The 141,305-nt window shown below is 37.4% G+C and overlaps 12 protein-coding genes, 2 long non-coding RNA genes and 1 pseudogene across 30 annotated transcripts in view; 8 read left to right on the top strand and 7 right to left on the bottom strand.

Moving 5' to 3' along the window:
* LOC103706123 (uncharacterized) overlaps positions 1-2,254 on the top strand; it is a 2,961-nt gene extending 707 nt beyond the window's left edge. Inside the window, exons 2-3 of the mRNA XM_088714888.1 lie at positions 1-219; positions 1,377-2,254. The exon at positions 1-219 is cut by the window's left edge and continues 50 nt beyond it. Coding sequence (XP_088571014.1) covers positions 1-219; positions 1,377-1,979 — 822 coding nt within the window. The 3' untranslated portion in view covers positions 1,980-2,254. The remainder of the gene's footprint in view (positions 220-1,376) is intronic.
* Positions 2,255-5,979: 3,725 nt separating this feature from the next.
* Positions 5,980-6,645, bottom strand: LOC148714497 (uncharacterized). Its single transcript, XR_015974881.1, has 3 exons — positions 6,516-6,645; positions 6,348-6,428; positions 5,980-6,119 (listed from the first exon to the last, which is right to left on the bottom strand). It is a non-coding gene; the product is annotated as an uncharacterized LOC148714497 (long non-coding RNA).
* Positions 6,646-9,690: 3,045 nt separating this feature from the next.
* On the bottom strand, positions 9,691-15,384 carry LOC103706086 (putative phosphoribosylformylglycinamidine synthase, chloroplastic/mitochondrial). Of its 2 annotated transcripts, none has more exons than XM_088714886.1 (4): positions 15,158-15,384; positions 14,587-14,659; positions 10,302-14,494; positions 9,691-10,055 (listed from the first exon to the last, which is right to left on the bottom strand). In XM_088714886.1, the coding sequence occupies exons 2-3, from the start codon at positions 14,650-14,652 to the stop codon at positions 10,307-10,309; spliced, it is 4,254 nt and encodes a 1,417-aa protein (XP_088571012.1). In that variant the 5' UTR covers positions 14,653-14,659; positions 15,158-15,384; the 3' UTR covers positions 9,691-10,055; positions 10,302-10,306. The 2 variants fall into 2 exon arrangements, with proteins under 2 accessions (XP_088571012.1, XP_088571013.1); XM_088714887.1 differs by having other exon boundaries at positions 14,587-14,668; positions 15,158-15,376.
* A 5,799-nt stretch (positions 15,385-21,183) lies between these two features.
* On the top strand, positions 21,184-30,003 carry LOC103706085 (MLO-like protein 1). 2 transcript variants are annotated; one of them, XM_008790072.5, is made up of 14 exons: positions 21,184-21,426; positions 21,503-21,560; positions 21,672-21,901; positions 22,863-22,979; positions 23,081-23,135; positions 23,279-23,376; positions 25,599-25,673; positions 25,770-25,858; positions 26,034-26,083; positions 27,015-27,055; positions 28,723-28,932; positions 29,233-29,300; positions 29,409-29,469; positions 29,593-30,003. In XM_008790072.5, exons 1-14 carry the CDS (start codon positions 21,292-21,294, stop codon positions 29,776-29,778), a joined length of 1,473 nt encoding a protein of 490 aa, XP_008788294.3. In that variant the 5' UTR covers positions 21,184-21,291; the 3' UTR covers positions 29,779-30,003. The 2 variants fall into 2 exon arrangements, with proteins under 2 accessions (XP_008788294.3, XP_088571010.1); XM_088714884.1 differs by lacking the exons at positions 29,409-29,469; positions 29,593-30,003 and having other exon boundaries at positions 29,233-29,304.
* A 1,543-nt stretch (positions 30,004-31,546) lies between these two features.
* On the bottom strand, positions 31,547-44,095 carry LOC103706083 (guanosine nucleotide diphosphate dissociation inhibitor 2). The gene is made up of 13 exons (XM_008790071.6): positions 42,000-44,095; positions 40,557-40,619; positions 39,731-39,814; positions 37,311-37,418; positions 37,006-37,178; positions 35,601-35,712; positions 34,355-34,435; positions 34,215-34,277; positions 33,778-33,879; positions 33,402-33,526; positions 33,067-33,277; positions 32,923-32,997; positions 31,547-31,862 (listed from the first exon to the last, which is right to left on the bottom strand). Exons 1-13 carry the CDS (start codon positions 42,084-42,086, stop codon positions 31,812-31,814), a joined length of 1,335 nt encoding a protein of 444 aa, XP_008788293.3. The 5' UTR covers positions 42,087-44,095; the 3' UTR covers positions 31,547-31,811.
* Positions 44,096-44,141: 46 nt separating this feature from the next.
* On the top strand, positions 44,142-55,952 carry LOC103706081 (ankyrin repeat protein SKIP35-like). 8 transcript variants are annotated; one of them, XM_089928624.1, is made up of 6 exons: positions 46,615-46,695; positions 47,177-47,389; positions 47,515-47,634; positions 50,756-51,397; positions 51,785-52,214; positions 54,955-55,952. In XM_089928624.1, exons 4-6 carry the CDS (start codon positions 50,901-50,903, stop codon positions 55,735-55,737), a joined length of 1,710 nt encoding a protein of 569 aa, XP_089784750.1. In that variant the 5' UTR covers positions 46,615-46,695; positions 47,177-47,389; positions 47,515-47,634; positions 50,756-50,900; the 3' UTR covers positions 55,738-55,952. The 8 variants fall into 8 exon arrangements, with proteins under 8 accessions (XP_089784751.1, XP_089784750.1, XP_089784748.1 ...); XM_089928622.1 differs by adding an exon at positions 50,065-50,134 and having other exon boundaries at positions 46,623-47,389; XM_089928626.1 differs by adding an exon at positions 50,060-50,134 and having other exon boundaries at positions 46,623-47,389; positions 51,205-51,397.
* A 3,013-nt stretch (positions 55,953-58,965) lies between these two features.
* Positions 58,966-60,547, bottom strand: LOC113462659 (uncharacterized). The gene is made up of 2 exons (XR_015974880.1): positions 60,305-60,547; positions 58,966-59,820 (listed from the first exon to the last, which is right to left on the bottom strand). It is a non-coding gene; the product is annotated as an uncharacterized LOC113462659 (long non-coding RNA).
* Positions 60,548-66,320: 5,773 nt separating this feature from the next.
* LOC103706080 (uncharacterized) lies at positions 66,321-72,579 on the bottom strand (annotated as a pseudogene). The gene is made up of 5 exons (XR_015975931.1): positions 72,374-72,579; positions 70,891-71,441; positions 67,487-67,982; positions 67,257-67,398; positions 66,321-67,171 (listed from the first exon to the last, which is right to left on the bottom strand). The product of XR_015975931.1 is annotated as an uncharacterized LOC103706080 (transcript).
* A 2,266-nt stretch (positions 72,580-74,845) lies between these two features.
* On the bottom strand, positions 74,846-80,722 carry APS2 (ADP-glucose pyrophosphorylase small subunit 2; the record flags this gene model as incomplete). The annotated part of the gene is made up of 8 exons (XM_088714883.2): positions 74,846-75,852; positions 76,371-76,493; positions 76,925-77,023; positions 78,380-78,491; positions 78,585-78,688; positions 78,879-79,033; positions 79,294-79,567; positions 80,417-80,722. Coding segments are annotated over 8 exons (1,290 nt in total), but the record flags the coding sequence as incomplete, so codon positions are not given.
* Positions 80,723-85,474: 4,752 nt separating this feature from the next.
* On the top strand, positions 85,475-88,821 carry LOC103706079 (Pentatricopeptide repeat (PPR) superfamily protein). Of its 3 annotated transcripts, none has more exons than XM_008790060.5 (3): positions 85,477-86,072; positions 86,176-86,237; positions 86,468-88,821. In XM_008790060.5, exons 2-3 carry the CDS (start codon positions 86,235-86,237, stop codon positions 87,848-87,850), a joined length of 1,386 nt encoding a protein of 461 aa, XP_008788282.3. In that variant the 5' UTR covers positions 85,477-86,072; positions 86,176-86,234; the 3' UTR covers positions 87,851-88,821. The 3 variants fall into 3 exon arrangements, with proteins under 3 accessions (XP_088571008.1, XP_008788282.3, XP_008788281.3); XM_008790059.5 differs by having other exon boundaries at positions 86,171-86,237; XM_088714882.1 differs by lacking the exon at positions 86,176-86,237 and having other exon boundaries at positions 85,475-86,072.
* Positions 88,822-89,123: 302 nt separating this feature from the next.
* Positions 89,124-93,319, bottom strand: LOC103706077 (uncharacterized). 2 transcript variants are annotated; one of them, XM_039134432.3, is made up of 4 exons: positions 92,787-93,319; positions 92,577-92,707; positions 90,065-90,448; positions 89,124-89,974 (listed from the first exon to the last, which is right to left on the bottom strand). In XM_039134432.3, exons 1-4 carry the CDS (start codon positions 92,923-92,925, stop codon positions 89,399-89,401), a joined length of 1,230 nt encoding a protein of 409 aa, XP_038990360.2. In that variant the 5' UTR covers positions 92,926-93,319; the 3' UTR covers positions 89,124-89,398. The 2 variants fall into 2 exon arrangements, with proteins under 2 accessions (XP_038990360.2, XP_008788280.3); XM_008790058.6 differs by having other exon boundaries at positions 92,577-92,692; positions 92,787-93,316.
* An 852-nt stretch (positions 93,320-94,171) lies between these two features.
* Positions 94,172-107,123, top strand: LOC103706076 (poly(ADP-ribose) glycohydrolase 1). Of its 2 annotated transcripts, none has more exons than XM_008790056.6 (11): positions 94,172-94,522; positions 94,742-94,927; positions 95,177-95,280; positions 95,919-96,123; positions 96,510-96,614; positions 99,902-100,020; positions 103,464-103,607; positions 104,781-104,904; positions 105,286-105,507; positions 105,958-106,020; positions 106,464-107,123. In XM_008790056.6, exons 1-11 carry the CDS (start codon positions 94,274-94,276, stop codon positions 106,623-106,625), a joined length of 1,683 nt encoding a protein of 560 aa, XP_008788278.3. In that variant the 5' UTR covers positions 94,172-94,273; the 3' UTR covers positions 106,626-107,123. The 2 variants fall into 2 exon arrangements, with proteins under 2 accessions (XP_008788278.3, XP_088571007.1); XM_088714881.2 differs by having other exon boundaries at positions 106,428-106,564.
* Positions 107,124-108,486: 1,363 nt separating this feature from the next.
* MRL7-L (Thioredoxin superfamily protein) lies at positions 108,487-110,432 on the top strand. Of its 3 annotated transcripts, none has more exons than XM_039134445.3 (6): positions 108,487-108,823; positions 108,915-109,092; positions 109,193-109,695; positions 109,783-109,864; positions 109,950-110,061; positions 110,145-110,432. In XM_039134445.3, exons 1-6 carry the CDS (start codon positions 108,534-108,536, stop codon positions 110,264-110,266), a joined length of 1,287 nt encoding a protein of 428 aa, XP_038990373.2. In that variant the 5' UTR covers positions 108,487-108,533; the 3' UTR covers positions 110,267-110,432. The 3 variants fall into 3 exon arrangements, with proteins under 3 accessions (XP_038990373.2, XP_008788277.4, XP_008788276.3); XM_008790055.6 differs by having other exon boundaries at positions 108,582-108,823; positions 109,190-109,695; XM_008790054.5 differs by having other exon boundaries at positions 108,657-108,815; positions 109,190-109,695.
* Positions 110,433-113,418: 2,986 nt separating this feature from the next.
* Positions 113,419-120,686, top strand: LOC103706074 (RPA-interacting protein A). The gene is made up of 5 exons (XM_039134452.3): positions 113,419-113,758; positions 114,538-114,630; positions 117,195-117,423; positions 118,804-118,880; positions 120,254-120,686. Exons 1-5 carry the CDS (start codon positions 113,696-113,698, stop codon positions 120,521-120,523), a joined length of 732 nt encoding a protein of 243 aa, XP_038990380.2. The 5' UTR covers positions 113,419-113,695; the 3' UTR covers positions 120,524-120,686.
* Positions 120,687-132,453: 11,767 nt separating this feature from the next.
* LOC103721828 (uncharacterized) lies at positions 132,454-133,559 on the top strand. Its single transcript, XM_008812184.5, has 2 exons — positions 132,454-132,577; positions 132,868-133,559. The coding sequence occupies exon 2, from the start codon at positions 132,871-132,873 to the stop codon at positions 133,285-133,287; it is 417 nt and encodes a 138-aa protein (XP_008810406.1). The 5' UTR covers positions 132,454-132,577; positions 132,868-132,870; the 3' UTR covers positions 133,288-133,559.
* Positions 133,560-141,305: the final 7,746 nt, after the last annotated feature.

Below are 141,305 nucleotides of genomic sequence, written 5' to 3'. Positions count from 1 at the left end.
CGGAAGTACAGAAATGGCGATCGGCCCAATCGGGTGACGACGTCGGGCTACTGGAAGGCTACTGGAGCCGACAGGATGATCAGAGCTGAGAATCATCGGTCGATTGGATTGAAGAAGACACTTGTTTTCTACTCTGGGAAGGCTCCAAAAGGCATCCGAACTAGCTGGATCATGAACGAATACCGTTTGCCACACAACGAGATAGATCGGTATCAGAAGGTAAACTTGAGAAAGTTAGGTCTTCAAAAGTATTAGCAGTTCCCAAGTCTTGTAAGGTAGGAGGTAGAGGTGAGGAGGAATGAACGAAACTTCTGATTTTCTGGTTATCTAGAACACTGGAGAGGCATGGTACTTTAAGATTTCTCTTCGTTCATTTCTGAAAAAAAAAGAAAAAAAAGAAAAGAAAAAGAAGTTCTTCCTCCTATTGTTCCTTTTATATATAATCTTCCATCAAACTTAAATATGTGCAGCATTCAACTTGTAGTCCCAAAAATTCTGTTGAGGTTGGACATGAACCGCTGACGGCAAGTTAGGGTTTCCAAATATTTTTCTCCAAGTTTATTTTGTTGTTGTTCTTTGTTTGACAGAAATCCTTTGGTTTTGTGACGGAGGGTTTCCTCCTCGTCTTGCTGCCCAACTAACCTGGACCTGTTGCTTAAATTGTCGCAATATACTTATCGAAGCAATAGTTAAATAAAATAAAAAGGCTCCCTTCGGAGCTGCAGGATCCTCTTTCCACTTTGTTATCCTTTTTTCTTGAGTTAGCTTTTCATATCCGATGTTTGCTTTTAGGGCAGAGAGAAGTATTAGGCTTAATAAGAAACAGAAAGAAGGAGAAGGAGAAGGAGAAGACAAGGCCTTGCCGAATTTCTTCTTCTCCTTCGTAAGTTTCTTATAATCAGCCTTCTCTAAGTAAGAAGGCTTGTATTTCATAAAATCCGCTATTTCTGCAAAGTATGCATTTTGTTTTAGATTTTTCTGTTGCTCTTTGTGAACCAAGTTTTATTTCAATTTTTTTTTTCTCCTCCGCCTCCTTTGTCTATCCCGTTCTTCCTCTTATTCCCTTCTTCTTCTCTCCTCCTCCTGCTCTTCTACTTCTTCTACTTCAACTTCTCTTCCTCCTCCTCCTATTCTTGTCCTCTTCCTCCTCCTCGTCCTTTTCTTCTTCTAGTGCTGCTAGCTGCTGCTGTAACTACCTCGAGTTGAGCTCTTCTTCTTCCTCCTCCTCCTTCTACTTTAACATCTGCAGTTTCGTTTTATGCGTTAAGCTTCGTTTTGTAACAAAGCCTCATGCTCTCCCTCGTCCTTTTTCTGCTTTTCTTTCGGATACTTCGTCCTCTTCTGTTGTGGAGTTCTGATTGGAATTTCCTTTGCAGGCCGAAATCTCGCTCTGCCGAGTCTATAAAAGAGCTGGGGTCGATGACCACTGTCAATCCCCGGGCGTGCTCTCTTCTAAGGCCTCCTCATCCAGAGGGACCGGACCAGATAAGAAAAACAGTTCATCCCATCAACCACCACCAAGCTTCCAAACGTTTGCAGGAAACTTCTCATCGCCAATGATGGAGAAGGCACACAAAATGGGAGGTGGAAGCAACGCCCACATGTCGGCACAGGTGTTGCACAAACCTACTCTCTATGGATCAACAGCCTCGGTAGCTTCATTGAGCTCAACTACGTCCACTGAAGAAGATGGTACTACAATTCATCCGAAGAATATGAACGCTTTAATCCCAACATGTCCCCTCCTCACTTCTGCTACTTCCTCCATCGTCAGTCCTACGATGGACGAGCTCAATAGGTTAGTAGGTTGCAACCAAAACTACATGAACCAACAACCCAACCAATTCCTCCCATTGCCACCGCAACCCCAGTTGCTTCCTTTCAGTACACTGCCCGTTCCATTCCCAACCATTTCAGACAAGCTCTGGGAGTGGAATCCCCTCCATGAGGTTGGTAGGGATTACACTAGTTTCAAGTGATCGATGGCATGCTCGTGTACTTATATGTGCTCTGATCCATTGTCCCCTCCATATCTTTCTTCTCTTTTCCAATATATGGAGACTGCTGAAGTATGTAACTGTGGGTGAAAACTTATTGTAGATTAGGCTTGTAGTTCCACTAAGTTTCTATCAGTTTGCATGGCTATTGTTATCATGTGTTGAGTCTTATTCTTCTTGGATATACTCCAAATCTATGATATAATTTTGGGATGATAATAAGGAAGAAGGGACTTTCTTTTGATCTTATAATTCCATTATTTGACTTCTGGACATAAAATAATGATGCCATGCTTGGTTGAAGACTTGCAGAGAGAGCTGTCTGCAGGGAGTTTAAAAATGGAATGCTTGTACCATGCAGGCATGTGATTGCAGCATTGTCTTTTCTTCGGGTGGTAGGACTGATCAAACTCAAGCAGGCATTCCGTTAGTCTGCTTGTGGCTGAAGTACTATGGAGGATGATAGAAGTTTTAGCTAGGGCCGAGAAGTGGATCTTATCACTGAAATTTTAAACTTCTCTTATTAATATATATATATATATATATATGTTCTCATCAATGAATTTAGGGCATTTTTATCATCTTCTAGGGTCTCTTTTGGTTCGGCATGTATTTCCTACTTTGGAAGTATTTCAGATCGGTAGCTATGAAAGGAGATTATTATCAGTGGAGGTTGCAGCCTACGTAGGTATACTCTTGCACTCCATACCACTTTCTCTCCGATGGATTAAAATGTCCGAGATGTGGGCATTTTACCATCTTCTAGAGGTTAAACTTTCTTCCCTTTGTATGTGCATTCTAATCTGGAAGACATTTAATTTAGAGATATGGCATTTTATCATCTTCTAGGATCTCTCACTGTTTGGCATGTACTTCTGGTCTGGTAGTATCTCAGATTGGTAGTCAAGAGAGAAGGTTACAACATATGTAGATCTAGCATCGCTTCTCACTTAGTTCGCTATCTCACCGATGAATTAAAATATCCGAGGTGCAGACATTTTATCATCTTCCAGAGCTTAAATTAACTTTCTTCATCTTGGATGTGTCTTCTAATCTGGAAGACATTTTAGGTTAGCAATCAAGAAAGGAGGTTAAATAGGCTATGTTGGTGAGCTATCTTTGAAGCTACTCTCGAACTCCTTTCATTTGTTCTTGCCAATTAACTTAGTTGAAATGACTTGGGATAATAGCACCTGACCATCTTCTGAAGTCACTTTTTTTACTTGGGTATCGTTTTCTTTTTTGAGCAGTCTTCTAGATTTGTAGTCTTGAGAGGAGTCTGGAGCCTATATAGAGATGCATGCTCATATTTTTGGACAGTTATAGTTGAAAGCTAGCATTGACACTTTATTTCACTTACATGTTCTCACCAATAAGCTTAATATGTCTCTAGTCGGCATTAATCTTCTAGAGCTTTTACTTGTTTTGGTTCCAGATGTCTTGCTAAGCTTGGGCAATCTCTTAGGTTACTAGCCATGATAGGGGTTTGAAACTAGATAGATCTGAGCTGCAATCATGTTCTTGCGCATGCCTAAGAAGTGTACAAACATTGCGATCTAGTCCAAGTTCTCGGTCGGAGAATGCATGAGCTGTCTGTGTGCCCTAAAGGTAAGAGTTGGATGTGGAGATTTTGTAAGCACCTCTCCCAACTCCACTGCTGGCCTTTGGCTCACTACATATATTTTATCAAGCAACTTGGAGTGTCTTAATCTGAAATGAATATGCCATGACAAAAATGTGTGCATTAGGGGTGATGACTTTACCACTACCAACTCCACTTCTAGCCTTAGGCTCCCTATATATATTCTATCATGCAACTTGTAGTGTCTTAATCTGAAATATGCCATGACATAAATGTGTGGATTAGTGGTAATGACTTTTAAACATATCGACGATAAGCCCTTTCTAGACCATGTTCAATCTCTGTTACTGTGAAACATTTTCCTTAGGGCATGTTTTCGTTTTCGAGGTATTTCCAATTTTCCATACTACAGATATAGAAGAATAAGTCAATTTCAGTCTCTCAGTAGTCATGCTTTCAGGGACAACTAGACTTTGATGGCTTCTTCAAATCTCTTTGCCAAGAACAAATTAGCTGAAGTATTAGTTCGATCCTCTTGTTGAAAAATATGTTGATCAAGAATGGCTTTTCAAAAATGTCTGCTCTACTTCGCATGAACTTTCATTTATGATCATCTGATCCAGGTCCAACAGCGACAAAAACAAAATTAATTTCTAAAAAATTATGCGAGGAAAGCAAATAGTATAAATGGCTGCGAAACCCTCAATTAGGGAGACTGTTCCATAGATAAGATTGTTATAGTGTGCTAACTCAATTGCTACCCTGAGTTGTTCCAGTCCTCTGGCCAGACAATAATCTAGAGAACAGATGCTCTGGTTTCCATCCTGGCACATTTTGTTACGAATCCATCTTGATTAGCTCCATGAAAGATGCAACTACCCTCATATCAATATTTATTATTTTAGAAAATGACTTGCTTGAAATGGGGCTTTTCACCTAAGTTTGAAAAAGATGAAAACGGTACCAGAACAAAAAATAACATGAAGGAGTCCCGGGGTTTTCAACATTCTTTTACAAGAAGCCAAAAAGAAATATCAAAAAATGGCATGGCTTAGCTGAAGCAACTACTTTTTTGAAACAATTATTTTTAAAGTCATAGAAACAAAAAATAATGGTCGAAATGAGAGTTTCGGAGTCGAGAGGTTGCCTCACTTCTTTTTCTCGTTCAGAACAATGCAGGAGACTTTCATCTCGCACAACTACTTGAATGGATTCGAATATTTGGAATTTTATGAAGACATTTAGGATTATCAGGTAAACTTTCTTGGGCGACATTTGAGTGAAACCTCCAAAGTCATGAGAACTCACAGGATGGAACCAATCCTGTGAGTTCAATAAGTGAAGGTTCAGCTTGCCAAAATATTATATTGAAAAAACTAAGCAAAAGAAAACAATAAATACCAAAGATCATGAAGGGGGATAAAAGGAAAGGTGTTAATTTACAATTCATACAAAAGAATGGATATGGGCTACAAGTCTACAACAGTTGTGAACAGCCTCAACAAAAACCAGGAGTATTTAACCATTAATTAGGCTGTGAATTATTCATGAATCATTACAAATCTATATAATTAGTGTATACTTAAGAAACCTATTCATTTGATTGATGAACCCAAACCACAGCCTCTTAATGTGGTTTGATGCTAAACGAGCAGGCAGGCTAGTCGTTCTCAGAAAAAAAGTGTAAGCCGGGTGATGCCTTTCTTGTTTTAAGATAGCTAAGTGCAAGAACCAAGAAACCTGCAGTAGATTTGGGAGCTAGGCCTGCAACCTGACCTGGTCCAAGTCCAAATCAGGTTGGCCAGACCCTGGCCCGAGCTCAACCCAACAATGTCCAGGTTTGCACCCAATTTATTTGATGATCGAGCGAGAGTGAGAGAGAGTTTTGTAGGATATATCAGTTTTATTTGGTAGATGCAACCTTATTCAAGCAGTGTAATTGATCAATGAGGTATGTAATTATAACACCAACAACAGCTGCTGCCAAGCCATGCACGTGTGAGATTAAGTTGCCAAGCCATACACGTGTGAGATTAAGTCAGCCACTAGCTACTAGGTAAGTGCTATATATCCTGCAACAGGTGTAATTCCAAAACAAGAATTTTCCAACTTTAGCATTCTATGCCACAAGAAAAGCCTCAATCACCATTGGCCTTGGTAAGAAAAATGTAATTCAACTCATGTATCGCAAGTAAACGCCGAAATTTTGTAGCAGTGCCTGTTTCTTGTTAGGCCCCTCCAAAAGGGTGAGTTTAATCAACTTCAAGATACAATTGTTAATAGTATAGATGGAGAGAACTACAAATACCTTCAACTGCCTTGCGACGTACGATCTTCAGAAGACCTCAATTCTTGAATGCTAATCAAACAATAACACTTCATCCAATCCTCTTTTTATCTCCAAAACCACATACTTTCTGTCTCACTCACTTGAAATTAGTGGCAGCTAGTCATTCAATTGAAATCAGCAGCAGCTATAAATTGGCTCATGCTCAATGCGTATCGACGATGTTCACCAAGGGGGTTGAGGTAGAAGTTACCTTTAACATTCAGCAAAAGGAAATGACCGTAAAGATCCAAAGATGCTAACAGAAAGAAAGCATAATTGCTGTTAATGAGGATCACAAATATAAGCATGGGCAATCACATAAAATGTTACATGATCTTCAATGAGAACTGCTGCCACAGAGAGAGGGTCATTGCCAAAATAAAATGCAATAAAAACTAACCTGCAACTGAATGAATGGTCTAAACACAATTTAAATTACCTCATACCCACAACTTTCTTAGGATCAGCTTCAAGTGCTTCCACCATGCACTTGTGAAAATCAAATATTTGGTTCCCCTGCCTTGTGTTACAAGAAAAGTATTTAAATAGAAGGAAATAAACTAATATGATTATTCAAGACAAAATAAAAAGAGGAGAAAAATTGTACTTTGACAACTGATTGCTTGCCATAATAAAACCCAATCCCATTGTGCTCTAGTCCAATTCAGTCGCAAAGCCATAAACTGCTTGACAAAATAATGCTAAATAACAAATAATATGATTTAGAACAAACTCTGAATCTCCCATCATGTAAAAGGAAAGTGATATCACAAGCAATCCACAAAAAAAAAAGAAGAACCACTTAAGTCGTAAGGAAAGCAAGAGTACTCCATAAAATAATGTGTCATTTTATGACAAACAACTTGAACTTAGCAAGGTGCAATATATATACTACAAATATCATGTGCTTCGTAAAATTAGATAATCGCTACCTGCATTAGAAGAGTCAAAACACAGAGAGCCCAGGAACTGTTCCTGGCTCTAAATTTTCAGTAACTCTTAATCTACAGCACGTGTAGTTTGTTCTTAGGGAAAGCAATGTTTCACTGTTTCAGATAGTCCCATTTGGGTCCATACCAACCACATAACTGGGTTATAGGAGTGTAGACCTTGTTCTATATGAAAGAAAATTGGAAAGACAGCTAAAGAGGTGGCATGCCTCAAAAAAAAATTAAGGGTTCAAGCAGAATGAATAGCAACAGCAACCCTTGCTATCGGAACTAAAACCAAGCAAAAAAACCTGCCCATATGAGGAAGAGTTTTGGGTGTTTACTAGAGGAAAGAACAAGAAACGTAATGCACCTAGATGTGCAAACATGTCCAAGAGGAAATACGACAATTCATAGGCTCTCGTACAATAGGACATAAGATTAAGGTTCATAAGATGGATGGATTTCAGGACGACCTTGCCCTTAAGTGATAAGGAATGGAAGTTAATGATAAACTATACATAAGCCTTTTAGTATCATGATGATGCTTTCTCCAGATAACACAATTATACTCCAGCACGTGAAGGTATAATAATTGAAAAAGGGTGCCCCAAAGGAAGATAATGCTAAATTCTCGAAATAGAGATATTTGGGTGCGCCATTTGATGAGTTTGGTAAACTCAGAATCCATTCATAAAAAAAAATAAAAAATAAAAATCAGCGGATGAGACAAAAATTTGATTAATGACACATAGTTTAGACCCAAGGTTAGAGAGGTAATCTATGGATGTGTTAGCAGAAATCTCTGCCAGCAGGAGGCATAGGACTAGATCCCAAATTTCATATCATACTCGATAGAAGCATCAAACTTTGCATCACAAATTATATAAAGGTAGATTCAAGTGTTCAGCTAAAGGCAACTCATAGCTTGTGTATTCTCTAACACAATTTCATACAACAGAGATTCCCCAACCCCCACCCCCCTACATATGCATGGTTAGAAATACAAATATCTGCTGGTTTTTATGTGTGGGGCAAAAAAATCAATTGAGATCCTACAATGTCATACTGCTATTGCTACCACCAAAAACAGAAATATCAACAATATAATGTAGTACATTGCACCTTATGTGGGGATATTCAGTCAACCATGAATGATTGTTCAATAAGATATAGAATATGCTCCCTATACTAGCCTTTTTAGCCACGCGACCAGACCAGATATTCCACAGTTTCAATAAGATCAATCCATCAAACAATCTGCTTTCAGATAATTTAGCTCAACTATTATCCATTTTAAAGTTATATGCTCATTGAAAACAATAGCATCTCATGACTATCATAGCTTTTTCCATACTATTAGGCTTAACCTATAGCAGCCCAGATCAACTAAAAAGAACTAAATAGATTAGAACTAATCACTTCTTTCTCCTAACTAATATGCCACGAGCAGTGTTTTTATATTAAAAACATTTCATATATGACTGCTGAAAAAAGCTTTTAAGTTGAATTCCAAATGCAATAAAGTGAATAAGAAGAAATGATGGTGGCGAAAAGCTAACATAACATGCTGTATAAGCTTTAAGGATACCCTAAGAAGTAGAAATGAAGACACATTTGGAGAAAGAACTTTATGCATGATCAGGTCGAACAGATACTTAAAACTTATAATCATAAGCGGTTCATACATTGGCTAGAGAACCATAGGTGTTTAGGACATAAGTACTCACACATCTAAGAAACTATATTCTTTGCCAAATTATGCTAACCATGGTTCACCATTCAAGAATGTACCATGCAATACAAAGCAAACTGTACCATTCTAGTAGCGAATAGATCCTCAATATGGGAGGCATACTGAGTGTCAGTACTATAAACTGACTCATATTTGACACGGTACTAGCATGATACCAGTACAGGTACCGAAACTGATCATATGAACCATAATGCTAACTTATTCAGACTCTAGGAGCTTCACAAAGCGTTCCTGGGTGTAGCATTTGTTATACAGTGTCACGTAAATGAATATCTATTACATGAGAAAAACTTAAACTTCAATGAAATGTAGAATATTTGTCGAAGTCTTAAAATCTCGGAACACTTTGGGAAATGTTGGAAGATAAAAGAAAATGAAAGAAAAGATGTAACTAATTGTTTAAACTGATAATGCAAGCGCATAAACATCAGCAAGCATGAGAGGCAGATAAAAACATGTAACACCTAATAATACAATATACACATTACATGAATAGTCCACACAACTGAAGAGTCTTTTACAATTTTACTCAAGAACAATTAGTTCAATTATTAGGACAGAATTATCATGTGCAACTGGAAGATTCTCAATATTAGAAATTGCTCAGACAGTTTTGAGGTTGGATCCATCTATTTACCCATACGGACAAAAAAAAAGAACTTCAAAGTAAAATTGCCAATCTAACAGATGTTTCTTGGTCATAGAAAACCAAAGATGAGTTCTTCGAAACTTCAATTCCAACTTGTCACAGTTCCACAGATGAGTAGATAATCTCTGGAAGCATAAAATAAGACCTTGAACAATCACTAAGCATCGTGATACATTGCCTTTTCATCATTATAAATTGCATATTTGAATCGACCATCATCTACGAACCCCGCATTGTAAGGCATCCTTTACTGTATTAGAACGATATTTTTTGAGAACAAATACTATTTCTATCATAGAAAAATCATAAGCAACATATCTTTCATCTGAGAAACAACAAAAAAATTGATAGATTCAAAAAAAAAAAAAAAATCAGCCAATGACAATATTATGATAAATCAATCAGCCACTGTTTGTTTATGTTCTAAAAATTGTTTTCAGAAGAGAGGTGGAGAAAAAACAGCATGTCTTGCTGTGATCATATTTCTATTATTGTATGTCAAAGCACATAATGTTTACTGAAACCCCTGGGTTTAGTTCCCAGAAACAGAACAAACAGAACAGAAACGTGAAAAAAGAAATTCTCGAATACGTCTTTTCTATATGTATCAAAAAGGAGTTTCGCAATCAGAACCAAGTGAAACGGCGCGATTCTTCCATCAAAAAATTCCTCCTGTTGTATCCTTGGCATACGTCTCCTGTGAACTCACATTTTCTCGAGTACCAAAACTGAAACTAACAGCAAGAAGAGTAAGAGCTTGAAGTTAACAGAACCAGCATTCTCGGCCTTGTTTCCATGTCTAAGATCAGATCCCTGCAGAAAATTGTAATTAGACCAATTAGAGACATATCAGGGACATTAAAAGCAGAACATTTATGAGGAACAAATCTAATCCAACCTTGAGGCTTAAGCAGTTTTCTAAAACACTCAAAACAAAAATTCAGTGACACGGATGTCACCAGATAAAGGTCTGAAAATTATGCAGAAAAGGAGTGTTTTAGGTTGAAAAAAAGAAAAATGAGTTGACAAATCAATAAGGGAAGACATTAAAAAAAGTACCTATTTTAGGAGCACCATTCACGAGCATTCTGAAACATCTGTAACCATGGACTTGGGCCTTTCTTGTCAACCTCCCATTCCTTTGGATACCAAGGGAACTGCCACATCATGAAGCAACGCTCCGGATGTGGCATCATTGCAAGGTGCCTCCCATCAGGAGAACAAAGAGCTGCAACTCCCAAAGGAGAACCATTTGGATTGAAAGGGTAGACCTCTGTAATGCTGCCAGAATCATTGCAATACCGTAGAGGAGCTAGATTAGACTTAAGAACACGATCTAGGATACCATTATCAGGGAAATATGCTCTCCCCTCACCATGAGCTGCCCAAACACCCAATGTAGTGTCCTCCATTCCTTTGAACATAATGGCTGGAGAGTCCCCAATTTTGACACTTGTAAAGCGACACTCAAAACGACCAGATTCATTATGGATAAACCTTGGTTGTGAAACATCTCCACCCACACCAAGGGAACCGCCAACATCAGCCCCAGGTACCCATCCAAGGAGAGCCATGAGCTGACACCCATTACATACTCCAAGGCTGAAAGTGTCTGGCCGATCGTAGAACTCCTGAAATTGTTGCAAAAGAGGCTGGTTGAACCTTATGGATGCTGACCATCCTTTTGCAGAATCGAGAACATCAGCATAACTGAAACCGCCAACAAATGCAATCCCACGGAACTCATTTAAAGAAATTTTCCCTCCCAGAAGGTCAGACATTGTAACATCCCAGGGTTCAAATCCTGCAGCATAGAATGCTGCCGACATTTCCCTATCCCCGTTACTCCCTTCCTCACGAATGATAGCTACCTTGGGCTTCAAAGTTGCAGCCATTATCTTCCCATCCGTGAACTTGGGAGTAAAAGACAGTGCCCATGAAGGTGCCTGTCTGCTTTTTAAGCCTTCTTTCTCAAGTCTCACACAAGAAGCCAACCTTTGGAGCCCCTCGAGCTGAAAGCTAGTCTCCTCCCATAAGTCCCTAAGGTAAGAAGTGTCCTCCTTCAGCTGAAGTATTCCATCAACAGACAACTCAATCACTGGTGATGCAGTAACTTTTCCAATAATCTCACCAGAAATGCCTGCTGCTTCAAGCTTTTGCCTGACTGTATCAGTGTTCTGCGAGCTGACCTCAATAATAAGACCAAGCTCTTCTGCAAAAAGTACTTGGAGAAGATCATGACCCCGGGAATTCAAGTTCAACTGCGCACCACAATTTCCAGCAAAAGCCATTTCAAGAGCACAAACTATAAACCCACCATCACTGATGTCATGACCAGCAGAAATTAATCTTTCATTAAGAAGCTCCTGAATGGTCTCAAAAACCTTCTTCAGGTAAGGTACATCATCAAGGTCAGGGCACTTGTCACCAACTTGGTCAAAAGCCTGGGCAAGAGCAGAGCCACCTAAACGACGCTTCCCTTTAGCCAGATCGATGTGCATCAGAACACCGTCATTTCCAAGCTTCAAATCTGGAGTCACAGTCAATGTTATATCAGGACAGGTAACATAGGCACTAATAACCAAACTTCCAGGAGCCTTGACAACCTCGCCACCCTCATGAGCTGCCATAGAAAGACTGTCCTTTCCCCCATCTATTGCTATGCCCAATTCAATCATGGACTCTGTGAGTGCAACTGCAGCATCATAGATTGCTGCGCCTTCCCCATCAAGCTTTGCAGCATACATCCAGTTACCACTAGCTTTGACATCACCGAGGGAAGTAACTTTGGCCCAGACTAGATTGGTCAAGGCTTCCCCAACAGCCAATCTTGCCATAGATCTTGGGTTCAGTAAACCCTTTAATGGCTGCTCCCCAATGGCAGAAGCACCACCAGTCATGTCTGTGTATGTCTGTGCAATAACAGAAACATCAGAAAGTGGAAGTTGGAGAGGCCCCACTGTTTGCTGTTGTGCCACAAGACCCGTTACACACCTGTCAACTTTTGTTGTTAAGAAGCGTTTGGAACAAACTGAAGGAAGTGCCAAGACTCTCTTTAAAGTCTCCATTAATGGGATGCCAGGGGCAATATCAAGTGGCTCTTGCACCAAAGGCACCCGCTTGAATTCAAAGCACTTCTGAGGCATGTCTCCAAGTACTTTATCAAGCTCAAGATCCTCTACAGGAGGTGGGAGAGGGAGTCCATTTGACTGACAATGCTCGACAGCTGAGCTGTCAATTAAGACAATACGGCCACTGCCACTGATGGTACCAATGACTGCCATAGACACTCTTTCCCTTTCACAGATAGATTCTAGTAAGCTTCGCTTCTCAGGTTTCACTAACAATGCATCCTGTTCCTGGTACTCAGCACCCCATATCTCTAAAACTGACATGGTCTGATCACCTACTACTATAGATCGAATATCAATTTCAGCTCCTTGAGGATCAATTATTTCCTTCACAACATTACAATTTCCCCCAGCTCCCTGATCATGAATACTGATGATAGGGTTGCTTTCCCCCATTTCAGCACAAGCTCGGACCACACGATACAGCTTCTGTGCCATCTCAGCATCTCCTCGTTGTACCGCATTGAAATCTAGTTCTGCATCATTCTGCCCACTGACCATGCTTGAAGCTGCACCACCTCCCATACCAATCCGGTATGCTGGACCTCCAATCTTCACAACCAGCATCCCTACTTCTGGTTCTCCTTTTGATATGTGAGCATGATCAATCTGCCCAATCCCTCCACTAAACATAATTGGCTTCAGCCATTCACGCCGCTCTCCATTTGGAAGCCTCATCCCAAAAGTCCTCGTGAAGCCCTGAATCAAAGGCTCTCCAAACTTGTTCCCATAGTCAGACGCACCATCACTTGCATCTATCAATATCTGTAGAGGAGGAGCTAAGTTTGATGGATATGAGAAAGTTGGATCTTCCCAGGGAGCATATGAGCCTTCCATGTGAAGGTTGCCAACACAGTATCCAGCTGTAGAAGCTACAACAAAGGAACCCCTTCCAGTTGCATGTGTGTCCCTAATGCGCCCTCCAGCACCTGTCTCTGCACCAGGATAAGGAGCCACAGCACAAGGAAAATTATGTGTCTCAGCTGTGAACAGGATATCAAGCTCGCGCATCAACATGGATAATGGAGATGTCAAGCCAGGTGATGCTGGACGCAAGTGATTTACCAGGAATCCCTTAATTGCACTTGAGTTATCCTTGAAGCCAATGACAGAATTGTTTGGATTTGCCTTCAAAGTGCTCTTCACAAGCTGCATCAATGTCCTGTTCATCGGTTCCCCATCTATAACAAGTTCCCCGTTGAAAAACCAGTGCCTGCTATGCTCACTATTGGACTGTGCAATGTCAAAGAGTTCAACATTTGTCGGGTCGCGTTTAAAAACATCCCTAAAAAGTCTAGTGTAATACTGAAGATCCTGTTCATCAAATGCGAGACCCATTTTCAAATTTATTTCTTCCAATGCCTCCCTTCCCTTCTCAATGACAGGAACCACACTAACAGCCTCTGGAACAGCATTAGTCCGAAAAGATTTGAGCTTGTGGGGATAAACACACTCTGTCATTCTATCATGAACCATGGCTGCAAAATCATTAATTTGGCTCTCATCTAATAGGCTGCTGCCAGCCTTGAGGTACAGAAGATATCTTCTTGACCTCTCCATGCGTGTTACTTCTGTCAAGGAGCAAGCTTGGCAAATTGATACAGCATTCGCTGACCATGCTGTAGTAAAGGACATGCGGGGACCAACCTCAACTAAAACAACAACTTCACCTTTGCAGACCTCCCTCTCCAGAAAGCTCTCTGTCTGTAAATTCTCAGGCTCATAAGTCTCCTGCAGAAGCCACTTAAGTATTGCAAGCTTGTCTCCTGATAAGACACCAGTCAATCCAATGTTGAAGCACTGCTCAGTCTTTATATCAATGATTTGACCAGAAATCTTCGTCTGGACCTTCCTGAGGAGCTCTGCAGCAGCACTGTCTCGAATCAGGGGGCGACGGTAGAAGTGTATGATCTCAGGGGGCTGTTCCAATGCATCAGACTCTTCAGCCACTTGACTCCGCAAGCCTCTGGAAACCACTGCTTTTGGCTTCAACAAGAGAGGGGACCTTGATGTTATACTTCTTCTAACATTTAACACAGGATGACCTTTGTGGCCAAAGCTGCCACGACACCTCCTTGGACAAGAATTTGTATGCAGAAGAACATTAGGCCTCCTTGATCCCTGGAACAGATAAAGAAGAGATTCCAGAACAATTAACATAAAAATATAGCACACAAGAAAATAGTGGAAGAACAGGCATTGTGGGGGCCTACCCCATTAATCAAGAAACCTTGCTGCCGCAGGAACTCAGTAGCAGCAGTCTCTCCAAGTGTAGCCATTAGATCACTGCAACAACTAAAATATTTATATATATAACCGGGATTCATAGCTCGTATAACAAAAAGATCAAATTTTAAATCCAATTGGAAGATACCCGAACCATATCAAATCACCTCGCGAAATTTAAAAATATATATATATTAATTGAACCCGAACTGAAAACACCCATCCTAGAAGAAATCACCTCCCATAACAAAAAGATCAAATTTTGATCTTGCTTTAAAGATATCGATGCCATATGAAATCAGAAAACGATTTCGACATTTAAAGAAACCGACTTCAAAAATAAATAAATCAACTGCACCACCCAGAAAACTCTGATCTCAGGCAGCAAGGAGCCTTGAGGGTCAAAAAAGGGCACAAGACATTTGAGAAAACGACAAAAGGAAAGACAGTGAAAATATGAGAGCATCTTAGCTAATCTCAGTAAAAATCTAGCTCAAAAATTAACCCCAAACACGTAATCTTGTCTACTTGCACCGAGAATGAGATCATAGTGCGTACCAGTGAGGGAATCAGATGCGGACGAGAGAGACGGAGGCCAAGCCGGGGCAGATTGAAGGAGAGAGAAACCCGGTTGCAGAAGGACGGAAGTCCGGCAACTGGCGGGCGACGGGGAGGCGGCGAAGCCGGGGGTTGACGCCCTGCTGGAGCGGCGAGAAGGGCGGAGCGGGGAACAAGCATTTCGATATTTCTAGGGTTCCGGTTCTCGCGGTAGGAATCAGTGAATCACTGAAAAAGCTAACTATTGTTCTGACGAGTAGCATAGAAAGTTCTATGCGACTGAAGTATCGACCGTCCATACAAAATTAAAACTAATCCAACCGGTTCATATATCCCGTCACGTTGGAAAGAGATGGCGTCCATTGGACAGGGAAAATTGACGGCAGATAAACGTGTCCGCATTTACGTGTATATGCGGGTGTTTGGATGATAGGATGGTGATGATTAGAAGGATCGTATGGTGCTGCATCTGCTTTGATGAGCTTCCTCGCGAGTTATTTTTTCAGCGTATGAAAAAGAAATTAAGAATGAATTCCTTGCAATTTTGCAATGAAACAGAAATGGAAATCTTCATATGATAAAAGAAAATCTAATGCTTATCTATATTTTCAAAAATTATTTTTTTTAAAATGCACTTGCCATCTTAAAAGTCCTCAGTTTTGGTGATAAAACTTTGTAGATGCACTTGTCTCCCAAAAATATCGCTTCTCCCAAAAATAATTATCTATCATAAGATAAGAATGCATGTATTTTTTATTAAAAAAAATAATGCATGCATCTTTCTTTTTTAAAGAGTCTCATACGTTCTTATTGGTTTTGTTATCAGTTTATAATGCGACTCTTCGAGAGGCCAATTTTGCTTTTGAATTATTTTTTTTCTTCAATTGGAATACAACAATACATGTTATTGCTCTTCTTTGGCTTAAATAAGAGACTTGTAAGTAGTATCTCCTATTATAACTCAATCTCTCTCTCTATGATTGATAGAGAGAGATATGGAGTCAAGAATTTTTTTCTTCATCTTTTCTATATCGTATCATCGATAGTAGGTATTGGTTCAAATTGTGATCTTATTAATACTAATACATTAGAATCATTTCCAATCCCAACATGAAAGTAGAGAACAAGATAAGGAGAACCATCCTCCTTAAAATAATTGGGAAGCATCACATATGTGGAGGTATTGACGGTTCTAATATGAACCATATTATAGTCCATCTCCGAACCTCTATAATCAAAATAAAAGAAATCTACGTGATGTAAAATACACACTTAGGATATTTGTATCTCAAAATGAGGAAAAATAATGAATGGCTGTGGGTTTCTCGTTTGGGTGGGACCTGGCCAGAGCTGATCACGGGCCTTCTGGCCCGCTCAGCTCGGTTCGAAATTTTTCGGGCTTGGGCATTAAAAAAAGGCCCATAGGTCGGGCATGGGCAAGAAAAGCGGCCCGACCAAAAAAACCGAACGGGGCCTAGTCGGGCCATTCTGGCCCATTTTCAGATTCCAAACAAAAAAGAAATCGGGCCTGTCAGTTCGGGCCGGGCTAGACGGGCCTAGAACCAAATTTATAAAGTCATATCGGGCCTGAACAAAAATTTAAGCCCGACAGTCGGGCCGGGCCGGGCCTAGGCATAGCCATCGGGCCTAATTTCTGCTGTAGAGCCCGGATTGGCCCGAATTTTGATCAACTCTAGACCTGGCCTAGTCCCAACTCGTTTCAGTTCACTCCTATCCTTTAAACCTATTGCTTAGATTTGCTTCGAAATATAACAAGAATGATAACCACATCGAGCTCAGATCATATATTGTCCTACTCAATCGAGCCCCAATCAAGTTATGGAATAGCTGGACTAAAATAAATTAAGCATCACACAACATGGCTTATCATGGATGAACCAATCTAATCCTACTTAATCCCCAACCTCATCATAGAAATCCTTAATGTCTCTATTGCTAAATTTGTTTGTATAAGGATGCAAATGGCCAGGTCAATACCAATACAACTTTTAATCTATGCAGTATGCTCCATTTGGCTGCTAAGCAAGTGAAACAAAGGAACGGAGTTTTGTTTCCACCGGGATGGCCCAGATTCGAAATGCGTGGGCGTCGATTAAATTTAAGGACCGGATACCCCGCGCCTGGATATTTTCGGTAGAAGTGCTACTGGTCCGCTAGTACCGAGGTGGCGCTGGAGTGACGTACTAATATGTGAAGATGACCCAGTGGGGGACCTAAGGGTCAAGGAGGGTATGCGGAAACTTGCAGCCTGTATCGAACATTCTCTGGTAGAAGGGAGGCCCAGTGGATGCACATATCTAACAAACATGCACCAATCTAATGTTTTGCTATGATCTCTTTTTGAGTATTCTAATATGAAATGATGCCACTTAAAACTTTTGTCATTTTTGCAGTATGTTGTATACTACAATTTCTAAGCATATAAACCCCCCCCCCCCCCCCCCCCCCAAAAAAAAAAAAAAGGTAATCTTATTATGTCCTATTTTACATATTTATACTAAGGAATCTCTAATATCAAGAAAACCTATATAAGAAAAAAAATCTATTTTTTTGGAGAAAGGGATAGCCCACAAAAGGAGGATTCCTAACGCACATATAACCTCATATTTGGCAAAGACTAAAAAAGAAGAACTAATACCTATTTGTCAGCCTCTTTTTCTTTAACTACATAATATCAATTCTATCTCCATGCAATATCTCTTTATTTAAATCTCAGGGCCCATTTGGTTGGGGGTAATTTAGTATAAGAAAATAAATTTTATATCAGATTACCATATTTGGTACGAAAAATAGATGAAAGAGATGGTAAAATAAATGGTGGATTTTATATCTATTTTTATGATAGAGAAGGCAAAACAAATATGACTAGGAGGGTGGTATTTATTTTTTTCATACTAGATTAACAAGTGGAGATAATTTAAAAATATTATTTTTAATAAAATACCCTCACCTGTATTATACTAATATTGTATTAATTATATTATATAATAAATATTAATTATATAATATAATTAATATTAATTATATTACTACATAATATATTTATATTATATTAAGATATTATAAATCTATTAATTTATTAAATAATAAAATTTATAAATAATAGTATATTTAATATATTAATATATTTTTATAAAATATTAATTATTAATAAATAATAGCAACTATTTTTATTAATAATTAATATATTTATTTATGTACCAAATATAATAAAATTTGTTTATAATAAGCAATATATTTTTTAATATACATGTAATTAATTTTAAAAAAATATTAACTCACGTAAATATATTTTAATATTTGAAATAGCCAATATTGATAATGTTTATATAAGTGGGATATAAATGGCCAACAAATAGACTAAAAAAAATATTATTATCTAAATTATTTATTCAAAAGTGATATTAAAAATTTGGTAAAATTTCTATATAAGATTACCTTCAACAAAAATTAGTAATCTTTTTTCAGTGCTATTTTCCAAAGTAATTTTTCTACCAACCAAATATGATAAAATTTATTTTTTTTCCGTGATCATTTATTCAGATAAATAATTCTTAAGAATCATCAAATTATTCCATAATCTGACGTAGCCCAGCAGAACGAACCTTCAAATCTTTCCATACCTACACTCTCTCTCCCCTACACATTAAATATCTTCCTTTGATCGATCCAATCTATCTTGTTCTTCTTTTTTAAAATTAATCTCTCTCTCACCTTTTCCATCCATAATAAACTCAACATATTTGATTTTTGATATTTATTTTTATAATTATTATTATTTTACAATTTTTGCCTTTATCTTTTATAAAATTATTTCCATTACATCTAAATTGACTATGATCTAAAGACCAATATGCCAAGCTGAAACACCAAGGGGGCAGCCGAGTGAATATAGTATAGTCCAAGATGGGGAAGAGCAATCGACCTATAATGAGAAGGAAGGTCATTGTTATGCATAAAGGGCCATATTGTACAAATTAGCATTTAGTCACACTTATCTTATCACTATCCAGAATATTGGAGGAGCATACAACTATTCATGATAAAGAAGTAGCGCACAGAAGTTAACTGCTATGCATGATAATAGTGGTCCATGTGGTACGAGACAACAAGAACAAGTATCCCAATAGGTAACGAGAGTCACTTATAAATATCATATTGTAATGTTGAGAAAAGAACCCTTCGATAATCTAATATATCAATACTTTTTATCTTATCTTAGCTTATTAGTAGCTTTCTACTTTAGAAGTAGTGCTAATTTAGATCTCTACTACTATAGCCCAATAATATTTTTGTCTTTATCTAAATATTTCTCTTTCGAACGATGGTGTAATGGTAGCAAAAGTATTTAAAGAATAAGACACCTGGATCTACGCTACTTTCATATCCTCTCTTTAATCATTATTTTTTCGGTTGTTTTAATGCCGGTGGCACATTCATGCACCTATCTACATTTACCCTTAGACTTGGTGCCAATAATTTCTCCCATACACCCGTCCCCTTAGGTGATGTGGATGGGTTGGTTTGAATCTAAACCCGAAACCATACCGACCATCTTAAAAAAATGTTTGAAACTAGTCCAAAAATTTTGCTTCGATTTCGATTGGTATATCGGGTTGATATTCTATTTTATATAGAAAATATAAATAAAAATTAAAATTTATTCATATAGATATATATGGGTCGAGTCGGATCAGGTTGAATATATATATATATATATATATATATATATATGGGCCAGGTTGGGGCGGTTTGAATCGATTTTCTGAAAACTCAAATCAAAACTGACCCATTTTTTTTGGTTCAGGACTCTCTCAAACTAAAACCAAAATAAATTTTTAAAAAAATTAAAACTTATTAATTTTTCTTCAAAATAACAAAATTAATATTTTTAATCTAATAGATTTTACCAAAACTTGTCAAATTTTGTATTATATTTATTTAAATTTACATCTGAATCATATATTATTTTTATATACTTCTACTTCAATATTATATAGCTTATATTTTTTTTTAGATTTTTAATCCTTTACAAGTTTCACCAATTCTAGAAAAAATGAATTTTGTTCTTAAAATTAATTATTTATATTTATTTTTAGTAATAATGAGCATTAGGTAATTAATAGAAACATAAATATAATTTTCTCACTTATATTTACTAAATATAATTTTCTCACTTATATTTACTAAATATATACTTTTAATTACACCTTATTTTTTATTTTTTTTTTTATTTTGTTTTATAGTTTATCCCTTATTCAAAATAATAACAACTATAACTTATTATATTATCCAATATTCTTTTGATTACTAAACACGCATACCACTATACTAATACTGTTAATAATATCTAAAAATAAAAATTTATATGTTACGGTTGCTCTAATTTATGCATCAAATAGATATAAAAATAAAATATTTTATTTATATTAATATATAAAAATTTATAATTAAATATTTAAGTTGATAATGATCTGAATATATCTATGGAGTATGGATGGATGGGTAGATATATCGGGGGATGGACATAGTAAAGCTGTAAAGATTAAACGTACAACCTCCTCTGTTTCCTAAAACGGTAAAACAGCGGAGCTCTGGCTGTGCTTGGGAAGTCCAAACGATCGGCCGCGGCCCACACTAAACTTTCCAAATCGGGTAAAAAACGAAATCGTGGGTCCCACACTCTCAAAAAAAAAAACACTGAAGAAAGTTTTAAATTCGTTACCAAGAAGGAATTTAAATTAATTAACTAAATCAAACGAAAAACGAAAGTTTTAAATTAATTACTTAATTAATCAACAATGGGGGGGGGGGGGGGGGGGGGGGTGGGGGTGGAAGCACGTGTAAGCACCAATATCCTGTGTCACGTGGCAAAATGATATTCTGCATGATTGTGGGCCCCAAAGGAATTTGGTCATTTCTCAGCAATTTTTTTTTTTCGCCGTCCGTCGTCATCGACCCGAGATTTCCAGACCACAAAACCCCATCGTCCCTCTCTCTCTCTCGCTACGTTCGTCTTTTCCGCTTCTTGCTCTCGGTTTGGATTTGTGCGTATCGGGCTTGATCTCTTTCTCTCGTTACTGACTGCTCTCCTGGAGGGAGGAGGAAGCGGAATGGCCGGGGGAGGCGGAGGCGAAAAGGACGATATCCTGCTGGAGTTCACGCCCACATGGATCGTCGCCACCGTGTGCTCTGTAATCGTCTTCATCTCCCTCTTCGTCGAGCGCTTTCTCCATTACCTCGGAAAGGTGCGACCTTTCTCTGATTTCTCCTTCCTCTTCTTTCTCATTCTCTGAATGATTCAACCCATTGGTGTTCGGCCAGGATCTGAAGAAGAAGAACCAGAAGCCCCTCTTCGACGCGCTACAGAAAGTTAAAGAAGGTGGGCTCTTTGTCTCCCTTTCTCCCGTCTCTCTCTCTCTCTATCTCTCTGTTCTTATCTTTGTTGTTTCTGAGCGATCAAAGATCGGTGGCGTTGGATTTTTTGGTGCAGAGTTGATGTTGTTGGGGTTCATATCGCTGCTGCTGACGGTGTTCCAAGGGGCTATCCAGAATATCTGCATCCCCGAGGGATGGACCAGGCACATGCTTCCCTGCAAAAAGGAGTTGGAGGAGGCTGAGACGACGGAGCACTTCAGCTCCGCCTTCTTTGCCGGTGTTCTCGGAAGCGGCCGACGGCTGCTCTCTGGAAGTGGACTCGGGGAGGAACATTGCCAAAGGAAGGTTGGTTAGAAGTCCTTGCTCCCTTTTCTGCCTGAAGTTTCCATTTTGCTGTCAAATTTCTGGAGTTGGGCTGAGGGGAGTCTTATGGCTTTGATAGTTCTTTAACGAAAAAACAAATGCAGTTTTGATAGAGGTTAGGAGATAAGAGATCAGAATAAGAATGTGCATCCGATTTTGTTGTATTTTGCCATTGAGATGTGATTTTGCTCTAGATCTTAGCAAACAATAGTTACATCTCTAGTGGCAAATTCTTTTTATGGCTGCTACTGGTTCAACTTTTAAGCTAGTTGGCGATGCCAGCCCCTGACATTTTAACTTTATCGTTTCTTTTAGAAGCATCGCTCGTAAAGAACCCCCATGTTCCTACTTGTTTTATTTTAATAATTTTAAAGTTAGCCAGAAGCATCCTGTATGGAAGCAATACAACGCAATTAAGCTTTATGCCATCTGAGTAATTATATTATGAAAGCAACCATTATCAAAAAGTTGATTCCCATTTTTGCTAATTCTTATATAACTTTAATGCTTTATGTGTTGGACAAGGAGGTTTTTCTATTTTTTTTTTGTTAAATCAGTTTTGTCTATTTTTTTCATATCACAGGACAAAGAACTTTCTTGTTGGATGAACCAAGGTCCATCATGCTGTACTGGTGGCTACTGAAAATGTGAATAGCCTATTAAGAACAATTCATTTGGTGAATACGGGTTATTTTAGTCTTAGAAATTTTTGTATGTAATAATTTATGATTCTTCAATGTAGAGGATAATTTCATCATGTACTTTTAAAGTCAATTGGATGATAACGAACAAAGCATCTCATATATGATGGTTGCTAATCTTGCTCTTCTCTGAAAGAGATTCATAATCCTAAGATGCATTCTTTATATTACTTGCTAGTAGTTAGCCAGCTTGCCACTTTTGGCCCTCTCTATATACTGATACATTTCTTTCTGTTTTTCAGGGAAAAGTCCCATTGCTATCTCTTGAAGCAATACATCAGTTGCATATCTTCATCTTTGTTCTGGCAATCACTCATGTGGTTTTCAGTGTTCTCACCATGCTTTTGGGAGGAGCACAGGTAAATGGGTGATACTTCTTCACTTTTTGATTGGTGTTGCATATGCTGATAAATTTTCAGGCATGAGTCCTGTCTAACTGGGCTTTCTCTTCATGGCTCAGATAAGTCAGTGGAAACACTGGGAAGATTCAATCCAGAAAGAAATTACAGGAAATGGTATGAAATATTCCTCGGAATAAATGATGATGTCAGACCACTTGTCCTTAAGGAGCCAAAATGTGCCATATATTTTTCTTATCTGATGTCGAACTATAATTCAGAAAGAAATTACTGATGTGCTGACCTTAGTGTGTTAACAGGGACAGCTTCCCAAAAGGTTACCGATGTGCAACAATTTGAGTTTATCAGGGACCATTTCAAGGGTATTGGCAAAGATTCACGGATCCTAAGTTGGGTGGTAAGCGACACATGTTATGCAATTGTATTTGAAATACAGTGAACATAGGATTTTTGTAAAGGAGCTTGTATACTTTGTTTCATTTGGAATTTAAGTTGAAGCCTTTCTTCTTTTTTTTTGAGTGAAAGTTAAAGCCTTTTTCTATGGTCATAGATGCAATTTTTTAAGATAAGAACACTTGTTGTGGCATAGCGGCTATCCTTTAGTCTAATAATGTAGAAATAGATATGATGGATATTAGGAGTTACATTGTTGGATAATGACTATATAACCACAAAATGGATGATTTTTGAACTAAATTATTAGAACCCAGATTGCTTAATGACTCTCTGCTCTGAGACTGTGGGATCTTCATGCTTCATATCCGGTCTGGTACCTCAGCTAAAAAGGCTAATTTAGATAATGCGGTTGTATGAATCATTGGATTGCCATGCCTGGTTGACTGAACATCCCCACATGAGGTGAAATTTGCCACATTATATTGTTGATATTTCTGTTTATTGGTTGAGATGTAGTGAAATTCGAAAGAAATGATCAGCTAGTTTTTTGCCACACAAATAAGCCAGTAAATATTTAAATTTCTAGCCACAGAAATTTAGGAGGGGGGGATCTGTGTTGTATGAGATGGGAAGATATACAAGCTATGAATTGCCCATTAACATGTCCAGTTATGACTTCTCTCATCTGGGCCTAGACTTCATGTCATTAATCAGATGTTTTGTCTCATCCATTAAGAATTATTATTTGAACTTCAATCCCAGTTTAGGCAACTCATAAGCCAGTCCATGCAAATACCATTTGGTGAGAATTTGTTGTTATATTTCCATGTGGCTCCCTTTTTCAACGATAATGCCTTCGCATGCTAGAGTTTAATGTTGTCATCCAGAGAAAGCATCATCAAGATATTAAAATGCTTGTGCATAATATATAATTAACTTCCATATATACCTTGTCAGCTTAAGGCCACATTGTCCTCGCTTCCCCTTGTCTTGTGAATCTCATTCCTCTCGCATTCTATTGTGAGAGCATTTGCTTGTTGTTTCTTCCGGATTATAGATATCTTTGGGCATCTAGGTGCATTCAATTTTTTTGTTCCTTCCTCTAGTAAACATCCAGAGCTCTCCCTTATAATAGCAGGCAGTTTTGTTGGTTTTACTTCTTATATTCAAGGTTTTACTTCTTATATTCAAGGTTTTAAATCCTTTGAGAGTGGGGTTTCCCATTTCTCTATGGAATAGGATGCCCAGCTGTCTCGCCTTGTTCTGGCAGCTGTTCTGGTCGAGCTTCTTGGTAGGTAACCCCTCTCTTTCTCTCTCTTTCTTACTTGCTTTATTTCTTTGTTTTTGTTTTTTCCTTTTCTTCTTCCTTCCTTCCTTTCTTTTTCTTCTTCCTTTCTTTCTTTCTTTTCTTCTCCCTTCGTTCCTTTCATTCCTTTTTCTTCTTCTTTTCGTTCATTTTTCTTCTTCTTTCCTTTCTTTCTTTCTTTCTTTCTTCTTTCTTCTTCTTTCAATGCATGGATGGGTTTTTGAGTTCCTCGCCTGCCAAATCTTGTTTGCTCACAATAATGGGATGGGATGGTCAGGTTGCCTCCCATCCCATTGGGACTTAAAACCTTGCTCATATCAAGTGTAATTGTTGCTACGAGTCTGCTTGAATCCTAACGTTTGAAGTGTGCCACTATTAATATCGAACAAGATCTATCTTCCTATAACCAACCCAGTTATATGGTTGATATGGAGTATGTGCCCAAATAGGACTATCTTAATTATGGCTTTCTCTATGAATAAATTTTTGCTTCGCAAGTCAGAGACACCAACAGTTTCCTTTCTGTTAGAGACTCAGTTTTTGTTCTGAATACATTCCCCTCCCACACATGTAACCAATTTCAATTAAAATGTATGGAGAAGTCATCTTTCCAAATGATTCCTTGAAATTAGGTTCCTCAAACAGAGCTGATACAGTGTTACCGTACAAAGGCAAAATTTTGCACTCTGGGTTTTGACTTTTATCATGCAGAATGTTTGTGATGCAACATGCTCCGTTGAAGATGTTTGTGATGTAATGGTATAATCTATGGAGTACTCTTGTCTTCCCTTATGACTAGAGATGATTATTTGTCGTGTTTCTTTTGTTGATTGCTTCTGACTTTTGAGTATCACTTTGCTTCTTACTGGATTAGATATTCAGTGTTTGTTCTAAATCTTATTATTTGTTTTCTTTAGCATTCTTTTGCCAAGCAATTCTGTGGTTCTGTAACTAAATCGGACTACACCACAATGAGACTGGGTTTTATTACGGTAAGCAAGCTGTTGTCAAAGGACTTTTTTTTTTCCTGTTCTTTTCTAGTCTAATGTATTAGTTTATTGCTTACTCTTCAAACCCTTTCCTTGTAGACACATTGCAGGGGCAACCCAAAATTTGATTTCCATAAGTATATGGTGCGAACCCTTGAAGCTGATTTCAAGAAAGTTGTTGGTATAAGGTAATGTGAACTTAATGTTTAGACCATTCATTCAATTTGCAGGTTATCTTTTATGCATCATAATTTGGAATTGGCCCTAAGAGTGTTAGAGTTCCTCATTGAAAATGTAACATTTCGTGTGATTACCCCTGCTTAATATGTGATCCTCATTGATTACAGTTTTTCTTTCTTTCAGTTGGTACCTTTGGATCTTTGTGGTCATCTTCATGGTGCTGAATGTTAATGGTAAGTTCAACTTCAATCCCTTTGAAAACATCATTGACGCAACAATTCATTTTTCCCCGGAGCGAAATTGTTAAATTGAAATTTTAACAAGTGTACTGATATGTTTGAAATAAGTCATTTTATGTATTTTTTTTGAATGATTTTTTTTTTTTAATTTCACAATGCTTTCAAATGTCACAAAGAGAGGCTTAGTGAACTAGACATGTCTATTAAGATGTGGACTATCTGCACCTAGATAGAATGACCTGATCAAGCCTTGGGCCTTTCCTGTGCAGCTTAGGTGGAAGGCAAAAAAGGCCTCTTTCTAGGGGGCCCGAGCCATCAATAAGATATTGGTAAAATAAGATGTCAACTATTTTTGTCTTTTGTTTTGATGCATCACCTCTCTGAGACTCTGACTGGATGCAACTAAAAGATTAATGTGGGTGGATAATTCTTACAGTCTGATCAATCAACTTTGCTGGAACCATCACTTGACCTACCATTTAACTATCCAAATAAAATCAAATAATTAGTCAGTCTAATTTTAGATAGATTTTTCTCATATAACAGCTTATTAATTGGATTCTTTGAATTTGTTAAAAGTCGATAATGGGCCTCAAATGTTGTTCATATAAGATTGGCAACATGGATACCTTTTTTCTTAGTTAAGTTTGCATATTCAGTAGGGCAGTCAAGACACCTAAAGATTTTTCTTAATATCTTTACACAATAAACTACAGAGTAATAGCTATAATTATTTGATCTCGAGGCTCTTACGTGCTGGTTTGTCCAAGGGTTTGTCAAGGCATGTCCTTCTATGCAGCAATATGCCTCTAGAATTATAGTTTCCGCATGGAAAATTTCTGCTTTTACTTGAGCCGTTGAGCGTTTGTCTATCATATCCATATCATATTATATCATATCATGTCATTCTTATTTCACTGTGCAGGTTGGCATACATTTTTTTGGGTAGCATTCATTCCTTTGATTGTAAGTATGCCTATCTTTAATTAGTGTACAGATGTTGCATATCCGATGAGCAACTAATATAGCATCATTATGCATCATGATAGCTCTACACGAAGGCGGCTTATTCTTAAAATCTAAGATTTCTCCTTGAATCTGTGTATAATCAACCTAACAAAGTGGACTTGAAAAGAATTGATTATTGTGATGTTGAAGCAAGATAGATGTACTAAAAAATATAGTGAACATGACGCATGGCATATATTGAGGTGGTCAAGTCACAGGTTACTCAAACATTTTCACTAGATTATTTTTAATGTGCATATTGGTATTCTTAAAGAAGGAAAATAAATCATGTCAGAATTTTTTGGGAGGTTTTGTTTGTTTATCTATAGGACTTGAAAAAAAAAAAAAGTATACTAAAAGTAAATCATGGAGTCATTTCTCGTGAGTCATGATTCCTATCTAGGTTATCTCTTGACTTCACAATTTAACCCGTTCATAAAAATCCAAATTTCTCTAGGGGCACGTTGTATCAAGGTTGCACATGTTCATACTTATGTCAATGACTCATTCTGTTCTTTGCCACTTTTGTCTCTTTTGAGGCGTCTTCTTTCATTACTTGCACATGTAGTCATCTTTCAGTTCATATATCTTGAGATCCACATCTATAGGATGTTTGCTTCTCTTCTTTTGGACTCTTTGTTGTTGTATTTGCAATCTGAACAAATTGTTAACCATTGTCCCTTCTTATAGATTGCCTTTTTCTCTTTTCCAGCAATCTATCAATATAACCTTTGAACCTTTGAAATTTTGACATGTTTAATAGATAGGTCGGATTTGGGCTGATGAATTTTTGATAGGAGAACCTGTGGCTGGATTGAATTGTTCGCGATGGAAATGCCCTCACCTACTTGACTACCCAACTCGTATCTGATCCGACCCGACCCGACCTGATTGCCACCTCTAGTTGTGATGCACATCCACTTCAACATCTCCCTGTCGGATGCTCATATGTTTGGGCCATCTTTATTTCCTAAAGCTCCTTTCCATACTTATTTAATGCTTTCCCCACTACTTCATCCAACCTGTTCCACTTTAGTTAACTCAGGTTTCATCCACAGTGGATTTGGTTAAAACCTGTCATCTACCTTGAAAACTCAAGATCTTAAATTTTAGAATTAAGGTAGAGCAGGCCAAACATGAAAGATGTAATAATGTGAACCTGCTATAATGCTGTTGTTCAAGCACTTGAACAGCCAATCGCTTGACAAGTTAGTTCACTTCTCCAAATATTGATTAGAAGAGTAATGCTTCAAGAATCAGAAGATGAAAAAAGAGCTCCCTTCCGGGGAGTCTCACACGTCCATGTTGTGTGTACCATATTTTTCTTCAGTACTTCAGACATATTGAAGATGGTCTTTTTTCTTCCTCTATTTTCCTCCATTTTTCAAGTTTCTTCTCCTATCTCTTTGGTGCTAAATTATCATTGTGGTCAGCAATCTAGGAATATCTGTAATCAGCTTCTTTGGGTGCCACTAAATGTAGATCAGACCCCCAATTTTAATTTCCTTGTACATCTGGATAAATACTTATAAGGTGCTACTTATGATCAAACATCTGCATTGTTGGGCACACATGGTGAACTTTGTTATGATGATTAGTAAGTATTCTCTGTTCTACATTTGCAGCTTCTGCTTGCTCTTGGCACTAAATTGGAGCATGTCATTGCTCAGTTGGCCAATGAGGTTGCTGAAAAGCATTCAGCAATTGAAGGTGATCTGGTGGTCAAGCCATCAGACAATCACTTCTGGTTCCACCGGCCACGTATCGTACTGTACTTGATTCACTTCATCCTCTTTCAAAATGCCTTCGAGATTGCATTTTTCTTCTGGATACTGGTAAGCAGCATAGAAAACAAAATAATCTTTTGCATTTGTTCTTGATATTATCAGGCCAACAACCTCTGAGCACTTCATCTATATACAGTTGCGATCTTTCCTTGAGGATAGAACAAAACAAGATCTTTTCAGATCTAACTATAAACATATTTGGTAGCCAAGCAGATTGATTTGTCCATTCCGCCACTATTGTCGGGTTTATGATTTAGCTGCCAGTGTTACTGGACAATCTACTAACCTGTTTTCTGTTTAGATACTAAATGAAACTATTAACAAGATTTTCTTCTTCCCCTTCATCAGACTACTTATGGCTTTCGTTCCTGCATCATGGATCATGTTGGTTTTATCATCCCCAGACTTGTGATTGGGTAGCTAGCAACCTCTCACCCCCTTCTTTTTTTTTTGCCCTTATTAGATAAAGAGTTCTAATTTCATGGTTCATATTCTGAAACTTCATGGGTCTAATTTCATGGCAGGGTCATCATCCAGCTCCTCTGCAGCTACAGTACTCTGCCACTGTATGCCATTGTCTCTCAGGTGAGCATTGCAGCAAACTATTAATTTTAGTGAACTAATGGGCATGGAGCTGGCTAATCTTTCTTCTTCTTCTTCTTCTTCTTCTTCTTCTTTTTGTTTGTTTGTTTGTTTGGTTGGATTAAGATGGGGAGTTCTTTCAAGAAGGCCATATTTGATGATCATGTGCGAGAGGACCTTGTTGGCTGGGCTGAGAAGGTAAAGAAGCGGAAGGTGGCAAAAATGGGCAATGGTCATGCTGGATTAAGCCGTACACCAGCAGAATCTTATGTCAAGATTGAGATGCAGGGAGTGGTTGGGCAGAAAGAATAGGGGGAAGGTGGGGGACATGCTCACCCAGATATGTCATTGGTAACTATTCCTAAGACCCATTAATTGGCCAGCAACCAAGATATTGTAATTTATACGCCAAACTTAATATGTCAGCGTACATTCAGAACAAGTTTTGCATGTGTTGTATATAATACACCCGAGGATGCTGCTCACTGAGTTACCAATGAAGATTGAAATAATTTACGGGCATGTGTTTCAGATTAAGATGTGGTAGGTGCCTTCATGTGCATTTAGTTCTGCTATGTTGTTATTGCTAATGTAGAGAGAGAGAGAGAGTTAGATGGCATGAAATAATAGTGGTGACAGAAGACTCGCTGCACTAGATTTCTAATTTGGTTGGTTCCATTATTTAGGTATTTTAGGATTTGTTTGGTTCGATGAAAATATTTTCTTTCATCGGTATTTTTTTGCATATTTGGTTGTTCATGAAAAAATGGTACATTATAGAATGGTTTATATTTGGTCGAGCATTTGCTTATATAAAATATTTAACGAAAAAATTTTATCCTATTCTATCTAAAAAATTAAGGATATATTTTTTTTAAAAAAAATCTAATTTCTAGTTGGAGAAATTGGACTTTTTTCATGTTCCATATGATTATTTCTTTTCTGTGAAATAGGGAAAGGGAAGTTACTCTCTCATCTCTCTTTTTTAAAAAAAACTGAGGTAGTTCTTTATTTTTCTATTAATCATACTTTCTTCTCTTCCTCCAAACCAAACGGGTCTTTAGTGTTTTGATGGACTCTAGGACATCCTCCTTGATGGATCTTCCTAGATGTGCCTCAAAGATGATCATTGTGCAGCCAGCAATAGGAGATTTTGGTATTAATTACGACAGGCTACTTATTCATTGTATGCTTGATATTTTTTGATGACAACGATGATGATGATTTTTTGGAATCAGCTCCTTTTGCAAATAGCTTTCACTTCTCTCAGTTTTTAAAACAAAAATAGATTGTTTTCTGAGAGCAGGTTGGGTCGGTCTTATTTTTAAATATATCACGCTAGATCCACGTCTTTCAACTCATTTTTATCTGGACAAATCAGACGCAACTTCACCAGATTTAATTCGACCAATTTCACGCCCCATCCAATTGGAACGTACCTGAGCAATTGGAAGTTCCAGAACAGGACGGTTAGGGCTTTCAGGCCCTGCTTGCTCCCTTGGTCAAATGTTCGTTTTGTGCAACGCATTGGTCTTACGACAAGGTCAGCCAATTTGGGGAAATCAAGTGAAGGAAGACACTGCTTCATCATTATGTCTAAACTTGGCTGCAAAAATATTCAGTTTGAAGTAATTTACACAGGGCTAGCCCTGAAGCAAAATGTTCCATATGTTAAATTTGGATCAAATATGAATCGGATATCAGGATCATCTATATCTGCATTATCGGATATAAAAGTTCATAACCAAACTTGTTTAAAATGGATATAAGTCAGAAAATTAAATATTATGACCACCAAATAAAAAATATCACCATGGTAAAGATAGATTAAGTAAATAATATATTAAATATAGTCGCTTATTTCTCATAAAAGCTATATAAAATTATACATAAAATTAGATATTAGTCGGTTGCTCAAAGTTGTATTCATATCTGGATCGATTCAGATCCCACCGGATATCATCTGGTACATAGCGCCCCACCAGCACATTGTAGCATCTGATCTGCAGGGCTTAGATGTTTATACTTAATATCATGCTTATTTTAACAAATATTTTAGCAACTTGGAAGCAAGAAAGAGTTCAATAATGCAATTGCATTATGAGCAGAAACATGATTTCACAGGCATAATCCTCCACATCTCCACAACACAGCGGAGGTAATTGTTTAACACCAAGCATTTTAAAAGATTGTTATGTTAATAAGAAAATGACTTGTGGCAGAAGATATCCGAGGAACATAAGAAATATCATAACACAACATTTTGTTCTGCACAATGCTATACCATAAAGATCAGCTGAAAATATAGGAGAGATGAGAGAATCTTTGTCACTCCTACCACATTATCATTCTTCGGCAGCACTTGCCGCACTCAGATCCACACTGAGATCCACATCCTGCAGTGATAAGAGAGCATTAGAACTTACTCAAACTTGTCCTAATTATATACTCATTGAGAATATATGCTAGACTTCAGTATGAAGTGAAACAAGAGTGTTACAGGTGCAGGATGGTACTAAAGAGCTCCATTATAAAGTAAAGCAGAAATTTTAGAAACTAAAAATCTCGAAGATGCCCAGTAGAAGTACGATAGACTCAGAAAAAAGAGAACAAGTAACAGGTATCATCTTGAGATGGTATAATATGAAGAAAAACCAGAGGAGGACAGGTCTGGATTTGGTTAATATAACAGAAGGGAAGATCTGCCAACATCTGGATCGGAGTTTACAGAGCAGGTGTTTTGTTGGAAGATCTAGTCCTTGATAGGAATAAACAAGCAAAGAACGCTACATGGATATCCCAGATAGCAGGGAGGCACTTAGAGCCAACCCATAAAAAATAAATATTGATTACTGGTTTTGGTTGCGGTTGTTTACAGATAATTTAATATGCAGTTCTATCTCAATATTTATATATATTTGTAAGTGACCAAGCAACAATGCTGCAGTAGCAGAACTTAAGGGGACCATATAGCACGGTGTAGATAAGGCATCAAAAAGTTGGCAGTAACCAGGGAAGAGTACTCTAGGTCGGGCACCTTCTTAGGTGGTTCTTTTGGCATACTGGAATCATCACAATTGCAAAGACAACCGGGCAGAGTATTCTAGATCAGGTACCATATTTGGTGTGCTTTTGATATACTGGACTCTTAACAATTGCAAAGACAGTTGCTTAAAGAACTAAACCCAAGGAGCTAATAGTGTGATAAGTATTTGTGTGTGTGGCTGTGCTTGGTTGGCTTCAAAGCATTACTCTGTAAGAGAAAGCAGGGTTCCAGGGAAATTGCATGCATGTGTTTTATGGAAGACAATTGCTTAGAGAAAGAAACCTAAGGAGACAACAGTGTGACAAGTATTTATATGTGTCTTGCCATGCTTGGCTTCACTTGAGAGCATTATCTTGTAAGAAGAAGGATTACAGAGAAAATAGGGCGTAAAGACATGTCAAGGTCATTACCTTTCCAGTGATCATGCGATACATGTGAAGCACATCCATGACAGTTGACTCAAAATGTGTGGTACCATCGTAACTCTGCAGAGAGTGCACTTGTCAGTGAATGTCTGCAACATCAAAGCTAGAATAAGTATCATCAAGTCTTACAGTTGAGATGAAGCAATTATCCAGTGAGGGTTCATTGACAGGTACAAATCTGTCATAAGTATCAAAAAACAGCTCATCTACAGGCCCAAGAAGGTCAATTCCTGGCTTTAGTTCCATCTCCGGATGATCAGTCTCAGCTTCTGTTGAGACAAATGCAATGAACTTCCCTTTTGGTGCAACATTGTGTGAATAAGAACAACAGAAGAGATACCTATAAAACCATAAAAAATGGAAATCACTGACTATGATAGGTGTTGCAGAAATGGTAGATAAATATCATTAAGAATTCAATGCATGACATGAAACTGATTAGTGCTTCATGGAAGAAGACTGACATGTCTGACTTGCGTCCCAGCTGCTTCTGTGGCAGAATAACTTGCACTGAATGAGAGCCATCAGTATTTGGGATAGGATGGCTCATAATAGCAATCGCCCTTGCAACCTTTCCAACCTTCCTGACCTGTGGCCAACAAGTGAAAGTGGTTTAGTTTTAGTGAATGGTCATTTATCTTCAAAACTCTTCCTATATAATCTATCACTAGTTCTGCTGCAATATGATGTTTTGAAACGCAAATGCTGCTGATCAACTCATATAGTGGCATATATTGTCCCAAAATAATGGAAACATATTTACATCCTAAATAAATCACAGATAGGGTACAATCTAAGATGGCATCAGATAGAGTTTGTGAAAAAAACAAGAATATTTACCTTGTTTGGTAAGTAGGAAGGGTCACATACAACCTTCTTGCACTTAGCAGTTTCCCCTTCTGATGTCACGCCACAAACTTTTCCTTCAACATCAAATTCAACCTGGCCCAAGTGAACTTAATTCAATCAATCAGGAAAGATCTTCATTAAGCAGGACAAGCAGGTATCACTCCAAAATATTTGTATGATCATTTATAACTGCATTTATACATTCATAAATCATTAGAGGAGCCTCGGAGCAATGGTAAGGTTGCTCTATTATGACTTGCGTGTCACAGGTTTGAAACACAAAAACAGCGCCTCCACACGTGGGGTAAGGCTGCATACATCTGACCCTCCTCAGACTCTATAGTGGCAGGAGCCTAATGCGTTGGGACACCCTTCTTTTACTCTTTCGTAACACATTAAAAAACATGAGCATGTAAATAATAAAACACCTTGCACTCTGGTTTATTTAACATGTACGTCCCACCATAAACAGCACTCAGGCGAGCAAAAGCCTGTAAGTCCAACAAACACCTCGAGTTAAATAGATGATATATTATAAAAATTAGAATGCATTCTGGAAATGACCAACCTGTGGTAGCTCTCCTAATCCATATAAAGGATAGATATATGGTGACCCTCCTTGAAAACGAGCCAGAGATTCTGAATAAAGCTGTCACAAATGCCAGCCACCACTATTAGCAACAATTCTATCCCTCTGATTAGATACAAGAAGGATGATTCCTAGGAAGAGCACATGCCCATGAACAAAGAGTAGTGATAAACTCAAAGCACGTACTTGGCAGCTCAGTTGAGTCCAGTATGGTGCATATTTTGCTAAAATGAAGGTTTTGAATACAAAGGCCTCTTCTGCTAAGTTTTTTTTTCAAAAAAAGGAAAAACAGAAAAGCACCTATGAAGTATCCAACAAATATCTATATCCGAGAAACAACTTGGAGAATGGAAGACAGATGCTACCATATCTCAAGATTTAAACCCTGAAACATGAGAAGCAACTAACTATCCTAACTAGGGCATAAAGTTAAAATATGTCCTTGGAAAGCATTTCCACCTATGAGCAAGACTACATTATAGAATAATTGCATAGATAATCCATGCACATTCTCAAAAAGAATTAAGATACATATGAGAGAAGCACAAGAAAAATGTTTGTATGTTATGCATCATATATTGATAATACATTTCAGCTCCAGTTCTCCACTCTCATGAAAAATCTTGAAAACAAATACAAAGAAAAGATCCGTTGTATGAGTGAAAGGTACAGCATTCTTATAAGAAGGCCAAATCGTTAACTATGATATGCGGCAAATGGATTCACTCACTTTCCTACTTTTGCATCTTGAACTGTCCAAAGAAGCTACACAACTTATTTTCCTCCTCAAAAAACTCAGATGGCTAAGTTTTATAATTGTTACCTATGTACCACAAAATAAAGATGATATATGCAACTAGTTCAATAGCTTTTCTATAAAAGCTGTAATCAGGTAACATGGAGGATGCTTGATGGCAATGGACTAAGACTTGGGAGGCATGACTTCATAATTTAAGTTTCTTGTGCTTTCTGAACCTATTTCTAGACAATTAACTGCTTAGCTGGTTGTATATATTGGGTAAGTCTAAAATCCATTAAACCCACTGGGGAGCATGTGCAAAATAAAGAAAGAGAATGCCATCTTCATGGATCCAAAAATACAAAAGTTGAATTATGAATGGATAAAAAAATTAAAAGAAAAACTTAACAAATAAAAAATCTTACTGGACAATAGGGTTGTTTCAACCAATCAAGAAGAGTGTATGTAATTAGTGACAACCCCTACCTTCATCCTTTTTACGGTATCAAGTGCAGGTTCATCTAGATAGCGATCATCTCTATGAAGAGCCAGCGCATGACCAATGAAGTCCACTGTATTGTCATCCAGCCCATATTTGCTGATGGAAAAAAAAAAACAAAGGAAAAAAGGAAGCAGAATGAATTGCAAGAACAAGGCATAAACATGCTACTAGATCTTATTGTGGTATCAAAGCATCCTGCTCATTTGTTTCTTACAGAAAGTTACTAACGGACATGGAACAGGCTAAATTAAACACAGGAATCCAATGGCAACAACACAGCAATATTCATCACAGATACATATAAAGGCAATCAGGATTTGGTTAAGATATAGTTAAATTGCAACGGAAAGAACCTTATTTTAGATTGAGAGCATTTGACAAAAAGAGTCAAGAATGTGCCATGGATGGAGGTATTCTTAAGAAAACATGTGATGTTCTGATATCTTATGAAATTCAAAACAAGAGCAGAAAAATGCTTGGTGGATGAAGGTGTTGCACTCTTAGAACATGTGACATTATGATATCTTATGGAGATCAAACAAAAGCAAGAGAATGTGTGGTGGATAGAGGTGCCTCCGTAGTTCTGCTATACAGGATTTAAAGAAGCTGCCTCAAGAAAATTTTGGTGAGGAGGCATGATGCCAGCTGAATAGCAGATTGCAGTTTCAAGAAAGGCAAGGGTTGTATCATGATGGTTTTTCTTCTAAAGATGCGATTTTATAAAATAATTATTTATCCTCTCTGTCTCCCTCAAGATTCTTTCTTCTTAAATTCCTTATTTCGTTTTTGAATTTTCAAGTTGATCCCTTTTAGCATGTTCCTAAGCTTCTTTAATCTCATGTAAATATCAATTTTAATCCCCTATTACTTTCCACTACAGGGCTCTTGCTTGGATGGTATCACCTCTTGCAATTTGGGCAAGGAAGCAGGGCTTCAATTCTGGGTGGAGTCAGCCACCTGAGGGTGGGTTGGTATAGGGCAGGAAAGGTAGGGATTACCCCTCCCAATTTCTCAAAAAAAAAAAAAAACTTTCCACACCTACCTTCAATGAGTAATATTTTGTTTTAGACTGTAGTTTAATTTAAAATATATTCAGATTAACTGTAAAAATTTCTCAACTCAAGTTCTAGAACCTTTTGGCTGGTTTTTCTTAAAATTTAATATCTTATTGCTCATAAATGAATTCCACAATTATTGATTGACTTATTAAATTGAGCCTTCCTTTTTCACTCGTTAAAATGCCATGGTAATGTTATTCTTTCAGCAAAGCAATATGTAAGACAAACAAGGAATTCCACAGAATATATCACAAACAAACATTATATTGCAAAAAGCAGAGCTTCATAATGTGGAAGTGATAGATATAGGTAACAGTAATTAGGTACCCACGAGATAAGTTCTCTAGTTGTCACTCTCGTAAGATCCAATCCCTCATGTGTTTTTGGATCATTTTCATCATAATCCTGGACATAAATGAAAAATTTCCGAGCTCGGCGCTTCTCAAACAAACCCATCAGTGGAGATTTGAGAGCTTCTATATCAGTTGCAGGAACTTTGTGAATCTGTTTCAATAAAAAAAGAGCAGCAAGTATTAAACAAAAGAATCATCGAACACTCAGAAATGGTAACAAATTAGCAAAATGCAAGGTTGCTTAAACATGGAAGCAACTAATAAAGCACGAGAACAAGTATACCTTTCCTTTATTAAAGACATAGCTCCCATCCACTGCTTTGAAGGAAAGGTATTTTGTAACATCAGTATGAATGAGAACACGAACCAAAGTACCATTTGCCATCATGAACTAGTCAGACAAACATTAGTTAATCAGTTATATTATCAAAGAATAAAAGAATAATAATAGAACACATGTACATCAACAAGATTGTCGTGAGCACTGCTAAATTGATAAGGCACTTAACAAAGCAAGTAAGCTTGTGTTGTGCCCTTTGACATTTTGATATGAAAGTCCAGCCAATAAATCATGGTTGCAAATACCAACATGGGCTTGCCCAAAATGAACATTTTAAAATCAGGGAGCTTAATCAAGTTGAATTCTTTCATTATAAGGTGTACATTTTAACCACAATTTGCTTGCCTAAAGATTATTCTTCTGCAAAGACATCAATTTTATGAAAAATGCAAAAAGACATATACCATTGAAAACATAAATAAGCAGAACCTTCGACTGATGGTGTTGTGGATCCCTAACATAACAAAGTATGTGCTGTATTTTGTTAACTCTACAAAAGATACAGATTTTTAAAAGTCTTAATAGCACTTGTTCATATTTTTCACCTGCAAAGAGCTCTTTAACAGTATGGCACATAGACAGTGTCCACATGCTATGCTAGACAACAAAAATATCAAGCTTCATACAATCTAATTGGGTTTCGTGTAACGTGTGTGATTGTAATTCACCACAGCTTGCATGTAAATCCAAGCACCGTAGATTGAAAATTGCTTCCATTTTCTTCTTGTTGCTTCCACCCAAGTTTTTCTTTTCCCCTTTTCTACCCCTCTTCTAAATCCACAAGTTATGCCAAGGATCCTTTCGGACCATGTCCAGACTGGCAGTCTCTCATTAAATCTGTCTGAAATGTCTTAATACCTTATTTAGTGAGCCTTAAGCAATCTATAGCTGGTTGGCTTTATAGATTAAATGCACACTAAAACCACCCCAAATATACAAATTTCTGAGTTGACACTCCCTAGCTTTCCTACATCTTAATATATTCCACTTTGTCAAACATTTCACATCTATGTGCCCTTCATATTGCCCAATGTTTCAATAAATATTCATAATTCACAGGTATCCTGATGTTTTCTGCAAATAAAGATCGGAAGATGAAACTTATAAATGGATTTTGGATGTCTTTAAATAAACAGGCTTGTTATTTGGTTATCTCAAAGAGACCTGATAAGGTCATAAGGATTGATTGAAAAGGCATTACAGCGACTTGCAACTTGAGCACATATCAATTCACAGCCATGAAACTTCTGAAACATTTTTCTAAAGTACATCAATTCAACTTGCTTATCTTGTGTAGAATATGTTTGTTTACTTATGTTTAAAATATTTTATTGGATCCAGCTGTATTTAAGTTGAAATTAGATGGAGCATTTAAGTAGATATGCATACCGATGAGTTCCAATGTGCCAGCCGTCATCTCGGAAGGTTAGAGATTATAGAGGTTAGGTTTGCTACACATTACAATTTTTTTTTCTTTTTCCTTTTATATATCACTATGTTTATTATTAACTTCACTTATTGCTATTCTTAACAATTGATAAGGTTTGATTCTTATGATATTTCCATAATCCGTACAGTATGTAATACTTATTTTTCTTCATACCGTCTCTCATCTAATTACAAGAGAAATATATAATAGCATACGAAGAATCAAAAAATATTTCGATTCTAAAATATGTATATGAGAACATTTTTCACACTACTAGATATGCCAGTTTTGACTTAGTTGATTTTCACCAGCTCTTTGGGTGTGAAGGCCATTCTGTTAGACTAGGTTCAATTTCTTACAACACTCACTAACATTCTCACTTACATTCTAGTCGTGCAATACTTACCTACAGAGGTTCATCCGTGAAACTATGTCTTCCTCTATAATGTTCCATCTTGAAGCACAATGCAACTATAAAGCCTATACAGAAACAAATTATATAGAAAAATTTAGCATTGAATATGGAATATAATAAATAGAAGTTCTTCAGGTTAAAAGTTTTAAATATCAGACACCTTTCTGGGAACCTCATGTCACACTATTATGAAATATACAAAAAGTTAAATTTTCTGATAAACAAGCAAGACAACCTTAGTTTTTTGAAACTTTGTAATAATGAAATCCAGGAAAGAAAGAGAAGAGGGAAACAATATAAATGAAAAATTTAAAAATCTATGGCGCTACACAAACTGTATACTGGTTTAAGTGATTGTCAATCACTCTGCCCACCTCATATCACTAGTTTCATCATGACCATTTATCATTTTTATTAAAACAACTTATTGAAGTAGTCTACAAGCATGTTAGGTGAAATTCAGCTTTTACTACTGTGACATAATAAATCATGAATTGCAAGAGTGTCAAACAAACAGACCTTTGGGATCATGTCAACATTGTAATCTCTGCTAGGACCTAAATGTGTTGGCGGCTTATCGCTGCCCCTAAACCTTTTCCAGAGCTGCACAAGAAAGGATGCTTTAGTCAGTTAATATTGCTCAGGATAAGAATGTAATTTTTTTTAAAAAAAAATATTTTTAATACATAGCATCAAGGATTTCATTTTGTCAGGCATCTTGGTTAGTATCAGGCACCCACCTATATGATAAATAGAAAATATAGGACCTTATGATATAGTCCAGTATAAAGTGATAGATTCCAAGACATCGGATGTACAGCATTAATATATTGGCCAATATTTTCCAACTACCTTATTTTAGTTCCTTAAATAGATGTTTTGACTAATAAATATCAAAAATCAATGTGTAAAAATACTTGCAAATTTCATACATTATCCATCAAGATTTTGATATCTTCTAATATATCAGCCGAGAACTCCAAAAATCTTAGATCTTTCCAAGTTTTCTGACCTTCTATCAGAGATGAGATAAACCATTCATCTCAGTCTTGGTCATCCGCCAAGATGATTGATATTTTACTCTTTAAAAGCTTAGACAGTGATATTCATCTTTAAGTTAAGAAAGAAATTACTGAATCATTGTTATTTATATATTACACCAAATGGTCCCAAATTATAGTAACTGACAGTAACTTGTTGCTTGCTTTAGTCTAGCAGTGTTTTTGTCAGATGGTATGAGAACAACGTAAGACCATAAAGGAGATAGATTTAAGCATGTGTATATATTGTGCAGTATGCATCAGCTATTTAACCATCCCAGATGTAAATTTTTCCAGGTCCTTGCCTGGATGAGATTAAGTGAAGATGACTCTCCTCCATAGTAATCATTCCTGTCCATGTGCAGGACCTGATGCATAATGGCAAGTAAAGATATTGTTAGCAACCAATATAGCAAACTGCAGATATAAATTTTACAAATTTTAGAAGATTTTCATAAGTTCTCGTCAGAATAGCCGCACAACATCTTCTTTCAAATCATGTATATATGCTCTTAAGTCTTAACAATAGCTAGAATAAAGTAAATACCCAATATCAGGTATTCATCTTTCAATCACTCTGCTGAATTAATTTTTTTTCTTTTCCTGAAAACCAGCAAGAGTCATAAAAATGAAACAAAGTCAAAAAAAAGTTTAGTTTGTTCTAGATAAATCGATCAAAACTTTTCCTGGGCAGCAATGAAAGTGTTAAGCATCAGATTGAAAACATGCTGGAAACCAATAAATGACACAATTATGAAACACCCATGTTTATCTCAACCTAAGGTTCTTTTTAGCTGTTTATAAAATTAGAAATGACTTAGGCGGACACTAATATTACTCAATCTGACGATAATCTCTGATCATGGTGACCTATAACAGTACAATAACAATGGTGATGTTCCTTTAAATCAGCACATAAAACTGATCAAGTTATGATTCATTCTTTTGATAAAATGCTAAGTTAGCACGATTGAGCACAGAAAGAAAAGAAATTGTTATTTTTCTGAAGGCAGTAGAATAGCTTTTCATGGGTTCAGGGATGCCTGCTAGCAATGCAAGTATCATGAAGGAATTGAGAGAAATGGACATATCTTAAGAAAATAAGGTCATCAAAGAAAACTAAGGTTGTATGTTCGCACACTAAAGCACATTCAACCAAGACTATACAGAATAATTGAAAGCACAAGCATCACAAACCAGCAAGTAAACAAGAGTCTGACCTCAATCTAACACTGCTATAGGCATCATATCAAATCAAGTGATTAAAACATTTTCACCACTATGGTTAGAAAACCAAAAGATATTATAGGGACCACCAACAGAACTCCAATAACCTGTCATCCCACTTCTCAAGTATCACGTGAATTGATAGATACCGCGCCCTTCATGCAAACGACTTATAGAATACTTGCTATAGATTTTTCATGTAGATAACGGGATACCACAAGAAATATCAAATCTTGATCAAAACCAGAACAATCCATTCAAAAAACACCCCAAGATGCAATCTTTTAAGGTCATTTCAGCTATCGATCATAACAATCATAATAAAATAAAGAAATAATCACCAACATAACCCAAAAGTAGCAGCCGGAAAAGAAGATCTTTTAGGAATCCAAACTCGACCGCCACCAGTTCTAATTACATGAACGGCATCGCCAACAGATGATGAGAGCCCCCAAGATTCAAAACAATGGATCGCGTCAAATCCAAATAATAAAACAGATCAAGAGAGGGAAAGAGAAGACCTTGAGGCCATCGACGGAGAGAAGGCCGCTGAGGATGCACTCCTTGAGCCCGGTCCCGAGGACTATCACATCGTATTCCTCATCCATGGCGAGGCCGAGGGGAGCACACAGAGATGAGAGAGATTGAGGCGGAGAGAGGTCTCAATAAAAGAAAGGAAAAGGGAGAAGAGACGAGGAGGAGAAGAGGGAACAAAAGCAAGAGCAAGGTGGATGCCTTGCTGCTAAAGAAGCAAGCGGAGGACTCAATCGGACAAAGGAAAGCCGAAGGAAGGGGAGTTGACAAAACTATAGGGGAAAATGATGAACAAGATATTGGTTGTGGTCACCTACGGTGAGAATGTAGACGTTCTCCATGTCAATTTTTCCTCTTTTTTTAGCATAGATAGTGGGCTAGAAGAAAAAAAACCTTTGTATTTTATATAGAACTTCAAATACCTCCTACAAATCGAATTACTACAATATCAACCTTGCATTTTGCGTATTACTGTAATATGGTTCACCTCCTCCTAATTGGCATCAGGACTTGTCGGAGATGCTTACGTGGCAGCCGATATAGATGGAGTTATATATGATGTGGACTTAGAAGTATATATAAAATTAATTATTTGATGTAGAATTTATCTCCAGAAATGTTAAGGTCTGGAGAAAAGAAAGAAACATCATGAATCGATAAAAATGATAGTCTCACTATTGGCGGAGGAGGATGGAATGGAGGAGAAGGCGGTGGAAAGGAGGTCAACATATGTTCTAGCTCTTAGTCAGCCATGAGACTAAATTCACCAAATCCACCAAGAAACAAAGCTAAAAAAAAAAAAAAAATGGATGGCGGTAGTAATACTAGTTGGAAGCCTTTCTTCAACACCCCTCCAAAGTCACTATACAAAGCAATCAGATTTCTCCTATTCATCTCATAGTACAAAGACTGTCACCGCCGTAGTATTTCATCATGGATCATTACGACGAACTCATCTCACAAGATATTGCTATGACCAACTTATCCCTCGTTAGTTGCTTGGATCCCTGCGACTGCACCGCAAATGTATGCAAGATAGTGTTATTTCTCACCTGGATTTTGGAATCCACAACACTGATCTGTGACTCCTTGAAAACTTGGATTACTTTGGGAACAGGATGGGCGTCCATTAGGCAACCCACTCAAACGATCGCCTCATTGTGCACATCCTAGCTTTGGGCACTACACCTACCTCTTGTGATCCATCAATGTGGATTCCAACCATCGCTCTCTCAGCCTCCATTTTCCTAGGTTTCTTCTAGAGCTCAGTAATGTAAGCTGTGGCATCATTAAGAAAAGAGAGGCCTTGTCCGTCCTTGAGATGTTTGACACTATGGCTCTGAGAGCATAGAACCTTTAGTTGAGCTTCTCCCTCCTCTGACGCTCAACTTCGACATGATTAAGGGGCTTCTCTCTTCCATTTGCCAGTTGCTAGCCTCTCTTTCAGGGCCTCTAGTTGTCCATTGCCCCCGGCCGCTCTTTTATGCATGAAGCCTCCACATTTGAATACACTGACACCCAATTGGACAACCAATAACCCGGAGGCCCTCAAAGTCACTCTGTCCTAAAAATTAATTTACCATGGCTATGACTACGACTATGGTTACTGCTACTTCAGAGGTGGGAGCTGGCTCATTCAAGGGTCCTCCCTCACCTTGTTGCTATAAGGAACGAACATCTTGGGTGAGGGATCCACTTTGCAACCACCAATCATCAAAACATCGTTATCCAACAACTAACGGTGAAAATTTGTAGGGTGAGTACAAGTCTGACTCCAATTCAGCCCATTAACAATACCATTTGGAGACCAGCACCGACACCATCTGATAATGATGATTTCTGCCATTTGGTTGGACCTCCAAATGATAGAGACTCGCGCTTCCCCCTTTCTCTCACCTCCTCCTCCCCTCCATCCTTCTCCTCTACCACCGATGAGAGTGCCATTTTTGCCGGTTTATGGCATCTCCTTCCCTTCTCCCAAATCCTAAACCTTGCTCTCATGGAGATAACTTCTACATTAGGCAACTAAGTTTACATAGATACCTAAGTTCATGTTAGACATAACTCCTTCCATGTCAGCTACCACGTAGGCATCTCCGGCGAGCCCTAATCCGAAATGGGAGGAGGTGGACCATCTTGCAGGAATGTACAAAAATGTAAGGCTGATGTTGCAGCAATTTGATATATAGAGAGATATTTGCAATTCCATACAAAATGCAAGGGGGGCATTTTTTTTCAGCTTAGTGTTATCGAACTTATTCATGTTTTCTTGAAATGTATATAATTTCTTGTCTCCCCCCTAGAGCTCAATGGTCCTTTGAATTATTGTTTGGTATTCGAATAAATCATGGTAGATCTAATAAATTATCTAGAAAAAAATTGTATGATGTTTGTGCAATGATAGATAGAAATGATGATATATGCTTTGGTTTTGTATTTGGTAAGAGTCTTAGTGATATGATATAAGTAGGCGTAACATAAGTTGGTGCCGAATCAGTCTAATTATCTAGAACTAATAGTTTTGCAAAATATATTCTTCAGCTTTAGACAACATAAAAGCTCCTCCATTTATATCATGCACAATAGGTATTTGGTATATGAAATGCATCTATAGATGATCAAAATCTTTGATGATAGATTTTACTTTGAAAAATTGGAGTAAGAGAACCACTAATAAAAAATTTATGTTGTTAACAACTCTGTGGAGCAATGTTGCACTATGTTGCTGCATGTGAGGGGTAATGTCTTTTTCTTTTTTTTGGATTGCTTGTTTTACAACGATTATCAATAATTTATACTTTTCAAGTAATTAAATTTTTTTTTAAATTTAGATAAGTTTCTTATTCTTGAATATTTGTTGGTCTAAACTTGCGACTCTGAGTCTTTTGACTTCATTGTGGTTTAAACATATCCATATTATACTATTAAATAGGAGAAAATTATATAGTTTTAGATTCTAGCTACAAATTTCGTGACCAGAATATGCTTGGTTCTCCTCTTCATGAATTGTAGTTTTGAACTTCAAGTCAACTTGAATGTCCACTTGATATGATAAGTTTTTCGGTTGACTTGATAGAAAACTTGGTTTGTGCCAAACTTCGATCTTGGATCAATCTTGACTCAATTGACCTATCAAGTTATGTGAAACTTGGTTCAAGTTGGTTGACTCAATGGAGTCTTTAACGCTGACCACAGTCTATTTTAATATTATCTTTTCTAGATTTTTACTAAAAAAAGTTATTGGAGGTTGTTTCTTCATATTTTTATTATAAAATATAACAATATAAGTTGAAATAATTTGGGGGCTTGTATTCCTTTCCTACATGAAACCCCTATCATTCTCAAATTTTTCACGCACCCGACAATCCTATTATTTCCAATTCTATTATGAGTTGAGAGGGTTTTGTTGGCCATCCGCTTCTAGCACTCAATCCCAACATACAATAGTATTTGATAGCATGTCAAAAAGTCATGGATATCTTAAGTTTTTATTTTAATTATTAAATTAATATATTAATTGTATGTTAATAATAAATTATAGGTTTAAGGCTTTACATGTCCACATATATAAATATCATATATATTATCAAGTCTTGATGTTTAAGACTTATTGGATACTATGCGGAGTCTTCGAAATTGACTCAACTTGGCTAACTTTTGAATGGAGTCAAGTTTTTAAATTTTTAATCTATGTCATGAACATCCTCATTATTTGTCTCTATCAGTCATCTATATCGTCTCTCTTAAACATCCTAAACTAGTTGGACTCAATTTTATCTAAAAAAACTAAACCCATCTCTTATCCATATCCGTTAGAATCTCATTAAAATTTTTAAAAATAAACAAAACCTTCAATACTCATTTTCTAGTCCATGTATGCTATCCCTCTTATTCCCTAATTCCTTGAACTCTTTTTTGTTATTTTAGTTTTTTTTAACGTGGTGCATTCATTTGAACAATTGCTTGCATTGTGAGAAGAAAAATCTAAGATTGCTTTAAGAAACTCTCTCAATATTGCTTTTCTATTAAAAAAGTTAGAAACTTTTCTTCGTTTATTTGACCATAACACCAATCTTCATTATTAGTCAACAATTTTCTTTTCTCAGCCGGTAATGACCATATCTAATTTAGAGGCGCCAAAGGATCAGATTGAACCGGGGTTGGATTGAAAACCCTCAATCAATACTTCACTCGTTAGTAATTGGTTTGAGAAGTAAAAATCCATAATCAAATCCATTTATTTTTTTATGGATCCATGCTTGGCCAACCAACTCATTTATATTAGTCATATATCTCAAACAATAAAGAGAAATGGGACCAATAAGAAAGGGTATAGGGTTAAATGTCTCGAATGAAGCAAGCTTGGGGTATGTTAAAGCGAAGAAGAAAAAATAAACTTTTAAGCAAATTGTACACTCCACATTTCTCCATCTCCATAGGGGTCGAGAATCCATCATTGTCTCGGTTAAGTACTTAGATATTTTCAATAGTTATCCCCTCCATACTTGGCTACCCAGCATTTACTATGGGCATACAACTAAAGGTGCATCATTTTCAGTCCTTCCGTACTAGGAAAAGATCCTCTTAATGCTCTAACGCATGCACCCGATATGGATAGAACTATCTCATATTGATTTTTTCTTTACTTGCTATTGTTTGCATGAACCATTGTGATCGTTTAAGGTAAGCCTTTACTAACCTATATTCCAGCACATAATTACCAATAAGGTCCTAGCACTAGGTTTTCTAGGAAAAATTATTGTTTCAACCCCACCTCCCAATTTAAAAAAATTTCATTTGGATCCGTCAATTAGTTGAAATGGCCATTTCAACTTAGAGGAAAAAGATGGTTTTTTTCTCCATTTTGATGGTAATGGCGAATAGGCAGATAGCGGCGGCGGCGGAGCGGCGAGGCAAGTAGGTAGAGAGCTATCAAAAAGTATATAGGAACCGAACCACAAGAAGACAACTCACAGCAACAATTCAAACAAATCAATGGAGCACCAACAATCGAATCTTTTAGGATAAAACATTCGCATATCCATGCTAAGAACTGATTCCATCGAACTAAACCGTTTCTCATAAAACTGCCAAAATCTAATCTTTTCTTAACAAAAAAAAAGATCACAATCTTTTCTCTATCCATCGCCTTCAAATGGAACAGATAGCATCGCGGAAAGAACGGAGAGGGGCGGCGATGCGAACGGTAACCGTGGCCCTTCCGCTGCCACCCGGGCCCACCGCGAGTCTCGAGATCCCCATGGAGATTGGATGTCGAGGTGTTCTACCTCTTTGTGCTGGGCAGCGTGAAGCGGCTCGAGAGACCGAAAGCATGAGCAAGAGGACACCAAGCGTTCGATGAAATACCACTCTAGCGGTAATAAACCTCTTGTACCGTTCGCAGAGGGAGCCTAAATTCTTTTTCTGTTCTAAATTATTCTCTTCTCTTCCCTCACCACCTCCTTCCCTTCCGCACCCTGCCGCCACACTCATCGCCTGCAGCATCCCCATCATGGAGTTGAATGAGGGCCGGGAAGTAGAGGGTTAAAGAGATGCTCATGGCGCCAAGAAGTGGGTGGGACCTTTGGGATTGAAGGAAAAGAGGGAAGACTACGACACTCTGTACGTATCATCTTATTCGAAGGATGGGTTTGGATTCTTCTTTCCCTATTGCTAATTCTTCAACTTTTCCCTCATTTTTTGTTGCGTTTTGGCAAGATTGCAATTTTTGGGCTATCTTGTTGGTGGTTTAGTGTAAATGTTGGGTCTTTAGTGCTTGCTGAGGTTTTAATTCTTATATTTTGTTCTGATTCTAATTGGTTCAAGGAATATTTTGTGCATTGCCATTCTAAATCTATTCTCTTTTTTGACTATATGATCAATAGCGACCTGGATACGAGCTAGTTTCTCTTGGAATGTAGATATTTGTGTAAAAGTTTAATATTTTACTTCCTTTCAGGTTTTTGAATTTATGGTTTTGGAGAAACATGCATTGGAGAGTGACTTTTAAGCATGCATGCATACATGCACCCATGCCTACTTTAGAAAAATTTTGATGATTCATGAATTAGTAACACTATTTTTGCTTTAAAAAAAAATCATGTCAATAGAATATAAAAAACAATATTTATACTAGACAAAAGCTTATTCATAAAATTAGTCCATCCTGAGGATCAACAAACCACCCAAACTTAAATACAGTGCAATTTCAATATTATCTACTAAAACACTATATGAGTTTGGTTGTGTTCACTTGAGCAAGGTTGAAAATAGGTTACTTTGCAGGCCTTGATTGTAAAAATATGGGTAAAGTTTAGGTTTGTTCGAGTTGATACCCTTGCAAAAAATATCAGTTAGTCTTTGATTGGATTGGACAAACTGACATGCTATTGGAATTTGGATTGCAGTCAAATACCCAATTTATCAACCTAAAGTTGATCCAAAATTACATTGGGTTGACATTGAGCATAACCCAGGTTAGTTATATATCAACTTAATTCAGCCTAAATTGCAAATTGGTTGGATTAGGATTGGGTAAACTTGGCCAAAGCTGCACTCTTGTGCAAGCATATTGGATTAACACGTTTTATAGGCTAGCATCCCTGGCTTCTCATGCAGTTCACCTCTCAACAACTCAGCCATCTAACCACCATTACTCGGCTAAATTTTTAATTTTAAAATTTAATATTATCATATATCTTGAATTTTATTGAGGCTTATGAATGAGATTTCTTATTGTGAAGAGACCATACATTCATGAGCAGGCGAATCTCTTCAAACTTAGTAGTCCATGGGGTTTACATGTCCAAGAGAAATGTAAGGATTGATTCCTTTGGAACCAAGTAGACCTTGATGCATTGGTTGATATATCATCGCCATTGTAAGAATATTGTATAGGAAAGAGCAATGCCTAATCTTAAAACCTCTGTAATTTAATTTCTTCAGAAAACTATCTATTCCCACCTCCTAGTGTCAGAAAAATAACAAGAACATTCTTGTCTTTATCTTTTTACTTATGAGATGGGTATTTTTAAAAACATTATAGTCCTTTCTAATCTCAATAGTAAAAAAAGATCGATGCGATTAGGACCAGCCGCTATTTTTTTGAAAAAAGAAAATCATGCATGGCATGCGTCAACATCTTCCTAATATTAAAAATAGTAAGAGAATCTGGTGTTCAGATCTTATGAATAGAAAATATTAAGGAAAATTTTCTAATGCATCATCAACTAATAGCTCCTTGGAAAAAATAGCTTATTCAATATTTGAAAAAAAAGGATAGGATTTTGGTGGTAAGCTTGATAAATTGATCCTATAGTGAGAGGATGGAAGTATTACTGTGGACAGAGAAGGGAACATGCAAGATTCCATAGCAATGAGACAGTCAGAGTTCTTTGACAATGGAAATCCCTCTATTTTGTAAGGAAAAATTCTTCTAGGTCCAAATTCTTCGCAACCAAGTTGGCATTTCCATGTGAGGGAAGAAATGGAGTGTTCTTTGGAGAGGATTTGCACTAAGAATAGAGTTGGCCACTTTTGTCTATTAGAACACCAACTCTTGCAATTAAATGCAATGGAAAGAGTACAATTGGGTCTAACATACCAACTCTAGATTGAATACTTTCCGCATATGAACCAATTCTAGAAATGATGGCAGTCACGTATGGAATCTGAGGTTAATATTCATTTTCATTAATGAGTCACAGAGATAGTTGAGAGATTTGGGAGTTGATTGCAGGATTTAGAGAGTTGGAAGTTGATTAAAAGACAAGGATATTATGACTAGAAGAGTAATTAATGTGGGAGGCATGCTTTGAGACAAACTCTAGCTATTCTACAGAGCATTTTGGGAAAGGGATATTTTGCGAATATGAGCATTTCACACAGAAGAAACATTGGCACATTTATATAGTTTTCAAGATATATATTATACACACACATTTACATATACATATGTTATATTAATTTAGGTTGAATTTGGAAATAGGGAGTGTGTCATTCAACTTTTATGAAGTTCTTATATCAACCATGTTTTTATTTTGTAAAGCACAGGGAGCATGGAAAGGATCGGCCATGGAGGCAATAAAGCACGCGAGTGGGGCAATAGCGGGCGTTGAACAAGGTGAGGTAGAGATTTTGCGGTTTAGGGGATCATTGGCTTGTGGGCCATTGACATTGTCAGAGGGGCCAATTATAGCTAGCTACTAGAGGAGGCGATGTGCATGGAAGCTATAAGGAGATTGAGAGAGATTAAAAGGATGTCCAAAGGTTTAAGGAATTATTCTATTCTAGATGGATAGCAGTGCATGGGCGAAGGAGGATAACCTAGGAAAAGGATATTATGGTTAGCACAAATAGAGACATAATTTATTGCTTCAGAAGCATAGAAAACAACTCTTGCCATATCAACTTTTTTGTACACATGACCCGTTCCATATACACTATTAGGTGGCCTAAGAAGTAGAAGTAAAATGGTCAACAAAACAAGGGGTCGGGAATGAAATTTCTGCTTAAAAGGTTCTGAACATAAATGATAATTAAACTAGGGGGCATAAATAAATTTCTCTTAGAATTTTCAAGGGTTGTTTGGTTGCCATTTGCTTTCATTTAATTTAAAATAATGCAGAGATTTTATTTTATCTACTTCTTTAATAGCATTGATATCATGCTTCCTTGTATGGAAGAGTCAAGATATTTCTTAGGTCATATCGCTTGAACTTTGTCGGGACGTGGTGGTTTATAGGGTTGCTGCCATCAGAGATATGGATGTTGGGCATGTGTTGGTCGATGAACTGGTGAAGGAAAACCGTCAAACAGTTCTTGGCTCAAAAAGTTGGAAAGTGATACCGACGGAGACACCGAGGTTTAGATAACACTATCGATCTTTTATGCTAGAGAAAGGAGAGGAAAGAAATATAGTTTTCTTGAGGAAATCATTCTTGAGCAAAGACCATCGTTGTTCTATCAATTGCACCCGTTGGGGAAAAAGCCTTTTGTCAAGGAAATCGCCCATGGCAGAGGAATTTGACAATTCTTCGAATGATGAGGAATTTCAGAGAGGGAAGCGTAGGAAGCTGGGGGGGGTATACGGGAGGTTTCAAAGGGCATTGCAGTCTCATGATTGGGATCTTGCTGAGAGCTTGATTTTGTCAATTGATCTACAATACCGTAACATTGGGCTTTGTATGGCAGTAAGTACTATTTGGTTTCTATACACTCAACAAGATTTGGCTAAAGCTACTCAGTTGATAAAAAGGATCGTCTCAAATGGAGCGCATGATTTCACAAAGGTGACTTGTCAGACATCTTTTCTTGCATCGTGCGTTTTGGCTACCCTAAATTGCATGATGAACTTTTCAGATACCAAAACCGGCATGATTGAGAGGTAAAATCTTACTATTTTGATTCCCTTGCATAAATAATCTTAAGCAATCACTGTATTCTATATTTAATTTTGTAAAATAACTCACTCTAATTCTTGGAAGAGATCAAGAATTGATAACTGTTTCATGATATCCTGTGATTGTGAAGTCTCATCACATTGATTTCCATGCACTTGTGCCATAAAATGTGTTATCAAGGGTCCTTTATTATGTATTTAATTTTGTGGAGAACTCATTCAGGTTCCTCTGTAGAAATGGAAAATTGATTTTTTGTTACTGAATTTGAAGTGTTGTATTCAATTTGCTACAAAGGGATATTTATATAATGACAGCTATGGAGGTTAATATTCATGGATAATCAATTTGTCTTCCTTGTTAATTTTCGATAGGGTGAAAGAACACCTCCAAGCATATGAAGGTGCTGTGCCTATGAAGGCCAAGTGGAGTGTCAATCTTGAAAAATTCATTTCTTGGGCATTTTATCTGATCGAATTCCATAGGCGCAATCAAGGAAATAGGGACAAAGATATCCAATCAATCTTCGAAACCCAGCTACAATTGTCAGCATTTAAGACTTTTTTGAATATTGCTAGAGAAAACATTATGGGACAGAACTTTGGTCTGGCCTTTGATGCAGCCTGCTTTTCACTCTCTCTCTTGTCCAACTCAGTTAACCATGGCTGGTCATCTGGAGTAGCAAGAGATGCAGTACTGGAGTTACTAGGTTTCTTGGTGGAGGGGAGTGTGGAAATTGTCAACCAATGCTTTATGAAAGCTGCTCGATTTGGGAGCACAGAACTTGTAAGCATTTTATTGCAGGTAACGGTATCCTACTTTTGCACAAAAGCATTTTACCTATGGCAGCCCTTGTTATCCTTTACTTTTTGTTGGATGGTAACAATCGTGCAGATAATTGCTGAAATTTCTTGTCAAATTTTGAATAATATTGAAACCACAGCTTGCTTCTAAGCAGTGGACATGACTATTTAGACCAGTGCTAATTTTCGTTGTTATCCATGCTATAAAGAATTATCCTAATTGATAGTACAACATGGGAAAAATTGGCAAGTGCTTATCTTAGATGGTCATATATCTTCGGTAGTGCCAAGCACTTCTGTTTATCATTTTATGTCATCTCTAATTTTAAGCTTTGGGGGGGGGGGGGGGGGGGGGGTTACAGGGGTTCGAAAAAGTCACCACTTATTGTTTAAAAGAAAACAGGGTATTGATAAAATGGGGCAAACAAGTGCAATGCAATGATTTTAACTGGGTTGTGGAACCATTTAGTGATGAGAATGGAAGGAAACCATCCACAACCCACCCAAGCATTGGTTGAGTCCCTACTTTCAATTTGAGATCCTTCCCCTGATAGTGAATGTCTAAATGGTTGGTGTTCAAACTTGAAACTACAAGACAAGGGAAAACGAAAATAACAAGGAGTCGAGTTTAGAGTGGGAAAACTCATGATCAAACCATCGAAAATGCAATAATCTACAACTATAAAAAAGCTATGTAGCATCACAAACATGAACTTCAAAGTATCAGAAGCAATTATCCAGTTGTCTCTCCAAGGAAGTCAATCGGAATCCTATTGAAAAAGCATTTGGTTCCACAGTTAACTAGGCAAAGCTTTTCCCTACTATCTGATTCTAGGTTTATGTTTGTGGTCAGGCCTTGGGAGGCAAAACATGTTTGTGAGGATGGTATGTTTTTGGCTTGGGCTAACTCATATTTTTGCTAATGCATGTTTGATATTCTATTTTGGAGGTAGGATAAGGTCGTTAGGATGATAGCAGATTATTTTAGAGTTCTGAACACAAAACATCAAATGATGTGTAAGGTGGTACTTGATGAGATGAGAGGACAATGATTATTAAGATCATGTTGCCTTGGGATTTACTGCATGGTTATGAAAACTAATTTTTTAATGTAAGATCATGATATTTGTCTTGAGGAAGAGAAAGCTTAAATGGGCTAATGCAACTGACCTCTATAAATGAAGCATGGTAGACTGAAAATGTTCATATTATGGTAGGGTTTATAGGACTATATTTTTGCAACTAGTTTGAATAAGGTTACTGCTATGTTAAAAATGGTCAACAATAAGCAATGCTGATGGATAGAAAAGGGTTAGCCGGCATTGTGAAACTCAATAAAGGTTGCAATGGTAGAATTCAATTTGATTAAAGGAAGTTCTTTTTTCAAAATCTCCTACTAATGCTAAGGGAAAATGGAGGAAAAATATAATTTGCTATTGGCATGAGTAGGAGTCCCTAATACTATCATCATTTGTATTCTTTATTACTAAAATTTGTTTTCTTTACTCAACTTTTACCAAAAGATCTACTCCTTATCTGCTAGCCTCTTCTTTCTCTTATCAAGACCTGGTTCATGGATCTTATCAAACAACAAGAGTTTTTCATTAGTTAAATGTAGCCATTTAAACTTTCATGGATACATTGCATTGGTGATATTTCCATTTTATTCTTTACACCTTTGTATTAGCACATTCCATGAAAATAGGAAGGGAATCTCATTCTTACATATCAAATAATAGTTACAGGGGGATCTTATGCTGACCATCAAACAATATGTTATTTTTTGAGACAACCTACAAAAGAACTCTCTCCATATAACGAACTACCTAACAAGGTTTGCGGGTACCCATGTGTATTGCCCCGTATAGAGCAACCATACTATACTAGTACCAAACAAATACTCAGTATGTGGGCGTACTGAGTGTCAACATGGTACCTGTACAGGTCTGATACCATGATTGAGAAACCTTTCTCCCTAATTATAGGGGGCAAGCATCTCTCCACCTATAACAGAGTCCTTGATGATGGGAGCAGTCCAAAGTTATGTTTGGTGGAATGCTAAAGTTCAGAAGGTAGTTGCCCCCTCTCATCTCCCTCGCTTAGCCAGTGAATGCCAATCTTACTCTAATATGTACATATATGCGTATATTGAGTGTTTTGAAAGTCTCTTGCCTTTGTATCAAATAGACATGAAATGGGCAGTTGTATCTTAATTAGCGAGCTAAGCTACATTAAATTTTGATGGTTTAATAATTTGAATCATTGATCTTGATCTACACATCTTGAAACACAAATTCAAAATTGGATTGATTTAGATACTTTAAAATTATAATCAAATCAATATATGGTATCATATAACATGAAAAGTGTCCATTTTGTATCCACCTTGACTAATAATTAAGAGACATCCAAAACACGTGATTTTTGTTTTCTAGGAAGTTTAGACATTGTAGATCATAATTAACAGTGTGCATGCTCGCCTTAAAAAGCTACCACAGATTTTGCAGCTCTAGTATATGCACAAACACACTCAAACACACACGTACAGCAAGTTAAAGGTACTATCGGTTCTCTCAATGAGATGAACAAATGCTGACTCACTGGACATGAGTAACTTCAAACAAAAGCAATGACATCCAGAAAATAACTTTTTTCGGTAATTTCATGATCTTAATTTGAGTCCTCTCCAAAAAGGGTAAAAGGGAAAATTATTCTTATTTCTGACTTTACTCCTGTTACAGATAGCTCAAGCTAGAGGTTTGCATGTGAATGTCAATTTTGCCCTTTTTGCTGCCTCTGAATACTCTCACATCAACACCATGGAGTGTCTCGTCACAGAGGGGCATGCAACGTACTTCTTCGGGCCCCTGATGACAGCTGCCAGGAGTGGTTGCATGCCAGTTGTCCAGTGGTTTGTCAAGCGAGGATGTACTGAGATGGAGCTCTGTTATGCCCTCACTGCTGCCACTTCAAACAACCAAGTTGCCATCATCAGCTACCTCCTCCAATGCATCCCCCAACAGATGCTCAACCTTTTCAGCTTTGAGATCCTGAAGTCTGTGGGGGAGGAGAGGCCTGACTCCTTCGAAGGTGTTAACTTTCTTCTTAGTTCTGATTTTCTCAGAGACCCTATTGCAACGTATGCATTTGCCAACAGACTTGCAACATCAAATGAGGAGGCCATCACACCTGAGCTGAAGGTTTTTTTACTTGAACATTGGTCCGCGGAGGCATTTGTTGAGGGAATGAGAGCTGGAGAGGTCCATTATGTGAACTTGATGAGGATTCTCAGGAGAGGCAAGTCGGAGATTTGTCTGAGAGAGTTGCCGCCACCACTGGTAATTGTTATAGCATACCTGCCATTGTACAGGGAGTGTTTGGCATCCAGTGGGTCATTGCTACCTCAGAGGCTGAGGGGGGAGCTCATGGTGGCGGCGAGGAGGCTTAGCAATTGGGCAGTGGATGAAATGAGCGAGAAGAGAGAGCTTTTAGAGATCTTGCAGCAGCACATGCCATGTTTCTGATTCCCTGGACAGCATTTGGTTCAAATTTATCTTTTGATCTCATGGATTTGGTACAGTTCCTTGAGGGTTTTATTTGACAATTTAAAGATAGAGTTGTAAGAGTTTTTTCTTAATCTAGTCTGAAGTTTATTGTAATGGCAGTGCTATGTCTGACAGTTCAAAACAGTCTTATGTGGTTTTTCTTTCTTAATCATATTAATCATTTTGTCCGAAAATTGCCTTAATAATCATAATATCATAAGAATGTGTGGTTAATCCATTTAGGAGCTTGCTTGGAGAACATAGATCGGAATCAGCTTTGGCAGATTTTGTCTTGTTTCTGGGTGATCCATTTTGAATATATCTTATTGTCATTTCAATATGCTAGTTAAAATTTGCTTGTTATTATCATCCCTCGGTTATATTTATCTTGGATCATCAAAACCAAAGGGATCCAAAATGGATGATACGTTTGTTGGTCTTATGTTTTTAACAATTACTAGTTTCATCTTTAATGAAATTCTGATGATCATGCAGTTATTTTTTTTTCCTTCCCTTGTCTTAATATCATAAATGGTGTTCTGTTCATGAGTCTCCTCTAATGCTGTTCTGTTTTATTTGCTAGAACTGTTCCTTGTAGACTCTCTCGGAGGAAAAAAAGGGAATAACCCACCTGAGTTTTATTGAATGAATCAAAACAGCTATATTACATTTTTAAGTTATTACACCCTTTGGAGGATTTCCAACAGTAGATAAACTATTGACAGTTCTAGAGTTGGAAGGAAACCAGTCATCAAAAAGTTGGATAACAGAAGGGATCTGTGTTTCAGGAAGAAAATCTGATGATTTCTTTCTTTCCAGATAACCCAGCAAAAAGCAATAATTAAGTGATCCCAGCCTGGTCTCCAAGATTATGGAATTTTCCTTCTACTCCAAGTTGTCCAAAGAGTTGACAGGGAATTTTGGGATTCCATTAATGTTTCAAGTCTAAAGAATTTTCTCCCTTAGCTGTCTAGTGGCTGAGCAATTGAGGAACAGGTGGTTGGTTCGCTGGGCATGTACTGGTTCTCTAAAGAATTTTGGGCTTCTCTCTTTCTCAAATGAGAAATTGTCTGTCAGCAATTTTGGCCTTAATTAATGAAGGACCGACCTGAGGTATGGGCATTCTTACACAAGAAATTATTGTCCACTGTTTTTCTTGCCAATCTGTCTTCTCATGAAAAATTACTAAGATTTCTGCGAGAGAAAGCATAGCAGAATATATTTCAAATTATGATTTCTGAAAAATTATTTGGCCAATTGCTTCCATGAAGCACTAGTCGCTTCCCATCCTGATAAGCAAATCAATCACCTGTTTCTTAAGCTATGGTGATGGAGGCGACTGAAGCTGTCATGGAGGGCAATTGCATCCATTTAAAAATAAAACCTTTTTTTGTAGGATAACCTTGTTTCATATACATTGACGATATCATTTCTTAAAGAGTCCACCTTAGGGTTTGTGTTGCTGCTATGAAGCTCTCCCATGCTGCTCTTAGCTCAGCCAATGGAACGGGGGCAAAGTAAAGCACCCGAGAAGAAGCATCCAAAATGATGTTCACAACTTATTTTGTGGTGGGTGAGGTATCCAGGAGAACATAAGCTGTTAAGAGAGAGCATTTGATGCCTCGTGAAATTCACTAGAGAGACATAAAGCAAGATTACTCGAGTATTAATGGGTCATATTAACACCTTGAAATAGCCTCTGATTTTGAGCAGAGTAACCATCTCACTTGACATATAATGGACTATGAGTGCAGCATTATAAGAGGGACTGTATTGAATGAAACAGAAGAGGAGTGGGTAGCCTTTGAATCATAAACGACCGACGTCTCCAATAAGAACATGCGTGACAAGAATCTTCATATTAGATGCGAACTACTTTGGCTACTACGAGCAGAGTTGGAAAAGGTCCAGGAGCGAGATCAGCTCCAGAAAGCTGGATCGCAAACCAAACTTCTAAATATCATAACTTGATTATAAAACGTCCGATTAAAATGATCTTTTTTTTCGAGCAATTTTTCGACATCCACAATGTGTCACCATGCCCTATAAAGACAGTATCCCTAGCGATAGAGTCCAAATTTCATTATTTTCAACCTGAAATAGACCGATCAAACTGAAAGTTTCCTTTTTGGGTAAGACTTTAACTAGGCGTAGCTCTTTATCTAAGAAGAATTAAGAAAAATAACAACAGACAAAGTTGATGTAGAAGTCGAGATGTACCTTTTTAAAAAATTTAACTTTTTCTATAATATTTCTATTAGTGTTTATTTTAGGAAGAAGAGCCCTATTAAAATTAGGAAGAGAAATCCGATCCAAATTGTGTAAAAATGGACCTCAACATTATAAATAGAAGCTATATACCCCGATTTTTTAATCATCAATAAAAAAAAAGAGAAATCCGATCCCTAGCAGAGATCATACTCACCAAAGAAACGAAACTGATAAGAAATATGAGAAATAAAGATGTTTGAGACGATGACAGTAGCTATAAAAAATATAAAATATATAAATAAAATCTATCTCATCCTATCAACTTAAATATTTAGAAAAAGTGGTGATTTTAACATAATATCAGAATAGAAGTTCTGAGTTCGAACTCTGTCTGTCTCCGCACTCTTCCAACTGAAGCTTCTATTTTGTCCAGTGAACTGGGTTCCCATATCAACCAGTCATTACGCTTCAGATTATGTAAAGTATGTACCGCACTAAGGCAAAGAATGTCCATTTTTTATTTTAAACAAGTTCGCTTCAAAAGCTCCAACCTATTAGGAACATGGTCTCAATCTACAGGCACCTTTTCTTTTTTGGGTAAAGATCTACAGGCACTTTAATTAGTTGTGTCTACAGCTCACTCAGTTCATCTCCACTGTTTAAATTATCTGCTCTCTCTTTAGTTTACCTCACAGCTGGTAGACTGGTTCCAATGAAACATCTATTCTCTTTTTTCCCCGCATACGATATTCAGAGCAAATGAGAAAATTAAATAAATAAAGTCAAGTAATCGATAAAAATCCCACTACCAGAGATTGCTAAAGATCTTGTGGATTTTTACTTTGTTAAATCAGTCAGAGCGAGGTTGCATGGTTAGCAGCATCAATGGAAGCATGGAGTCATCCGAAACACAGAAATGTGACAGAGCGATCATGCTCTTCATTTCTGAAGACTGACCACCATCAAAAATTATAAATAAGTTAATACATACAACCGTTTGCAATAAAAAGGATTGATGACAAAACTTTGTTGAGAAAGCTGAAAGTAATTAGTAGGCATCAACATGAAAAGAAGGAAAAAAATAAAATTGGGCACTCTACTCATGTGAACTGAAAATTTGTCTAACTCTTTACAAGTAAGAGGAGGCAATATTCTGCATGTCGGATGGCATAAAAGCCAAGACCATTAGCACAACTAGTATGCCTACAGGAAGCAGTAGTAACAAGAAAGGTGGTGGAGGCAATGGTGGCAGGATAAGCGGAAGAAGTATCATTAAGGCTGTGAGGCAGATCAGTACCAGAAATTTTTCTGTGCTGAAATAGCTCGATGGAAAGGATTTCCCATTATTCCTCTGCGGTTGAGACCTCTTATACTCCAAGTTTGGTACATTGGCCAATGTTGTCCTGTTTACTCTGCTTTCCATTACACCGCTGCAATTAGCCTTGTATAATACTAACGAAAGCTTCTGAAAAAGTTGGCACTCAGCATCCAAAGGCCACAAAGTTCCTTTAAATTCCCTCCCTAGCTACGTGAAGGCTTATCAATCTTTCAAAAGGTAAGAGATCTGTTCATCAAGCTTATAAATTCCCCTATGACATGCGACTTTGAGGTTCTTGCAAACTTGAGTTTGTTCTTTGCCTCTATGTTGCTTGCGATCGAAATATATTTATTGAATTCAATGGCCCAGTATCCCCAACTAGTGATGCTGTTTTGTGACAAAGGTTTGGCCAACTGAAACTTACCGCAGACAAGCAAGCAAAGTAGGTCCTCAAGGAAACTGGTCGTCCACTGCTGTTGAGAAGATTAGACTTTCAACTTTCAACCTTCAACCTTCAACCTTCAACCTTCAACCTGTTGATAATGGATGGAATATGGATCCCCGTCAACCCAGGAAACTTGAAGATTTAATTTTCAACAATATATTGTGTGGAAAATAAGGTATATATATATATATATATATATATATATATATATCAAATTGCCTTTTTTTGACAAGGAGGAGGGAGAGACCAAAAAGTTTTTTTTTTTTTAAAAAAAAAAAAACACAAACTGGGCTCTTGGAGTCTGAAGAAGTTAACATGCAGGCAGTTCCATTGTAATTTTCTTCTCCTTTATATATAAAAATCCAGTCCTTCTCTCTAAGCCTCTAGCTTTTAGCAACTCACCACATGATCAAAATGACACAAAAGACTCATGACTTTCTGAGCAGACACAAAACATTGGTGTCAGACCTTTATGACATGAATTAAAGCTTTCTTGCAAAGCCCATTTGGATTCAGACCCAACTGATACCGTACCATTATACTAAGAGAAACAACAAGAAAGTAAGCATTACCTCAGTTGGATTTGTTCTTGCCACTATTCAAGCCAAAGCCCAAAACTTCAGAGAACAATGACATGTGAGATCAGCACATGTGATATCTGAGGCTCCCTTTTTTCTAGTTTATTTTTTTTAAGGAGAGTAGGAGAGCAAAGAATAAGGGAAAAAAGAGGTGTGGAGAGGAGAAGGGTGGTTTAAACGTAATGCCTCCCTTCTAAAGAATCAGAGATCAAAGAAGACCTGTGATGCTGATAATTTGGTTGGGGTTGGTTTATTGTCCCTATATTTATTTGGGCTGTGCTGAGTCGGTGCCTGCGGAGCACTCGAGATTTTGAGGGCAGATGCACTGCATTCTATAGCCTTCAACGCAAGTGGGGGCAGTCATGGAGATTTTCTTTTCTTTGGAAGAAGGCAAGCTTGATAAGTTCGATGTTTCAAGGTTCTTCTCCCCTGGCCTCCTTATATTTTGTCTCCTTTGCCCCTCACCAGGGTCAGGTTCCAGTTACTCCTGCCCAAAAAAAATCACGGTTGGCGTTTTTTACAATTATCTTCCAGCAAGAGCTTTCCTTATTCTTTTTATTCGATGGATGATTTTTTTTTTTTTCTAAAACAAATGATTCATATCATCTTAGCAGGAATATATTAAAAAAATTTAAAAATAATAAATCTCAGAGTGCTCTAAATAGTGACTTACCATATACGGTGCCACTCAGTTTGCAGCTCTATTAGCTTCTTTAAACACGTGCTTAGCTCACACTGCCACTAATTATAGTCTGAATATTTCGAAGCAAAAGGTGGCACCCATGCAAACCGGTCTTTAATGAGTTCTAAATATTGGATCCCAATAAAAATATCCAGAAATGTTTCTTCTTGGAATTTATAGTCACAGCTGAAGTTGGGGGATCTTTTACATGCTATTGCTGGCATTTGGCAATATTTATCCCTCATGGATTGATGCATGCAAAATGGGACGTGATAGATGAACATGTTCTTGCGTGTTAGATTAGCGCTTCGTCATTGGATTTGTATCGGGGGCTAGAATTTTGGAATTTCCCCATGTTTATTTAGAATGTTATTAAATCTTTTAATGATCTCATGTTAAAAGAGGCACATGTTTCATATGTATATTGGTTTTCACATTTGATCAACACAATGCTCTTGCTGATACAATGCATGGCTTCATGTGATTTGCATGATCCTTGCGTAGCTTCAATGTTCCCATTAAGTTTTCTATTTATAATGCAAGGTACGACATCACACTTAATTTTCTTTACTTTTCTTTCCTTTTTTGGTCAAACCCATCTCCTTTGTTCCTTTTTGGTCCGACACATGACGCTATTGTGACTTGCTCCCTATTTTGACCTGTACAGGGAGGCTTATCTGATACATTGCATCAACCATAGTCTTTAAATAAAACAAGTCTAGAAATTCTTTAACTAATATAGCTCTGCCATATTAGGCCTCTTGGTATTTTGCAAAAATAAAGGACGTGGCATCGAGTAAATAATATTGCAAAAATAATTCAAAAGAAACCTAAAAATCAATAGTCTCATATCAATTATTTGCCAAAAAAAATTTGGATACTTATACAGAACTAAGGAACTTAAAAATTATCTTTCGAGTAGTTTTTTTGAGTTATAATATGATGATATTGATGATAACTCACAGGACATATCTCAATTTTTCATAATCTTTTGTTCTTTTAGGAGAAAAGTCGTCTTTGTTCTTTGAATTAAACTAAAAGAGTTTCTATAATGTATGGATGTTTAGAAGCTGGAAGCTGCAGGGAAGTTGCAGTCTTTTTGACAGCGTATGGGGTGGGCCGACGACCGGATTCAGAGTTTTTGGCTAACGGACGCTTCCATGGTAATGATTCACTGAATGTTTTGTTCCCACTTGTGTTTTGCCGGCCCTTGTTGGGCTTCACAAACTTGGATTCCTCTTCCCCAAGGAAGCACAAGCCAACTCTCTCTCTCTCTCTCTCTCTCTCTCTCTCTCGTCCTTGCATCCTATGCGTAATCTAACAGCTTATCAAAAAAAAAAAACAGCTTATCCTGTACTTTAGGAGGGATGAAATGGCAAGTTACTCATTCACCAATAGTAAATAATGATCATAATAATAAATGATGGTTATAATAATAAAGTGATGGTTTGAGGAAATGACAAGGATGATCATGACTTTGTGAATGGTCTCGAATTAACTTTAGATCGGACTAACAAAATGTGGATCGAAATCTAAACTCATTGGATACGCCAAGTTGTCTTAATGATAGATCAATTGGGTCTCAAATAGACCGGCTCAAAAAAGCACGGATCATTGAATTTTATTCATTAATTTGGACTCGATATGATTGGAGCTAGTTAACTTGCTGTGCCTAAAAACAGTTTATGCGAACTTGATTGTGTTAGAATTTGACTTGAATGAACCAAATTACATATGTCCAAAGTGTCATATTCATTTGCTTCAAATTTGTAAGTTTTGATCTTCTTTTCTATTTTGCAGTATCCTAATTGTTGCCTTGGAAATGGGTCGATCCATCAAGCAATATTTGCTAGATGTTAGACATATATGACTTATCAATGGTACATGGTTAACTTCATATGAAATATGACTTTTTGAGGATACAAATGCTAACAATTTCTCACAAAAATATAAAGTATGGAAGAGATTTGAAATTATCTTCAAACTGATTTCCTTAAGGTGCCCTCGGCATGGATAGAATGCAACGTTCAATTATTTATGCAATCAAAGTATAATTGAGAATAGAAAAATGCAATTAATCATCCAATATCGGTAGGTAAGAGGAGAGACAATGATTAGGGTTGTTCGTATTGGAGAGAACAGAAAATCCAAAATATTAAAAATAAGTTGAGAATCTTACTTCCCATATTTTGTCGCATCAAATCCTCCATCACCAATTGGTCCCCTAATCCATCTTAGGAAAACAACCAAAACTTGATGGTGATTTGGTGACGGACAATACCCCTTGCAAACCATTATTGTGCCACCACCTACACGTAATCTAATCTTATCCATTCTAACTTCAATTTGTCATCTAAACGCAGACAAGTCTAACATGATGATGACTTATCTTTTCTCCTATGGGACAAAAATCTACCACTAAGAAATCAATTAAAAAATGAGCCGTCGAAGAAACTAACCTCTCACCTATCTCATCAGCCATATAAGAAGCATGCTAAGCAAAAAGTTTGGTACTACATACCTAAAAAAAAATTGTACTTCATCTCTCTCTCAAAGAAACATGCTTTAAGTTGCTTGAAGTTAGCAATTGATTACAAACGGCAAATTTGTGTCGAATTACCAAAAAAAAAAAAGTTAGCATTTGTATCTAGATTTTATTTTATTTCATATGGAATTTTAAGATTCCATAATCTTTCTTGGACTCTATTCCAGAGATTGAAGGATATTCTTATACCTGATGCTGATCGGTGTGTCTATTCTAAGATCGTATAAGCAGTTGATTCAAAATTAAAATAAAAAAAAAAAAGAAAAAAAAAGATATTACGAGAGATCCGATGAAGTTTGAGTTACGTAGATTCTATCACAAGATTGGCGAGTTCACGTTCTGGTTAGAAGGATAAGTTACATGAAGCGCACCTGGACATGAACGATAAAATCCTCGTTCAATGTTTCAGTTTCATCGAAAGCCCGTTCTCCTACGCTGCTGACCTTTGACCCCACCAAAAATTTCTGGACATGTACAAGATATCTATCTACTAGAATATTGCAACTTGGGATACTGTGATGTATAACTTTGTGGTATGGCTGATTGAAACTTAATTTGGTGCTATTCCAATCTCCTGTTTTGATCACCATCATGATCTTAGGGCTTTTTTTTTTTTGCTAAACTGGGTAATCTATACAACACGTGTACGGATGCACCCAATATGTTCTTAGGGCTTTGGACGGATTATCTGCTGTCCAATAATACAAATGGGAGGCATCGATCTTGTGTGGATATTGCTTTGTCTTGGTGGTGACAACGTTGGGCTCAAAGCATGTTAACTATGAGATCTTGTCCCAAGCACTTACCAAGAACCCTAAGAGTATCTATTCAGGAACATCATCTAAGAAAAGGATTTGATGGGGGGATTGTGAAATTTTTCTTTCTTGATTGGAAGTGTTACATAAGAAGCCAATTAGGCTGGCGACAAGCTTGGTATGCTGACCGAATCTTAAGCTATTATCCTTCATGCCTAAAATTTGCCGTTCCTGCATCTCATACATTTGTGTCAAACCATGCCACGATTTTGGTGTGCACAATTAAAAGAAATTGTGGTTACAGCAATTAAAAGAAATTGACACTTGAAAGCGCCTTCGATGGAGAAATTTTTAGATGGAGCAGGTCCACCGTTGAGCTGATGGACCGGTGCAATCAGAATGCAACACAGACAACTACACCCGCACCTCTCCTCCTCCAACTCCTTTTTCTCTCCTCTTTCCTTTTTTGTCCGTGTTTGCACGTGTTGCTTTTTGGTAGGATTAGTCCACTACCGAGTTCGTGGACCTTGTCTAACCAATAATTTTTCTCTTCCACGAGCGTCAAAATGAAGAATTGCATCATAAGAGAATCAAGGCTCCGGCGGCCTGGAGCATTGGTTTCTTTTCTAGTAAAGAAGAGCCTGGTGGTGCTGCTTATCATGTTCTAAAGGAAATTGAGGTTTGCATCTTAGATTGGTTTACGTTTGTGTTTAGTTCTTGTTGTTAAAAATTTAAAATATAGCTGCGTAGATTAATTGTGTGTAAAGAAAAGCCTAGCTATGTGCAAGGGGCAAAATTTGCAATGGCCATCAAACAATTGCCAGGGTGCCAAGTTCCCCCATTTCACATAAGCACAAATTTTAACGAGCTATCTGATTGCTAGGAATTAAAAATGTTGAGGAGATAGAATACATAGAGATAGAGGCATAACTATACCCGTTTAACTTTAGCTAAATTTAGCCAAGGTAGGCCACAGAGTACAAAAAACGGGACCTCAATCTCATTGGAGCAAGAAGACGGAAGAGGAACGCCCAAACGATCCCACAGCAGCGCATGTCGGCGTGTTTCACGGCCCAGCCTCCAATACCATATTACGCCTATCTCGCCTTCATGAGCACTAATCTAGAATGCCCAAATGGTCTGGTGCTCCGGATCACGCCAGGTGGCAGTACTTCTCATTTTAACCTGTTTAACCTGATTCGACTCGTTGTTAGTCGGATTAGGTTACCTGTTTTATAAAATAGTCTGATTTAGTTTTAAATTTTTGATCCATTAATAAACAAGTCGAGTTCAGGTTAATACATTTTTGATCTATTTTGTATCCAAAACCGATTTGTATCCACTCCAACCCAACCCGATTACTATCTGTTGGGAGATATGTTGGATACCTCGACTTCGGACCAGACCTGCCCCCTCAACATTGGACGTAAATAGAGGAGAACGGTCTCGGCCTCGGCTGAGTAGTTGACTAACCGAGATGAGCGACTTCGGCTTCGACCGAAAAGCGAATCAGCCGAGGAGAACAATAAATACGTATTAGCAAATACTAACAGTCCTAGCAACTGACAGCTTTAGCAGCCCGCATTCGCGGCAGCACTATGGCCTGTTTCGCACCGACGTTGCCCGCCACCCACGCGGACTGGCATTCACGCCTCAACTGTACTACCGGCTGTCGCCTGACTATTATTGTATGCCACGTCAGGCCAGGTAATGATAAAGCTAGCTTCCCTATATAAAGGAGCAGCTTAGAAGACCTCAGGTATGCATGCAATATTATTCATAGGGTCTACACTATGCTAAAATTCTCTTCCTTCCATATTATTGCCTCTCGATTCTGACATTGGAGGGTCCCCCGCCAAAAACTCTCTGGTAAGCAAACTTTTTGCACCTTGGTCAACCTACTCAGCTCATCTCCAGACGGCCTTAGAGTCATCTGAGCTACACTCCGACCTTAGCTCAGTTTCGGCGGCAATACTACCCAATATGAGAGATATTCGTGGCTCATTCGCTTCGAAGCAGGGCCAAGAATTGTGCCCAACCAAAAAGAAAGAAAAGGCAGGGCCAAGAGAACCTAGGGCCTCCAAGCAATGGAACACCTCCAAGAACCGTACGTTGGCAAGGAGAGAGGCCTTAACCTAAGGTTTAGTGTAGAAACGAGCCAGAAGGGGAGAGGGCTCCGGCCCGAAGCGGCCAGGGGGGCAGGGGCCAAGCAGCGCAAGCGATTTCCTGGAGCCTCTCTTTCTAACCTATGTTGCAACTAAGTTTAGTGAGTTATAGTTGTTTCGGGAGTAGGCGAAGTTTCCAACTTAAACTATTCTCCTAAAACAAAACTAATACTTAACTAACACCAAATGCATTCTTAACAAGAGAGTAAGAAATGAAATCATTACAAACGTCAATTCGCATGATGTTTACGCAGGAATACTGCTCCCAGTTAAATTACTAAAGCCAGAGATACGTGATGCATGTAAGAGGTGAATTCCAAAAAGGAAAAAAAAAAATTCGTGTTTTGCCTTGCTGATCCTGCGAACCAAAATGCTTGATGCATGGATTCAATAGAAATTTTTAACCCTGCTGTGTCCTGGGAACACTTCCATAACCTGTGCTCGCGTGGAAATAAGAGATGGCGTGACTAATACCATGGCCTATGCAGTGGCAATCTGTTCTAATGCATATACCGAGAATGCAGCTCAAAGGTTTTGAAGCGAAGGCTGCTGAACGAAGGGGCCTTGGAGGAGGAAAGCTTCCGCCGGGAACTCTTCAGATCATCAACCTTTTTGCTGTTAATTGGTCGTGTCATAAGCCCATGCTAGCTTGTTTTCAGAACAGCTCCTAGTTCCCAGCAATATGTAGCTCTACCATGAGCTGAGTAGAACAATCTGTAAACAATAGGTTAAAACACAAGCATCCTTTCATCACTTAAAATGTATCTCTAATCAGATGGAAGAGCTTTGACAATCTCACCATGATTAGCTTAGAAACCCATTGAATAATTGGAAAGTTGGGCTTGCACTCTATGGCATTTTCTTTTATGTTTCGTCTTCGCTTCGACTTAATTGTGTTGAAGAAATGAGAATTACCCAGGTCAAACACCTGACACGAAACACTGCCAACCAAAACGAGCAACCCAACTGAGTGCAAGTGTGCAACTGCACTATAGCATAATTTGTTCCATTGCCTACATCTTAACTGACCTGCTTTCTGATCCCCTAGGTGCCAGGCGATCACTTCTTTTCCAAATTAGGGGCTTGCTCATCAGACCTGTTGATATGATAACCCTTAACCAGCCACTTTTACAGGTTTCTGGCAGGCCATGGTCAATGAAAGAGAGCTCCGATTCTGCTTCAACCAAACACCTGTTGGAACCCCTTTCACCTGGCTCATCACAAACCATCAGATCTTTTCTCATATAAAAGCATGCAGAACATGCGCCTGACCAAAGATGAAAAATCACAGGGAGATAAAGCAGACAACTTGGTCCAAAATATTGCACCCACAAGGGGGATAGGTGTCAAAACCAATAAAAACGACTATGGTTTACATAAACAAACCGTACCAATAAACCATAGGAAAGATTTAGATGAAACACAGGATCATGAGCAAGCATCACTGTGAACCTACTCTTGATGGCTCTGTACTAGGACTTCTGATTCATTGCATATGTCAAGCTATCAGAACAGCTCCTCAGTCCTGCTTTAAGAATATTCAAGAAATTATCAGGGATAAATCAGCAAGCTCATTCAGCCAGAAGTAATACATATTGTAATAAACTTTGTGAAGAATTAAGATTTTCTACATAATATATTGTGAGCTTGTGAATTTCTCATGAGTGTCTATAATTCAAAAAGTTGAAAATGGAAATTGGAAATCCATAAAGAAAGAAAGATCCGTAACACCATGTCGACAGATGAGCACTCAGATTTCAGCGAGGGGATGAAGTGATTGGTCAGATATCGGAGCACTTCCTAGCCAGGATTTGTTGAATCAACAACTTCAGGAACATCAACTGCTTTTGTCATCTTAGATGGAGAATTATCAGATAAATCATGTAGTCTAGAATTGATGTCTTTTTCTAAGAGCTACCTTTCATTAGATAAAGCATATTATAAAAATTTATACTGCTGCTGCATCATATTAACATTGTTTACTAAATGATGCTCGATATAATAAATCACGACATTGGTGCAAAACTTCTTTGCATGATATATTAGCTAAAAGAGTACTAGTCTGCCTCAACCAAACTTCCAAACTGATGCACTTTCTTTTGAAAATAAAGTTCAGTTTTAGCTTGTTTTTATAACATCACTAGAATGTGGCATGTGCAATGCACATGCTATTTTGTTTTTAATTAAAATAAAACTTATATGAACAAATAATAAATGTTAGAAGTACTTGAATCTTTGATCCTATGGTTGAGAGCTACATGGAGAAAGGGAAAATGCATGGACAGAATGTGGGATAGAGAGATGCCCGGTGAGGAAACGCAGGGTGGGAAAAGTGAGATGGGAAAACGTGGATGGTAAAGCATGCCTCATGCCTGGACACATTGCACAAGTTGGCATTATATATTAGAATAAATGAGGTATCTGGAATATAAAAAAATAGATATCTATAAACATGTACCTCCAAGTACCTGGTTTACTGGAACCATTTCTAGCCAGGATTTAACAGATGATAAGCCAGATTTTGTTACGGTAAAACTTACAGCTTCATGATATGAAATCCTAACCTCTAATTATGAAGGTTTTGAAGGAAATTCACCCTTTCGATTTATAATAGCTACAAGACTGTGTAAGACATAACCTTCCCAACATAAATTTCTCACATAACAGCAACCACACGCAAAGTCCTTCAGTAAACACAAAATAGCTCTGCCCAGCTGAAACCAAAAATTTCTATAAATTAAATCCATTAAAGCAACGAGAGCATTTCTTTCTCCATCTCACAATATAAACATACAGTAGGCAGGTTATAGCTTCTTTCATACGTAATCATGGTCAAGAAAGTCTTAAGGACATCCATCCACATCCAACCCGGCAACCCCTCAAATTTAATGGAATATGCACCGCAAATGCCCTTGTGACATGGGAGTTAATGCATGAGTGAAATGGGTGTTTTCCAACTCCACAAACTGAATCATCATGCACAGTCTTCTAATAAAAGTGATAAAGAACATCTTTATCAACTATTTAAATTTCAATATTTTTGGGAGACCACAACATTAACTCACTTTAAGAAACAACTTGCTGTCAACATCAATCTATGCAAAGCAAAAACAAATGTTTCTAAAACTGAGACATGACTGACATTTCCTTGCACTGCCTATAGGCCCAGAAAGGAGTCTCAAAACCAAAACCAACCATTTGACACCCATCAGGAAGATTATTTAAAATCATCTTAATACAAGACACAAAATCCTTTAAAATTTTCTGATAAATTGCCAATGTTGTCGACAACATTAATGTATAACTCTTTTCCGGGAAGAAGTCTTTAAACACAAGGTAATCATACTGGACCTATGAACAAACATTACACCACCTTCCTCGTAGAAATGGTCCCGAGCTGCTCGAATAAATCTCTATCACACTTTTTTCCCAAAAAGCTTGTTATAAAGGCTCAACCTTGGCACCAAGGTCTCCATATGCCTATACCTTTGAACACATCTAGGCAAAATGAAAGCACACACTTTACATTGTCAATTAAGACATGCACTTCAACATGGTATGAGAAAATGTTGCTTAAATTTTTTCCAATGGAGTTGGAACCCTTATTCCACCACGACTGAAACCCCACTCTATGGAAACCTGATCGCGCAAATTTGTGTAAGATTCTCTCTCTCTCTCTCTCTCTCTCTCTCTCTCTCAACTCGTGTACATGCAACACGACAAAATATTTTGGTCACATGTACTGGCTTTTAATGGTTTTCTATAGTAGCAACATTCTATTAAACATTAGAATGCATAGTTAACTATTTCTTCAGCAGTCCAGCACCCTGCCTAAAAGATTTCAGATGGGTGCTTGCTTAAAGGCTAATGGACATAGAAGGAGCCATTTAAAAGCATAAGACTAAAATAATGTAGTTGGATGGGGAACAAAATCACTATTCCCTTTCCTTCTTCGTAGTTAAGTTTTGTATTGGAATCTATGGACATAAAGGAAGTTTCCTCTACATTAGTAAGGCAATGAAGAAAAATAGTGGACCGAGAAATGGGCACACACATGCCTCTGTGTGTGTGGTGTTGCAGACATATGTGTGTATTGATGTATATACATTTGCATGTCCATACATACGTGTCTGTATTATGTACATGTAATAAATACAACAACTAATCCTACAAAATTTCTTCTTATAATGGCACGTTATGCATAAAAGCTAATGTAACATATAGTCCTAAAAAAACAACCAAAGAATAAAGCAGATTTGTATCTTTCCCACATTGCACCACATAGGCAACTACATTAAGAAGCAATAGAAAAGTTACAAAACAAGTTGTGTTAACTTTTTTAAGCAAGAAAGGTATGTTGTTAATTATTTTTGCATGCAAAGTGAATGTAATTGAAGGAATAACTCATCATAAAGTGAATGGAAGCAGCATACCTCATTATCATCATCTTGTTCTTGAGGCAAGCAGTTGCACCCTCATTTCTAATAGGCAGCTTCATTAGTGCAAATGGTGTGTCCACATCAATATTTCCTTTTATGGAATAACCAGTACCCCTTCCCTGAATCATGTCCCAGATAGCAGAATCAAAGTCCTTGGGCCGGCAAGTGATTGGAATCTCCATCATGGTAATTCCATTTTTGTCAATTTTTATAGAATTTGTGAGCACTGCAGTTCCAATGCTCGAATCAGAGAGCCAATTCTCAAAATTCAGTGCATTGAGTCCCAGGTCAAAGTCATTCTTATTCTCAAGCTTTAGATGGAGGTTGCCATTTTTTCTTCGAAAGAGAACTTGTCAAAATGTATCTTTTCAAGATCAATATCTTGCTCATAAGGCACTGGAATCTCACCCTTGTTCTCTAAAGGCAGGGTAAGCCTTCCGAAAATTGGCACATCTACAATGAGATCAACCTTGATCCTATAAGGAATGATGTTTCCAGGATTCATATCATTACATGTGCTTGTGATGTCATGATATATTAATGTCCTTTAAGATCCCAATTCCCAAAGGTTTAGAATTAAAAAAGCAAATATCAGCTGTCAGTTAGCATCTGAGGCAAAAATTTTCAGTTAGCAAATTTCTTCGCTAGCCAACTTAAAAAAGAAAACTTTCTCATGAGCACAATGTAGATAGAAAGAACGCTAAATTAGCAGATTAAAGTTATGGACTAACAGAAAAATACAGAGACATACTATATTAAAATATAAAAAAAAATCTTTCTCCCAAAATTACTCAAGAGGAACCAATCAAAAGCTCATAGGAAAAACAAATATCTGAGACCATTCAACTTGAATGCTTCTATACCCATCTAAATACTGAAAAAAACAGGAGGCATTCTATGTTTAAAAAAAAAAAAAAAAAAATCTCCCAGAATTACGTGAGACAGCAATCAAAATTTCATAGAAAGAACAAAGATCTGAGACTAATCGATTACTTATATACCCATTAAATCTAAATATATACAAAGCATCCAAACACCAAAGATACATCATGAAGAAGAAATCTTGACGATCAACAAAATTCTTTAACCATCAAGTCTTGCATTCAAGAATGCCATGTAGCAATAGATCAATGCACCACATTTTGACACAAAGCAAATATTTCCACAAAATTAACACAAAGCAACCACTTCGCTCAGAAAACTAGAGATCATCGAATAATCTAGTGACGAAGCAAGTAATATGCAAAACAAGTCCGAATCCAAGCAAACGATCTTTACAAAATTACACACAAAAGATCAAGGAAACAACCAAAAGATGATCCGATTATAGGGTTTGAGAAGCTCAGATGAAGACCCGGATGAATTCAAACTAGAGAACGTCTGCCGCTCTTCCGGTCTTCTTAATTTTAAAGAAAAGAAACGGAAAGGTAAATAGAGAACGAACAATCGGAAAGAAAAAGGAGGCCTGAGATCGTACCTGAGAGATGGGAATTGGGAGATGAATTCAATAGAGAGGAGGAGAAAATGGGTACGAAGACAGCGGAGCTCGAAATACGGCGTTGGTCGCCCGGAAAGAAAGAAAAGACTCAAAAGAGCACCCAGCCGTCGATATTTATGATGCGAGTTGAGCAAAACGGCGCGGCAAAGCTTGACCCGTTTAACTAAATCCAACCCGTTTTGCATGTCAGGTTGTAGGCCGGGTTCAGTAAAATGATCGATTTCAAGTCTGAATTTTTGATCCACATAACAAATATGTCAACTCCAGATTGATAAATTTTTGACCTATCATTCTATATCTAACCCGATCCATATCTAGTTTAGCCCGACCTAACTTCTTGTTACCGATCCGACAGGGGAAGCTAAGAGCTACCACTTTGGCCATTGGATCAAAAGATAGAAGAGATCCCCTGTGGCGCGGTTGGAATCCAGTACGAAATAGGTAAAAAGTGGAGAGAGAGAGAGAGAGAGAGAGAGAGAGAGAGAGACCACAAGGTTCATGTTCTTGATCGAGTCGAGAGGGATCCATTACTATGCCGCCTTGTGGAATTTCCCTAATTAGTAGAAGCAGCCATGAAATGCGCTTAGAATGGAGTTTAGTTCGATTTGGAACTTTGAGGAATTGGTTGGGGAGGCATAAGTTTGATTCAACTAGAAAAGGTTATCTTTGTCACTTCATTGTAGATACGATGAAGTCTATATGGTATATGTACAGACTAGTATGTCAGGAGCGCATATTGCTGAAATGTATCTTTATAGTTAGTATTTGTGATTTATCAATATTAGTTTATTAGTGTTGACCATTTTGTGGCACACATATAAAGAATATGCTTAGGATGATGCAATATATATATTATATGCCTATATTATGTATTTTTTAGCAGTGAAAAATACAGTCCTTAGCTTTGAATGAAACATATTTTAGCTACAAAATTTTAAAATTTTTAATTAATTCATGAAATTAACTCGAGGCACTAAGTCGAATCCTGGGATTCTTGTCTATCATTCCCCTCCTTTGTTGTTTTTCCTATTTTCTACCATTTTCTTATTATTTTTTTAGATTAGTCCTTAATATTTTTTTATATTTATATATTAATTGCTAAAGTTTTCTATATTTATATTTTAATCAAATCTTATATTTTTTCACTTATATATCACTGAGATTAAGTTAACTAAGTGATAACTAGATATTCTACTAATATTCTCTTACTAATATTAATTTCACATATTCTAGATATTGTTATCCTTAATCCAACTGAATATTCTACTCATTCACCTAACAGTGAAGGGTAATTTTGTCCTTCTACAGTTCTACTGTTCTAGTTAACTATAACTAAGATTTGGACAATGAAAATTAGTGGAAGGATCGATTCATGCAAGAATAATTTTAGAAAAATATATATATAAAATGAAAATATAGGGTTTAGTGTTTAATTCCTCTAAGTGGACTATGCCGTTGGTTGCAATGCTTACAACTATTATTTTGTTAGATTTTAAATATTTTTTATTTATATTTTCTTGCATTGATTGCCTCCCTATATTGTATACAAGAAAAAATAGGAACTAACACTAATACGAAAGATTTTAGGATTATACTTGCAAAAGCCTTTTTCTTATTTCATGTGGTTTTTTTCTCCTCAAACCCTTAGGACTTCCCCCCCCCCCCCCCCCTACTTTGAGTATATAATAAATAACTAAATAAATAGTTCTAAAATATAATAAATACAAAAATTACTTTTTAAATACCAACGTTTGTCAAATATTTAAAAATATTTTTATACTTTCAAATTTTCCAACGTTTGTCAAATACCATCGATCAATATTTTAGCTTTTCTCCCTTTTGAGTTTTTTTTTTTGAGGTAAATAGTTACGGTCGTGCAATTAGTTCAAAATTTAACTCTCATTTGTTGTTTGTTGTTTTTTTTTTGTTTTTTTTTTTGCTAGAGCGGGTGGATTTATATTTGACAAGTATGAATGCAATCAATAAAGTAGAAAAATAAAATGTCCTGAAGTGCTCAAGTACCTCACGGTCACCGGTCTATAGAGTATCTGCTAGCCACGTAAGCAGTCACCCAAACTGCAACACAATTAGCTTCTCAAAAAACATATTTAGCATGAAAGCCTTCCTTCCTCGCCACATTGCAGATATTAAGAAGCAGCAGATGGTCACTACCTTTACCCCTAGGGCCTCCATAATTGCGGTAGGATGATAGAGCTGGCTTGTAAGCCATGTCAAACGGAGATCCGTCATGCAGCTCTCAGCTCTGCACCGAAAATTGAAGTCTCGGATAATTGACAGCCCCAGCGAGCGACCAGATATTCGGTCCCGGATAACAAAATCCGCGCCGCTACTCGTGCCTATCATCCAAAATTCTACTCACGTTTTGGGGGCACATACGCGACGTGATGCTCTCAGGCGAGCAGGCTTTCATCTCTTCCTCAATCTTTTCCTATTTTTCTTCCGTTCGCCAAAAGAGAGCTCGCGAGAGATCTCTCAGAGCCTCGTCCACTTCCCCTTTGGAATTCGGGACGATCCTCGCTTGTTTTTTTTTGTATATTTTCCTCCCTTTTGATTCATTTCCTTCCTCTGGAAAATTCTTTTCCCCCTTTCTTCTTGCCGTTTTTTCAGGAAAATATAGACCGGAGATCAGAAATCGGGCGACATAGGTAAGGGCATCGTCTGCTTTCTTCTAGTTTTAGTACCTAAAATCGCCAATTTGATTTATTTTTGATTGAGTTTTTTTGTTTGCGTGACCGTTGATCTGTCTTTTATCTCGGGGACTTTTATAGTTGATTCTTCTTCAATTATAATCATTATTATTGTTGTTTAATGGGGTTGAAATAAGAGAGCAGATGCTGGTCGGATGACAGACAGAGAGAGAGAGGGCTTTAGGATTGGTGGAGACGGGAGTTTTTGTGAGAGTGGTTATTGCTAAAACTGCTGAATGCGAGAGCAGGGATCAATTGGGACATGAGCTCGTTTTGTTTCCACCACTTGTATGAGCAGTGCCTGTATTTATAGCATCAAGTCATTCATGATCCAAGTAGTTTGATTTAGTTGAAAATATTTTAGGGGACTATGGGCATGACAACACTCAATTTGGATGCAAGGGATGGTGATGGGGCTAACTGGACGGTGTGTTTGCTTATGGGAGTTGATCTGGTGCTTTCTGCCTATTCTGTAAAAAAGAAAAAAGGAAAAGTAGATGAAAAAAAAACAACATGGATGAAAATTGTAATTCTGTATATAAATCTCTTGTTCACATCATCTTCAAATCTTGTTTTGAGTCTTCCTTGTAAAAGTAAAATAATAAGAGAATCCTACCCTGCATCATGGGCCAGTTAGAGCATGCTGCCATCTGGAATTACTGCATTACTCAAAACAACAACTATGCCCCCAGAAATGATGTATCCATGAGCCTCCCTGTCACATTCTTGGACCCCATGTGTGTTAACAATCTACAATCATCAAAACGAAATCAAATAATCAGAGAGATACAATGAGATGCATGCCATTTGTAGCAACCATTTATGTAACTTCTGCCATTTTCTTGTGACTAGCTCTTAGTTTTGTGCTTCTGTTGTCAGCTAAATATGTCCATACATTTATTTTGGCATTTTTTTTTGTGTGAACAGTCCTGTTTTAATATGCTATTGATTGAACTGTAACTATGTATTTCCTCCCTTTAAAAAATCCATTTTTTTTTAAAGATTATGTTTGTTCATCCATAAAGTGAGAACGCCATTTTGTAATAATTATGAAGTTAAAACAACAAGCAAGATAATTTCTATTAAGTGCAACGGATGAGTTAAAAATGTTGGCACTAAACTCTGGTCTATGTCAATGTTAACTGCAACAAGCTTGATCTGGAAGTACGAGAAATAATATGAATATTGATCAAATTGATTAGTGCAACAAGGAGAATACTAAGAACCTCAATAATATGCGCAGTATAATTTTTCAAATATTTCAGTACCCTGACATTTCTCCCTATCCTTGCATTCTTATCAATTATAGCCCTTCGAATATGAGTTTGTTCTCCAATCCCAACTGGGACATTGAAGCCTTGCAATTTTGTCCAGTTCCATTGCGCATCTGTCTATTTGATCACAAAAGGAAAACTTAGAAAGAGAAAGCGAGAACATGTACAGATGGTTGAGGTCTAGTAAACATTATTAATATCAGATAACAATTAGCAACATTGCAGATTTGTCTAGGTAAGCTGAAGGACAAGATTAACAGGTTAAGTTACCAAACTACAGGTGTGTATTGATAAAAAACTGCAAAACCCTCTAGCACTAGGTGTAGTTTTAAAAGTGTATGGTATAAAAGCCCTATTTGAAGTGTCCCATGTGTAATCAATATGACACAATGTATGTTGGGCATCAACATAGATTATGGATAAATGCAAATACAACTTGTGGAATATAATTTCAAGGGTGGTCATGTGCTGGACCAAAGCAACCATGTCTCTTTTATATATCCCAAGAAGATAAAAGATATAAGAAATGTTGTGTGAAGACTTCATACTTGGTAATAGTCACTACCCATGATCACAGAATCCTCGATCACTGCTTCTTCTCCGATATATGTTCGTATGCCAATCACGGAATCAGTGATCTTGCACCTCTACTCTTAAAACAATAAAGAATAGAAACAGAGCCTACTTAGCATCAAATAGATGGCTGAATATGATATTATGGTACTTTGTCAACATTCAATTATCATAGATGATGTAATGGAAAATTTATAAAGAGAGAGCAAGATTGTAAATTTTTTAAAAATATCATGCTTAGGCAATGCATGAATATGTACCAATTATCCATGATGTGGATCACTACTTAAACTCAAGCAAAGCTCTGAAACTTTTTAGCATTATGACAATTTCATTTAATAAAATCATACTGCTAGGATATTGCATCATTATAAAATAACTGCATTGTGTATTGTTATTTAAGCAGTGCAAAACTAGGACAGAAAGTTTATATCATGCTGTTAGACTGTCATCAAGTAACCTCGTCCCCCATGACCAGTTTATACCTGGACGCTCAGTTAGCCAACCAGCTCAGCTGCCTCCATCTCTTCTATAGTCTTTCTTTTTTCTAGTGTCAAGGCAGGCATACAGATTTCATTGCAAAATCTTTTTTGCTGTGGGCTAAAGTTCTATTCACCATCTTACCTCTCCTTAGTTTCTTGATGCTCTTTAGTCCCTCTCTTAACTATTTCAGGAAAAAGGAAAGAAAAATATATCCAGTCTTTATTCCAATGTATTATTTTTTTGTAAAAATGTTCTTTCTTCTCTCATTGCAAAATTTTCTAATTCTAGTCAAAGAAAATGGTTCGCATTCAGCAAAAGCTAAACCATTCTTAGACATCCACCAATCCATTTTTTTGTAAATGACCAGACAGAACAAGCTAGGTAAACATTTGTTATGAGTAAAGTTTGCTTCTTTCATAGGCCTCTAATAGTTAAAGGGGCCACAAGAAAAAAAGCTTCTTTTCTTTCTTGATCTAATTCGCCCACCAGCTTGAGCAGATTATAAGACAAAATCAGTTTTACTGTTGGGGCATTATCTTCAATTAACTTCACTTTTGGCCTGGTAATATATTTGTAGGTATTGTCACAGATGATGTTTTGGTCTATGATTGATGTATTTACATACTAACGTATATGGCTGTGCATCTCTTATCGAATGGACATGCATTATGTTAACCCTATGTTAAACTTATATGTCTTCAATGACATATATCTATGCATGCTTAGCGGAGAACACTTCATTTGGAAGTAGCACAATGTTGTATATTTCAAATTTTAGTATGTCATCTATGAAATCATATCAGTTATTCTGCCTTCTTCTTTCTTTGTACATAGGATATAAGGTAATATCAGAAAAATGAATTAAGTGTGTTCTATGTATATAATATCCATAAACACATGTCATGTTTGTTCAGAATTTTAAATGATGATAGTACCAAGTTACCTACACGTAGAATGCAACCATCACCAATAATGCTCTCTCTTATGAGAGCATTGGTAACTACAGTAGGTGGTAGGCAATGTGGCATGGTGTAGATAGGAGAGTTTCTGTCATGGAAACTACAACAAAGGCATAGGTGTTATTTAGTAGAGAGAGATGTATCTAAATTTGTCATTAAATGATGCTGTTAGTCATCTAAGTTATGTACTGACTTGAAGCCGCGAGATGTTCTCCTCGCACTTTCAATGTTGGCATGGTAGAAGGCTTCAATTGTTTCGATGTCCTCCCATTGTCCATCAAACATATAAGCATGGACCTGATACATGAGAAACTTAGAATAATGGTACTACCAGCCCTCATGACATGGTCAATAAAAGAAAAAATTAAGGTCAACGCTATAGGGGCACATGAATAATAAAGAAATTTGAATGCTTTGCCATAAAATTAAAGAGACAGGGAAATCTGGATAGGAAGTTCAGCTGCAGATAAACAAATAATATTCTAACCTTCATTCCCATGGAAATTGCACCTTGGAAAACTTCACTTCTGAAATCATTGGCCTTAGGTAGGACTTTTTCTAAGAGTTTGATCATCATGTCTCTCTTGATGACAAAGATTCCCATGCTTCTGGCACCACAAACTTCTTCTTTTGTAGAAATTCCTATCTGTATTCCATGCATAAAGATCCTTATGGTGTAACTTATAGGAACTAGATTGTCAATTTTAGCTACTTGTTATTAAAGAAAAATTCAGAATGGTTCCAATCTAGTTGCATACATGGAGTATGAAAGCTGAAGAATTATTTCTTTTTAATAGGATGTTGATAACAGAAAAAAAAAGATTCCTTGTACTTCTTATCAGTAAATTATAACTAGAGTGATCTTAAATGTGCCTCTTTCTATGAAAGTTAGGATGGAAAACTCACTGCTGCAAATTTATCTTCATCCATATCTGGTGCATGTTTGACTTCAAGAAATTTCTTTCGGTGATTCTGTATTAAGAAATCATAACTGGGATTATTGTTCCTTCTGTTACATGAAACAGCAACTGTGATATCTGCTCTGCTATCTCTATGTCCTTTAATAAGTTTTGCATAGTCCATTTCATAAATATGGTGACTTGAAAGAACCAAAAACTCCTCCACTGGATGATCTTTTAATACCCACAACCATCTCCTAACAGCATCTGCATTTCCCTAAAAACCCATACATCCATTTCAGTAATTTTTAAGAACATAGAAAAGTCATACAAGTATATCAAAAATGATAATAACAACTTGTTTTTCCATTGAGTATGAGTGCAACTACTACACTGCGAACAACAATTCAACTTTAGATGTCAGTATTATTGCCTAAGCACTTTTAGATGCAAGCTGAGATTAAAAAGTGCGGTCCAAGAGTTGGTTTCAAGAAATTGTCTTGGCAAAAAATAGGGACACGGTCTTGTTCAAGAATATTACTCTACAGATATAGAAACATAAAAAGGATGTTGGTATCTTGCTATTCATTGGTACAAATTGGAACCTTTTCATGAATTATATATGAAAGTTGTGCGTAAACTGCTGTATAAGAATCACGCTGCTAGTACTCAAAATTTGGCCAAGACATTCTGAAGTTCTTTGTGAAAATATTGAGATTTGAAATAGAAGTACAAAATTCAACAAGATATTCCATGTTATGAAAACGAACAACAATTTGATGTATCAGTTTGAATGAAAGATTTTTAAAATCCTAGAACCTTAGTAGCTTGAATAGGAGCAGGTGGTACTGCAGAAGATTGAGTTCTTGGAAATTATAAAAAATCATGATATAGGGATCTCGAAAATGATAAAAAATTATAGGATGGTGCAACTTTATTGATTCATTTAGGCCTTGTGGGACAATATTTACACTTATGGTTCTTGTTAGCAAAATACAGCAATTGGCATGCAAAATCAGAAGTGCCAGATAAAATTTTACAGATTTTTACGGGAATATTAGTCAATCTTAGTGCTTTAAAATAGAAGAGGAAAAAGAGAAGAATTGGGCTTGATGATGGTACAGACCTTAAACCAACCTTGCTCTTCAGGGCTTTGGCATGCGGTCAAAATTTCTATAAAACCATCCTTCCCAAGCCCAATGTTAGAATAGGCTCTTGACAGATGAGAGTATAGGGAGGTGGAGTTGAACTGAGTGAGAGCATATATCCTGATAATGTTACTGTTGATGCAGTTGCTCACCACAATGTCAATGAGCCTGTAGTTTGCTGCTATTGGAATAGCTCCTTTTGATATTCTCTTTGTCAGGGGATACAGCTTTGTCTCTGAGCCGTCATCAAGTATGATGGCCAGAACACTCTGTAACCAAATTTCTTATAAAATTAGCTCATATTTCAACATATGGAACAGTCTTAGCTGTATATTGTAAGATGAATGGATTGCATTGGATTGTGAAACAAATTGTATATCCTTGAATTTATTCCACTTACTTTATGGAAGGATTGTTGATATTGATCAACCTCTAACTATATGCAGCTTCTTTACTCCTTCCATGGTCGAAGTCCTTGAGATTGACATGTACATAACCCCGAACTTCTTTATATTTTAACTGAACTATATTTAGTTTTTCAAGTGTCCAAAAATACTTAAAGCAAAATTCAAATCCCTGCACGATATTATGTCTTAATTCAACTGAAATATATGTTTTGAATTCATCAAACTTTTGGATGCCAGTTGTTGTAACTTTAAACTTCATCATCCTTGACCTCTCTCAATAATTAAATTAATTACCACAACCAGCTGTTTTGTCTAATATGTTTGAGGTCAACACAGAGTTCATAATTTGCATTTTTTGCGAATGCTATTGTTTTTCATATGTTGTGTATATCAACTTATAAATGCATAGAATACACATTGCACTGAGTGTTTTGTTGGTTGCCATGTAATAAAGTGATTTGCCTCAGCTTCTTGGTTGCAATAAATAGATATTGTGTCTATATAGTCAGGCCATGCGCCATCACTGTACCCACATATAGATGTGGTGTTATTACAATGATGGTGAAAATCTTGTTTTCACAGCTATTTCAGCTAGCACATTTTGTGGCAGGTTTAATCTATTTTGCTTTTCCTTGATTGTTATTTGGTAGTTTCGCAAGTAAAAGCATGCAATAACAAACCGGCACCTGAAAAGTGTGAAAAGGTTATTGATCATATGGAAAAAAATATCACCATAGAATGCAACAATATATTTAAGAGCATCGTATTTAGAATTTCATATACATGTTTTCAACATCTAAAGACCTCTCAATGGGATGATACAATGCAATGAAACTTCTACTATTGCAAGTAGAAATCATGTGGGTATGAGAAAGCAGGAGTGTTTCCGAAAGCTACGAGGCAAAAGAGATTGATTACAATTCCCTTATCTCAAGGATGCGGAAAAATTGTTGCATGCCCACATAGTAGCTTAATTTACAGCATCAATCCTTAACTCTTGTGACAAATTTAGACTTCTTAATGTTTAAGGATTATAAAAAAAAATAATAATTGATGTCAACATCTGCCAAGTAAATGGCAGTATTAAGACGTAAATTTCATTCAAGGAGAGTTGATGGAGTCTCTTGTTGACGTCGGTAGAAGGATTTGTGATCGCCAGTTAGCTTAGTTTCTTTTTTCCTGAGCTCCTGTCCATTATGGTTCTCCAAACAAAAAGAAAGGAAAAGAAAAGAAAAGAAAAAGGATTTAAACTTAACCTAATCATATCTGATAACTCCAGTTATGAGACAGCAGTGAAGAAACTCGTTGGGCGGCTGACCAGGGAACCCAAAATTTAAAAAGCAGAGAAAAAACAGAGAATACTGATACGTGCCTGATTTAGTGGAGGGTTCAATGGCATTTCTTTCCGAGACTGGCCTGAGTTGCAAATGTGAAAACCATGGAAAGTACGTGGCTGCTTCCATGATGCTCCATGGAAGTTAAGCTCTGAAGGTCGAATGGAGAAAGCACTAGCTGGAGATATCAAAGGAAAGGAAAGAGCTGGATGCAGCAACACCATGGCAAACTAGTTGGTGAGGACAATATGATCAACTCTGCGTTCTTCCATAATTTATCTTTCACTGTGTGGTGCAATGCATCAAGCTAGGGAGAAAGGTGTAAGAGAATATGTTGCTTTCCTTCTTCTTCACTGGAGCTCCTTTGCGGTTATCCCAAAAACGGTGAAACTTCTCTCTAGGCCGTAGCTTATTTCATTTTTCCGAGAATAAAGGGGAAAAAAAAAAGTTGTGCCAACTTTAAGGGGAACAAGGACCAGGAGAAGAATGTACTGAATTGCAAGGGGGTTCACGACTCTTTTATGTGACATTGCTACTTGGAAGAGAAGTGGAAGATGGAATTGAGTGTTTACCAAGTTAAGCATGCCTTCATAGCTTCTCATAGTTTACAGCTTTAACAAGATCTCAAAATGAATTAATATCCTCTATCTTTCTCTCCCCTTTTTTTTTTTTATCCTTCTGTCCTTCAGAAGCATCTTTAAGGATGCAGGCTACGCAAAGAACAGATCCTACGGAGAAATGAAAAGACTGAATTGGGGCGACGTCGTTGATTCAAAGCTTACCATTCGGGGAGTACTGTTAGGGTCAAAACATTCGTGGCCTATAAAAGCTCTCAAAAAGGCATGGCAAAACTGATCTGAACCAGACCTTGTTTGGCCAAGGTCTGGTTCAGGGGTTTACAGTCCTGATTGAGTTTGAGTAGATTTTTTTAACCCAAGAAATAAACGGACCGGTTGTGTTTTGGAGCTTGCATGGACAAAGGTTAGTGTTGCTTTCTTATGTTTTCTCCTAAAAAAACTTTTTTTCCACTATATTTTGTCTTGTTCAAGAAATTAAAATTATTGAGTTTTTTAATAAGCTTATTCATGCCAAAAATTCTAAACTTTTTTGAGATATTTATTTTTATCCTAAACTTACAATTTGTTGTAATCAAATCATTCAAATATTGCAATTACTTTCCTGAATGTCACTTCCATCAGACAGTTCACTTACAAACTTCTAAGTTAGTATAAAAAAGGAATACTCAATAACTTCTTGATCTTAAATTTTCAAGGCTATCCCTCTCTTGTTAGCTCAAGCATAATGCATGGGTTTTGCACCATCTCTCTTTTCCTGAAGAGACAATCTATTGGACTGTTAAGAAGCCTAAACTGATTCTATTGTTAATATTTTAGAAAGTTGCTTTCCATATGTTTTGCTCCCAGAAACTCTGAAAATGCTAAAACATCCCTATATTGGCTCAGTTTAGGTGATCCTGTTTTCCTTATAAATAGAAGTATGTACTAAATCAGAGCATGTTTTCCTCAAAAATTTATTCACTAATTTGATATGGATAATATATAAAGATGACGAGGATGGGTATTTGATCGTCTACCCCCTTCCCGGTCCTCGCATATTAAAAATGTGGCTTAGTTGGAGATCAAAGGAACATCAAAGATCGGAATAATCTTCTCAATTAATTGGTCTTTTAAGTTTTATTATGAAGCTTGAAGACCATTAAGAAAGATTTTGCAGGGTCTCCAGTCACCGACTGGGAAGGAGGAAAATGGGAAGTAAAAATCTTGGCTAGAAGAGGGGGACAAGGGGAAAGAAGGAGTTGAAGGCAATCTTTTCCGCATCAGCCAATTCCATACTACATTAACGTCTATTATGTGTCGCATATGACCATTTTCATCACGGTCATCAAATGGAAGTAACTACAACATTTTGAAAGTTACATGACCTAATTGCAAAGAATTGAAGTTCAGGATAAAAATAAAAACTCCCAAAAAGTTCAGAGTCTTTGGCATAATTATGCCTCTTCTATACTTGAATTTCACATGTTGGATTCTAGTGTCTAATAAGAGTATTTAGGGGTCTCCAAACATGAAAAAAAGAAAAGAAAAAGAAAATTAATTTCCAAAGAAAAGAAAAAATTCTAGTTAAATCTAGAAAGTTTTATTCTATTTTTTTATCGACTTGTGCCGCTTACATATCTTTACTTTTTTATTTTTTTCCTCTTCAGACGAATAGGGTCAGCAAGAACAAAAGATTGTCCTGGTTGGAGATCGTGCTAGCAAGCTTGGCGATTTGTAGCAAAATTTTAGTTCTTTATTTAGTTATAAATTTGTGACTTAATAATTTTCTAAATATTGCAATTTATGGGTCGGGCATTTATGTTTAAATATAGATGCTCTTAACCGATGTTGACTTTATTATTTGAATAAAATGCTGAATTTGGATATCTATATTTTGTTTGATATGGATATGGAAGCTAAACGAAATGTTTGGCTTCATATTACCATGGATTGTGTCCCTCGGCAGCATGGCCATATTATGTCCTAAATTTGGGGTGTAATATTTTATAATTTTTTCACCAACCAAATGACTTGTTGACCCACCTCAAAAAAAAAAACAAAGATTAACCTAATAGCCCATAAAATTATAAATTAAATAAACAAATATTATAAATAATAAATTAAGAAGATATACATGGATAATACATTCTCATACCAAACGGCACCATAAAGTACTCTGGTGGTTAGGAGTAAATTGCGTTAATTCAAATCACAACTAGAATATTAGTTTTATTTTTTTAGAAAAAAATTCAAGACCTTTCCCAGAAATAATCAAACCTATCATAAATGGAGGAGAGCCCTCTTTAAGACCGTTGAAATTCACCTAATAGGGTGTCACAACCTCCAAGAAACTTATCGTAAGTTTGCACCTACAATTTTTTTAATTTTGTTATTATCACCGTTTTCGTTCCTTACGAGGGACACCAAATTAAAGTAGGCGTAGCTCAGGACAAATCGGGCTTATATACATACATACATATCTAAAAGACGGGCTAGGCAAAAGTGACTCGAGCCAAAAAGGTCAGGTCCGACGAACTGACCTCGGATTTGGGTCCAGGGTCTCCCAAACTCAGGCCGGGCAAGGTCGTGTATTGGTCGAGATTTCATCCAATTTTTTTTTATAATAAAGTGTGTAAATTATACTATGGATAAATCTACTAAAATCAGAAAATAAAATATTTTAGAGTATTCAGGACAACTTTTCATCTTCAACCTACATGGTATTGTCAGAGTGACCGGCCATATAAGTAGCCATCCAATCCGCAGTTCCGTTGGCTTTTCGAAAAATATGCTTAGCTTGAAAGGTCCCTCCATCCTTCAACATTATTCAGATATCTCAAAGTAAAGGATGGTCCATAGGTTTTCTCCGGCTTAAAACAGCCTCCTCCCGACCCAGGGAAAGAAGGATTGGAAGAGCGATCGCCGATCTCGAGATATTATTGGTTAGAACTGTTCGATTGTGGACCATCCAATAAAAAGTCGCCACGTCATCCATTCAGATTTTTAAAAAATCCAGCAACCTTCGTCTAGGAGACGAGGCTGGCAGCGGAGAGATGGGTTCAGGAGAAATTATTCTATGGACCGGGTCCGGGGGACCAATCCGAATGCCCGGGGGGGTTAATATGGCGAGTAACTATTGGACTGGTCTACTGGACCTGGTCCATCCGACCACGCTACCCGCATGCTACCCGCAGTCACCATAACCTCGGTCCTCGTTGATCTCCGACAACGCTACGTTTGCCCAAATGCTGACAGCAAGCCTCGCATAGGCGTTCATCTGCGGCTGCAAACGTAGCTGAGCATGCAGTCAAAGTGTTTGATGATATGTTTCAGAAGGTAGCTTGTCTTTTCTAGCAACATAATTTAGCACGCTTGCTGCTTTCTATTGGCTCAAAGATCCCATACTTAATCTTATCAATAAATCTTACGCACAGCACAGACGAGGAGCAAAGGAAGGAAAATAAGAGACCGCAATGAAGAATCAAGTTCTATAATCCCATGGTAGGCTCCATGCCATATAAAAGCTTTCACAAAAGGTTTTTTTTTGCATGCCAAAATGAGACAAGAGAGTTCAGGACAATAAGATTGCTTCTAAGTTTGACTACAAAACTTCCACAATCATATACTTCCATCCTTTCTTTGTTCCTTCTTATCGATTTCTAATTTTTGTTACATGCATTTGTACATGAATTTTTACCAATTGACTCAAAAAATACTTCGATTGATTGTAGGTTTGGATCAAAAATTGCCATTCCCTCTACTTCCACCTCCTCCACTCCTCCCCTTCCCTCCACCACCTCCGCCACCTCCATGCCCGCCTCGTCCGCACCGGCCTCTACGCTAACGCCATCCTTTCCACCAAGCTCCTCCTCGCCTACTCCCGCCGCTGTCGCCTCCTCCCCTCCGCCCTCTCCGTCTTCCTCCACATGCCTCGCCGCACCTCCTACTCCTGGAATATCCTCATCACCGAGCTCGCCAGGTCTGGCCTTCCCCACAAATCCATGGACTTCTTCCTCAGAATGCAGTCTTCTAGCATACCGATTGATGAATTTACCCTTTCGCCTGTCCTCCGGTCTTGCGCCCTTTTGGACTCCTCTCCTGCCAGCATGTCAGTCCATGGCCTCTCAGTGAAGTTGGGTCTGGAGCGTAATCCTTATGTTGCCTCGGCGCTGGTCCTCTGCTACAGTGGTTTGTCTGAGATCTCTCTTGCACGAAGGCTGTTTGATGAAATGCCTGAAAGAGATGCAGTCCTGTGGACGTCAATGCTCTCCGTCTATGCGCAGAGCGGAGAGCCAGAGTCGGCTTTGGGGTTCTTCAGGGAGATGGTGAGTGAGGGAATTCAGCTGGATGGGGTGGTCATGGTAAGCTTGCTATTGGCTTGCGGGCAACTAGGATGGCTAAGGCACGGAAGGAGTGTGCACGGGTGCTGCGTTCGGAGGTGCTTGGGGCTCCCTTTGAGTTTAGGGAATGCTCTCACAGACTTGTATGTTAAATGTGGTGCATTTGGCTATGCCGAGATGGTGTTTCGTATGATGCCGGATAGAGATGTGATCTCGTGGAGTGCTTTGATATTGGGTCATGGGTTGAATGGGCATGCCAGTGCAGCTCTGAAGCTTTTTGAGGAGATGAGCGCGGAAGGGATACAGCCGAACTCTGTTACCTTTCTCGGGGTGTTGTCGGCATGCGCGCATGCAGGCATGGTGGAAAAGGCCTGGGCTTTCTTTGATAGGATGAAGCAATGTGGAACTGAACCAGAGTTGAAACACTATGCTTGCATGGCTGATGCATTGGGAAGAGCAGGGCAATTGGCGGAGGCTGAGAGGTTCATAGAGGAAATGCCTATGGTGCCTGATGAGGCTGTATTGGGAGCCTTATTGGCAGGTTGCCGAATGCACGGCAATGTGGAGTTGGGGGAAAGAGTTTCTTGGAGATTAATGGAAATGAGTCCAAGCAAGAGCGGTTACTACATGAGTTTAGCAAACATGTATGCGGATGCTGGTAGATTTATCGATGCAGAGATAGTGAGGGAATTCATGAAGCAGAAGAATGTGGGTAAGCTGCCTGGGTGTAGCTTACTTGAATTGGATCGTCCATCATCGTCACCATTAGAGTAGACTGTCTACATGTGATACAATCACATTTCTACGGATGAACTCATGTGCTTGCGTGGAATTTTGGATATTTGCTTGGTGGTGATGCCTAGAATATGAATGAAGGAATAAAGGAAGTTAACTCCGGCGTTGGGATCTTGAGGGACACTGTTAAAGGTTGGTCAAGGGAGCATGATGTAAACAAAGCAAGATGAAGGAAAATAACTAATGTCAACACAGAGCAAGCAGAGTGAGCAGTTAAGAACACAAAAAATAAGCATGCAGTACAAGGTATCCATCATGAGCCAATGTGTGTAATATAGACAGAAGTTTGGGACTGCTAAGAAGTTGAAATGGGTATATGCATCGAAAATCTAGATAAGTTAATGGGAAAAGACATTCTAATGGGTCTTGAATCTAATAGAATATTTTAGTGTCTCTGACCAAGACCATTATTTATGATCCAGAGCAATTAACAGAGATGGATGGCAACTTACTTGGATCTAAACTATACAGATATTGGTAGGTAGCCCTTTGGGTGTTAAACTGGATTGTTTAGTGAGCAGGACCTCTTTAATCGTGAGATGCTTTTCTGTGGATTGTGCATTGGATGTGGATCGAGCTTGGGAAGTATTTGAACACTTTTCTGTACTCGACTGTGATGAGTAGGTGGAGGCTTTACTCTTTGATGATGGATTGTCAACTAGATGATGTTTAAAGCATGAGGAATCTAGATGGATTGTCTTATTGCTGCAGAACTGCTACAGCTATCTTCTCGGAATCAAGTTTACAAGCCATGAAGATATTTGAAAATCCATTGGATTTGCCCTACCATTTTCTTTTAACTCCAAATAAACATGAGATTGATTCCTTGTGACTTTCTGCAAGCCAATTGATTTGCATAAATCATTTCTTTTGTATATCGAATAGCAATTAAACTTCTTGTTATTTCGAATATAGTTTAAATTAAATATCTGCAGTTGTCTTTATGATTATATAAAGCAAATTCCTGATATGTATGTCAACCGTTAAAAATAGAGCTTCAACTGTATTTCACCTCATCCGACATAGAAACGATATCAGCCAATATCCCCAGGAAAAAGAATCAATTGCATTCTACATTAGCTTTTTATATGCTTGTTTAGCACCCTCCATCCAATCATATCCATGAAATGAGCAGACACCATTTGCTGGTATTTCTTTCCGGATGACAATATTAGAAAAAGCATTGTCAAGCCATGAATTCAGCCAAGGTCATGCTTGTCATAAAATCACTTTCTGACATTTACCATCATCATTTTTCTGATTCCAGTTTGAGATTAATATAAAACTCTGGGTCAGCATTACATTCCATGCAGCCATATGTAGCGATCTATTACAAAGCAAACAGAGAATGACGTACAGTAAAGGTTCATAAATCAGAACATACATCAAGTCTCCCGATAACTACCATAACTTTTTAATGATCAAGTTGACGTCAAAGAGCAAGATGACAAAATTGCAGTATGCAACTGAATACAAGAGGGGAAAAATTAAAAGGAAATCAAGAGCACAATAAAACCAGTCAAAAGGTCATAGAAAACTAGAGAAGAATTTAGATAACCACTCCTTGCGTGATTCCGGACTACGGACTAGAAAGATCTTTCCCTCAATCTCATTCTTTAATAAGTATTCAAGGGCTGTTACCGACAGCCTTTCATTGTAACCACATGCTTTTATTGCTTCCCATGTATCCTCACTGTAATTTCTAGGTTTTAATGTCTTTATCACATCTATCAACTCTCCTATCTTCATAACCAAGCTCTGGATGTCAACATTTGCAGCCTGTTGCCTCTTGGTCCTTGAGGATGTGGCCCTCCTACGTGACTCAGGCGATGAATTGGGAGATGCAGCGGGTGTAGAAACGGCTGGCTCTTGCTGACATAAACCTCTAACCTGACTGTTTGAAGCCTTCGCAACCTCTTCAATATCATCTGGCCCCTGCATATTCTTCTGATGTTGTTCCTCAATTTCTCTATCAATAGAGCCAATATATTGATTTCCATCTTCAATGAACTTCCCAATGGCTTGATCGTCAGCACATATGATAGCTAGCTCGTCATAGTAATCTATAGAATTATTCAGCAACCAAGCATCCCTAGGATGAGCCTGCAAAGCAACATATTAAAAAACATAAAAATAAAATAAGTGTCCTGATAATAGAAGTGTAGCACTTAATAGTAAAAGGTTGTTGCTTACCTGCACATAATCTTGGTAACCACCAGTTCCCAAACTAATCATCTTGGCAACAGGATCCCAACTGGCTCCACTTAGACATTTCAGCTTTTGTATTTTGTTCCACTGGGTCCTCAAAGTTCTCAATCTTTTTTCCACATCGGTTTCATCACATTTTATTTTAAACTTTTGAGATACAGATTCTGCAGCAGCTACCAAAGCACTTCTCTTGAATGACATGCCTACTTTCATGCCAATTGCTACCTGATCAACTAGGAATCTTAGAAGAAACTTGGACATTTCCAGGTTCCATTTAAATTTTTTGCAAGTTTGTTGACTTCCAGTACTTGGGGAGGTTTGTTTGTTACAAGCTGTTTGTGATGCATCAACTCCCTCCACTATATTTTGCTACAAAAAATAGTAGCATTTTCTATAAATATACGATATTTAGAAAGTTAACTAGAATCCTTTAATTAATAGAAAATAAAATCCCAACTACAATGCATCGATATATGAATGTGTAACAAAATTATTTGGTAAAATCAGAAGGATAGATATTAAAAATTCATATCCAATAAACAAAAAGTAATAGTAATGAGAAGCATGATTAATCTGTCGCATCTCAATTATGCAAATTCTCAAAATAAACAAGTTTTCATCTCCATGTTCTTTCACCATTCTAACTAGCAATTGATCCCATAACTAATGTGATATTCCTCTCACAGCTCTCATGGCATAATCTCTTGGTGTCACCACCATTATAAGACTATGCAACTGACAACATACTCAAATTATAGCAACTCAGGTCAAATAAGGGAAATGAGGCTAGCAATTAAGATTTCAAAGATGGTTTCAACACCTCAAAAAAACAATGACAATTAGTGGAGTGCCATAGGTTGGATATTTCTTTTGCATTCCCAGCCTGATTTTCTTAGGTGAAACTTCCAAGTGGTAATGTAGACCAGGACATGAAGAAATGAACCAACAGTTCATTATGCATCCTGTATGAATCAAGAAGCAAGTTCTTCAGTGGAGGTGTTGATTTATCAGTAGCTATCCTCCAACCTCTTTATCCATAAACAGTTTGATAAGTATCTCTCTTTGTTGGTATTATGCTTCATTTCTACTCGATCCCTTTATTAGGCGAGAGGAACTTTCAAGTCCTATTGTGTGCTTAAACACAGGTTAGTTTCTTGCCCTGGATCCAACTTGGATTTCCTATTCCATAAACCCCTAAACTCTAATTGCTCTGCATGCATTTCCACTTCTCTTACATGACCCGTCAGATATAGTTAGTGTCATGTTACGATCTAAGCCTTTGCTTGCATCGTCAACATCTTATGGCCTGTTAAGTGTATCTGTAGGTGAGTGTGTGTGTGGGGTTAAACAGGTAATGTGAAAAACTAGTTTAGAAATCATCAACCAGAGTCTATTTCAGAGCCATTCAATCTAAACATATCTGCAGAATCTTCACAACCACTTTTACTCGAAGACATTTCTCCTTAAATCTATACTGTGTTTGGATGTCGAATAGCTAAGCACCTCTTAAATAACTTTATCTATTGGCCCCCAAACAAGCTATCCAGGGAATAATTTTGTTCACTGTTTAGTTGGTACTCCTATAATTAGTGGGGTAAAGTTGTGAAAAAAAGCGAATAGGTAAATAGAGGGGGGAGAGAATGAGCTTTGGGTGATTAAAGTCAATTCACCCTCCCCTATAATAATTTTAACACGGTTAAGTATTTTTTTCACCCATCGACCGAATAAGTTTATTCATCACTTTTTGAGTAGCTTTTGACTGGTTAGTTGGATAGCTTCATACTTTCCACAATTTAATTAGCATCCAAACACCATCTAAAAGTAAGGCCGGCCAATTGTGACCCAACACGTCAACCCGATCTGTGTTCGACCTGCCATAAGCAGGTTTGAGTTTGGGCTTAATGGGTTCGAGTTGTAAATAGGCTGACCCATTTAACCTGTTCAACATTCGAGTCAAGTTCAAATTTCAAACATCTGACTCATTTAACCTGTTTAATATCTGGATCAAGTTGGGTCAGGTAACCTATTTACTCTGTTTAACTCCTTTAATCCGTTGAAGACCTGTTTAAAATCTGTTTAACCTGTTTCTGTCATGTTTAAACTGGCCCGCTTAACCTGTTTAACCTGCTTAAATCCATTTAACCCGTTAAAAAACCACTTAACCCAGTTAATCTGTTTAACCTGACTTGACATGTTTAATAAATATGTTATGCAGGTCAGATCGGGTTATCTATTTAATAAACAGGATGGGTTCGAATCTAAAGTTTGACTTGTTTAATAAACACGTCGGGTTCGGGTTAACGAATTTTTGACCCGACCCACATCCAACTTGACCCATGTCCAACCCAACCCAATCTGATTGCCACCCCTAGCTAAAAGTCATGAATTTGATTTGGGGTGGCATTTCAGCAAACAAATTATGTTCATAAAGTCCCTATCCAAAAAATTAAGCCGAAACACTGCACTGGAAATTAAAACCACAAGAACAAAACCTCACCACTCCAAGGTGCAGCCTTTCAGCTCCGGACAAAGATCCTGCCAAGTTCTGGGCGGCCATCGTAGTTAAGCACCGCGGTCGGCCGTTCCTAGCACAGCCCGCCGTGGCGGAAGGAGCTGGACGGATCGCAACTAAGAAAATTGGGGAAAAAAAAAACAGTAGAACTAATATAAATCGGGAGATAAAGAGCTAAGGAGGGCAAAAGCGCACCTCGAGTAGAAGACGAGAACGAGATGAGGGAACTCTCGGGAGAATGGCAGCAGAGAAAAAGAGTAGATCGATGGTTCCTTGGTGCCGCCGAAGGCAATGGAATGAGATGGCCGAGCTCGGTTGCTGCGAATAAGGCCATGCTTCTTCGTTCTGCCTCTCCTTTCGATGACCGCTTAAAATGGCTGTCGGGAGGCAAACTAATCACGGACGAGCACGGCCGTTCGACGGAGGGAGGATGCTGGATTTTGAATTAGACCGCTTTACATTATAATTTAATTTTATTCCCCCGCTAGAAATGTGCTATGGTGAGAGTGGAAACAACGTAGGGATGGACACCCGCCGCCCAGTAACATCCGCAAGTTGGCGGAAGATTATGGCTTTTTAAAGCCATTCATATGTATCGAGAGGCACATAGAGTTGTAGACCGGATCGCCTTCCTTATTGCTCGGCATTCGAAAAAGATATTTTGGGCGTATTATATAGCTGCCTTTCTACCTCTACGCCATTTCCTTTCTCTCAACAATGTTAATTATACTCATGTAAGAGCTGTGTGAGCCGTTGTTGTACCCAAAAAAAAAAGATCAGCTGTGTAGACTTAAACATGACACTGCTGGACTCTCATGTTGAATTATTATTGTATCATATATTTCTTCGCACATGGAATGCATGTGTGTGTCTACATGCAAAAGAGAATGAAAATTAATTTAGGTTATAAATAGGCTCAAGCCTAAAACCAAGTTAAGATTTAAATCCCGAGCATGCGCTTGGGCTCATCCGAACCTTGCCCAAGAATATTTTGCTTAAATCAACTTAATTCGGGGTATACTTTTGGGCTAGGCTAGGTTCAAAGCATGTCTCTATTTAATTTTTACTAGATTTTTAATTTAAGCCTAGAGTGAGACGAGACGGCAGGGACAAGAGCTCTATGTTGTTGGAGTTTTCATAAATGTTACAAATCAGTCATTCATAAAATGAATAGGAGATGGAAGAGTGATGGCAAAAATAGAGAAAACCAACACTGTTCACTCGGTCTATCTCTTTTAGTAATGCATTGATATGGTACTATCATGCTAATGCATAAAGTATGCATCTTTTGCATATGTATATATCTACAAATGCCTCAACGCTATGCCTGATAAAAAATTTTACATCGCATCTTTACCACATATTACTTCAATACGGTGAAATGCTCTGATTTCCTTGGATCATATTGCATGGAACTTTGTGCTTAGTCCATTTTGACCGGAATTTGATTACCGGCATTTCACCGTAAAAAGTTTGAATTTTTACATCGACATGATAATGATTAAATAATTAAATATTCGTACATGTTAACGAAACGGTTCATCTACGAAACTGTTATGGTGGCCGTTATTTAAACCACGTTCTTTAACGCAGTTCCGTCCTTCTGCTCTTTTCTCAAGACTCCCGCGATAGTCTTGCATATATTTCCTAACCTTCTGCTCCCCTTGTCTTCTTCGCGAGCGATGGAGAAGAGGGAGGATCTGAACTCCATCCTCCCCTTTCTTCCTATCATCCTTCGCTCCTCCTCCCTATTCTGGCCCTCGAAAGCCCTAGAATCTCTCAAAGCCCTAGCCCTCGGCCCCGACGTCAGCCGCGTCGATTCCGGAGAGGTCCTCTTCGACGCCATCCTCGATCTCAGGGACGCCATCGGCCTCTCCTCCGAACGGCTAGCCTCCAGAGCCGCCGATGGATACGCCCTCTTCTTCGACGAGGTTCCCCCCCTCTCGACTCTCTTTTCCCTTGTTTTTATGTTTTTTTCTTTTTTTGGTGCTGGGAATCGATAATTCGAAGAAATATTAGGTCGAGCAATATGCTTTCTCGTGAAATAAAGATTGGGATTTGACTAGTTTAGTGAATAAGGTCAAAAAGATTATAGAAAAGTTTGCAATTTGGGAGTAAATTGTGGACTTGTTTTTCTTTTCTTTGGGTAGCTGATGTCTAGGGTGGATTCGAGGGTGTGGTTTGGAGAGGTCATTCCGAGCCTTGCAAAGTTGTTGGTGCGGTTGCCTTCTCTTTTGGAAGCCCATTATCAGAATGCCGATGAAGTTTTTGGTGAAGGAAAAGCTGGGCTTCGCATAATGGGCCCACAAGAAGCAGGCATTGTGTTTCTAAGTCAGGTGAGCTTTCTCTTTATGATCAATCTATCGATGTTTTGTAAGAATTTAATGGCTTTAGAGGTGTCTAGCCCATTTACTCAATTGTCTTCATGCGTTTTGTAGCAGTTGGTTTGCTTTTCTTGATGGTTTAGTATGTCCTCTTCCCTCGAATTTTTATCTGTCCTTTCTTTTTTAAATCTCACATTGTTTAGAACTGTTTAAATATTTTGTGGGTTCCCATTATACTGACACATCTTGTTATTATTTCAGGAATTAATAGCTGCTCTTCTTGCATGCTCACTGTTTTGCTTGTTTGCCACCAGTGAAAGGAGTGTCAGATATCTTCCACTCATTAACTTCGATCAGTTATTTGCGTAAGCCATTTCTCCCTGACTCTTGCAGTTGTTGTTTTTCCTTGGATGTTTATAGTATTATGCGAACATACTCGTCAGTTATGCACTTGCTCTTTTTTTATGAAACATGCTCTGTCTTGGTTAGAACTTACAAAGGTTTGTATAGTCAATTTATGCAATTAAGAAAGAGTCTACTATGACAACCTATCCCACTAATGTTGCGATTAAGTTGTCCAAAACACTGTTCAAAAGTGAAAGGAAATGGTGGTTGATATTTAGCTGGCTAATTGTGTTTCCCAAAACTGATTCCATTGGCTTAGTCCTGTCTTGGTAGCAGAGGAGGTGCGTAGATTGGTGGCATATATTTTTTCTCACATCCATGCAAATATGCCATATTCGCTTACATTGTCAAAAAATAGTTGTTATTGTCAATGTTATGAATTACTGAATTGTATTATGTGCTAAAAGGTTGTATAACTGAGCCTTGAGTTCTTTGCCTTCTGTACCTGATACCTTTTTAAGCTGAAATGTGCAGAGCTTGTGTAGACATGGTAATATCACTTTGGTTATTACGTGATACACCTCATCTATTGTTGGTAGATCCATGAGGCAATATTTTTTGCGAAAGCTATAAGTGACTCCATTATCACACTTTACAGGGCCCTTCATCCTCATGGTAAACAGAGCCAGGAACAGAAAATAAAGTGCATTGTTCACTATTTTGAGAGGATATGCCACTGCATGCCTACAGGTTTTGTTTCCTTTGAACGGAAATCCCTTCCTCTGAAACAAAGTTGCCATGACATATCATATCTCAAGGCTGCTTTTTGGAGGAAATCTACTGTTTCTCTTTGCCCGTTTGAGGTAAATTGGAAGTTGTATTTCAAACACTTGCCTTCATAAGCGTATCCACCAAGAAATCATATTACCATTTTGCCTGATTTTCTTAATTCAATTAAATTCAGTCTCCTGAGCCTGCAAAACAATTGGAAACAGTTTTGAAGGCAAATGCAAGTTGAGCAAGTATTATGTGGATGTCTCTTGTAATTTTTTGGGATATTCCTTTTTTTCGTGGGACACAGTTAATTTCGGATACTCCACTCCCCTTTCTCGTGCTTGTTAGACTTCAGATGCTTTTTATTTAGGCATCTATGCCACGATCTTGTTGCTCAAATTTTGTGAAAGCAAAACAAAACGAATTTTCCTTCTTCCAAACATTGACCACCATAATCATTTCCTTTTCTTGTCAGGTCTTTTCTTCTGGCTTGATTGAAGAGCAACAATGTGAAGCTCTTGAAGTAGATTTTGCAAATGAATATTTGGGAGGAGGTGCTCTTAACAGGGGCTGTGTGCAGGTTTTCCTTTTGAACTTTTTGAATAGGTAGATGCCACTTTGCTCTGTCTTTATATTCTTTTACAAAACAGGGAGATTTACTACTGCACATTTGTTGTAATCAATGAAACTCATTCAAATTCCTTTAACCAACTTGATTAGTACATAGATTGGAACAAATATTCAAATGCAATAATGCAAACAAAACATTGTTAGGCAGAAATGACAGAACTTCAGTTTTTATGTTTACTTGAGGGTGTGGGTAGTCTTTTGCCGATTTTAACGAACATGGTAGTCATCATTTAAACTTTTCACTGCTGAATAATATATCCTTAACCAATAAACTTTAGTATTTTTGCTATTTTTTCTTTAAATTAATTTTTTGGGCTTGATCAAGTTGAGAAATAGAATTAGAGATTTATATATGGACACGTGATATTTCATTCTTACATTCTTAAATGCTTTCCTAGTCATGTGCTGGTTGCAAGTTTTATTTGATCTAATGAGATTTCAAACATATTCTTGGTATAAGGATGTTACCTATTGTTATAAGACCATCCTTGACTTATATTATGCAAGTCATACTAATGACAAGGCCTATAAACATGCTGGGCTTGGGCCCATTCATTTGAAGCTTGGTCTTAGATTACAATAATTGATTTTTTCCCATAGTTGTATCAGGAACATTATAAAAATTCCAGGCAAGCATGGGCTTGGCCCATCATTCCATTATGAGGCCTAAGCACAAGCCTAGCATGAATAATGCCTAATTGGTTGAGTGAATGAGAGAGGGTAGAAAAGACAACAGTAGGAATATGAAGGCTGGAGCATAATGATAGCATCTTCACAATATGATTGCTTGGTGGAAGGATGGTGGCCTAGCAGTAGGATGACAACCTAATGTTGTCTAACAATAGTTGGGTAGTGATTGGAGAGGACCTAGGATTAAAGTATCTTATGTGCTAAATTTGTCCCAGTCCTGGGCTGGCACGATAAGATATATCATACTGTGCCATGCCTTGCTAATCGCATGTTCAGGCATGTTTCATGGCTGATGACGAAGAAAATGGGTTTATGCTGGTCCATATCAGTCTGCTAGTCCTGCACAGGCTGATGTGGACCAACATGGACCAGGATGCAATTTAGAGGTACAAATGTCTGTATTTTTCCTGTACTTTTCCAGCATAATATGTTTCACATGGTATGGGCTGGCAGTGTACAGTGACTTGATCCTTTGAGAACTTCCCTTGTGTCTGTACTTTTACATAGAAGGAGGAGTGCATCTATTCTAAACTATGAGAGTAGGTATCATTATAAATAACAATTATTTCTACTTAGTTACTTGCCAGGTCTCTTGCCAGGTTTGGATCGAGCCATTGGTGGCTGAATTGTGGCCAAAGATCATTTGTGGGCTTTAATGTAGGCTTGGATCTACCTGAAGCCCAAACTGTTTCAGCCCAAACTTCATCGAGGTGGTCCTAGGTCTATTTATAAGATTCATGTGTTTGGTTTCGGTCTTTAAAGCTTGATCTCACTTCTAAATTGAATTATCTATGCTTAGGTAGAAGAGTTGTATCCTGAATATGACTTAATGAAGATGGTTCAAAATGTTTGGATATATCCTGAATATGCTCATCAAATTTGTGTGCTATATTACATGGACTGAGGTATGAGTGTTGGGTGTACATGTTGGATTCTTCTCATCATTAAGAACTTCTTCTTGCAGACCCATACTCATGAGTGTTGGGTGCAGGTCCTTTGTGGTAAACTGAAGGATCCAGGTAATAACAGGTGTCAGGTTGAGTCCAGTCATGGACATGAATTTAAAAGGAACAGTACTTGAGTCATGCCAAACTGAGACCTTAACCTGCTACTTTGAATCTAGATGTTACATACTGTATGCACAGTGATGCCCTTGATCTTGCATCAATTCCATATCAAATATAAATCAGTATAGATATCTTGCTTTGTTAAAGATGCTGATGTTTCAAGAACTTGAGTGGATATTTTCCATTGCTTTGACTTGTTGTCAGATGTTTGTTTTGAAGCAATTATCTTAAGCATATTGGAAAGTCTCTCTCTGGTATATTACTTGTTAAATGCTGTCTTGCTTTCTGTTATAGATTTTCTAGACAGTATGGGCATTTCTGCAAGTCAAGGATGCAACATTCTCTACTTAGGGAGCTTTAAAGTTATGGACTTGCTATCATGAAAATATGAGAAAGTCTAGCTCGTTACTTTTTACTCCTAAAATTTTAGGATATTTTCATTTGTCATAATGTCCTAAACTGCCATGATGTCCATAATATGAAAAGGTATGCATTAATTCCAATATTTTTTCCTGCTGACAATGGGTTTAATTTTTGTATATATCTTCATTAGCACTTCAGGATGCATGAGACTAGGTATCACTGATACATCATCATAATTACATTATAGAAGTTAGACCAACAATAGAATACCCTGAATGGCTCTGGAGGAAGTGGAGGAACCCCAACCCTGGAGGATAACACAATTGCCGGGCACTCAATCATTAAGAAATGATCAGAAAAAAACAAGTTTCTAGAACCTATAAGCTTGCTAGATCAATTTTAGATATGGACTTTGTCAAAACCAGTATTCAGATGACTAATCTGACTATAATTTACAGATAACTGTGCACATACAGTTTGGTGTATCATGTAGGCCAATATATGCACTTTTGTAGCATGCCAGTTCGTTATAAAATCCATTTTCTGGTTTAGATTCAAATTATGGAATATAAGATAATGAAACCTACAATTTGTATGAAAGGCTATTATTGTTGGTTTCTGTTAGTGTTATCGAAACCAAACAAATGACATTGAAAAAATGAAAATTGCATTGGGTTAATAGATTTACCATTATAATGTTGTTTTAGGTTAACAATATTTAGTTTTGGGAAAAATATTGATAAAAAAATAATTACAGAAACTTGTTATAGAACTAATGGATATCCTATTATGAATCTGAATTCAACCTGAATGTAGTAGGAAAAATCTGAATCTGAATCAGAACTCTAGTGTATTATCGGGATTGTTTTTGGATCTTTCTTGTATCCAACCGAAATATGCCCTGTTCGGAAACCTTCCCCCCTACCCCTTCAAAAGAGTGAAAAAAAAGAAAAAAAAATCCTTTGAGCATCAGTGTTCCTTTCCCTAGCAAATATAACTAAGCATTTTTCTCTATTGCCATGGTTTGATCTAGTCGAAGGCTGACATTTCATATAAATGTGCCATTTGTTTTCTTTTCTTTTAAATTAAATATTCTTTCACTGCCTTGTTTATGCAGGAAGAGATTCGATTTATGATCAACCCAGAATTAATTATTGGCATGCTTTTCATGGCCTCCATGGGTTATAATGAGGCAATAGAAATTGTTGGTGTAGAAAGGTTTTCATGTTATGTGGGGTAAGTTCTTTTTATTTAATTTTGTAAAAGCACCAAGAATACATGTTGTTGGATGACTGTTTGGCTGAGAACTAAACATAAAATTGACATGGTTCTGTATAGAGTTAGTGCAAGTGATTTGGTGGTTTAATTGAATTAGGTGGAATGTGCAAGTGATCATTCTTTATGTGCTTAAAACATTTTCATTCATTTCCAAAAATTTATTATGCAGAGTTCTTTTAGCACATAATGGTGACGCATGTTCAATAATGTGGTGCTTCTTACCTTGGTTTGCTAACTAAAACTGCTAATGGCGGTTCCAGGCTTTATTTGATTAAGCGCAGGAATGATCTTAAATTGATCTATGGCCAAAACAAAACAGGAGGCTTAAATTATGACATAGACCACCTTTGGTTTGACCATATGACTGATTTCAAAGATATTTTCTATTTCTGGAGTTGTTTCATATTGTGTTCATTTTTCTGCTATTGAGTATCTTAAACCTTGTGCTTGTAACTCTTTCTTTTTCCAAGCTCCATTATGACTTAACCTTCCTGTTTTAATGCGATGGCTATTTATACACCTCTTTTCTGCACCTTGTACAAGTGGTAGTCTTCATGTTTGCTAGCACTGCCTTTTTCTCGTAGCATGTGTAATCCTAGAACTTTTAATGGGTAAACTCTGTGTCTCTTGTTTATAGCATACTCAGCAGCTTAGAGAGTTCCTTCTGAGTTCCATTGCACATATGCTATTGTATCATTGCATGTTCAATTAGCCAGACCAGGGGGATTGTGTTTGTCTGTTGCGCTTCCCTTCTCCTATACTTTTTGAGGTATTTTGGGTTGACGGGGCTGCCATTTTTTTGCCATTTCATGTATTGTATTAAAGGAACAAATTTTTTTCCATTACTGAGGGAATACTTGCAAAGTGGGATAATGGTTGCAATGGTTAGTTCCCATTAGTGAGGTTGCTAGTGTCAGAAATGGATTTGAAAGGAATATCAGTCTGAGAGTGTATTTTGGGAGTGGACTATTCTCGTATTGAGCCCTCATGCCATTTTCTGCAACTTGCTGTTGTTGACCTATTCTAGTTAAGGTTAATTTGTACTCCCATTCTTATTGATGGTATACATTTTCTTTTTTCTTAGATGTCACAGATACATGTGAAAATAGAGTTTGAAATTTTAAGTTGTTATGTACTAAAAACTCAACATTACAAAGGCTTAAATCTACTTAAGCTCAAACTAGAATGTGCCTTGGATAAATTCATGGGAGTATAAACACTGGAAGTTTTGAATGGTAAGCGGAGATCAGCTACCTTTATTGCAAAATGAACACTTAAAATATTAAAAGATGCCAACTTTCCATGTAATATTTAAAATATGCTCTCAAATATCTCTTAAGTAGTTTTGCTCTGCATGAACAATTTATTAGCCAAAATATTTGAAAGAATTTTGAAGCACCTTTCCCTGGAAAGGTGTGCATCCTGTGATCTAATTCACAGAACCAAGACAAATAGAATAGATTGTTGTTTGTACTTCTGTTTATATCCCATCTCAACAAGCTAGCTGGAGACTGTAGGCAAGCGCCATGTGGACAAAATTAGGCAGGCTCAAAGCAGATGAAAGTCGCATGACCCTTGATGAGATAACCGGTTTTGGCCGTGATAAATTTCACCAAATGTGAAGGCACAAGCTGAAGACGTAGAATTCGGTTATGATATAGATAAATAGGCTGAAGGATCAAAATCTGGTCATGATCAACCACGATGCACGGGTGCGAGTTACAGCCCGAAGGATGTTAGCTTGTGGTTTGGTTCGTAGTTATACTACACGTGGGATCATGGGAGCGAACCTTTGGAACTGCTGAGGTTTGTGGCAACAGGGCAGTTTATAGAGATCAGCAGTTGTTTTACATTTATTTTGTTACGTATAAATAAGTAGAGTTGTACTCCAAAAAAACCTTTGGATATCCAACATATCGGAATTCTATTTTATCCTATCTTAGCTTTATTTTACCTTATACTTTATTTACTAGTAGGACTCTACCTTAGGAGTATTGTTAATTTAGATCTTTACTACTGTAGCCTAAGCTATACCCTATCTTTAACCAAATCCATCTTCTTCGAATGGTGGTGTGACAGAGGCGAAAATCCTTGAAGATCAAGGCACCTAGACCCATGCTACTCTTATATCCTCCCTTCGATTATTCCTTTTCTAGCTGCTCTAGTGCTGGTGGCATGCCAGTAGGTCAATAAGTTCTGTGGCACGCCTAGAGAGAAGCCAGACAAATAAATTCCAACTCTAAAATTTGGTTATATTGAGCTCTAATGCCTTTGAAATAGGCTTAAACATTTTTTAATACCTTTTATGCCTTATGCCCTTATGGTATTAGGGCTAGCATGGCTCCATGATCGCCTCGTCTCCTTTCAAGATTGTGTCTCATGCCAGTAGGTCAATAAGTTCTGTGGCATGCCTAGAGAGAAGCCAGACAAATAAATTCCAACTCTAAAATTTGGTTATATTGAGCTCTAATGCCTTTGAAATAGGCTTAAACATTTTTTAATACCTTTTATGCCTTATGCCCTTATGGTATTATGGCTAGCATGGCTTCATGATCGCCTCATCTCCTTTTAAGATTGTGTCTCGTGACTATGAATGTGACATTATGCTCAAATTGAAATCTGCATCTTGAAGTGAGGAACCTGCCTTTTGATGGATTGATCTAACGTATATTGCATGTTGATCATACCAAAGTAGCCTTCATATCATTTGTCTGCCCATTGAGTTGCCCTGCTCACCTTCCTCAAAATAGGTGAGAATCTCAAGATGGATATTAAATGGGCCCTGCATTAGGCTGCAATGAGTTACTCATGGTATCTACAGTCTGACACTATAAATGTGCGACTGGTGAAACATCATCAGTCTGGCCCTTTGAGTTACTTGTAATTAAGGAGGCCTTCCAGGTTTGAAGTTCCTTTCCCATTTATTTACTTATATCTGATTTATGTGATTCCTTACTGCACCAGAGCACTTATATCAAGTCTGGCCCTTCAGCCTCCCTCACCCACAATGCTGAGAATATGCTTCTTTAGTCGATTTCCCACAAGCCTTGCTTCAAAAAAGGATATATTGGAAATAACATTAATTTATCTAAGATAAGGCTTCAGATCAAATTGACTTTATTACAAGCATGAATGGTCGAGTAGGGTAACAAATGTTGGTCAGATACACAAGGATCATAATCTTTCTGAAACATTAATCATTTGGTTTTAGCCAACACTCGTTCAATATATGGAATGTAATGCATGTGTCGTGTTCGCAGGCAACCTATACATTTATTGAATTTAATCTTATTTTGTATTGTTACATTTGTTACCTTGAGTTTAAGAATTTATTAAATGTTACAGCTACATAGTGGCTGCTTGATTGAAATTCTGCCCATTGTCATGGTACTGTATTGTAGGTATGGCTCCTCGTTCTGTTTTGCGGGTGACTACCTGGATAAGAAGCTATTTGATTCAATAGGCAGGAGAAAGACAAGGATTGTTGCAATAGATGCTTTATGCAGTCCAAGAATGATGCAGTATGAAGTTGATTGTCTGGTTAGGTATGCCAAACTTTTATTCTTGGTATAATAGCTTTTTCAGGACAATATTTTATAAAAAAGCATATCAGTCGAAATTACTAGGATATACCAACTTGAAGATGTTTTGTCATGCTTTAGTATATTGTCTATGTTCAGAACATTTGTTGTCATCAAATGGCTTCTGGTATATTGTCTATCTTCAGGACATTTGTTTTGTCATGCTTTAGTATATTCGCTATCTTCAGGACATTTGTTGTCATCAAATGGCTTCTGATATGAAGACCTATAATGTTTTTTCCTTCATCTCTTTAATATGACCTTTGACCTTTGTTCATCAAAAAAAAGATCTCAACATTTAGATTTTGTAAGTTTAGCATAATTGAGTCATCTTGAATCAATAAGACAAAACACACGACATCCACAAACTATTAATTATCTGCATAGTCAAAGGCTGATTTCTGAAGTCACTTCCAGATCGACCTAATGTAAGATAATGTAGAAAAGAAGAGGAAAGCTTAATAAGCATTTAGAAAGTGAAGAAGTGTCAATGTAATAACGAAGAACATGGTAAAATCATAAAATTTGGGCTATGTAGAAGAAATTTAGAATTGTAAAAACCTAGCAATTAATGAATAGAAAAATGTCAAGGTGCAAAGCATCAAAAATTGGATCAATGAAACTCAGTTCTGTGGTTTACCTTTGTTCCTTATATATGCTTAGGATAAAATGTAACCAGTTGTATCTAAAGAATTGTCAGCCTTGAACCTACAATATGTCAAACTTTTATAATTTTTGTTATTCTTTTGATTCATGCAGGAAAGGGCTGCATGAAGTGTAAGGAAAAATACCCGTACTTAAATTTATGTGTTTCCCTGGCAGAGAAGGCCAAAATAATTACACGTCTTTGTAATATCTCTTACTGTTGGTCTTTGTTTTTTCTGTAGTACTTTCTTTCCTTCACTCCTGAAACATCAATTGTTTGACATCGTATTTGGAATGTTGTCATGGTGTTTGTATGAATTATATCCTTAGATAAGAACATGGTTAGTGTTGTTCCTATTTCAGCTTCAATGTTGTCTTGATACATCAACATATCTTTTGATTGTGTGTCGTCTGTATCCCTAACTAGAGTTCTTGTTTATTGCTTTCTTGACTTCAAGCTTTTCCCCTTTCTTTTTATTTTTTGTTGAACAGGGAAACAAATAAAGCATTTTGTGGATTTCTGGATAGTTCAATATATCAGCACTGCTTGAAGATTTTTCAAGATGCTGATGAGAACAGTAATGAAGTTTCCATTGCTAACTGCAACATTTTTCCAGTAAGAATTGTCAATAAGATGTTTACTTTGGTTAGTTCTCAAATATCCTTGATAAAGGGGCTCCACAAATTGATTTAATTGGGCTAAGTCCCTTTTCTTCTTTTCTGCTTTCTTGATACCAGATGGCCTGTCCTATTAGGTTCTCTTATTCCTACACATTTTGGCCAAAGTTTTGCCTTTTTCCTGTCCATCATTATGTTTTTTTTTGGTTTCTGCATGCAATCAAACAAAACTTAACCTTGATATCTTAAAGGACTGCATATGTTTTGTCTAGAAGTCTATTCATGCTCAGATGATGCAGTTGCCTTATAATGAATTTGATTAATCTGATGTTGTTTGCTTGCAGTAACTGCCTCATGCTTTGATCTACTTCATGAACAGGTTTGTGAAACTACTACTACTACTGAACAAGTCAAAGATCCGGACATTTCTGAAAATGAAAGTGCAAGCAACTTGGACTTGATTGGTAATACTGAAAATAAAAGCTGTCAGGTAATAGACTCTCAGGAGGATATTGGGATTGCAACTGGAAACTGGGGCTGTGGAGCTTTTGGTGGAGACCCTGAAATTAAGAGTATGATCCAGTGGCTGGCTGCATCGCAGGTATCCTCTTTGTGAGATTCTGCCGCTATCTAATGATAATCGCATTTGAGTCTGTATTATTGGGGAAAGTTGTAAATGGTGGAATATATTCCTGAACCATGCATCTTTCAGCAGGAATGACTTTTCATTTCTCCCCTGGTATAATCTGGTGGCTGATGACACCGCATAGTTCTTCACATTGTTCATTATAGACTTGATGACATTTGTAGTCCTAGCCATTCACACAGTATGCATTCTTCTACAAAATATTAGAACAATAAAAGTTATGGGTATAAATTATTAAACTTCTTTTCTAGTTCATTTTCTTTTCCATTTGAAGTCCAATTCTTGTATTCCTGTGGCTTTAGATGTCTGCAGACTGTCTTAGTTATCATGTATTTTTGAATGAAAGGCTAGTAGATCATGAGATTATAATGTTTTCCCCTTCCTTTTTCTTTCCTCATGTTGCAGGCATTAAGACCTTTCATCCACTATTACACATTTGGAGAAGCAGCCTTGCAGAGACTAGAACAGGTAAGCTTGCTGCTTTTATTGTTATTATACAGTATATTAGCTTGACATTATGAAAATCTCAACGTGTACACTGGATAAATTCATATCTTATGATGGAAATCTTGCATGAACTTGGAAAAATGTTTGCAGTCAGCATCAATGACAACTCTCTCTCTCTCTCTCTCTCTCTCTCTCTCTCTCTCTATATATATATATATATATATATATATATATATATATATATATATATTATATATATATATATATTATATATGTGTGTGTGTGTGTGAGAGAGCTTAGGATTATGGTGATTTAACTCATTCCTCTGTTCAAATATGTATTCCTTAACTGTTGTGGTACTGAATGTGGTCAATAAGATCGCTGATGTGGTTTATATTTCTATCTGTTTAAATTTTCTTGAAAAATAGTGCTAGTGGTGGATTTCACAATGACAATTAAATCAGGTGACTCAATGGATCTTGCTGCATGGATGGACGGTGGGTGACTTGTGGAGCATGATAGTTGAATACTCATTCCAAAGGTTAAGGGGGGAGGCTAATGTTGGGTTTTTAACTTGGCTCTTACCTGATCACAGCACAAGAGATGTGCAATATATGTCAGAGTAGTGTCATTCTTCAGCTGGTCTTCAGAAGCAAATGGAATTGATTTTTAAAATTTTCTAGTTTATTTCTTCTAATGTGCGACTCATTTAGTTCTTTTTCTCTTTTTTTGGTGTTTGACTATAATTTGGCTATATCACTTCCTGATAGCTATCAGTAATCTTATTACTCTCTGCCAGGAGTGAAGGTTGTTGGGAGTTAGAGGGGGAGGTGTGGAATGCAGTCATAATATTCTGTTTAAATTCTGCCAACTTAGGAGGATTTTTCTAATTGTCGGGGCAGTCATAATATATGTTCTTTTGTTTTCCTGATGGCACGTATATATGCTGCTAATCTTCAACATCATTGGCTTGATATGTATGCTGGAGAGGCATCTCAAGTAAATGATGGATAATGTAAAGATGATAAGACTAATTTTGCGTGAATCTTTTCAATTTTTTTAAAAAGAATGTTATGAGAATAAATCTTGCTTGCTCATAGGATTGCGAGCGCTGAATTTTCCAAGCTGCTTGTGGATATTGCAATAGGCATGCATTTCTGTGGAGGGTTTGGGATTTGTGGTCTTCTTATTTGTGTGGACAATGGTATGCTGTTTGATTGCTGGGTCGCTTGTTTTTCCAGCCAGAAGTGATGCTATTTGGTCTGTAGAAAATCAGGCAGCAAGTGTAAACATTAGCAGGGCCGATGTGATACCATGAAGTTACCCAGTCTTTTAAGTTGATATGCAGACTCAGAAGATAGGTATATGCAAGAACATTGTACTTAACAGGAAGCAGAGCATGGAATAGCTTTTTATAAAGCATTTTGTGATCTTGGAAGGCTCGAATCGAGTTTTGACCTATCAATTCTGAATCAGATAAAAATTCTGCAAGACGTACTATCCCCATGTGGGAGTGATGTGCCCCAGATGACACAGAAGAGAAACTGTGTTTGGTTGCCGAATAAGTTGATCTTGAGTAAATGGTTGATTTCTTCTGATTAACTTGATTAGAAATTTTACTTTTTTTGATAAGGAGTTGGGGTATGTTTGGTTTCCAAGAGAATTGCTTGCAAAACTAATTTGTGTTGAAAAAACTAATCTTCTGATTATTTGCTTCGTTAGAAAATATAAATCGGAAAAGCTATCTCTAGTTTTCCATTAAACTTTCATTTCTCCAGAAAAAGTCTTCTTTGAATAAGTTGGTAATTTTCTATCATTTTGGGGGACTACGGTGGTCTAAATGGATTAATGTAGCTTGAGTTTTCTCGTTTAACCCAGAACCAAAGTAAATGCACGGAAACTCCTTATCCGAGTGGAACAGAACTATGATAATGTGGACCTATTAGGTACTGTTTTTGTTTCTGTAGATCCTAAAAGAAAAATTAATTAGAGTGCAAACACATACGATGATTTTCTTTTTGATCCTAAAATTTATAAAGCTTTCGTGGCACAGATCCTAAAAGTGAAAAGTAGAATAAGAAATAGTATAATTAATTTACAAAAATTTTTAGAGAAACTCAAAATGATAATAAAAAAGAGTTTTTTTTTGTTGCACAAATACCATTTTAAATATCGAATTTTGCATGAATATTTTTTTAAATTTAATATTTGCATGTATATCTTCGTAAAACACTTGTTTTATTATTTTTTTATTCTTATTTTTGCATATGTATTCATGCTATCTAACGTCGTTAAAAAATTAACAATTTTAAATTAAAATTACTAAAATATTTTTAATGGGTAAATGTATAAAAAAAATTATAGGGGGGGACCAAAAAAATTCTATTTTATTTTAATCAAAATAAATATGGTTTTTATTAACGATATTAAAAGAATCATTATATTAGATGTATTTATGTAAAAATAGTATTTTATTAGGGTATAGAAATAAATATAAATTTTAAGAAAGTATTGGCACAATTTTAAATTTTTAGATGAATATTCATGAAAAAAAAACTCAAAAACGATCAACCATGCCGCTTAGTATCGGGCTGGAGAGAGAGCGGGCCGAGGTCCGAGTCAGGTCAGGCCCGGGTGAAGTCCGTCTAGACTCGGCCCACTTGGAATCCTCATCCAATCGATCTGACGGTACCTGGTCTACACTCCTGAAAAGCCAAAAACTTCCATTTCGAAAGCTGTGGGCGCTTACCCTTTGTTCATCCCACAAAGCCACCGAGAGTGCTCTCTTCTTGATTTGGCTCAAGCTCTACCCGAAGGCAAGCAGGCATTACTTCTTCCTTCCCCTCGCTGAAGCTATCCAAGAGATTAAAAGGAACAGCTGCTAATAGTATCTATAATTATCTCTTTGCTCGCAGAATGGCGCTACAATGTCCATTGCTCCTCAACTGTTCGACGCCTGTTCCAAGAGAAGAGACCCATCTCCAAGTCCCACTTCTATGTGCTCGCTCTGTTCCTCTCCGCCCAAAGAGTCACGGGAGCTATAAACCTCCTTCACCAATTGCTGGTGGTTTCGTTCCCACGTCCCCAAAGCTGGTAAAAGATTTCCTGCTTCCCACGTCCATTGTGTTGCATGTCGTTTCAAACATAGGCTCATGAATCATCGAACTTTGTACGTGCCGCTAATGAGAAGAAGGTGAGAGCTTCCAAAGCAATTGAAGTTGTCCTCGGCGATGGGAAAGATGATGAAGACACCGACTCTGACGAGGAAGAAAAGAACCACGGCAGTGATGATGGCCCGTCTCTAATGACCGAGGAGGAGAGGAAGGAGATGAGGAGGAAGATCAGGGAGGTGCTCGACAATGCACCGGATGCAGAAGAGGAGACCGACCCAGTCCAGAGGAAGATTAAGATGCAAAAGCTTTTAGCTGATTACCCTCTAGTTGTTGAAGAGGATGATCCTGACTGGCCCGAAGACGCCGATGGGTGGGGGTTCAATTTTGATCAATTCTTCGATAAGATCACGATCAAGAATGTGAGGAAGGACGACGATGAAGATTACAACAGTGATAAGGAGATTGTGTGGCAGGATGATAACTACATCCGGCCGATCCATGACATAACTGCAAGGCAGTGGGAGGACACTGTGTTTAAGGACTTCAATCCTCTGATAATACTTGTTCACCATCGATATAAAAAGTCGGTTCTTGTTCTCTTTGATCCACATTGCTGCATTGTGGTATTGACCAATGTGTGTCGCTGAAGGCATTTTGATATTGTATACAGGCCTGAAGAGAATGAGAGGGCAAGGAATGAGCTGGAGAGGGCAGTGCAGATGTTCTGGGAATCTGGGTTGCCTTCGCCGAGGGTAAGACATCGAAATGCCTGCCTCCTATTACAAGACTAGAGAAGTGATCGCCTTTCTCATTCTAACAAGAATTATATGGTGGCAGTGCGCAGCTGTAGATGCTTGTGTCGAGCATGATCTGGTAGATGCTCTGCAGGTGTCAGGTTTCCCTGAAATCCTCTTCACGCATGCAGGGAAGATACTGCACCGCGATAAAGGTATATTATTACGGGCATCTAGATGGCCTACAATAGATAATTGGAATGAGTCTGAAAGTGATTACCTTTTTCTGTTGTTTCAGTGGTTCGGACGGCAGATGAGTGGTCGAAGATAATGGCGTTTTTCTTCTACAAAGCTGGTAGGCCATCATTCCTGGATAAATCAGTTGGCCAGAGTTGTGAGAAGATCCCATCTCTTAAATAGGAGCAAGAATTGCTGAATTATAACTTTGTTTCTGATATCAGATTACAAAATATGTTGTATAAGGATTGTAATGTTGAAAGACAAATTTACTGTAAAATAAACTAAACCTTGGATCAGATCTTGGACCACATCAATTGATTCAGTAGTTAGCTTCCTCAAGTGTAAATGTTTTTTGTTTCCTCAACCAGAAATGTTGCTCCAACTGAATTAAGTGTACAAAATTTTAACTCATGGTGCATGTGTATGCATAGACCAACTCCACCTAGTAGCCCTTATTCCCATGTATCCTTGCTCTCATGTCAACCTGAATTGCATCAAAAATTTTGTTTTAGAATTTAAAAGTGGGAAATATGATATCAAACAAGCCAAGAAAATATCAAAAGATCAGTGAATTTATCCGTTCCCTACCCCATTAATCAGCACAGTGGTCATTCAGCATATAAGTAGGATGATAAACAAGCAGTAAGAACTTAAGAGGACACATGCATGCATAATATGATTAATATCTCAAAAAATGTTGCAGTTGCAACAACTTCATCAAGTAGCTTAGCTCTGCACTCTAGGTTATAATTAAGGATATGGACAGTGTCATGTGAGATTCTCTCTTTTTGGAAAAATGGAAGATCTTTGAGAGGGTGAGGGAGTTACAGCAATCTTTTAACTTTGTTGCCTTCTCCTCGGAGGTCATATCTGCTAACTTGAGCTGATAAAAAGTTTGCAAGGTTTGAAAACTAACTAGGCATCATGTAGTTGCTAAGTTGTATTGGCCAATTGACTGACACTGTAAAAAAAAGGGGCTGAGCAAAGCAACGTATTTTGGAGCTTCATTGAATGAAATTGTCGAAACTTTTCATTGAAATTATTTGATATTATACTGATAAAAAAAAAGTTAGACGATAACTTTCCCAGGAACTTTATTGATGCACTTTAAATCTCTGTGTTCTTAGTATTTCTAGGGATCCTTTATGTTCCAAAATCTTTGTCTGAGACACTTTGAGTTTGTATATATCATTGAACGGGAAATACAATGGTTGCTAAGGATTTTAATCAGGGCTTCCTTAGAAAAGACCCACTCACATGAGGTAGCAGGAAAGTTCAATTTGAACTTCTTGTTCTAACAAAAAAAAAAGAAAAGAAGGGAGAGAGAGAATAAAAGAGCTTTTCTGATGCTTGGGTAAAATATGAACATCAAAGTGAAAAAATGCATAAAGTACTCAGTGATTATAAAAACAATGGGCAAGGTAAATAAATGTATTCTATGATCAATGAAGATTTCCAAGGAGTAAATAGATAATGCTCTTAGAAATTAACAGAGCATCTGGCTGCATGCCAGTTAACATTACAGTCAGAAAAGTTCTGTATTAGACTTCTTGAAGAAAAGCACATTACCATATATAAAGTTACTTTAAAGATTAGCAGATGGTGCATCTGAAAACACCCTAAGAGAATTCATTAAATTATGCCCGAGGCTCTGCATGCTTACCCTCTAACACCCAAGAACCTAAATAGTGTGACTGAACTTTTCTTTACCTCTCCTCTTTTCTTCAAAAACTTTATTAGTTTTAGCCATTGAATGGTTAGAGTAAGTATAACTCTTCAATGTCAACCACATGAGAAAGGAAATTGTGCATGGACGGTAGTAAAGAATGCAGGCTGAAGGAGGTTTAGTTCTCTAACAGAGAGGCCGCATTCCTTACTATAGATAAAAAAAAAAACAGGGAGGCAACATCCTCCAATCTTGTATTACGAGGTAACTCATGTAACAATACAAGTTGCACATGAGTTAGCTAAAACACATAATCTAGCTTTAAAGTTTTTGGCTCTCTCTCTCTCTCTCTTCCACTCACTTTCTATTTCTTCATTTCATAGGCACCAATCACAAATTTTACCCAGATGAAAGTATCAGAAGCCAGAAAGCTATCAAAAAACCAAACCTACGTGAGTAAACTGCATATCGACAATCACTGCCCACCACGCAACTAGTCAAACTTTTTTTTTTCTTTTGATTATATCACAAAAAAGAAAATAAGCTAGAAAGTAGATTGCGAAAGTTTTTGGGACCATGGACTTTGTATAAAAGTTTCTGGGACCGTGGACTTTGTATAATTACAATGCAGAGGCCTCTCAATATTCCATATGATTTTGTTAAAGTAGTCTGTGGGACTTCGTAACATGCCTGGCCTCTCTTGCAGGTGAAGTATGTTTCCCTTATGCCTACGCATTCACTTGATATAGAAGGCACCTTCTCACCTGAACATTCCCCATATGGTCGACAAGAGCCGATTTTCGACCACATGACAGAGGCGTGCTCTCCGCCACTAAGGCATGCCTATAAATAATGCAGTGGACTGAATTGCCTCGTTTATAGCAGCGCATTGTAAAAAAAAATTTTGGACCAATTTTTTAATTGTTTCGACCACGTTTAATGATATTTTATTTTCTGATCATGGAATGAATTCATGCTAGGTATATATGACCCGTCCGCTTCATCAAAAAAAAAAAGAAAAGAAAAAAAAAAGACGGAAAGTCTATATCATGTCTTTAGCCATTGGATGTTTGTCCAAGGATGGGATGCGTTGTGTTAAAAAAAAAAAAAAAAAAAAAACTATTAGTTCTAAGCCTGGACTTTTTTTTTTCAGTTTTCCGGTTGCTATGCAAGATTTTATATATATATATATATATATATATATATGTTAGAACCACCTTTATTTTATAACACAAGTAAAGTTCAAATTTTTATATTTGGCTTATCTGATTTCGACCTCAAAAATATGGGTAGCTTATTACCAATCAAATGAGCCTTTTGTAAGCTGAGTTTTGTGCTGAATACAATGAGGTGCATATGACTTAGAGATGCAAATTATTTTTGGACACAGACATTGCTATTACATAAATTTTATTATTTATAAAGAAATGTTATGTGGCTCTTGTACATGCGCATAAATTATTCTCTCTTTTTTTGTCAGGAAAAGTTGGTGCAACTCGAAAATTTGTTACCAAACTTGTCATTTAGTCGCCAAATCAATGATTGAAGTCATGCATATAAATTTTTTTTATTTGATATGTCAATTTATAAATCAATATGTTGTCATACTGGGCCTAGCCTTCTTTTCTCTTTTTGTTTTTTTTTTTTTTTGATGTACCAGACTGGGCCTAGCTTTGTCAGCTGTGAGTTGTGGACCAAATTTCACAGCCCAAACCGGAAGCCTATTCTTCGACCGTGCCAACTCGTGGGCTTCGAAGGGTTGTTAACTCGGGGTAAGCATACCTACGGTGGTCGTCTTCCAGAGATCGGCTCCCTAACTCGACCCATCCTCTCCCCGTCTTCCGCTTTCCCACCAAAAGCGCGAGAAGAGGAAGCGCGCGCTCTCTCTCTCAATCTAAAAGAGAAGGGGATTTTGATTTGAAGTGCTGAAGGAGTCCAATTTCATGGATGGGAATCGAGCCAAAAGAGCATCTATAAAAGCCCAACACCCCAATTGGAAGGAGAAGGTATTGATCTTCTGCGTCATTTCGAGAGCTCTGGTTAATTTTTACTTTTGAGATTGGGGGTTTTGTAATTTTTAATAGTTTCCATGATTTTTTTTTTTTGAAAAACAATATCCTGGTTGTTTTAATCTGATAAGATGCCAATGAATACATGAATCTGCGCTTTTTTTTTTTTTTGATTCAAATGCTACTTCTGTGCTGCTTTTTGGTTATCCAGTCCTCGGTTATTCTTTGTTTTGCGAATACTGCATCATCCCTCTACCAAGTTCCAAACTTTAAACTCATTTAGACTCATGGACGAGTCATTTCATAGTTTCTGGATGATTCTAACTTTTGTTGTTCTTGAATAAGGTTAAACAATTGTCACAAAAAAAGGAAGAAAGAGGGTTAAACGAATCATGTCTCGCTGAAAATGACAAACTCTTCTTGCATCTAAGTGAGGATGACGGATTGTGCCGTTGCAGTTAGTTGGTGCATTCTAAAAACCAATATTGTTTCATTTTAACATCTAACCAACTTTCAAATTACAAACTTATTCTTTTAAACAATGGCATTGTTACCACTCCATGATATTTGGTTTGGTTCACATTTCACCTTAACAAATTGGGCCATGCATGTATAACTCTCTAAGCAGACCCATACCATAATTTTCTTGCTTCTGCTTATCACTGTCTTTCTCATTTTGCTCGCAGATTCTACTTATTTTCAGTTTTTTTGGCTGGGAATCCTTAAAAGCTATTTTAATCGCATGGATGTATAATATCTAATTGTATCTTACGCAGCTTAGGCAAAATTGCCTGAGAAGAGTTCAGGAGGAGAGAGCCCAGTTGCTTTGGAAAATCAGGTCAAGTGGACAGCAATCTCTGAATGAGAAGGTTTGTTATGTGATTGCTGTTATACTTATTAACTTTTGCCACTTAATTCTACTTTTGCTTTATATCTTGTTGTTAAGGTGGGCATGCAAGCAGCTTCATATAGGTTTAATCCTCCTGATGAGTTATTAAGATTGTTTTCATTTTGGAGGCTTTACTAATATCAATAAGACTATCAGTCAGTGAAGGTGGCAAGTTTTTTGTTGTTTTTTACTTTGATGTTATAATAATTATTCTGCTGATATAGATTATCATATTCATTTACATTTAATTGATGAGTTAGGAGAGCCAATCACACAACTGACATTTTGTAAAAAAAAAAAACTGTACGTAGATATTTACAAGTCATGCATAAGTATTTCAATCTTTAAGTCCAAAATTCATTCTCCTTGGCAGGGCAGTTTCTTGCCATTATATGTATATTCATTTCGCTAGTTGTTTTTCAGCTTATATGGATTAGCGATATTCCACCAACGTATTAAGATTTGAGAAGCAAGCATTTGAGTGGGTGCAATTCTAGTAGCACATGAAGTCAAAGCTACATGCTTAATGCATTTACTTGCAGTAAGCATGTCACAAAAACCAGGGTTTCATGTATGTAGGGAAAAGTGTACATACAATTCATGGGCATGCATACAAAGTAATTGAACACATATGTGGACAGTGTACTGGAGGAAACATGTTATAGTGTCTGTGCATTATGAATATATGATATAGATACTTCTAAGTTCTAACATCCTCCTTTACGTTGGATGGTGCGCCAGGAGTTGGTACCAAGAAAAACAGACCAGCAATGCAGTAGATAGTGGATCCACTGAGACAAAAGGAGAAAACAGGCAAGGTAGCATAGTTATTAAAGCACAAGTGGACAGAATAAGGGGTGGCCCGAGTGCCACTATAAGGGTTACAAGATAATTCTCAATCCTCAATGGCAAGTGGCCACGGATGAGGGGTAATGAGCTGTTTGATGTGTCAATTTAGCTGATGCAGTGCGAATGCTTAATACAATTTTTTCCTGGATTTATTGAAAATTGTGACCTTTGCGATATATATGGGAAAAAATAAGGAGGTTGATGAAGTGATGGTCAACATGCTGGCTAATGAAGTTTGTAAACAAAATACCTCAGCTTGTAGAGACAATTGGCAACAATGAAAGCTGACATGCAACAGAAATTGCAGCTCAAATCAGCGGCTGGTGCTAGAGATCTTCAGGCATGTATTGCTATTAGTAAGCAGCATTCACTGATGGATGCCATTCATGCAAAAGACATTTTAGTGTCAATGATGCCATGCCGAGGGAGATAAACTACCAGTGGATGCTGTGCACAGGAAGAAGGTTGATGACTTTTATTCATGGTTTTAAGTGTGGTAGGCACACTGCAGCATGCAAAATGCAGAACTTACCAAATGCCTTGCTAGCATGCAGTGCTGGCATGACACTGGCTGCATGCCAGTACTTGGCATGCCAGAGTGCCAATGTGGAGGTTATGGATGAATTCCTTTTGTTGGAAAATACAGTAGGCTGTAGTTCTCAGGGTGGTCCAGCAAGATCATTTGTGCCACTAGTGGAGGTCTTGAGATTCTTTTTGTTGAACGCTTTTAGCCAGTGAAGGCATGATATTTGAGTAATTATGGTGATTTAATCCATATTCAGGACAGTGAAATAACAAAAAAAGCTGGGCTCTTTTGGGAATGACTGGCATTGGATCAGCATTTATGCTATAATTTAGCATGCATATGTATACTTATGCACTTGAAGTGCACATAAAATGAAATTGCGTGTAAGGTGGACTGTGACATTGTGACTAGCTTCCATCACTAGTGGTAGTTTTTAAGGCTCTGAAGTGCTTTGAGGCACAAGGTTGTTTTTCTTTTTCTGTTTTCAAGTTTCTTGAAGCATATTCAAGAGATCATAGTTAAATTGTAGTATGAGTAGGTTTGCTTTGAAAATATGAGTTTGTTGCACTTGTATCTTGATCTTTATACTGTAAGCGAAAAGGTGGGCTCTCCCTCTTGGTAAGAAGGTCCAATCATCGGCTTATGGCGGGCTCTCTCTCTTCTGGTGAAAAACTCTTTTCAAGCAGTGATAGGGAAGTGGGAGACAGAGCTTGAGGAAGTCAAAGAAGACAAATAGGGGTACGCTTAAGGACCTGCATTAGTATAAAATAATTAGTAATTCTAGAGAAAGAAATAGAATTTTTAGTGGTGCTTTGAAGGCTATGTTGATCTTTAGCAATTTCTACCAACAAATGTGGCCACTAATAAAAGAAGACATCTGTAGAACCATTAAGGATTTTTTTTCGTCCTGGTCGATTGCTGAAATATTAAAAAAAGCTTCCTCTAGTCTCAAGAGTTTCTTTTATCTTCAATAGTCTGGAGATAGTGCATTAACCTCTGTTGACCAATTTGAAGCTTATGAAATCTCTTTGTTTCACTGAACTGTCTTCAGCAGCTAAATCAGTTGCATTATCAGTTCATTAATCTGTTTAAGTTATTTTTGTTCGATGAAATTTTGTAATTTTTTCCTCTTTTCTTATTATGTGCTATACTTCTGTCAAATTTGACAGGAGATTGTGGAAACTGCATTCAGGGACATAGTTTCTGATGAGCTGCAGAAGATTAAGCAGTCATCTTCGAGCAAAAACCAGATTACCTTTGTTCCCAATAATAGTGATCTAATATGGGAATTTGATGGTCTGCATACAAGTAGCTCAAAGGAAACTGAAAGTGAAGAGCTAATGTTAGAAATGGAGAGACTTCTTTATGAAGATCTGCGAGAGGAATTGATCAGGAGAGGTAAATCTGGCAGCATGCTCTTATTATTCATTTTGCATTGTTCACTAGAGTATGTTGAAGTATGCATAGTGTTCTGCACATGTTTGCTTTAGAGGGAATTACAAGCAGCATTGCTATTTAATCATGTGTGCTGACATAATCAAGGCTCAAGAAATATACCAGATTTTGTAGGATGATGAGGTCATGTTTTAGGGAAGATTATGGAACATTTAATACGTAGAGGCCTAATTCAAGCTTTAGATGCTCAGTGCTCTGTATATACTATTGTTCTTTGTAAGGTCATGTTCTAATTCATTCATTACAGTGACATGCACCTTTGCAGCTTATCTTATTTTTCTTCCCCTCAAAATACCTGTCAGACCTTGTTTCTTAGTTTCTCCTTAGAGCTTCTAGATTCCCCATTCTAGATTTCTAGAGATATCTTACTGTTCTTCTCTGTGATTCTTTTGTATGACAAAAATGTCGATAACCATTAAAGGAATAAGCAACAATCTGTTTCCTTTTATGAAGCAATGATAATTCATCGAAATGAATTTGTGTGTAGCTTGTTGAAAAGATTCGAGCGATAAATCTGAATCACAATATTGTTAGTGTGAATTTGAGGAACTACCTATCTTCTTAAGAAGCACCAACTCAATATGGTACTTAATTAACTAAATAAAATCGTGAGGCCTGTGAGATGATATCAAAAGTTAACATAGTGCTCGCAAATGGCTTGAACATCATCTAGCAACCAGGGCTATTCTTTCATGTAATTGATAGTCATACATAATTATATTTGTCAACAGGGCAATCATTTATGCAGCAACTGGTTGAACTATTACTTGTTACTTCACTCTCTTGGATCAACTGCAGGTTTTAGTACAAGATAAATTGCCCAGTTCTATTTTATTTATAACACTGGAATTGCATTTATTTGAATATGTTGTTCAAATGTTTTCTTCCCTTGGAAAATTGGAACAGCATTCTTTTTCTTTCAACAAACTCCTGTTAGTGTTAGATGCAAATAGGACCAGACTACTCAAACTCTAGAAGTATTTTAACTTGAGTTGTATGCTTTATAGTTTTGTAGTTTTAGACCACATGTAGACACATCCTTCCATATTACTTGATAAGATAATTAATGTTACAATATCTATACGATAGCTTTGCCGTGCAACTGCATAGGTATATCAATATATTGGGTTTGTGTGCAACTGCATCCAACCAGCACTTAACCTATGGTCTTAACTCTTAAGCAAATCAGTACTGCCAATGCATTTTTCTTTCAATAATCATTTTCTAATTGCAGCAACAGCGAGCTGTTCAATTTCTTGTTTGATTAAAAATTTTGATGACTCATCCCTGTCTCTTAAAGAGTGGCTAATTAATTATGTACAGAGCTGGAGGTTCTTGAGGAAGAGGATGAATACTTAGCTCGAGCAGTTTTTGAACGCATGCAACTTAATGATGACCAGGTATGAACAGCTTATAAGCAATCTGGGTCTTTATTAAATTATGAGCAACTACATGAAGATGTCACTTCTTTCAAACAATGCTATGTACAGAAACCAATACATTATGTTTCATATTTTACTTAGGTATGCTCATGTGGCAAAAATGCAAGTTAAATGGACTCTGATCATACTCGTGGCCTATTCATTTTGTATCCCATGTAAAACATATGCATGCTAATGTACATATTCATCTTTTTTTTAAAAATTACTTTGCTTACTGTTGATGATATGAAGGTAGATTCACTTTCACAGGTTTGATACCATATTGTCCGGGACATTTAGGAGTCAGCTTTTCTAAATTCGCTTATCATTCTTGGAACTCAGGATGCAAGTTTCAGGGTTAATACCTTACTCCCGTATGTAATGAAGCCAATGCAGAAAGTTTCCAGGATTTCAATCTAATGGGCACGCCACCCTGTTATTACTTGCTTCTCTTTTTTTCTTTTTTTTTTTTGTGTGTGTGTGTGTGTTGGGGAGGGAGGGGGGGGGGGGGGGGGGGGGGTTGATAGAGAATAGCTGCACAACATTAAATACCACATTTATCCCCAGTCCTGAGGCAACATTGCTTTTTCTTAGATGCCTTTAGCATGGGCAACAAGGTATAATTGCTCCTTTGGCAAATAGCTCCTCTAGCATGGGCTCCTGTTTGTTCCTTGCCTCCCAAATTTTTCAAGAAAAGAAGGCAACTTATCACCTTAAAAGGTTTAAAGGAAATATAATAGGTTGCCAGAAGGGAAGATAGGGGTGGATCAGGATACACCTGCCCACTGCTATGAATCTTTAAGCTTGAATCTAGAATGCTTTGATATACTTGCTAATTATAACCAGGTTTCCACTTGGGTCCATTGAAGCTAACTATGACGATGCACAATTTTGAAAGACCTCATCCCTAATGTCTGTTTCCCTGATGCAAATTCTGCCCACCCTGACATGCAGTCTTTTGTTTTTTAATGTGGATTATGTACATTCTGATGCGGCACAAGGATTCATTGACTTGTGTGTTGTCATATTGTCTGCAAAAAGAAAATGTCCTGAACTGTTAAACTCCTGACAAATCTTAAGAGGCCCTAAATGATGTACGAAGTAGTGGGTCAGCCCTTGGCCGCTTCTGAACAATTGTTACCAATTGAATGGAACTTTATATTGAAAGAAAATCACTTCTCTGTGTCTTTGCCTCCCCTTTTTCTTTCCACCACACATACTGGTCCTCAAAAACCACTTCCTATTATGTACTTCAGAGCACTGCATTTACTCTCACTTCAGTTATGGTGTAGTTTCAAACCTTTCGCCACTTTTTGCTTGCTAACACAATATTTTGATGCTATCCTGTGAAGAATGACAGAGTATGGTGCCCGATCTGCAAACGAGGAGAGCTACGAGAGGCCTATCATCTCATCTATTGTACTTGTTGCAAGCTGCGGCTTGACCTTGAAAATGATAAGGTAACCCTGGACTTCCTGCGAGATCGATTGGGTGAAGTTCACATAGAACATCTTGACAGAGGATGCAGAGCAACACCAAAATTCTGTATGCACACTATGTTTAATCTGACTGCTTTGTACATCCAGTGCCAAGCATGCAACACATTTGAAATTGTAGTGTAACTCAAATAGCAATGTGAAGAAGAGAAATAAAGTTAAGCAAACAGGGCAAAGAAAGGAAGCAGCAGGCATTAACTCGCCGAAGGATGAATATATTATTTGATGCAGGTCATTGTGTGCATTGTGAATGGAAAGTGGTCATGCTTTAAAATTAAGATTTGCGGTATTTCCTTGTGGTTATGGTGTAGAATCTCTTCCTCTTTCGATATAGTTGCTGGTTTTTATGATATGCAGCTTAAGTAGTTCATGCATCTGAATCCTGTGGTTTGCTCTTCTTTTCATTTCCTGTTGAGCCTGCGCCACATTTATAAAGTGCACCGGTTATCGCCTCTTAATTTGGTAAAATTAGGTTGGGCAGTAAAGACATAGTTTCAGTGGGGTAGATGCATCCGGCTTTGGGTTTGGGTGACTAGGAAGTCACTAATGCTACCTCCCTGTGATCCCCAAATTTTCTATGCTTAACCCTGCAACAGGTGGATTTGGTGCAGTAGGTTGATTGATGTCCTGAGGGTTGAGATGCATGTATCGCCTTTCTATTTACTTTCATGTAGTTGAACAGAAGATTGGATTTGGGACTGGTGAATTTAATCACCTGCCAATTAGCCTTGGGACTTATGGTGTACTTCATCTTGACTCATTTTCCTATATTGAGGAATTAAAGAACAAACTGATTTGGAACTAACATGAACTTAAGAGCCTAAGCTCTTATATATTTTTGTTTGTGCCTCTTTATCTCTTTGAGTCTGTGGATTGAATGGATTTGCTTCTGGGAATCAATCACCAGGAAAATCAAGAAACAGAGGCATCAGTTGCTTGAGAAAATTCTCCTTGCAAGCCTGCCATATAAATTTTTCCTTCTTGAGGCAGGTAAGATGGGTCCCCCTTTTTTCTGTCATCCATGCTGGAGTTTGGATTGGATCAGCTGACCGGTGCAGGGCAGAAAACTCTCAAGCATATACCAACTCCCCTGGTCAAGTTCTACAGCATAAAGCCATTGGCTCTCTCAGTGTGTGGACCAGGATGACTAAATGTTCCAAAACCATAGATTTTTGTCCTCAAATGACTCTGTTAGCATGATGTAAAGGCATGAGTCGTTGGATCAGAAAGTTCATTATAACTTTATTAGGATTGTAGATTGAAAATTGTCTACAACTTTATTCTTGCAATACTTCCAATTGGCACCATCCATTTGTTCGTCTTAATCTGAGCATATCCACCATGACATTAGTGGTAGACAGCGTTGAACAAACTTCCAATGTTAGACCCCAAGATCACCAAGATAGAGCCTTCTTACCTGCCTCGTAGCTTTGGTCAAGGAACATAGAAATAAGAAACAAATGGATTGATGTTACGTTGGGAGCCAATCATAAATTTTTTTCCAAGTCTCATATTGATAATCTCAAGGTACGGATTAACTTGTTCCTTCGCCGGACTGAGTTGATTAAGTCTTGATTTAACTCTAGATTTCGGCAACATAAGAACTTTGGACAAATACCAAACAAATGAAAAGTGACATCAACAGAGATGTTTATTGAGAAGGTTGTACTTAGAAAAAGAAAGAAAGAAAAACCAAAAAAAATCTACAATTATTTGAATTGCTCAATTAAGCTTAGAAATGTACGGAGCTTTCAAGTTGACTTGACTTTCTCAATGGATGAGTCGAGCCGGACTCAAAATTCAATCTAGTTCGGAGAATTTGATTGAGTTCAGGTTGAGTGACTCGACTAAATCGTGCAAGAGTTTGAGGAGGTTTTGCACAAAGAGGTAGGTAATCCAACATTTGCGTTGCAGGTTTTTGCCCTGCAAAATTCATCTAATGGTGTAGTAGGTTTGCAGTATTTGATGGGATGAGGATGGTTGTGGACCCTGCTGGTTTTGGCTGCTTCTAAACAACTCTTCTTGCTAAGACTGTTTCTCCTCATGCATTTGGCCCAAATCTTATGAAACATAAGTCAACCCTCTCTATCAATTGATAGTTAAGGGCTTCACCAACCCCCTGCCTCATGGGTCCGGATTGTATCTTTGGTGTGGAAGGATGATTCACCTTCTTTCATGATATCAATCGTTGGATCTCACAATAGCCACTTTGAGATCTCTACGGGTGATGAAAGAAAAGTTCGGACTGCTTGAAGATCTACGCGAGGTACAATCCAGTGGTTGGCATCACAAAAGAAGATCGATCATTCTTTCACACAAAAGATAAACCCTCTTCTCGTAGCACACACAAGCATTAGAGAGTGCGTGCCATAAAATCGTTTCGTGTTTTATCCATTCACTTGATTAAAAAAAGAAAATGAATGGCTTTTGGTGTCATCCCATTATTGAAAAGAATTTTAAAAGTGTGAAGATTTTTTTTTTGTTAGGTGGCGTTGCACCTTGTACCCTATATATTATGCATTGTTAGACTAGAGTTGGAGTGAGGGTTAGAAGGTATCACACGTAGTCAATGATACTTTCCAAGCGCGTTAGGTAACGAAGGAGGTCTTTTCATGCACGACTCTCTCCGCGAAGACTCTCTAGAAACGTAGCGTGCCAAGCCGAAGGCATGGGCAACCAACCTCAAATTATCAATAACAACCTCATCATATAGAAACATAGTGTTATTATAAAGGAATAGCTATGTAAATAGTGACCACTTGGGATTATAATACCACCTTTTTTTCTCTAAGAAACACAAAAATGTTGTCCCCTGATGCCTTGTTGATGAAAAATAAATGCCATTATATTAATCAGGACCCAGCAGTGTTAATTAATACATCCATGTTGCGTCTCCATAGAACTTTCAGTCTCAATCATTCAGCAATGCTTGAGATGTTGTACTCTCCAATCCAAAGGAGGCCCCAGTTTCCATGCTGGCTTAGATGTGGTTCAATTTATCCTAATCATGTTATTGTATCTTTCGCGAGAAAAAATGATTCACCTTCGCTCACGATATTAACCATTGGATCGCATAATTGCTGCTTTGAGACCTGTGCAGATGGATGAAAGAAGGTTGGAATATTTTGAGATACGTGCAAAATGCGATCCAACAGTTGATATGGCGTAGAAAGATCAATTATTCTTTTGCTCAAAAGATACAGCCTGTCGCATGGAAACCATAAGAAAAAAATAATTGAGTCATATCACATGGAAGCTGTCTATAAAAAAATATGATCATGCATGTAGATCTGCAGATATAGAAATTGTAAAACAAATCATTATTTGGCATCCGTACTTTGTGGGTCTAAATTAATGTGATACGAAGGCTAAAATGCCCTCAGTCCAGCGGTTCATTTTCTGTCATCAACTTGGACTAATTCCGATCACATGCATAGAAGCTGTCAACAAAACATGAGAATGTATCTAGTCTTTTTATGCATACCAAATTAGAATAGATAAAAAAAAAAATATATTAGTTGGCAAACTAATTTTGCAGAATTTAATTGATATACTGCAAAAATTTTGAAATATACATTTAGATTGGTTCAAATCTATTCAAATCTAATCACAAACATTGATTAGCTAATGGTTCAAATTTATTCATAAGCACCATAATCGGCTCATATCAGCTTTCATGAATTCGTGCTGTAGTGTATTCTAGTCCACATAGGCTATAAACCAAGTTTGTTTTAATACCATTTGTCACAATATAGGATTACACTTAAAAGGTCTAGTTGGAAGATTTTTTTTTTTTTTTTTGGATTTCTTAGCCTAGCATAAGCACCAAAATGTCATCGACAAATAATCGACGTAGGAGCGCACAGGTCCTCACAACTTCCATTGCCAACCAAAACAAAAAGCCGCCTCCAAGTTTCCAACCTTCCAAACTCTCCAATCTACCTTCCCCCACCTACAAAACATGGAAGGCTTAATTCCATTCATCTGTAGGACGATCAAGAGAAGAAAGACCCGGCGGTACTACAAGTGCCTCTCCTCCGGCATGGCGCAGAGGTTCGGCTCCGAGACCGACCTCCATGCGAACGGCCACAAGTTCCTGCCACCGGCACCGGACAAGCTTGAAGCCTTCCATGAAGACCACAAGACACACAGGCGGTACCGGTCATTGGAAGAGTTCTCCGGCGATCTCTACTCGCCAAAGGAATATGGAGATCGTCCCCGTTTAGCTAAGGATGTAAGGTTTGGGAGTCGTCGGATGTTTGCATGCATCGGTGGTGCATAGAACCATAGATATTATATGTGATTGTGGAAGGAAGGGAAGAGGTAATTAACTGTAGATAAAACTAGTCTTTAGATATATAGTTTGTGATGCAAGTCTTTATGGTAATCTTGTTCCTTTCTATTAAATGATCCTTTATCCTTTATTGAAAGAAAAGGTGGCAGCCCACCTGGTATCTGCTTGTGAATTGCAAACAAGAGACAATAGTTCTTCCTGGAAAAAGGGTGAAAAAAAAAAATATGAAGTATTGCTAGACAAGGAAGAAGACTGATTTTTTTTCACCATGGGGAAGAACTCTTTCTTCTTTTTTCTTCTGGGTACGAATGAAGTTTCAATTTTTACCAAATTATTACAGAAAAAGATGAGTTGTTGTAGCATTGCACAAGAAACTTTCACATCGTGTACATATTTGTAACCACATATATTGGAGAAATGGTATTTAAGCATGTTATTCTCTGATTTATTGACTACAACCATTAAATCAGTAGTTCAGGATATTGTGAATTTTGTAAATTATATAAAAGCTTCTTGTGTTGTAATATTGGTGGCTAATATGTTCTTTAATTAGTATATAAAGAGACTAAAGCAAACAAAATATCGGTTAACTTTTATCGGCTTTCATTTTTCTGAAAAGCTTGTAATTTTCCTGAATATCTCTGTAAATTTTGTATTTTTCAGCTGTCTTGATTTCAAATACTTCCCCTTATCTTCATCATTTATGGCTTCAAGCTTATTCTATGGTTTCCATAACAAATTGAGCTAAGATTGGAAAGGTGGATAATTGGAACTATATCTGAGCTTTGCTTTTCTTCTCATTTGGTATTCTTCTTGTTCAAAAAAAAGGCTTACTAGTAAAACCTCTTCCTTGGCTCTAGATTGGATAATTTCTAAGTTATATTCAAAAACTCTCGATAATTTTGAAGAGTCTCGCATGAAAGGTTGGAAAGGAAGAATAGCTTTATCTTTATTAAAGAAATTATCATGCTCTTAGCACTAATGCTAGGAACATATTATATTAATAGTCTAACCATATTATTGCCATTATATGATGGAAGTTGTGCCAACAACTTCTTTATTTACTAAGCTAACTAGAAAATATTCTAGTGGTCACACCCTTCCTAACCATGCAGGTGAATCATTAAATATTAATTTAGGTCATATGGTTCTTTACTTTGAAAATGGACGAGAGAGAAAAATTACAATTGACGATCCTCATGATTATGCTGATGAAAGAATTCTGAAATGGAGGATCTCCCATGATTTTTTCTTTGCTGATGAAAGCATGATATTGAACATTTTTATATGCTCCAAAGTTTCATTTCCTTAGCCTAATGGCTGAGGCTTTGGCATGCTTAGAATCTCACTACTGGCGTAAAAACTCAGAGGCACAAGGGTGGTAGACTCAAGTTCAATTTGCACAAAGTTTTTCGATCATTAAAGTTTATTACTTAATGTATAACTAACAAAAATTTGGCTTGAAAAGTCTTCTATTTATTAAAACTTGTTACATCGTTTTATTGCATTTAATGAAAAGTTGGAAAAGGAGAAAAAACTAGACCATGCATTGCATTGGTCAAGTTTCAGAGATGCTACTATTAATGATAGAAGTTTCAAGCAGACTGAGTCATCGTTTGCCATGTGAACGGAAGCTTTTGCATTTATTAATAATGACTTTCTTCTTGGTTATTATTAAAATTTATTGTTTAATGAGCAACAAATTCTTATTGGAGTATTCAATTGATTATAATTTGTTACATTATTATATTATATACGAAATGGTTGAAAAAAATAAAAATAGTTATATATCACACATTGCATGGGACAATATTACTGATACAGTATAAATGATAATAGTTTTTATGTGGAGACTCAGTTCATGCAGAATTCTATATTTATCAAATGAATGCCAGCATTCATAATGAAAGTTTCTACTCGATCATAATTAAAGCTCATTGCTTAATATGCAACAGAAATTTGGTTATAATACTTTTTATTTACTATAATTTGTTGCATTGTTATGTTGCATTTCAAAAATAGTTAAAAAAATAAAAAAAGATATTGTTATTTGCTAGTTATAATAGAAGATTAAAAAAATCATATTTTGATCGTTGAATAAAAGAATTATTAATTATTATTAATTTTCCACTAATTGTTATTAAAGCATTTTTCTTAAAAGGAGGACTTAAATAACATTGATTACATTAACATACCTTTAGTTGCCGTTTCTTTCGTGGCCTAAAATTATATATTATTAAAAAATAGCAGCAATAACCGCATGTCTAAATCATTGTTCACTCAATAACAGAATTATTATTACCTTGATTGTTATAATTACAGTGGCCATTAATTGTCTCAGTTTTTAAACTGAAATCATTGCAATAACAGCCACTATAGCAGCATTATAACAAAAAAATAATTAATTGCAATTGCAACCCTTGTAATCTGAGAATGGAAACTGAACAAATTTAGGGTAAATTTATACAATTTTAAATTAAAAATATCATTATATTCATAAAAAAAAAGTGCACATACATGTCACATAACAGTCACCATTTAAGTGCTTGTTATAAATATGTATAAGTTATCTGCGGATATTTTTATTTCGCTTTACATGCTTGATTTTTAAGGCAGGCTTCAGGCCTAAACTCTATTTATTTTTAATTAAAGTTCAGGCCAGATCTATATAAAATTTGATATTTTCTGCGCCTAAGCTCGGCTCATGACCAGCTATACTCTGAGCACATCGTGAACCCAACTCTGGTACGGTGAGACTAACTTTGTGTAAGCTTCATGAAAACGTAGTAGGCCCGATCTACATTCACCTTTGGTGCTAAAAAGCCTGAGCCCAAGTGCGGCCCGTCCCAACAATATCATACCTTAGCCCATAGATTGAATGAAGGGGACATTGGCCTGGCCTATAGTGCAGTATTAATTGTCGGGGGAAATTGGCCTGGCACGAGCCTCTTAAAGGCCTGTTTGGATGACAACCGGCAAAATTATCGGATTATAGGCTGGGCTAGGCTTATTTTCATAAGTATCCAAGAATAATTTTGGAGTAGACATGCCAAATCTCACAAGAAGCAAAAAAAGACCGGGTAATCCTATGATTGGGATGATTGTATTGGCCCAATCTATGAATTCAATAGAATTTTCAGCCCAATCACTCAAATCGGCCTTAACTTTTTTACGAAGTATGTCCCTCTTTCGGCCTTTTATTTGCCTATGGATCAAGTCCATTTCGGATGATAACGTTCAATGGCTTGCGGAATATACAAATATGTACACATATACAAATAAGATCTGACTCATATACAAATATGTACACATATTTGCAAATATGTATGTACATAGAATGGAATTTTTATTCATAAGATCGCAGGAAGTTCGCATGAATTTACTTTGGAAAGAAACCTAAGCACATTCTGAATTTATATAGTTTGGATTTAGATGATTTGACACATAAGATGCCGCCTTGGCATGCGACACTTTCAATTCTCTCATGAGCATATCATTACATACATCTCAGCAAGTTAGAATATATTGCAAGCTGCAAATTATTCTACCAGCCAACCACCTTAATTGCACCAGAATGCCAACTTTGGTTGATTTATTTAACCATATGCAAATTTGAGTAGAAAGAAAATTTTCTTCAACTGAACACATGCTATGACTCTTTTAAAATCCGAGTCAGTTCCTATGACTCGGATTTAGATGATTTAATACCTAAGAATCTTGTTTTGGGATGAACTTTTTTTGATTCTTCAAGAAGCATATTTCTGTATGCATCTCAATTCTCAAGTGCATGACATATATTCAACCCATATATAGCGATGGATCATTCTATAGGCACGCAACCTTAATTGCACCATACTTATCTTAATTTTATTCGATCTATTTACTATATAGCTTCAAATTGTAATAGGATTTTACCTCATTTCTTCAACTAGTGATGACCTGCCACATACTCAACTCCCATAACCCTGGTTTAAGTAATGTAGTACTTTATAATCTTCACCTCCAATTATTCAAGAAGCATATTGCATGGCATGTATCCAACTCTTATACAGATGCAGATCATTTGATAACCTAAAACTTTAATTACACCCTACTCCCAATTTGTCTGGTTTATTTATTGACATGCAACTTTCCATAGGAGAATATTTCACCCATTCACTCCAATCAATCTCACATTTTTGCATGTTCAACTCCTAGGTGAAAAACTTCATCATTTCATTCAAGAAATGGAATGATACTACATTGTTTTATAATTAAATAGTGATGTACCACTCTTAATTCTTTGAGAAGTATTACATTGCATGGATCGCAACAATGCTGCATATGTTCAACCTATACGTAGCTGCATACCCTTCCATGTATATGCAAATTTGACCACATCCTGATTCTCTTGATTTTGTCTAACAATTTATTATTGTGCAATACCAAGCCACGCGTAGCACCGGCGTGCAACCTTAGCAACACCCTAATTCTCTCAACTTTGTCTAGTTCATTTATCAATGTGCAAGATAGCGAATATTACCCTATTACTTTAACGACTCACAACTTGCCACATGGTCAATTTTCACAACCTTGGTTTAGGTGATTATACTTCAAAATCTTGTTTTAGTGTCTAACACCTAGAGCTGATCATGGGCTGCACTTGGGCATTGGAAATGTCAAATTTCAAATAAACTCGGCCCAAAATCCGACTGATAATAAATATAGTTTAAGCCTGAGGCCTGCCTAATGATCGATCAGCTCCACTGCCACCTCCGGTTCATTGAGGAGCATATATTTGCTTTTATCTCAACAACATGGTATATATTCAACTCTTGCATAATTGTAGGTCATTTTAATAGCCTACAACCTACACTGTGCCCTAATCCCAATTTTGTCCTATTCATTTGTCTACATGAAACTTCAGGCGGAAAGAAATTTTAACCATATTATCACCATATTACTTCAACTAATCGCACAATATGACATTATTCTATTCCTATAATTTTGGATGTAGATGATTTAATGCCTAAAAATCTTTTTAATACATGCCACCTTTAATTCTCGAGAAGCATATCATTGCATGCATCTAAATGACATAGTGGGTATTTAAAACTACACGCAACTACAATTTATGTTGTTTGCAAGCAACCTTTCTGCACCTTGATTTTCTCAATTTTGTATAATCTATTAATTAATGCACAATCTTCAATGGATAGCAAATTTCAGTGAGTCACAAACCACCATGTAGTCAGTTGCCACAACCTTTGTTTAAGTGATCTGACGCTTCAAGATCCTGTTTCAGTGCTTGCTAACTCCAATATGTCAAAAGGCATATCTTTGCATTTATCTCAACAATGTAGCATGTATCTAACAACATGAAATGTTAACCCTGGCCTACCTATGATTTGTACAATTCAGTCATCAATATGCAACTTTAGAAAGAAAGAGAACTTCACCCTTTTTTTTTTTTTTTGGTAAATCGGTGGCTCATATTTGGCGAGTGTGAAAACAGCCAACAAAATCAAAAAGCAAAATACTGCGCAAAGGCATGGCATAGCCCCGTGATCTAGCCAGAAAAAACCTACCGAGTGATGAGCCGCGAAGGAAGCAACCCACAATAACTATGTGGGTCACTTCAACTTCACCCTATCACTTCAATAACTATGTGCTACCAAGTATTCAGTTCCCACAATTTGGGTTCAATTGGTTTGATGCTTAAAATTTTAACTCTGTCTATTTGCCACCTTTAATCCTTCAACAAGCGTGTCATTACATTCATCTCGAGAATGTGATACAGCCATTGATCATTCTGTCAACATCCAACCTTATGAACATCCATATTTTCTCAATTTTGTCCAGCTTATTTATCAGTGTCAACTTCAAATAGAAATTAATTCTTACCTTATGAGTCTAGCCACTCACCACCTACAATGTACTTCACTCCGACAATCTAGGTATATGTGATTCAATACTTTAGAATCTTGTTTCAATGATAGCCAACTATAATTCATCAAGAAGCATATCATTGTATACACATCAAAAATTTTGGCATATATATATCGACCATGTTATCAATCTATGCCCCCCCTTTAATTCTATGACAAGCACATCAATCCATGCTCCTCAAAAACATGACACATGTGCTAATCATTTTGTCAACATGCAACGTTAATTAACCTAATATCTTGATTATATCCGATCTATTTATTAGTACGACTATAAATAAAATCGAATCTTATCCTATTACTATAGGCAGTCGCAAGCTACAACATATAGAACTCCTAAAATGTAGATTTAGGTGACTAGATACTTTAGAATCTTATTTTGGTATCCGCCACCTTTAATTCATCAAAAAGCACGTCGTTATATGTATATCACCAACATGGCATATATTAGCTGATCGTTCTATCAGTCTTAATGCTACCTCTAATTCTCTAGCAATCATATCATTACATACATTATCGAAAATGTGACATAGATGCTAGTTATTTTGTCGGTATACAACCTTAACTGTACCCTAGATCTCTTAATTTTGTCTGATTCAATTATCAATATGCAGCTTTAATTAAAAGTTAGATCTTGCTCATTACTCTAGTTAGTCACAACCGACCACGTACTCAACTCCGATAATCTAGATGCAAGTGATTTGATCCTTTAGAATCTTATTTTGGTGTCTGCTACCTCCAATTCATCAAAAAGCATGATATTGTATACATATCAGCAACGTGGCATATATTAATTGACCGTTCCATCAGTCTCTATGCATGCCACCTCGAGTTCTCTAAAAAGCATATCATTGCATACATCTCGAAATGTTGTATAGTTGTCTATTATTTTGCCGACATGCAACCCTAACTATCCCCCAAGTTTCTCAATTTTGTCCGATTCATTCATCAATGTGCAACTTTAATTGGAAAACCAAATCTTACCCTATTGCTCTAGTCGGTCACAGCCTACCAAATACTCAATTCCTACAATCTAGGTGGAAATGATTCGATACTTCAGAAACTTATTTTACTATTTGCCACCTCCAATCCGTCCGAGAAGCACGCATATGTATATCAAATATTAACCGATCTTTCTATTAGTATATCTCTCAGCTTTGTCCGATTCAACTGCAGTTCCCATCTTATATGATGCTTTCATCATAGTATCTTTCGCACCTTTATTCCAATCATTTGCAATCCAATATAGCAATTTTTTTACGCCTAAAAGGACTTGATAAACAAACTGCAGGGAATTCATCCAACAAGGTAATGGAGCCTACCTATAGGCCACAAAAGAGGATGTGGAAGTTGGTGATGGAAATAATGAATCCATCAAGCATTTCTCTTTGTCTAAGCCTCGCACCCACCCATGTTCAATTCTTTAGTGTATGCCACTCTCCCTATATGTGGTCCAATAACCCAATGAGTGGGCATTCTTGAGCCCATATAATGAGAAACAATGCCTGTAAATAATGTAATGGAAGTGTTTTTAAAGTAAGCAATTTAAAAAGCAAACCTCATCAACGTTTTTTGTCACACTGATACATCATCAAAAAGCTCACGGTGGGCACCAAGGCAGCGGCAACGGAGGGAGCGTCCATTGACGGTGCTCCAAATGGAAAAGCGAAAACCAGACCAAATAAAGTAAATTTATTGCCGAGGTACCACCTTCCCCTTGGAACCCCATCGTAGCCGTCGGATTGGACGCGTGGCATGCATCAAACCCTTCTGGGATCGAACTCTTCCAACGAGTACTGCACCCCAGCCGAGCTCCTCCCCCCCCCCCCCACAACCCAAAACTAGTGTTAAAAATCCTCCCTTTTTTCAACTCTTTCTTTGCTCTTCGCTCTTCGCTCTCGGAGAACCTAGAGGTGTTCCTCTCGGAAATCCATTCGAAGAGTTCGTCCCGGGATTGAGGTTTGGTTTGCTCCGATTCTCGCGTTTTCTCGATCTTTAATCCCTTCTCTGGGCTCCGAAAGAACCCGAAGGAAGAGAGTTCGGGTTTTATTTCTTTTGTTCATCACCAGATGCCTCTGAATCTTGTTCGAGATCCAGCGCTTTCCCCCTTTTTCTCTGCTTTGTTCGCCTTTTGGAACCCTATTCGCGTCAAAAATTCATCAAAAATCGGATCTTTCTGCGTTTTTTTGGATCGTCCGCGTCGGAAGGCATTCAAGAAACGAATCTTTTTGGGTTTTTTTGGCGTGTAGGAAATGTCGTACCCACTGGAGCAGCAGCAGCAGCAGCCGCCATCGCCACCCTCGCCGGTGTACGACGCGGCATCGACGGCGAACGGTGGGGGATCGTACGGGCCGCTGATCGGCGTGCTCGCGGTGATAGCGGTGCTCGGCGTGATCGCCGGGATCGTAGGGCGGCTCTGTTCCGGGCGGAGGATATTCGGGTACGGCTACGACTTCGAGGGGTGGATCGAGCGCAAGTGCGCCGCCTGCATCGACGGTCGGGTGGAGCTCCGCCTGCCACAAGCGGCTGCGGCGGCGACGGGCGGAGCGGGGCCGGGCGAGAATGGAAGCGGTGGGCCTGCTGCGGGGGGGGCGGCGGCGGGAGGAGGAGGAGCGGGGCCGGGGGTGAAACAAGCGGCGCAGAACCCGGCGAGGGCGGCCGAGTCCTGAGCGGGTTCTCGAGCTGTGTGTGAAATGGGGTCCTCCTCCTTTGTTCCTCCCTCTCTTTTTTTTAATATTTATTTGCCCTTTCCTTTTCCTTTTTGTTTATGCTTATGTTGGGTCTTTGGGGAGTCTTCGTTAGTTCTTGGTTTTCTATATGGGGGTTGTGCTTACATGGCAGCCATGGCGTCACATTTCAAAGAGCTGTGGTCTTCCATGGTGATGTTCGAACTTGAGAAGGGTTGAAAAAGAAATCGAGTCCTCTTGCTCTCTCGCTCGCTCGCTCTTAGTCTCATTCCCTGAATTTGTCGGGATGTGTGTTGCGTTGTGCGTCTCTCGTGCTAATTATGCAAGCTGTCATGAGCGGAAAAAAGAAAGAAAGATAACTCTGCAGTAAAAGTGGGACCCTTTTAAGGCTACTTTTAGCTCAAATGAAGCAATTAGTTGCACTGCAAGATAAATTGTTTAAATATATTATGTTTTATCTGATTTCTAAGTGCTCGTGTATATATTCTGCATATCAAGAAATATTAATGTTATTTTCTCTGTATATATGATTTGGGGAATGATATACTCCCCAAGGCACATCGACAAGTAGTAAATAAAAAATATGTATATTCAATAATTGGTTTCTTCATCGGACTATAATTTTTTATTTTGTTTGATCGGAATTTTGACACCCATTTCAAGTTTCAAAGTTTTGTCCTCAAAGCCTCTGCTTACTTATTTCCTAATATGTGCATAGTTATAAATAATTTTGTGCATATGGAAAGAAGTGCTAAGTTCTCCAAAATAATAATAATAATAATAATAATAAAGGTGTGAAACTCTTTAACGATTTAGGGATAAAAAATTATCCATTTAGATGTTTGTTCTTCTTCCACCAAGAAAAGAAGATCTTTAATTGATAATACACCTGCACTATAATTATCCAGATCCAAAATTCCAAATACTGCTCAAACGCATAATCTTTAATTGCCAAACAGAAAGGTGTGACATTAATTGGGATACACACCTCAAGTCACATTGGCAGGTCAATTTAGCATTGCTCTTTTAACAAATTACTAATACTTTGGCGCATTAATGCAAGTTGTTGGAGAATTTGCACCTTCTAATGGCCATAATAGTCTTCTACAATTTTTTTACAGAAAAAAAAAACATAGGTCCACTCAATGAAGGGAAGTCAAGAAGAACGATCCATCTGGCATGTACCAATATGCTACTACATTCCTTCCATTGCAGCAAGTGACTTCTAATTTTTAAATAGCAGTCTCTGGTTCAGAATATATTCAAAGCATTCCCTGAACTGGGACAAGGGGAAGGTTGTCGCGTGGATGGGGATATTAAATGCCTAAACTTTTACATCCAGAGCACGACACTAATATGGCGGGGGTAGCTTCGCCATACGTGAGTAAGCACCAGACTCCCTTATTCCCTAATACTTGTTTTTTATCCCATGAAATCTACTCGAATAGTTTCTGCAAGCTCCCCTTCTCTCATCTCTGTCTTAGATTGTTAGGCTGGTTTGGCTTGAAGGGAATAGTTATTCCACCAATTATCCTACTTCTGTTTGGCTACAGCTTCTAGAATAACTCATCACTCTTTTTTTTTCTTTTTTTTGGAGAGAGAGAGAGAGAGAGAGAGAGAGAGAGAGAGAGAGAGGTATCAATAAGGTCGATCTGTGTGCTAGGAATAGCTTACAACCTTTCCTTTAAATTGTTATGCCTGGCCTGAGCAAGATTGATGCAGAAAACTACGAGAACTCAGTTCTTAAATTAATTCTTGCTCCAAGTTAGCTTCTAGTCTAAGATTTAAACCTGGACATAATCCATCACTTGGGAGGTTGGATCTAAGTTTTAAGGAGCTAGACTTGAATGACATCAGTTAAGTTGGTTCGAAACCTCTATTTGGTTCCCATCAAAGTCTTCGTGAGATCCATGCCGGACCGAGGATACACACAGGCCAAGAGATCTACAAGCCTAATCTGATATTGTACCCACTGGGTCCTCAAGATATTTCTGATAAAAACCTTGGATGTCCTCAAACTAGACCTAACCCGTCTTCATCTCCACGCTCGGCACTGATGGTGGTGAGTTCCTTACTTGGATCATGCCTCCCATGACTCCCGAGTCCCCACTTCAGTTATGAGTTGGGTCTAAACATAAATTGGTACCATTTGACATGCTTGCCTTCCAATCATAATTTTCACTTACAAATGCTCGTGATTTGTTTTCACTAATTATATTTTTTTCAGAAAAACCAGAAGATGATGGTGCATCTTTGTTTTTATTCGAAGGGTTGTATCAGAAATCTTTCTTACTCAATAATGGCTGAGGCAAGAAAGTATGATCGATCGATGATCTTCTGCTAATGCTGACATCTTTTTCATCTCTAATCCTATCTAAGCTTCAGAAAAATAAAAAAATCTATACCAGCTAATCTATAATATAATAAATGCTAGCTGTTCTTCCTTTAATTTTTGTTTTTCTATAGTTCAGGTATGTTCATGGCTTGCCAAATCAGCCTTTGCCAGCTAAGGATGTCGCTCATAAATTAATTTATCATGAAACTGGGTATTACATATCAATTCTAATGCATCAATGAAGCCGATTTTCCCTAATGAAAGTGATTAGCTCAAGATTAAAGAAAATAAGAATGGATGAATGCATGCGTAGAAAATAAAAATATATTATTTTTAATATTTTGAGTAGAAAATAAAATAGAATAATTTTTTATCAAAACTAGCAACATGGGGCATTCTTGCTGATCTATGCATGCAGAAGCAAGCTGGACCTACGCTAGTCTCTCAAAAAAATACAATTAAATGACTTGGTCGTTTGCAAATAGACTGAAGAATGTATCACTCGAATCATTTGCACTCTTCGTTGCAGCCCTCATTGTTTCGATGGCTTGCATACCTTGGTTCTTTCCGCATATCACTCGTCAGTATATTGGCTTCTGATAAAAAAAAATATCAAACACTGTCAAATTCCAGTACGTACGTATAGCTTTTTATCTTTATCAAGATTTGATGTGACACGGTTCACACCACCGAGTTTCCCACTAGATGGAGACAACATCTCCTCCAACCGAGGCCATGCGCCGCGCTCCAACAAAAGCAAAGCTGATGGGACGTTCTAACCCCATGCCATGCCTCGATCCGAAGTGCATTAATTAGAAACTTGCAATTGGCAACTAAATTTTAGAATAGATTCTTCTCCGGTTCATAGTTTTTCACTTTTTCTCATGGCTGTCTAATTTTATATAATATATAATGGCTAAATTCTCTTATTATTTCCTAATATACCTCATAAGAACAGGCAAAGAGAAGTAAAGTTTTTTTTTTTTTTTTGGCTATTTTAGAGGTTGTTTATCAGTTTATGTGACTTATCATCATGATCTGTGGGTTCCCAACATGTGAAAGACTTTTATCCTGTGTACAACTTTGGATACAATCTCGCTCCAATTAATCTGCATTTGTTATCGCATGCACTCCTGCCCCTTGATCGTCCATCATGCCGTTCATCTCCACTCAAGCTATTCACGCATGCATGGAGTCCCTCTCCAGTGCATGCATGCTCTCGTATCCCTCTCAAGCCCTGGGGACGTATTATTCTATCATAACCCCCCTCCTCTCTCTCTCTCTCTCTCTCTCTCTCTCTCTCTCTCTCTCTCTCTCTTATGCTAATCTTATCTTGCTTTCTCAATGAGAGAGCGTAAGAAGAGATCTAAGATTGAGAGAAGATTGAGAGAGTAGATGAGAGAAATAGAGCAAGAAATCGAGATGAGCCAGAGAGAGAGAGATGGGTGTAGCCTCCTGCATGCTGGAGAAAGATGTGGTATAATCAGATAGATGCATGTTCAATTCTACGTTGAGATTAATCACATGTGTCCATCTTTTAAAATCTGAATGAAGATTAGATAGAGAAGCAACAATTGGAAAAAGATTAGAGAAAAGAGGCATTTCATTTATTAACGAATGATTAATATATTCTTTTAAGAAAAATATATTTTGCCATACAGCTAATATAATGATATTTAGAGTTGTTTTGGTACATTTTTTTCTATGAACTATTCAGAAAATCATACCTTGACCTTCAAATCTTATATAAGTAAAATTGGTACATGCAAAGCTGACCAATATAGCCGATTTGTAACACGAGAGAACTTAGAAATCTTAAGGGTGCCATTTACGTACCACCCAAGTAGCATGCAATATTGCTTATGTAGATACTGCCAATTGTACATTGTTGACATATCTTAATCTGCTCAAATTTAAAAAAATTAATTAATAGCTTAAGTTTACGATTCAGGGAACACATGTCATTCATCGGAATCATCTCAATTCACAATGATTTCAATATAGGATGGGTAGCACTGGGTATTATATATTTAAACTTAATTCATTCCTTATTCAAACTTTAAGCGGAAAATTAACAAAGCTTTTGCATCTACTCCTTAACAATCTCACCCATGCCTCTTGGACCGGCTGTTTTCTGACCCCTGTTGGTGAAAAAAGGTGGCAGCCTGGGTGTCGCCATAAACAGGTGCATCAAATAATATTATTGCGACCCATTTTGCATGCAAACATCAAAATATTCTTGCAGGAGAGCAAATTATTTGTGGAGTGAAACTGCAAGGGGCTACAGTCTCATATATTTTGTCTACAATTGTAAACATAGTCATGTGGTGATATCTTCCTTTCCCCTGCTGCTTCTGTGGTGTTTTTTAGGTAACACTTTTACCCTTATATTCAATCATCCTACTTTGTTTTTAGATGAGAAGTAGAATCTCCTCGCATGTAAGTTACTGTTCTTGGATAATGTCTCACATGTAAGTTAGTGTTCTTGACTATGTGTTTTGCTTATCACGCATTGTTTGTACCAGGTGCGACATTTCAATTTTCGATGGCACGTACATATATAACTTGTATCTCCCACTCCAAAACCTTAAACTATTTAGCCAATTCGGATCTAAATATCAATCTAAAATTATATCCGCTCAAAAATCATAAGAAACATTTTGAAAGTTCTATTAGGTCTATGGATTGAGACTGGAATATATGCACTCAAAAATCATAAGAAACATTTTGAAAGGACTGTTATGTCTATGGATTGACACTAGGTCGCATGCAAGAATCGTATTCTATTGCAAGAAACACGAAGAAAAATGAAACAAAGTAGAAAAAAAAAGAGAACGAAATATTTATATTGTTCGGACTATTGACCTACATTCATAAACAAAAACCATAGCAAAAATTCACCATAAAAAGCTGAAGATTCTAAAGTATAAAATTTTCTTACGAATCCTGGCCTCCAATATATTCAATCTCTAGGTCATTCAACGTTTTTCTTCGAAAAAAATGTTGCCTTTTCTATTTTAAGAGATTGTAAATTTGGTCATATTGTGCTCTGAATCCTCTGATATATGATTGAATTGAAGAAATCTAAGTTTCAATCACCGACTGTTAAAAAAAAACATGCATCATGCAAGATTCAGTAAAGTCATATTGTGTGCAAGTTTACGGCTGAATTGAAGAAATCTAAGTTTCAACTACAAGTTGGTAGAAGAAGTCCAATATCATGGGAGATTCACTACTGAACTAAACAAGATCCACTTCTCAATCTCGAGCTACTGAAAAAAAAAAAAAAATCCATATGAGGGTCGACTATTGATCCATAGGATTTTGTCTCCTAAGTGGTCCACTACTCCGGTGGACTACTTAGGAGACATGTTCAGGAAGATTAATGGGATGACTGGCTAAGTGGTCTCCTATGTGATCCACTATTTCGGTGATTTTGTTTAGGTGGGAAGTTGGCTAGACTATTATATAGTGTTTTATTTTTTAATTTTGTTGGCCACATTCATCCTGTGTGAACCTGTTAAAAAATAATAATAAAAATCTATATATCATGCAACGGTCATGATCTAGTAGATTGGGACGCAACAAGATATATGTCTTGCATGTCGGTCAATCATACACCATCACGGGATACATGGATGATCCATGATTGATAAACTAGACCTCTATATTTGGTGTGATACATGTCCATCCCCACAGCGGACCCTCTCCATGATTAAAGCTTGATCAGTGGCAGAGTGTGATGATTTATAAAGAGACAATAATATCAACTCAACTGTATACGCTGTGTACACAAGTACTTGCCCTGCCGCGCTCGCTCCGATGCGCTTCGCGCTCCTTGATTTATCCGATCCGCCGTATCGGATCCCATGTGATCCGGCGCAGCTTTTGTCGGTGTACCGCATCACGCTGCCTTCGTACGCGCCGGAACCGATCATGATCTCATCCTGACCGTCCGTCGGGTCATTTCCGTCGCCTCGGAGCCTCGATTTTCGTGTTTCCTTGCCCGGGCCCCGGCGCATAATTAAGACCCGCGTGCGTTTCATCCGGCGAATTGCGTTGGAAGGGAGTCTCATTGTACGGTCTAGATATCATCACATTTCTTATTTTACCCGACCTTTCGTGCCGCTGGTACATGATTAGGACGGTTAACGAGCCGAGCCGAGCCGAGCCCGAAAGAGTTCGGCTCGGCTCATTTTACAGAAGCCCAAGCTCGGACACGGTAACGAGCTCTATATTGGACTCGAGCTTGGACTTGTTTGGCAAAGCAAAGGCTCGGATTTGAGCTCGTAAATCTCGTTTCAATTACGAGCTCCAAAACGAGTCTAAGCTCAGGCTCGTAATCAGGCTCGAGCTCGGGCTCAGGCTCGATAATAAGCTATTTTTCTTTATGTGGTCAGATTTTTATGAATTATGGTGCTGAAATAAGATCTTTCAGTGGGAGACTAGAGCTCGTTTGGGCTCGTGAACTGCTTGGGCTCGAGCTTGGGCTCGGGCTTGAGTGTAAACGAGCCTCATATTGGGCTCGGGTTCGTTTGACTAACGAGTCGAGCCCGAGCCGAGCCCGAACCGAGCCCGAGCAGCTCGGCTCATTAACAGCCCTATACATGGTAGGCGTGGCCCCTGTTCTAATAAAATATCACCGAATGTGATAGACGACTTCCTCTCATTGATTTAGAGAATACTATTAGAATAGCTGGTGCATAAGCAGTCATCCAATTTGCAGCCTTATTAATTTTTTTAAATATATGTTTGGCCTGAAATAAGTTCATTAATTCACTCCTCTGAACAAGACAGCCCAGCTTTTACACGATTGAGGCACCTCAGACCCTGGGCCAACAAAGACTCATTGCAGAAAAGACCTCAAAGATAAAATAGAAAAAAAAAAGTCTTTTTTATAGTGAGTTTGTCTAAGGCTGGCCCATTGCAGAAAAGATTTCAAAGATAAAATAAAAAATAAAAATATATTTTTTAGTGAGTCCGTTTTATACCTCTAAATGTATTGGCCCCCCTCTCCGGGTTCGTACAAGGTTTAAGATAAAGGCCGCCCATAACTGTTTCTGGTCCGTTTGTTAACCCACTCTTTGGAGTTTGGACTTCATTAACTTGGTCGTAGGCCGTACCACAACCAATTGGCCCGGAATAACCCCTGGAACCGGAATAAAAGGAAAAACCGCTCTTATCGGTGAAACCCGCTCATATCAGTGGTTGAATGACCGAATGGAGCTTTCAGATTTGTGACAAACTGGTTGAGCTTTTTTTTGATTGTTCGATACTTTAGCGTCTATGACTGAACAACATCCTGTATGGGAAAGAATGGTATTGCATTTGATCAGCGGCCTAGGTTGAACATAGAAAATATCAAATTTTAAATAAATTTAGTCTTGAATCTGATGAAAAATGAATATAATTTAAATTCGAGACGACTCATGATTAGTTATACATTGTATATATAATTAGAATTTTGAGGATGTATCATATTATTCTTAAGGTGGATTTTTGGACTGTTATTAGGTGGCTTGCTAATTCAACACCTTTTACAGATCAATATTCATCCTTTGAGACAGAATTGTTTGAAAATAGGAACATTTTTTTGGTCTCTTGAAGTGGAATTGTTTGTAGAGAAACTAATAGAGCTACAGATTGGATAATGACATATGTTGTT

This window comes from Phoenix dactylifera, chromosome 2 (assembly GCF_051530095.1).
Source record: "Phoenix dactylifera cultivar Ajwa chromosome 2, Ajwa_hap1_PhDact_Kaust_v1.1, whole genome shotgun sequence".
Lineage (NCBI taxonomy): Eukaryota > Viridiplantae > Streptophyta > Magnoliopsida > Arecales > Arecaceae > Phoenix > Phoenix dactylifera.
The sequence above is the reverse complement of the archived record's forward strand: the minus strand, read 5'-3'. Positions and strand labels throughout refer to the sequence as shown.

What these genes read in the sequence shown, in the direction of transcription:
- LOC103706085 (XM_008790072.5), top strand. Translation starts at nt 21,292, where the DNA reads ATGGCCGGGGGAGGCGGAGGCGAAAAGGACGATATCCTGCTGGAGTTC. An exon ending in CATTTTTCTTCTGGATACTG is followed by an intron (nt 28,933 to 29,232) that starts GTAAGCAGCATA and finishes CCCCTTCATCAG; the next exon opens with ACTACTTATGGCTTTCGTTC. An exon ending in TGTATGCCATTGTCTCTCAG is followed by an intron (nt 29,470 to 29,592) that starts GTGAGCATTGCA and finishes GGTTGGATTAAG; the next exon opens with ATGGGGAGTTCTTTCAAGAA.
- LOC103706076 (XM_008790056.6), top strand. Translation starts at nt 94,274, where the DNA reads ATGGAGAAGAGGGAGGATCTGAACTCCATCCTCCCCTTTCTTCCTATC. An exon ending in TTTCTCTTTGCCCGTTTGAG is followed by an intron (nt 96,124 to 96,509) that starts GTAAATTGGAAG and finishes TTTTCTTGTCAG; the next exon opens with GTCTTTTCTTCTGGCTTGAT. An exon ending in CCTTGCAGAGACTAGAACAG is followed by an intron (nt 106,021 to 106,463) that starts GTAAGCTTGCTG and finishes CAATTAAATCAG; the next exon opens with GTGACTCAATGGATCTTGCT.
- MRL7-L (XM_039134445.3), top strand. Translation starts at nt 108,534, where the DNA reads ATGAATATTCATGAAAAAAAAACTCAAAAACGATCAACCATGCCGCTT. An exon ending in TTCCCACGTCCCCAAAGCTG is followed by an intron (nt 109,093 to 109,192) that starts GTAAAAGATTTC and finishes AATGAGAAGAAG; the next exon opens with GTGAGAGCTTCCAAAGCAAT. An exon ending in CTGGGTTGCCTTCGCCGAGG is followed by an intron (nt 109,865 to 109,949) that starts GTAAGACATCGA and finishes ATATGGTGGCAG; the next exon opens with TGCGCAGCTGTAGATGCTTG.
- LOC103721828 (XM_008812184.5), top strand. Translation starts at nt 132,871, where the DNA reads ATGTCGTACCCACTGGAGCAGCAGCAGCAGCAGCCGCCATCGCCACCC.
- LOC103706083 (XM_008790071.6), bottom strand. Translation starts at nt 42,086, where the DNA reads ATGGATGAGGAATACGATGTGATAGTCCTCGGGACCGGGCTCAAGGAG. An exon ending in CTTCACTTAATCTCATCCAG is followed by an intron (nt 39,815 to 40,556) that starts GCAAGGACCTGG and finishes TTTCTTGTGCAG; the next exon opens with CTCTGGAAAAGGTTTAGGGG. An exon ending in CTTCCTACTTACCAAACAAG is followed by an intron (nt 33,527 to 33,777) that starts GTAAATATTCTT and finishes TGTTGGCCACAG; the next exon opens with GTCAGGAAGGTTGGAAAGGT.
- LOC103706086 (XM_088714886.1), bottom strand. Translation starts at nt 14,652, where the DNA reads ATGGCTACACTTGGAGAGACTGCTGCTACTGAGTTCCTGCGGCAGCAA. An exon ending in AAGGTTTCTTGATTAATGGG is followed by an intron (nt 14,495 to 14,586) that starts GTAGGCCCCCAC and finishes TATCTGTTCCAG; the next exon opens with GGATCAAGGAGGCCTAATGT.
- LOC103706074 (XM_039134452.3), top strand. Translation starts at nt 113,696, where the DNA reads ATGGATGGGAATCGAGCCAAAAGAGCATCTATAAAAGCCCAACACCCC. An exon ending in ACCCCAATTGGAAGGAGAAG is followed by an intron (nt 113,759 to 114,537) that starts GTATTGATCTTC and finishes TATCTTACGCAG; the next exon opens with CTTAGGCAAAATTGCCTGAG. An exon ending in AGAGGAATTGATCAGGAGAG is followed by an intron (nt 117,424 to 118,803) that starts GTAAATCTGGCA and finishes AATTATGTACAG; the next exon opens with AGCTGGAGGTTCTTGAGGAA.
- LOC103706081 (XM_089928624.1), top strand. Translation starts at nt 50,901, where the DNA reads ATGCTAGAGAAAGGAGAGGAAAGAAATATAGTTTTCTTGAGGAAATCA. An exon ending in AAAACCGGCATGATTGAGAG is followed by an intron (nt 51,398 to 51,784) that starts GTAAAATCTTAC and finishes AATTTTCGATAG; the next exon opens with GGTGAAAGAACACCTCCAAG. An exon ending in TTGTAAGCATTTTATTGCAG is followed by an intron (nt 52,215 to 54,954) that starts GTAACGGTATCC and finishes CTCCTGTTACAG; the next exon opens with ATAGCTCAAGCTAGAGGTTT.
- LOC103706077 (XM_039134432.3), bottom strand. Translation starts at nt 92,925, where the DNA reads ATGGCCTTATTCGCAGCAACCGAGCTCGGCCATCTCATTCCATTGCCT. An exon ending in GTTCTCGTCTTCTACTCGAG is followed by an intron (nt 92,708 to 92,786) that starts GTGCGCTTTTGC and finishes CAATTTTCTTAG; the next exon opens with TTGCGATCCGTCCAGCTCCT. An exon ending in GTTACCAAGATTATGTGCAG is followed by an intron (nt 89,975 to 90,064) that starts GTAAGCAACAAC and finishes GTTGCTTTGCAG; the next exon opens with GCTCATCCTAGGGATGCTTG.